Below are 125,632 nucleotides of genomic sequence, written 5' to 3' on the forward strand. Positions count from 1 at the left end.
AAGATATTGAACAAGTCAATAAAGATGCTATGATTGGTAAGAAAAACCATCAAATATGCTGTCTTAAAATTAGAAGAATTTGGTTAGTTTTGTCTTGAAATTAACTTAGAAATCAATTAAAGCATTGGATTATAAAATTAATATTTTAACTGTTATTGGGTATTTAACAATTTAATCCAAGCTGAATCCAAATGCGCCTCTGTGTAAAAAGTTCAAAAAAATATAAGAAAGACTGGATTGACAATGCTATTGCAGTATAATAATGTTAAACTGTATTGATTTGGCTTCTAGACATTGTTGGTGTGGTAAAGAGTGCAGCAGATGTTTCACAGATCACTACCAAATCTACAAACAGACAGGTATTCTGAAATACATTTAAATATATCAATAAGCTTCTTCTGAATTCCCTACATTCATTACATGTACTAAAGGTATTTTCATTGTTATTCATAATGCCTTATTATTATAACACCTATCAACCCGAGCTTTGAGGGGACTGGTAATAAATTTACAAGGAAAATATTTTCTCAGTGTTTCTCAAGTCCACCTTAAGAACAAGCCAAGCAAACTCCTACATTTCATCAAAAGCTGACCGCAATACTACGAGTTGATGGGTGTGATAAAGTCTAATTTGTTGTGAACCCCTATGATTTGAAGCAGTTTGCTGTAAGATTGACGCTGAATCAATTTTCAAATTTCAAACATAATATATACCATACTATGATATTAAAATATAAAAAATTTCAGGTTTCAAAACGAGATATTACAATTGTCGATCAAACAGCTTCTATCAGTGCAACATTATGGGGAAAAGATGTAAGTAGCATTCTACCTTCATGGGAATATTATGGTACCAACTTAATTCACAACTGAAACCCCCAACTTTAATGATCCTGGGTCAGTATTATTGATATGAAAAGCTTGTCTATTTTATTTGTCTGTGTGGGAATCAGGATTTTCAGGTTATACATGCTTTTGATGAAGAAATGTTTGGATACTTTTGGAACTTAGCAATTTTACCAAACCATTTCTGAATTTTGAGGACATGACTGGAAAATTAACATCTTTTCTGGTAGTAATTCTGAAGTCATTGTACTGACAACTTATTTTATTTATCTATTTTCAATTCATAATTTAATGGTGGCATTATATTTGACCTAAAATATTCTTTCTTCTAAGGCCGAAACATACGAAGAATATGTCAATGCGAATCCAGTTATAGCTATCAAAGGAGCTAAAGTATCAGATTTTGGTGGAAGATCTTTATCAATTTTGGGGAGTAGTGTCTTCAATTTAAATCCTGATCTACCAGAAGCTCACGAACTGAGAGGATGGTAAGAATTTGATTACACAGATATGGATGATTAAATGACCCATAGGAAATCCAAAATTTTTGACTCTAGCAGATAAAATTTTTTTTTGTATAAATTTGGGGCATCCCAGTATATGGCTAATGAATCAAGCAATCAAACTTTTTACGCTTTAGGTACGCAAAATTAAAGAACCGCCTAATTATACAAACTCTGCCATCAGTCAAATAAATACCTGCAAAAAATCTGACCACCAAATTAAGTACACGTCAAAATTGATCCACTTATTTGTGTAAATTTCAGGACATCTCATCATACGGTTTATGAATAAAACTTTTAAATTTTACCTTCCGCTTTAGGTACGACAATGGTGGAAACAATGAAGACATTGCTTCCCTTTCCGGCCAAAGGAATCAAATGTCTGGGGGAAGTTTCAAAATCATCAGTCAGATCAAAGACGAAAACCTTGGAATGGGCGAAAAGGTAATATAACATTTTTTTAAATTCGATGAGCTTAATTACAACTCCAGTCAATTATTTTACTACTTTGGAATTAACTGCAAATATAATATGATTTTCGATTTTGATGTTTATGATGTTCTTATGTTTTTATACTTAGGAGAATAAAAATAAGCTCAGCATTGTTATGAACTGAGGCTCGGACTATTCCTAATTTCCTGCAAAATGTGAGCCCCTTTTTCTGATAAATTTGTCCCTACAAAAGAATTCATAAAGTTCCTTTTGTATTTCAGGCTGATTATTTCAATGTCCGAGCACATTGTGTATTTATGAGGAAAGAAAATTGCATGTATAAGGTATTTGATTTTTACTTTCATTCAGCTTTTAGTATCTAGTCTACAAGATTTTTGGACCTACCCCGGTGGGGTAGAGGTCCTATAAATTAACCGATGTCCGTCCGTCCGTCCGTCCGTTCGTTCGTTCGTTCGTTCGTTCGTTCGTTCGTTCGTCCGTTCGTCCGTTCGTTCGGCGTCCGTCTGTTACCAGTTTTCTCAGGATTGGCTCATTATGTTTTGGGCACATGATGCAAAAGGTAATGCCCAATGTGACGGAGCCCGATTTTCGAAAAAATCATTTCCGGCCGAAAATGCCGAAAATAGGAAAAAAAACGTTTTTTTTTTTCCCATTTTTGAGATTTTCATCATTAGTTTTTTCAGATTTTTGGCTCAAAAGCGTATTAAAGGCTAAAACATGGCAGAGTCCGATTTTTGAGAAAAATTCTTTTCGGCCGAAAATGCCGGAAATATGCCGGAAATCGCCGTTTTTTTTGCAGATTTTCGGACTTTTTCCTTATATGTCGTTTTGTTTTTTTTTTCACACAAAACATTATTAATAGCAATGACCCACGATCAAGCATGGTTCTTGTCGATAAAACTGATGTTTGAAGCCGAACTTCTAAATCGCCAGAAACAAGCGATTTTTCTCCGGAAAAACGGTATTTCTTGAATTCTCGAGCTGTACTTATATTTTTATGAAATTTGCACACTAATGTAAAGACAATACCTAAAAGGGACGGAAGCCCGATTTTGAAAACAGTTTTTTCCGCCGAAATGCCGGAAATATCCGAAAAACTGTTTTTGGATTTTCCTCGAGTTTTATCATAGTTTTTTCTATTTTTTGCTCTAAGATGCGTTTAATATTGCCCAAACAGGCTGAGTTCGATTTTTGAGAAATTTTTTTTTCCGGTTGAAAATGCCGGAAATCGCGTTTTTTCAGATTTTCTTAGATTTTTTCCTTGTATTTCTATGTTTTTGACACAAAAACATTATTGATAACAATGCTCACCATCAAGCATGATTCAATTGTCAATAAAACTGATTTTTGCGACCAGAACTTTCTATTAATTTTTTCCCTACAACCCTTCCCTCTCCCCTTATCAACAATCAATGATGAATTTATTGCGTTATGCATTTTCGCTAAACGCTATGTTTTCTGACTGATTTTTTTTCATTTTTCTCCTTGCATTGCTATCTAACTTTCATCATCAGGTAGGTCCATTCAGCATCTAGCTTGTTTCGATTTAATTTTTTTGTAGTTTTGACACTTCAATATTTTCTTTACCAAAGGCATGCCCAAGCGCTGAATGTAACAAAAAGGTTATTGAAGAAGAAGACGGAACTTCATATCGCTGTGAAAAGTGCGATAAAAATACACCAGACTTCAAATACAGACTCATTTTATCGGTATGGTATTTTATTATTTACGTCTGTGTTTTGCATTGATTAAAACAAATATTTTCAGTATAAACCCTTTTGTTGGTATAGTACCCAGTACGGGAAACTCAATCCTTAATCTGAAGACATATGCACAAAATCTGCCTTTGCATGGTAAATCAATCAAATAAGTTTGAAAAATCCTCCATTTTCTTTTCTTTAGTCCAACATTGCTGACTTCTCAGGCAATCAATGGATCACATCTTTCCAAGAGAGTGCAGAAGCAATATTAGCAACAACAGCTGAACAACTCGGAAAATGTCAACAGGATGTAAGCTCAAGCTCAACTGACTTTCTACCTTTTCTTTCCTCGTCTTTGACGAAAATCGGCAGAAAGTCGACTGTCTAAAGGCCGGTCTCCACTTGCGCGCGCTATGAAATTTGGCTCATCATTTTGCTTGGAAAATTACGTCGAAAACGGCGCGCGCTTGGAAAAAAGTTGTGTATTTCAACTTTTTTTTCAAGCGCGCGATCGTTACGTCATACGCACCAATGGAGTTGCTTCATTTTTCTTTTGACCAATAGCGTGGAAGCTTTGCTCGAAGAAGAGCGATCGCAGCGCGCGCAAGTAGAGACCGGCCTTAAAGTCAATGCAATACCTTCTTGTAACGTCAATGCAATGACTTTTTTCAATCCTTTCAAGCAAGATTTTAAATGCCAACTTTCTGTCGACCCTCTCCCAACTCTAACATTAGAAGTTAAGGACTAAAGTTAAGACTTTTAGAAGAATACTTTTCGGGGGCTCGTAAAGAGAAGAATAAGAATTGCTCGTAATTGTGTTGTGTAGAAATTTTTCATCAGTGTGTTCACTTATCAGATACCAGATAAATCTTCTGCTGAGATGATTTGCATGCACATGTTATGTAGACATATTTCTGGTATATCGTTGTATTGCTGTAATTTTAAATCTTTTTTTCCCAGGACGAGGTTGAATTCAACAGAATCTTTGATGATGCCTCTTTCAAAATATACAACTTTAAAATCCGTGCGAAAATGGAAACCTACCAGGTAAGATAATGAAAAGAGTAGGCTTTGTATGGTAGGAAAAAAGCTTGCAATTATAATAATCTTCTCAGGAAACTTCTTCTCATTAGAAGTGATCATCAAAGCTTTTAATTGATGTTTTTATTTCTAAAGTGTGCTCTTACTTTTAAAAGTTAAATACTTTTTTACCCTTTCAACTTGATTCTATTTTAAAGTAGCTTTTGAGATGCTTTTTTTTAAACATGGGCAGTCTAAGCCACTGAGCAAGTCTGAGTGTATTCGACAAAACTCCTTCAACTTATTCCTAAGCAAGGTTTGTAGAAGTCACTAACAGTGTCATTTTAGAATGGCCTTGGGAATGGGGCTTACTAAGAGTGATTCTCTGCTTGACTTTAATTGTGCATTAATTCATTGTTTCACCAATTTTTTGTTTCTTCAAAGGATGAGAAAAGATTGAAATGTTCTGCTGTGAGTGCTCAGCCAATCAATTTCCGACAAGAATCCAAGAGGTTATTAGATTCTATCAAGCAAATGGAGGGCATGTAAATTAATACGTCTATAAATCAGTATCTGGACAGCTGATGAGCTGTAATTTACTGGTTGGATTGAAAGATTTTTGAATCAGCTCCTGAAAATGAGCAAAGGTTCATCTGCTAGTGACTTATTGAAAGAATAAGACAAAGCAGACGAATTCGTTTGTTTAATTCTGAGCACTTCGGCTCAGTGGCAGAATAACGAGTTTTCAAGTTCAAAATTGCCATAGTCAAGAAATTGGCATGTTGTGCACAGAGCGGATACAGGAAACGTAATCTTTGATTAAATTTGATGTGTAATATATAATGGTCATCATTTTCATTAATTGTTGGAGATGATGAATGAAAGAACTTTTTATTAAACTACAAAAGAAGTAGAAAAAACATAAATTTTTCATTTTTAACAACAAATAGATACAAGTTTTGTATAAAAATTCTGTTTGGTTTTGTTTTTTTGTTCTTGATTCTTATATCTTTTTCTTTTTTCTATAAATGAAACGAAATATATTTAAGTTATTTACCTGTCTTCACCCATAGTAACACACTGAAATTCAAACGCCAAGGTTTGGTTATTAAAATACTTTACCCGACATTACTTAAACAGGTTTCCTTAAAATAGTATCTGTTCAATACGGTATTAGCCCTCGTGCTAATATGTTTTTGCTCGTCAAACTATATCTTCATCATAGTAGAATTAATAGTATGTCCCACTTCCAAAATTCACTAATATTAAATATTTGTTTCTTTTAGTAAAAAAGAAAAACAAACAAAAAACACAATATCAAGATGACAGAATGCTTGGACGAGTTTGATGCCCCATCGCCTATGCCAACAAAATTCTGTTCAAGAATCAGTCTTGCTGAATACGAAGAAAATGCCAGTCGAAACACAGAAACTGGCTTAAAAGACCTGTTAGAATATTTGCAATATAATCCAACCGTGTATTATGAGATCATGGCCAAACGCAAACGAGAAGAACTGGACAACGCTGGGTTTTTATCGTATTTGAGATCCAGGCTAACTGAATGGTACACAGGCTCGTCAACCGAAACGGTTGATCCGGAGCAAGCTAAGAAACAACTGAATGATTTGAAAGATAGTATCGTGAAATCCTTCAATTATTGTCAAGGTAACCATCTCAAATCTTATTTCCTGGCAGATTTCCGAAGTTCTTCCGACTAAGCGAAGTTTAAAAAGAGGTTTTTCATCTACTGCTACTATAATGTATTATTAATCGTCTATCCTTAATTTGCTCTTTGGTTTGGTCCAAATTTCAGCCACTTGTTTTTATAAAAGGGGAAAGGAGACTGAATACTCAGTCTCAGTTGATTATTGAGATATTCTCTTTTTTGTTTGTTTAGAAGCGAAAGGTTCAACTCGTCGTTTTTCTGCACGAATCGCCGAAAAAAGGTGGCGAAAAGTCAACCACGGCAAGAAAGAAACAAAACATATCTCTCCAATCAATAGTAAACTTGACTTTGAAAGTGTCGCGAGTGAGAATTCGAATACATATTCTTCGATGGTTAAGAAAAGCAAAGAACAACCCAATGTCGACAACTGTGTTACTTCAAGATTTCCACTACCTCATACTCACACCAACGGAGATGCTCAAACAAGAGGTCCTATTCCATCTTCTCAGCAAAGTATTTTAACTGTACCGAGGGGCGTTCCACCACCTCCTCCACCACCACCACCACCACCGCCTCAGGCTCACTCATTACCATCAGCAAGGATTTCGAAAACATTGTCAAAACCAACAGACAAAAAGGTTGAACAATTGTTGAACAATTCAGCGTCGGTGGATCATAGAGAATCGACGCTCTCAGATAGTAAGGTATGTTAATAGCGATTTCTTGCTATTGATACAGCTTATAGAAGCTCTGGTGCTGATCATCGAGCACTCTTTGATGGAATCATCTAACACTTATTGATATTTATACAGCTTGAATTTAAACACGGAAAAATTGGATTCAAATTCGAATCAAAGTGCTTTAGGGTGTATTTGACCTCATAGCAATGTATTGAAAGGATCTACGTAATCCTGTGGAATCGGAATCTCAATGTCCTATTCGGGGAACACAAATTTGTTCGAGTTAAGGAAGTTTCGAGTTGTGGGGTGAAGTTGATATGGGGCATTATAAAATGAAGGGACGAGAAAAGTTGTTCGATTTAAGGAGACATTTGAGTTTTAGAGGTTCAAGTTAAAGAGACTTCACTGTATACCCTTTCTCTCTTAGATTCTTTCACAAAAGCGTAAACTAAAGAGTGTTTCGCGGACTACCAACCACCAAACATCTGCGTCATCGAGCAACGATAATGGAGAAGGAGGCTACACCAGAATCATGGATGCTATCAAAAATCCTGACAGTCGTGCTGCACTCAAGCAAATCTCTGGGAATAAGTAAGCGAAGCTATTTCAATTTTCATTCATTGTTTTAAGGTTGGAAAGTTCACACGGAGACGATTTTCATCAAATTTCATTGGAATAAGTAAAATAAAACCTTTAGATTTCTTGAAGTCTTCAGAGTATCTTTTTTGAGATTTTTGAAACTTTTTTCATTTCTAAATTACAGTTTTTCTCTAACCCTGAAATCTCATAATATTTTGCTTTATTGTACCCATAGGCCTGGTAGCTGGGTCACACCTCCACGAAAAAAGCATACTTCAGATAGCAGTAATATGTTCAACTTAGAACTATTGAGGAAATTTCAAAATGCAAAATCACCGGTCGGTACTGACTCTCCTGGTTTCGATGTCACCTTTACACCGTGATGATGCTGGTGGCGAAGCAAGTCATATTCAATGTTTAGGTGAAATTGGCTCCTTTTTCAGCAGAAGGAGGGTTGATAGTTCGAGTATGAGGTGTATTGTGTAATTATACACTCACTTCAAATGGTATCCTTCTTTTTGTATCAAATGCTGTTGATAACCTTTGAATCTATTGTGGTATGCAATTGTAATGCGAATACGTTTGTGTTGTTTTTATCAAACAAACAAATAGATGAGGAACCCATCCCTCAAAACTCATTAGGCTTTTCCAGAAAAAAACCGTATACTGGAAAAGCCCATTTAAAGACAAGTAATAAAGTCTGCTGACATCCAAAAAAATATAGACCCTATTTTATTGATAGTTAGGATGACGTTGCATTGGGAATGAGGACGATGGATTCCAAACTTGGAAATTTAAACGAGGGAACAAATTCTAGATTCCTAGACTCCTGGCTCTTAGGAGAGACTATCGAGTGCTCTATACCCTTCCAACGCATACGATGATCTATCATTTTAAATTATGATATGAATTATTATTTTTCGTTTCCCTATTTTATCAACTTTTTATTTTAACCTTTTACTCCCTTTTATTAAATGATTGTACAGAATGAATTTTATATTTTTATTGATATGGAGAAAAATTAGAATCTAAGAAAATATCTGATGAAATTATGTGTTCTTGTCTATTACATCGGTTGGGAATGGGCTCTTCCAGAAAATGTCCGTCCATGGAAGGTTGAGGTGTCCGGGGGGAGAAGGATAGTGAAAAATCTTCAAAATTTGCCTTGTCCGGGGGTAATGTTTTAGGTTAATTTTGAATGTCCAACCGATGCCTGTCCGGGGGGTCAAAAGTTACAATGTCCTAGGGTGAATTTCCAAAAAATGTTTTATCCTCCACCCCCCCCCTATGTTCAATTTTTTTTCTTGAAGAGCTCAATATTGTTTTGTTAATTGTTTTTAGTTAATTCACTACTGTGTGATCAAATATGTTTATTCAATGCCAAGGATGCTCTTGATTGTCTTTAAGTATAAACATATTGTTATTTAGAATCGTTCAAAAAATGAAGAAAAATAAAAACAAAATACACAACTACTATTATATGGCCAAGGGACCAACAAACTCAAACACATGATACGACCAACATGGCTACAAGAAGACTGGAATGTTGTCATGGAGAAGAAAAAACAAACCAGAAGAACTCGAGAAGGCTTGGTAACTTTTATTCACACTTGACCTTGCTAGCTAAACGGTTTTTCACGAGCTCTACTAGGATATCTTTTCTCGGAGTGTGACTTTCAAAAGAGAGAAGAGAGAAGTGAAATCATCTAGAATTGGCCCTATCCTTGAATAGATACCTACCCTAGGATAGGGAAATTACCACGCTTACCAGACACTGCTAACCCTGCACTCGCGACACGACAGAGTTATTGGTGTATAGACGATGGTACTCGAACTACACGGGAGGCAGTTTTGAACCTTTGAGTATCATCACCACACCACATGCAATGCCTAGCATACTCCCCATACTCTTTTATCAGAGTGACGGTACCCAGTTTCCCTCGCAAAGCATGGGGTCGACCCGGGCGAAGGTACATTCACTGAGTGACATTCAAAAGATTGTACTGATTTGTAGATTTCGGGTCCGAAATTCCAATGGACTCAAACATTGATGAACAAACCTGGATGACACATATGCAAATATTGATGGACAAACCTGGGTGGATTGAGAAATTTGTCTTAAAGCTTAATCAGGTAACTTAAATCACTAAGTATACTGTTTTGTTTTTTCACTGTGTAGAAATCAATAGGGTCTCTATTCGGAAAATAAAATCCTCAAATATCAAACGCTTTTCCTTACTGGTTATTATGTCTATTTTTGGATGTCTTGTAATTACATCAAAGCATGAGAGACAGAAAGATTTTTTTCGACGTACTGTCAAAGTTTTTCCTCCCCATACACGCTGTTATAAATTATAATACATCTCAGTTGTTCATGATATTGCGTCATAAATTCATATGACAAATACGTTTATATCATTATTGAATCCGCCATACTTAATTTGTCCCTCTGTGAACAGTAAATTATTTTGTATCTGTTTTGTCTTGTTTTGATTTCACTCTGTATTCGATCAATAAAACTTTTTACTGGGTCTTCCGGTTAAACCAAGGTCAGAAGGATTAGTGGGTTATGGTTGTGAATGACTTGAAATTGAAGCAGAATTGAAGCTTAGTCTTAAGGCTTAGGTTATACGACTATGTTAAAGATTTTTAATCAACCTTGAGTTACAGTCAAGAATTTTTCTTCCAAAATTTTCAACTGTTTAGAGATATTTTTATAGATATTTTTATAGATCAACTTATCAATTGACTGCCAACTGGGATTAAAAGCTGTTGGTTTTTCTTATGCATTCAGAAAATTGATACATTTCGAAATACTAGACTGTCGTCTTGACAGACGTTTTAATTATTAGTGTAAAATATGATCATTAATAAGAGAAAATGTGGAAGGTCTCTGCTTAGCGTATACTTTGTATCGCGTTTTAAGGTTTTGACTTTTTGTTGCGGATATGAAAAGCTTATCCATGCTTGATTTTCTTAAGGAAATTCTACTTTGAAAAGTCCTTGAAAAGTGGAGTGGGCTTACAAAAGGAAACAAAAACTTTACTTTAAATGCGTTACTGGCTATTTGGACTAAATTAAACTTGTAGAAAAAAAGGTTCTAAAAATCTAAATCTCATGTTTGTATCAGTTCTATTTCCTCTTTAGAGTTTTAAAATCATATGTTGTTATGTTGTGTTTCTTGGTGGCTTTGTGTTCTTATACGCAATTTGATAACGATGTCGAGGTATTAAGTAATGCATCTTTTGTTGTGTAGGATAATAATCCCTAAACAAGTTAATGAATAAACAACCTACTCTCATTAACTCCTTTCCATTGTACAATATGACTCAAATTATAATCTCCATCCATTTTAATTCAATTAATAACTTTTAATACCTTTTTTCCCAGTTTATAAGAACTAATAAAGATCAATATTAGAGTCTAGGCTATACTGGAGATTGACTTTTGTTTTTTTAGGATTTTTCAAGCTCTTGCAAGCCATTACTTTTGAGTCTTTCCATGGAATGTCAGCCCAATATATATCAGACAGACATTTTCGATGAAAATTGCATTATAATTACAAATATTGCCTTGTGGTGAATTCGTGTTCAATTTTTAAATTGAGGTATTTAACTTTCAACCATAATTTCTTATAAACAACTATTTGATAGCTTTTAATCGCGTTTAATGAAATCCATGTGATTTTTATACCATTTATTCCACTCTAAAGCAAAGAGGCAGACAAAATGTTGAGTGTTTACGAGGGCCGTGTTTACGAGGATTTCTTGATTTATGGCGATATGACAGACAATTCTATTTGCTTGGTTTGCAGCTTTTACCAGGAGTTATGAATCAGAAATTTCGTTAAAGGATTTTCCTGAAATTGTAATCTTTAACTTTAAATATTTAATAATTGATTTGTTGTATTAACTCATACCTCCAAATATTTTTTTGATGCTTATTTTTTTTGCAAAATATTCACCTTGAACCAGGGGGGGTCAAGCAGTTGATCCAAAACACTATGCCTGTTTTGACCGTGGTGGTCCATTTTCAAATTTCTATAAATACAGTTAATCCAAGAGTGGATTAACTGCCAAAGGGGTGGTCTCTGAAAGAATTCAGGGAAAAAATTGGACTTTAACTGCTTTATATGTCATTCTGTAAAATTCATTTATTATGATTCGTGCTAGTTTTGCCTCTTCTTCTGTCTTTAAAACGTCAAACTGCATCAAAGTCTTGCTTCTACATCGTTGGGGACACTTAAAGGCTGGGTAGGACTGGGCCTGAACCACAAGATCTAACTGACTTTGAATGGTTATAGAGCTAAATTGCGCTACATGATAGTACAGAACTAGTTTGAAACTGTATGGTATTGACACCTGCTGGCATGAATCCCATCTATAACCTCTATCAATACCTAGACCTCTATTTGATTCTAAAAAAGAGATATTTGAATCTTTTCTGAGGCATACAATAACGTTTGTTATAATTTTGTTTCTTACTGCCTTTTATCATTTTGATTAATATTCTTACCTGTTCATACTAGATTTATTTTCATAGTTATTCATATATACTGATTCATAGAAATATTACTTTCTTGATTATTTCAAAAAGAAATCCATTGAAAATTACTTAGAAAGTCGACCAACATCAATTAAAATAACTTAATGAATGTCAAAATACCCCAGTAGACTGTTTTAGGGGGTGGTATACAAAGATTGTGATTGAAAAACAGTTCATCCATGGGTGGATTAAGAATCAGGATGGGTGGGTGGTCCTAAAAATCAGTTACTACGGATGATGTTTTGGATCAACTGCTTGACCCCCCCCCCCCTGCTTGAACTCAGAATACACGTTTTTTTTTATTAGAACCTAGTTTATAAGAACATATAGGCTGAAATTCGTCGAAAAATTAAGAACATCTTAAGAACATGCCCAGCCTCAGTTTGGAAAAATGACAAGAAACTACAATTTTTTCCTCTTTTTAAGCAGTTTTAACCGAATTTAGGGGTGGATCTTCAAAATTCGAGAGTCAAATATTGTCCAAATTTTGCCAAATTTAAGTGCTCTTTATTTTGTATCATATTGTCGATTTAGAGTAGTCTGAAAAATTAAGAACGCATTTAAGAACATTTTAGGCTGAAAATTGCTAAAAAAAATAAGCACATCCAGGCTCAGCCAAATTTTAGGTGTTCTAATGAAAAAAACGTGTAATCTCAATGCTGGAAAATCTTGACGCAGCTTAATTTGATATAAATGATATGGTAAATTTCAAAATTTCAAATTCTCATATTCATGCTTAAAAATCCAATTTTGTTAAACAGAATTGTCGTAACAGAAATCCTAACTATTCTGAAGTTTGAAAAGTTTTTAAGTTTTTAGTAAGTCTTTTTAGTGTGCTTCAAGATCATATTTCTGACCTTTTAATCTGCCTCTCATTTCAGACCCACCTATTAGTGGTTTTAAACTGAAGTGTTTTTATCAGGAATATATGTCAAAACAATTTCTTACAATATTTGATCAAGCTTTAAGATAAGGATTATATTTTATGTCAATAAAGTACTCTGTTATATGGGTTCTCTGTTACTCTGTTACACTTGATGATTCAATGAAATGAAATAAGTTTTTGTTCTGTTTTTTTCTGTTGGTTCAAATGGCTGATTTCCTCTGAGAGTATTTTAGGTCATCGTTTTTGGTTTAATTTCAAGATGTTTTTTTGAAGTTTAGAATAAAACATTTCCTTCTGTTTCCTTGATAATTTTTTGTTTTGGAATTATCTTTGAGTTTTGTGATAATTACTGGCTGGACAAAATGTTCATCATTTCAAAAGTTTGGATCAAAATGATCGCTATTTTGTCAATGTTTGAGCGAATAAAAAAACTCACAAGAACCATTTGGCCCATTGACCTTTCTTTTGAACATCAAAAAAATCCTTTATTGATAAATTATTACCTGTCTATGATCAGCTAAGCTGGCAACCCGGATATCGGTTCGCTGCTATGGAAACTGAATAACATTAAGTTTCCAACTGTCTCCAATCATTATCTCTTAGTGCAGTTTATCCTGGAGTCCAATAGTCGTCCTCTATGGCCCCTTCCTCGACTTTAAGTCAATTCAGAGTTAAGAATGTGGATATCAAATCCATAATTCAGTTTTTCCATACAGTCACATCTTTATTTTGGACGGAAATTTAGAATGAGATGTCTTTTTTGCTTGTATACATAAAGTGTCAAGGGTCATATGTTTTCAAAACATAATTTATCTGTTACGAGAATTGGTGGAAATCGTTGGCATGTTGGATTCTCATTTTTTATGGCAGATTCTTGTTTTGTATATGGAATCTAGGAACCTAAAAATGTATTTTGAATGTAAAATGACAGCAAGATTGACATAAATTTTCAAGTGAGAGAATTTAATGTAACAAAGTACCTTGCATTTTTTGACTCAGTGTTTGAATTGCAAGAATTTTAGCTGGATAAATCTTACAAAAATGGTATTCTCAAATTAAGAAGCTAGGGTTTGATCCCTGTGTAAGTTAGGTAACCTAAGTTCGTATGCTACTACTTAGATAATATCCGATGTGCTATATCTGGAAAGATATCAGCAAATTTGGGTCCGTAGTTTTTAAGTTCTAGATTATGTAATGTTTATTTGTGACGTCATCAAAAAGTCGGGGGAGGATTAAAAAAGTGATTATTTAGACAACAGAGATTGAGATGGAAAAATCTCTAGACTCTGTGTTGTTTTGAACCTAAACAGTCGTCTTTATGTCATCTACCTAAGATAGTGTTTCGTGTTTGACGTAGTACAGTTGTTTTTCAAAACGTTTGTACGGCGGTGGGTGTTTGACAGAAGATCTCAGTATAGAAACATCATGATTAAAACTTTTAAATGTTTAGAAACATGGGCTTTGGTACATTAAGAGATTTCGTTCAAGTTAGTTTTCCAAATGATTTACGGATTTTGTTTTCTAAAAACGACCTTAATTGTTCTGGAGTTTTTCTGATTGGTGTAGTTCTACCCGGGGGAGGTACGGGATGTGCCGATGGTCAGAGTACCTTTTTGGACCTACCTCCGGGTACCCCGATGAAGGTCCTTTAAATTAACCAATCGTTCGTTCGTTCGTTCGTCTGTTACCAGCTTTTCTCGGGATTGGCTCATTACTTTTTTTCTGTTTTTTGGCACAATGATGCAAAAACTGTTTTTTTTTTTGCATTTTCTCGAGTTTTTATCATTAATTTTTTGCTCAAAGATGCGTATTAACAATGCCCAAAACATGGCGATTTTTGAGTCCGATCTTTGAGAAAAATTTTTTCCGGCCGAAAATGCCGGAGATATGCCGGAGATATGCCGGAAATCGCTGTTTTTCTGGATTTTCATTGGAATTTTTCCTTATAATTGGTTGTTTTTTCATTCAAAAACATTATTAATAGCAATGCCCACCATCAAGCATGTTTCCATTTTCAATAAAATTGATTTTTGAAGCCGGAACTATTTAAAAATCGCCGGAAAAACCTATTTTCGCCAGAAAGACAGTATTTCTTGAATTTCTCGAGCTATAATTTTTAATGAAATTTTGCACACTGATGCAAAATGACAATAGCGAAATTATGTACTTGCACTTTTGAGGACGGTAGAGTGACTGAAGCAATTTCGAATAACCCGCAGTTCTGACCCGAAAAATTGAGGACGGTAAAAGTGCTGATTTACCGTAGTCCTCAGTCAGTCATGATCTAGTCAAATTAGAACCTTACCGTCTCCGTCGCAGAAAAACACATATACATAAACTCGGTAATACCTAAAATGTGACGGAGCCCGATTTTCAAAAAAAAATTTGATTGAAAAATGATTTTTTGCAGAAAGCGCGTATTCACAATGCTCAAAACATGACTGAGTTTGATTTTTGAGAAAAATTTTTTTCCGGTTGAAAATGCCGGAAGTCGCCGTTTTTGCAGATTTTCATTGGATTTTTTCCTTATATTTCTATGTAGCAAAGTGTACTAAAGATACACTTTAGTAACTGTGTAAAAATGTAGGTAGGTTTCAAACTAACCCTTCTATTATTTTCTTTATTGCCAAATTTACTTTTATGGCCTCCGTCAAAGGAGGGGGGGGGAGCAATCCTCACTTTTTTGCAGACTAAATTTGTTTGAAAGTAAAAATCCTGTTTTAATCCAATTAAATAACGTTTTATTGTGCTTTGAAGGTGCAAAAAGTGAAAAATTCGAAAATTTATCCCCCCCCCATCACTTCAAACGTCACGCCGGATTTTACAAAATTTTCAATCAAGACGGTCGTCGGATTGATAGCATAGACTTCTACGCAGTTGTTTACCGTAAGATTCGAGAAGGTTTTGATCATATTTTAGAGTACATGAACTAATTCATTATTCCTGCTTGTCTGTGTTTGCTTTCGTTAACAATCTATGTTCATAGATTAATTGTAGAGTTCAGTTGTTTCTAGGCGTTCCTAGTTGGAGAAATTCCACACTATAGGGCTCTCAAAAGCACTTGGATGAATGAGTGCTTTGGTCCTAGTCAAAAGCTTCTCATATCATATGCTTTCCAGGTGGATTTGAAACTAGTTTTTGATCCATAATTCAGAAGCATTCTGAAGTTGTTATTATGCCGTATGTTGTTATGAGGAAGAAAACGTTGTACGTTGTTGGGATTAAGTATACTGTAGACCCTTCGACTACTTTAATCGTAGAAATTTTAGCGAGAGTAATTTTAGCGTATATTAGCGAGTCAGGAAAATCTTGATTTTTTTTGGATCTATTTTAGCGAATCACGATTTCAAAAAGTTTCGCGTGGATAAATTTTAGCGAATACTTGTCTGAGAAAATTTCGCGTGGATTAATTTTAGCGAATCGCCATTTCCAAATAACTTTTTGAGATGTATTTTGGTGAAAGTTCCAGATATAACGGAGGTTCGAGATAAGCGTGTGTTTTTAAGCCTACATTTTCTTACAGAACTCTAGGGACCGACAAAAATAAATATCTTTATTAGTTTTCGCAAAAATCGTAAAAGAAAAAGAAGAAAAAAACTGGATTTATTTTAGCGAATTGCGTTTTTGAAAAATTTAGCGCGGATAAATTTTAGCGATCTGTCGATTCGGCGTGTTTTAGCGAGATTAATTTTAGCGAAAATAGGGAAAACTCGCTAAAACGCTAAAATTAGTCTCGCTAAAATTTCTACGATTAAAGTAGTGTAAACATTTTGGTGTATTTTCTCTCAACAATAATGACTCAATGACATGCTGACGTCGTCATTATTTTTCTTTCCATAAGAAGTTTGAGATTTAGAGTGAGTTTTCTGAAAGAAAATATGAATGGCTTTAGTATAGTGGATCTAATTTAGTATGGTAACCCTTCGGTAATCGGGGATCTGAGCGCCAATGTTTTGTACAAGATTGTTGTACAATACCGTGCAATTTTATAAGGCATCCCCCTTCCCCCTTACTACAATCCCAGCCGAAAAATTGTAGCGGCTGACCGATCCATCAGCATTGTAGTAAGGGCGAAGGGGGAAATTGTTTTTCAGTAGCAATGATTCCAAAATTATCAATATATTATGCACGGTATTATAGATGCTATCCTTTAAAATTTATTCTTCAGACTAACTTATTCTTTACATTTTATCCTCTTCGTTCTTTACAGGTAAAATAGAAATGCATTGATCAGTGACTCCTCAATTTATCAAAAATGAATCCCTTCATTACACTGTGCTGTAGTTTGGTTCTTGTTTTGTACATCCCAATCGTTATTGACGCACAAGAAGGTAGTTTATCACTTTCTGCATACCTGTTTTTTGACTTCATCCTAGAAATGGGCTTTAGTTTGAAATTAATATATGGGGCATCTCTGAGCTTTGAAAGTAAACGAATTCAAATGGGACTGTTTTATAGTATGAAATAAACGAATAGGACATAATATTCTCTTTAAGCAACTCCAATTTTCGGGTCAGACATGGGGTTTCTTAGCATTCTAGCTCATTTTCTGGGATAATTTGCTTTGATCATCCCTGATATCACACCATATTTTTTGCTTGGGATCAAGGGCGTTTGCCATGGTTAGATTGTCTAAAATGCTGTTTCTTCAGAAGATGAAAGTAAAAAGAAAATCGGATAATTTAAGGGCTTGAGTCTCCTTAGCAACTCGGTTGTCTGTAAGAAAAAAAATGTGTACAAAAATGTAGTCTTGTACGTTTTATGAAATATTCTAGAGATCACATCTGGCTAATCATCCCTTATACACCATTCAACCCTAAATATCACAAAGAGATTCGTCAACCCTAACCTGATAAACTCTAGTCCAGTGTCCTAAAGCTTCAAAGAATTGATTATGTGTTTAAATCGTAATTCAATTTCTAGACTTCAATATCTTGAACCCTCCAACGTGCGAACATCTCGGAGACTTCTGTGAAGGTCGGGGAAAGCTGACACCTTTTGTAATTGATGTTGAAGCAAAGACAGGGACAGTTGTTGGAACAGTGCAAGCTTCATTGAATAATCAAAATGCTCAATATTCCATCATTGATGTAAGATTGTTGGATGAGAAAGATACATACAGTAAACGTGAGTAAAGTTTCTCCGACTTTGATTTACAATCCTACAATGATATGTAAATCAAAATTGGAGATTAATGAGAGTTTTTCGATTTTTTAAACTTTGTTTTGAAGGTTCGAATATAACAAGTTATAAGACCCTTCTTTGTTCCTTTTAAAAACTATTTGAGCAAAAATATTTATTACCTTTCTTATTGTTTTCTATTTAAAGTGATAGTAGAACTTTTGCTACCTCTCTCTGTTCTAGCCTATTAATCAATTTTCACTTTAACCCTTTAACTGCCGTGCGTATTTTTTAAGGTTCGACCTATTTGCCACGGAAAAAAAAAGAAGGTTCGATCTATTTGCCGATGCCGACATGGGAAAAAAGTAGCGATTTTGACTTCATTTTCTGAATAACATATGAAGTATCAGCCAAGGACTATAATTTTGAGTTGAACATTGTAGAATAGTTATTTTCCAACATAAAAAAGTTTGTAACTATTCATTTTTTTCATTTCAAACCACCTAATACAAAAATCTTGTAAAAAATGATAAATTTTTGGCAAATAGGTCGAAACTTCGCATGTCGGCAAATCCCGACAATGACAAGGAAATCGAAAATGCTCATTTCGGCATATGCCGACATCGGCACGGAAAGGGTTAAATCATTTTCAAGTTTAAAGCAAGTTCAGCTCTCTATTCTAACCTACGAATCGATCTTCTTTCTTTCATTTTATAGCTAGGTGGTACAACACAGCTATCCACGTCAGTCGGGACGACTGCAGCGAAAATACGCTGGAAAGCTACACAAGTTACCGAAAGATGTTTTGCATCGATCACATTCGTGGTACCATCTTTACAACAAAATATTTCAATCTACCAAACAAACAGAAATTGAATTTTTATATGCATTTCCGGGCGCAGCAGATTTTGAAGACAGAATATCCGGAAGTCGCCCCTATCCCGATCAAAGTGACGTCAGTTTGTGATTTAATGTATTCCCTCCGTTCAGAATTACAAAAGTGCAACAATGATACCGTGATGATAACGAACGATAAAGACGCGAATAACCCGAAAGATTCGTTAGTTTATCGATTCGAGACTTTCAAAACCGATCACTATTTAACACAACTTAATATTGATTTTAACCAGTTACCGAGAAAGTCACCGCCTGAAATCGAAGATGGCCACCCTTTGAAGTTATGGGTTAAAATTAATGGCCAGGAACCAGAAGAAATAGATATGTTGTACCGAGAGAAAAAAACAGAAGCTGCTTATTTGAGCTATCCTGTGAAAGTTGATAGTCAAACGACGATTGAAGTCAAACTACATACAGTTTACATCGAAAGTGGGGATTTTAAAAGCTCGCGTTCACTTCGAGAGAAAGTGGTCACACTTGTATTATTGGAAAGTCGCGATTATTGCACCGGTAATACATATTGTGTCCTTCTGGCGCAAAAGTATATGAATGACGCTAGACAACTTCAAGCGAGATGTGTCAATATTGATGAATTGAGTTTTGGACCAAAATATGGATTTTGTCCAGGTAAGACTAATAACTATAGTATTTTGAGTAATATAGAAGAACCAGACATACATTGTTCAAGAACTACTAATTCTTACACTTCTCTAACTTATATACACATATATTACTTTCTTATCGTATACTGTACGAGGCTACTTGTAATGACTCAATGACAAGTTAGCCTAGTTAACTAAGCCCGTATTCACAAGGCTAGGACACACGGCAAATGGCAATATAGCGTTTTCGGCGCTTTAAAGATTTTAAGTTTGCCTTGGAATACTGTTATTCAGTCACAACTTATCATCAGATCTATCCTAGTGACTGAATCAATCTAGCTTAGATTTCTAGGCTAATTACAAGTAGCCTAGTAGTAACTATTTGGCATCCAAAGACCTATCAATGACATTCAGCGATAGAGCATAAAAATACAACTATACTTACAGTTACCCATATACACTCACAATTAGAGAAACACCAGTATACCCCTCGTACCACTTTAATATAACTGATACAAGTTTAAAACTAACCAGCTAATAATGAAGCAGCTAATAGAAGTCGTATAATAAAATACTTCGAGGGGTATGCAAACATTGTTTAGCAACTACTAATGCTTACACAATCGTATTACTACATATACATCAATACACTAATACAAACGAACTAACACCAGGCATCAGTTGATCGTCGGTGGAAAGTTTTCTATTGATTTTCCAATTAATACCACCTTGTGCATGAATATATCCCAACGATGAAACAAACGTCTAACTAACTACAACAACTCTACACAAACACTAACACACAAACATTATACACACTAATACAAAAACTTTTAAATACGACCAAAGGAACTTTCTTATATATTTTACAGGTAATTCAACAGTACCCAAAAAACAAAAATTTGTTTTTCAATACGATTCAGTCAAAGATTCAAGAACTCCGACACTCGTTGCTACAGACTACCTTCCTTTCCATAATGGTGGCAATGATTACGTCATCAAAATAAAAGATATAGTCAGTAATATGCATTATAACAAATACAAAGTTCTGACGTCTACGGGGCATGAAGATTGCACTGAACACTACTCAACTGGATATTTGCCTCGATTATTTTTTTGTATAAATGAGTCAAATGGTAAAATCTACAACACAAAACTGATCGATCGCATCAGCCCGGATGAGCGGTTCGAAATCACACTGAATATTACACGAAAGAAAGAAGCATTCCCGCATTTCCAGTTCACAACTTTGATGAAATTAAGTCTCCGGATTTCATCACTTTGTACTCGGCCTTATTCTCTTTATCGGACACTTTCAATGCAGTGTCAGGTACCATGTGCATATATCGCTCATTTGGTGCCGACACAAAAAGATCACAGTTTGATGCACAGTTATAACGTAACCGTACAAATCTCGAGAGCGACCTATCCGTCCAATTTAAACTGTCCGCGTAATGGGATATCCGGTCAGAAATATTTTATTTCACATTTAATTCGAACATCAAAGGCCCCTACACCGAACCCAAGCGAACTGGGCGACTTCGTCCGATTCTGGTTGAAAACGGACTACCAAAAAACACAAGCATCATATTTTCTCCGGTTGGAACAAGCCGGTTTCACAAACCGTATCATATACACTGAAGGAATGCATTTCGTTTTCTCAGCCACACGTTATTATCATAAAACACAAAAAGAAGTGGAGTATAATTTTGATTGGGCGAAATGGGGCGTTTTTCTGATCCCTTTTAAAGATTATTGCCTAACGGGTGAACCGAAATGCAAGAACGCTTTTAAAGAGTACGATTTATACACACAAACTTTATCGTACTCTAAATCACCAGAAACTAATTTTAAAGTCATGTGTGGAGACCCTGATATGCATGGTTTAAGAACATTATATGGAAATTGTGGTAGTGAGTATGATTTTGAAGATGCTTTTTAACGCAATAAAATTTTACTTTTGGAATTATCAAAGTCGATCTCCAGGCTTGCAGAGAGAGATCTCCTGGCTGTCAGGGTCAAAATTGCTGTACTCGGTAGCTTAATTCGGAAATCTTATTAAGTCATTCATTTACCAAATAGTAAACGGTCTAAAGGTTGATTTTAAGAAAAAAGAATTTTCCGATATGATCCATTCAACTCAACTTTTTTTCTAAGAGTTTTTTTGGCCAATTCTTAACGATGTTTCTTTCTTTTCAGGTTACCCAAGACCTTCTATATTGAAAACGGAATACCTTCTTGAGAGATCTGGTGGAGCTTATAGTCAAGTGGAAGTTATTCCTGGCCAGGCTGCAATGTATGCAACCCTCTCCTACCCGATGAAGTATGAGCTACTGAGCGTTACAGCTGCTAATAACAAGACTTTTGATACAGTAGATGGACGGGACATTAAATCACCCGAAGGCTGCACCCAAAGTAGTCTCCCCAAAACTGCCCCGCTAAGTTTCTTTTGTATCAATGAAAATACTGGAAGAATATACACTACAAGTGCCATAGCTGATCAGCTGAATTCCGATGTCGAATTCCGATTTGAAGTTCGGATTTCAAACACAACCATTTATCCGATTCGGGATCAGACGGTGGATCTGGTTTTGACGTCGATTGACCCGTGTAAAACAACAAGACCCGATTACGAAGAACTTAACAAATGTGTGAACTATTCTTCAAAGCCACTCACAAATTCTACAGGAAATTCTTATCATTTTGAAATGCCTACCAACTACCAACGTATTGTTGCTTTAAAAGTGCCACTTTCAAATTTACGTATGCAGTCTAACGTTGCCAATAAATTGAATGTTAGTACGTTCATTCAAGGATACAACAGTGACGGTAACGTCACATTTAAGTATAATTCACCGTATCAGATTTACTACACAGAGGATGTTTCGTTAGTCATAAACGCCCCTGTATCATTTGTGGGCGGAGAAGTGAAATCATTGAAGATCACCCTGATCGAGGGTGGAAGTGAAACTGAAATTGAAAATATCAAGCCAACAAACTCAGACGATGTTTCTCTTTTGTATATCAACAATTTTGCATGTACTGCTGATTGTAAAGCACGTTTTGAGAGCTGGAAGAGCAAGGTTGCAGAGCTACCAGCCAACTGTCAATTTGATCGGATGTTTTACAACCGAAATTTTGACGTTTGCACAGGTATTATATTTTTCCGTTTTTCTTAGTTTGGTTTTTGTGAAAACCCACGATATTTAGCTTGTCCAGATCCTCAAAAGCGATCAATTGTCTCGATTACTCTTACCTTTGATTTTCCTTGATTATCACTTTTGTATATCACTCACGCATCAACATCGCTGCCTAAAATATTCTAGGATGCCATGCTCGCGAGGTAAGGTTGGGACTGTGAAATCGAGGTTTTGTTCATGTATCATTTTATATCTCTTTTAAGCTGAGCGGCCAACCTTCCCAGACGAGTTACATTTCAACACAGATGAACTCATCGTAGACGCACAAGTTCTCATCAAGAATTGCTCCTACATCTCACCCTACACATACTCGACTAGCTTCTGGATCAAGGATAACAAAAAGATTGATACTACGATTGTAATGAGTCGCAAAAGACGTTCTATGGACCCTGACGCGTTGCCTAACTTACCAAGATATAACGTAGACGATTTAGTGATTCGAAAACTTAGTTTAGCTGACCAGGGAACATATAAATGTGGAGTACGCGATGGTGACGAGAAGCAAAGGGAATATCTTTCCAATAGTATTTTCCTCGGACTGAAAGGTAAACGAATTTTGATCATTTGATCATTTAACTTCCGAAAATATTCCGAAAACATTCCGAAACACTACTAAAATTAGCCTGTACCATCCCATAGCGTTTTTTATATTGTTCTGTTTAGCTAAAACGAATTTGTATACAGGCTAGTATTGAACATCTGTGTAAAGTCAAAACAACTCGTATGAAAATGCAATAGAATGTCCAGACATTTACATTACACTCCCTTCTCACAGACCCGCTAGGATTTCTTCAGCAAGTTGGGTTAAAAATAACGGACTGAAACCCGTGGGGATTGATGTTCCCATGTTTTTTCATGGCTCGGGGAATCGTATTCCATTGTTTTCAAATCAAAAACTTCAGTGAGGTTGAAAAATAGCACAATTGTTTGCAATGTAGATTTGTTTATTTGAATATTTTCAGCGGGGACAAAATTGGTGGAGTATAATTTTCCATTGAGGACGACTTTTTGGCCAATTTTTCCAGTCGGAATATGTTCCAGGTCTGTGAGAAGGGGGTGCCGCATTGCACGGACGTTCAAAAATTGATAAAAAATGCATTTTACTTAATTTTCTAGATATTGCGAAAACTGACGTCAAAATTACTTTGGTCGACACCGAAAACCAAGTTCAACCAAATACACTGGCTGATAAGGTGAATCATTTTTCTTTAAATTTTGATACATCATTTGTCCCTGTTTGTCCACTGGAATAAAAAAAAAGATATTGAAAATTACAGCGAGAGACTAAAATTTGGATTAGTTCGAATAATTCAAGTTCGTATTAAAGAGAGTTGATTGTAAGTTCATTTTGATGTCTTTTTCAAATCTTTGATCATCTTTCATATACCTGGGAAGCAGTTTTTAGTTCCTACTGTAATTGTACTGTGACTCTAGCATAACGGTTCAGAAACAAAAATAACCTTAAGTAGATTAATTTTCGCGTAGACTTTTCGCGAATTGGTCTTTTTTTCACCAAATTTCTTTCATTTTCCTAGGTGTTTTGGCCGAAATTCGGATTTTAAATTTTTCGCTCGATCACTAAAAATCACGAAAATTTGTCCACGCGAAATTTAATCCACTTAAAGTAGACAACAAACTGTTTTCCTTGATTTGAAATTCTATTTATTCACATACAGTTGAAAGACATTATCAATGGTGACCGAGAATCGCCGAATCTGAACTTACAAGTCGAATTTCGTGACGTGACCAGGTAAGAATTGATCATTTATTACTGGAAACAACTTTTACCAGATAATTATGTCTTCTAGTCACGTTCAACATCATTTCTACACATGGAACACCCATTCTTTTCCTAGCCCCTGTCCCCCGATTTCAGTTGTCTTGAAGCAATTTATTAGGCATCTTAGACGAGAAAGTTAATAAATTTTTTATATTTCTAGTTAATATTGTACACCGTCAAAGTTTAACTGAGAGCTTGAATTCATTCACATAAACTTAAAATTTAAAACACTCGCGTTTCATTTTTCAGAGGTGGTTTCGCAACTTTTGAGTTCCGTATCATTTACGCCGGTACTCGGGCAGTCCGGGAACGTTTTTGTACGGAAATCAACTCATCCAATCTACGAAACGGACTTTCGACAGAATATAACGTTTTATCGTTTGATATCACACATCAAAGTAAGTATACACCGATTCCTTGTGACGTCATTTTCACCCACGATCAGTCCTTTTTGTAAGAAATGGTAGAAAAATATGTACAGGATGATTTAGTAACACCTTGCTTAGTGTCAAGGCTTTTAAAGTATTCCCGTTTCGACCTGTGCATAAGTTTTGTGTTTGTTTTCATTTCGTGGGTGAAAATTATGTCAGTTAGGAACAGACAGATTTTGTTCCTAACTGGATTTTGTCGAATCGGTCTATTCAAATTAGTTCTTGCATCATCACCGCTTTTTCCGCTAAATTTTGGCGAAAAGTAATAATAGTAATAATAAAGTAAGAACATGAATGGTAAAAACCAGCATTTTTCAGAGTAATTTTTAATCTGATTTCTCAATTCAACTACAAAACCTAGCATTTATTTTCGTTTTCAGGCTGCTGCATCGCAGTGACGGAAGGTGACGTCAATTTCCGTGGTGTATATTCATTCCCGTTTACGTTAACGGGTCATTCCGTATCGTTTAAATGTCAATACGGACGTATGGATGGTACGGAAGAGTTAGTTTATCGGGCATGTCGCTCGAACACTGTTGGTACCTCAGCTTGGGAGAAATTTGACATTTCCGCTTGTAGACCGAAAACAGTGACTTCAGAGAAACTGATTGAACTTCAGGTTAGTTTTTCACTTGAATTACCTTTTCTGAAGGTCAAGTGAAATTTATACTGGAAGACTCAAAATAAACTGAAGAAAGATTTAGATGCAATGTTTGGGGGGGGGAGGGGTGTCAAGTTATAAGTAGGTTTTTACGTTATAAGGAAGTAGGTTTAAGGAATGGCTGTTTTGTAATTGTGGGGGGGGGTGGGTGTCAAGTTATAAGTAGGTTTTTTACGTTATAAGAAGTAGGTTTAAGGAATGGCTGTTTGTAATTTGTGGGGGGGGAGGGGTGTCAAGTTATAAGTAGGTTTTTACGTTATAAGAAGTAGGTTTAAGGAATGGCTGTTTGTAATTTGTGGGGGGGGGAGGGGTGTCAAGTTATAAGTAGGTTTTTACGTTATAAGAAGTAGGTTTAAGGAATGGCTGTTTGTAATTTGTGGGGAGTGCCAAGCAGTGCCAAGTTATAAGTAGGTTTTTACGTTCACACTGATAAAAAGATAAAAAAGAAAAGAGAGATGAGAAAAGTTAGCAAATAAATTTCTCATCTCGTAATCTGAATCGCAGACCTCTATAGTGAAGAACTGGATAAAAATTCTCAATTTGAATATACCTCAGTGGGCCTCCTTTGATAAGGATCAGTGCGACAAGAGCTCTACTAATGCCTTTCTTGAAACCAAATTTCTTGATATCATAAAGGCGATAAAAAAGCTCATAGAAAAAAGTAGACTATGCTATAGTCTAAGTCGAATCACTATCTAAGAAAAAAGCTCAAAGCCGAAGAAAATTCGCAAACGGGTTTTTTTTTACCGAAAAGGGTTTACAGTCGGTAGAGTTGCCAATCTCTCTTCAAAACTCTCCTGTCGATTTTTTCCGTATACCGCCATAACGCCATACCGCCATATTTCCCCGCCTTCACTAACACTATATCGGACGATAACATCGTCTAAGAAAAAAGCAGAGGGGTGCATCGTTTTTTTACATTCACATAATTGAGATAAAAAGAAAATCATGCGCACTGTGGTTATCGGAATTCTTATCGCAAATTTTCAACCGGGCTTTCGAGAATTTCCCTATTAGTAGATTAAGAAAACCACAAGTAGTTTAGTAGCTGTCTTTCATAAGATGGTTCTCAAACTCTTAGTAGGGTTGAGTAAATGATAATGTCGTCTATGAATACGAAGACGCAATTTTTGTACGGGCTTTTACTAGTCCAGAAGATAAAATTTAGAAAATTGATATGGATAAGTGTATTAAATTTGTTTAATCCTGAATTTAGGGAATCGCCGGAAAACATTAAGACATAAAATCGCACATTTTGACTAGGACCTTATCGGCCCTTTTTACGCCGGCTCTTATTCCGCCACAGCCTTATTTTAGGTATACGCTAATTAGGGCCGTAAATAACGCCAAAACTTGTAAAAATCGCTATTTAGGCTTCAAAACAGTAATTATCAACTAAAATTTACATTAAAATGTCATCTTTAATATTTAACTGTTGAAAATTCCACTGAAAATCATTGAGTAAAAAAATGCATCGTTTTCATTTTCGTACTGTCTCAATGTTCAGTAAAACCTTATTTTAGACAATTCTTTAATTTTTAACAGTATTGAGGCGTTCAAGTTCTACATAAATACTTTTTAGAACTACTACTAATCGTTCATCAATACTCCAAACCCGGATGATACGGTTCTGTGGGTCAATGTTTAGTAAAACTAACGTTGGCTAAGACGTCTTGCAAGTTGACTAAGTTATGTACGTAACTTCCGCCGTGGAAGCAAACGTTCCATTTGCGTATGGGGTCGCTTCCATAATGGTGGATTTTCCTTAAAGTTACGTAACTTTTTAACAACCTTTAGAATATTTATTTATTTTTAGACGGTAGAGAATACAGAAGACGCGTTGATAGTGTCAAGAAATCTCAGCGCTATCGTCAACGAAGGAAATCTGACAAGTCGGTTTGACGTGGAAATTGTGACGGATATTTTGAAAGTTGTCGTCGCTCAAAATGCTTCAAGTACAGAGGTGAGCTGATGATTTTTTTAGGAAGTTGTTATTCAACATTGAAGTTTACGAACCAGTTTCAACCATTATTTACCCTATTTAGCGTTTTAAAAAGTAGACTACTTTCCTGCCTTGCTCAATTAACCTGAGAGTTGTGGAGTTTTCTTAACGCGACACGCTGAAGCTCTAAATATCGCTAAAACTAACATCTGAGGAAAATGGCCGATTTGTTGGGCCAGAAAATACATAATCTGTTATCAGGTTATGCTCAATGAGCTAGAGATAAATTTTAACTTTTCTGCTCATTTAAGCATTAAAGGGAATTTCCCTTAGCGGTGAACTGAGAAAACCACAAGTAGTTGAATAGCTTTCTCTCGTAAGAAGATAAAAAAGGTAGAAAGATTTGAATTTTTGATGACGATTTCGTCGATAAAGAATTTTTGTACTGACTTCTATTAGCCCAGTAAAAAATAAAAATGAAGTTTTAAAAAAAAAACTGAATAGTTTTTGTTTAAAAAAACTGAATAGTTTTTGTTTAAAAAAACTGAATAGGAACAAAATACAAAGGCCTTATCTGTAAAACTCGACATCGATTTTCTGGATATGATCAGAGATCTTGGATAATCTTTATTGCTTAATTACGTGTTCTGTTGATTTGCAGTATGTAATGAGATCAGGCTCATGATAAGGGTCTTTCTTTTAAATCGGTACTAGAAAAGTTAAAAGGTTTGTTTTTAAATAAGAGTGATGTCATTTGCTTGACCATTAACAAGCTTTTTTGTATTGGATTGACACATATGTGGTGCAAGATTGACCAGAAAGTGGAAAAGAAAAAACATTTTTTTGCTTATATCAGCACAATATAACAATAGGCAGACACTGTCCTGATATGAAATATGTGTGATATGAAACGGGAAATGTAAAAATAAAACCTTTAATCGTTGCTTCACATTTCATTTACTTTTCAAGGAAATTTTTTTCTCATTTCATCTGCAGGTTGCGGAGAACGTCATTGCGACAGTAGACGGTGTGTTGGACACAGAGGAAGAGATTCTTATCGAATCCAACGAACAAATGAGCACCTCGTCTAACATTCTTTCACAGCTCGACACTCTTGCTTTAAATCAGCCGGCAACCGAAAATGCCACAGTTATCCAACGTCGGAATATTGGGTTCGGTATCTTGAGACCAGATTCAACAACCCCGATTTTGATTAAATCGCTCACCGATTCAAATTCAAATTCAACTCAATTCTCGATTACCCAAACTAATGAAACACCAGATGAAACAGTAGATGCCTCGATTATCCTGCCAGCTGAAGTGGTTGGCAAGGCAACAAACAGACCAATATATTCTTACCTTTTCAAGAAACCGTCTTTCTTTTTATCCAAAAATGGTAACCTCTCCATTCAGAGTATGGTTTTATCAGCTTCCGTTGATGACGTCACAATTCGCAACTTAACAGATCCAGTGAAACTAGGTTTTCAAACCAAGAAACCAAACGTGACGGGATTGGTCAATACGTGTAAATTCTATGACATGGAAAAACAAGGTATGGAATTATGAAATCATTCCAGGCCTCGTTTTCAGAGTTTTGTTGCCAAGGTGCTTAAACATCATCATATTTTACGGTAGAGCTGGAAGTGAATTCCTGTCTACTGACTGGACAGAGACATTGAATTGTAATGTTTGATGTATCTGGTTCGAAATTTTCAAGTCTCAACAAAGCAATACAGATTTTCTCAAAATTTTCAGATTGGTCGACTGAGGGTTGCCGGACCATCCGTAAGTTCGGTTCAGATGAAGTGAAATGTGAATGTGATCATTTAACAAACTTTGCAATCTTATTGGACGTTTCACAAACTGGAGCAAACCCATTGGCTCTTCAAATAATCACGTGGATTGGTTGTGGAATCTCATTGGCTGGCTTGTTCTTGACCATTGTCACATACATGGCTTTCGCGTAAGAGTTTGTTTTAGTCACTCTTCATTTTTTCGGTCGTTTATTGCCAAGAAATGTTAAAACTTTTTTACAACTTTTCTGTCTGTAAAATACGCTTTGAAATAGAAATTTCGTAAATCTAAATTCTACTCTTTACACTTCTTCAGAGTACTCCAAAGCCGGTTTCAATTTGGAAATTTTCCTGATAATATTTATGGTCTGAAATCCGCTCCCTTAAATTGACGACAACATGTCTTATTTATATTTCTAATAATTATTACAGAGTTTTTTACAGTTAGGCACACACTAGGTCTCTAACCTGCTCTTCTTACAAATAAGTTGTTTCCGTAATGGTGCTAAATTTCTTCAGATAGAGTTTTGTCCTAGTACTACCTCTTACTTTCCACCTAAGATACCCTTTCATCTTTTTTTATATTCTATTCACAGTAAATTACGACGTAAACTTCCACCAAAGATTTTGATCAACTTATCAGTTTCACTCAGTGCGGTCCTCATCATCTTTTTGGTGGGCGCCGAAAAAACTGAACCCAGAATTGGATGTCAGGTCAGTACAATGTTGTTATTAAAAGATATCCGGGAAAATGTGCTTAGCTACATTTTCTATTTTCAGCAGAAAATCGTTTTTCTAAATTTCCCAGCGAAGTTTTTTCAGTGTTTAGTCCATGTGAGTTTACTGTTCTCCTGCTGTGCCTCCCTATATTATTCTTACTTTGGGATGGGACTAAATTAATTGGCTTGAAATAAGCACCTGTCATCTAAGCTGAAGGTGGGATTCTTCTTATCTTTTTCAGGTTTTTGCAAAATTTGTTTCTTCAAAAGCGTGCATCTTTTAAGTTTGAGTGTTGAAAGATCTATGCGTTGAAATCATAATGCAAAGTATAGAATTCCTTAAACTATGCTAAACCCTAAGAATAAAACTTCAAGGGGTAGCTGCTGCATAACTCATCGATCCCACCGCAATTTATCACGTTTTTCTTATAAGAACGCTCAAAGTTTTTGAATCCTTCTGTTGTTCTTAACTTTTTAAGTTTTAAGCCAGAAGAAGTTCTTAACATGTTCTTATTTTAACCATTTTGTGAGTATTTTTATCCAGTTTTCTAAGAAGTTGGGTGTTTTATGATTTGCAAATGTTCTTATAAAGTTTTTTCTTATAAAAGACATGTATCAACTTTGACTAGCAAGCGTCTGTCTTTCCTTGGACATAGCAACGTGGGAATAGTGCTTATAAAGAGTTCTTATAAATAATAGAAATTGCCGTGGGAGAGTGGTTTCGAAAGACAACTTGTTGTATACAGTGAACATACCGCCATATTTTCCCGCCTTCACTATCACTGTAACGGACGATAACATTGTCTAATATCACGTATCTTCTTCTGTTTGCTTTCAGGTGGTGGCTGGTTTGTTGCATTACTTCATATTGACGACCTTCTGTTGGATGGCTATTGAAGCGTTGAATTTATATCGTAATTTCGTAAAAGTGTTCAGCGGTGGAGCCAGTAACTTCAGATTCATGGTCAAATGTTCAATATTCTCATGGGGTACGTATGAGACTGGAGTCACTCAGTTACACGTTTTCTTATAAGGACATCCAAGATTCTTGAAGCCTTTGGATAATCTTAATTATTTGACTTTATGTTCTTATTTTCCCCATTTTGTGAGTTTTTTGTCCATTTCATTTAAAAGAGAATAGATAATCCTTCAATTATTTCACAGCAATTTTTCGAGCTTTTACACACATAGTTTCAATGAATTTCAAAAACTTTTCATTTCTTTTTCAACAAGGTCTTCCAGCAGTAGTTGTCATCATCACTGCAGTTTCTAAACCTGATCACCTTGGACCTGCTGATGAAACGCATGCACAGTTGTAAGTACTCTTTACTCTCTACAAAGTAATAAAAACGGACACCCCTGTCTCACTCATTTGGCGAGAATAATTAGCCAGTTGTAACTATTGGAAAGGGATTTCACCTAATTCTTTACAGTTCAAAAAATCAAGTGGTTTATTGTTAGTTTCATTATTTGAGAATTGAGTGTTGCATAGTTTCCGATGTGGATGAAATTTAAAGGGCGGACGATTTCGAGAAAATTAATTTGATACTGTGCTACCGAATTAGTTCTGTCTAATTATATCTAAGAATATCCGTATCCGTAATCGTAAACAAACTCCTATATAGTGGGTATTATGTCAATATGCCCAGTTTTTAGCCCTTCAGAATTTTACTTGATATTACTTCTTACAGCGGAAATGTTTAACTAATTCAAAATTCTCTCTTTTTAGTTGTGTTGTGCGTGGGATACCATTTTTCGCAGCTGTCCTGTTGCCTGTTGTCTTGGTATTGCTAGGCAACATGATCGTCCTCGTGCTTGTGTTACGTGCAATCAAAGATGGCTCCCAACTCGTCAAAGACTCCAAAGCAGCTAAGAACAAGAAAATGACTCAAGCTCGAATCGCCTTCGCTTGTTCTGTCTTACTCGGGTTAACATGGGTTTTTGCTATCTTGGCGATCGGCGAGTTACGGGATTTCTTCCAATGGTTGTTTTGTATTTTCAACTCGCTTCAAGGTTTCTTCATCTTCATCTTTTACACGTTGAGAAGCACTGAAGTGCGCCGTGAATGGAAACGATTTTTCGGGTTCGGATCGATGGAACGTACTTCGACTGGCAGCTCCAGTAAATACAACTCTAAATATATTTCAAGTAAGTTGCAATTGATCGGACGACGAAAATCATCGGAATATCGGATTAATAATAATCGGGTTACTGGGAAACAAGAAAAAGAGAAAGAGTTTTTAGTTCGTTTTCATTTTAATTGAACTAGGATTTTATCTATTGACATTTGGTTACTGTAATAAAGCGAAACCGTCGACGGCGAAACATAGTTATACTGATGGCCAACACACCATCCCAATTTATTCAGTGGATAAATCCACTAGCTAAACAAACTCACTAGCTATTACTTAATTCGTTCATCTTAATAAAAAAATTACAGCCTACCCAAAATAATTTCTCATAATCATAAGCTGTACTATGAAACATTCTTCATATAATGCCATAACCAGCTTAGTTAACCCTCTATCTCCAATTCGAATCTCAACAGTTCGAATGCTCTCTATGATTCGAATTTTCTCTAAAGTTCGAAGAAAAGTGTTGTAGTCTCTTAAATATCGAATTAGAGAGAAGCAACTCAAACCTTTCAATATACGGATAATTTTCGGAGAATTCTCCAATAACACCTTTGTCATTATTATTTTACTAACATCAGCATCAATAATAACACCTTTATCATTACCCTACTAACACCGTACTAACCGACTAACTTCTCATTTGGTTTTCAGTTTACCGGCTAACGCATGTGTCATCTTTGGTGTCACGCAAGAAATCACAATCTTCAAGCATCAACAACAATGATGATGACAAGCAATCCATCAAGAACAAAAACGCAAAATAATTTAATTTTTCTCACCCATCCACACTCTCTCTTCTTTCCCACAGTGGGAACGACAATTTCTATCGAAAACCCAATGCAGATAAGAAATCCAGTAGGGATCCAGTAGGGTTTTTCCAAATAATTCACTTTCTTCTCACCCACATACTCACAAATCCGGTGAGACTTCTTCCCGCGTAGGCAGGGCTGAAAAAAATTCAATCAAAATCTCAATGGGGATGGAAATTCCGTTCTTCTCAGGTCAAAAAGTCCAGTAGGGATGGTTCTTCCATTGAATTTTACATTGGGATGAAAACAAGCTCAATTTTCCAAGGTGCTAAAATTGTATGGTATTTTTGCCATCGGGGACGGAATTTGACCGAATCTTCCAGCGGAGTGGGGGCCTGTGACACAAGGGTGCACTATAACATATCGCATTATTCGGGCTAGGCCGTAACATTCACATTTTAACCTGGGTCAGTATAGGGATATAGTTCCATTTAACCGCATAGTGTTCGAAATAACGTGGTCTGTTTTTATAGGCTATAGAGTTAACATGGCCGGTATCCTTTAGAGCATTATATAGTCTGAAATCACAAAATTATACATAACTTATATTTAGGGGGAAAAAAGGACCGAAAATCTAGTTTAGGGGATTAAATTTAGCTCCTTAAGATTTGACAAGAAATATTTTCATGACACGAGCAAAATTTGCTTTACTTTAATTTCATTAGCTGATGGAAAAATTTGAAAAATATTGTATTATAGTAGTGAATGCACAGTTGTATATATTTCGAAGTTTTTATGGTAAAGTTTTTCTACTGTATTCTGTAAGATATCAATTTTTCGATATGTTTTGATAAGTATATTTTTTTGCATTTCCTGTAAGGGGTGAAAAATTTCCAAAAATATAAAAAATATAGATTAAAACGAACGTAACGTGAAGAGTTCAATTCCAATTTATGTTATAAAAACTCCAGCTCCAAATTTTGAGACAATTATGATTAATGGTATTTATAATGGTCAAACTTACATGAACAACACCCAAATTTTACCCAGACTACTCACAAATTTTAAAAAATTACAAATTTGAGCAATCGATTTTGTTCATATATCTTAGAACCCTTCGAATAAGAGAACTGCTATATGCTATTTTTCCTTCAAAAATATTGTTTCCTATTCTTTTTGTTCTGTTTATACGAAACAAGAAAAACAAAACTTTCAAAACTCCATTTGCGTGCATGGCCGTGCATACATCATTCACAAAATGAGCTAATTGCAATTTTGAAAGTAAAACTTTGTAATTTTATCATTGATAATTAATATTGTGGCTAATTAATTGGATACTTTTTATAATTATTTGATATTTTAATTGGATAATATTTCATCCAAAAGAGATCTTTTTATATGGTTTTCCATTTTTTTAGCAAATTTATAGTCAAAATTTCTCATCCACATGGTTCTGTATGACTGTATTGGTTTGACTCTGTGTTTGTAAATTCTTTAAAATTGTCGTAATTTAAACCTTCTTTTTTCAGTGTAATAAAAATGTAGATCCTCTTAACTTAGAAAGACCATGATTTGGCCAAATAACCTTTGCTGTTGAATCTCTAAATAAACATTCAGGTGGGTCATTTATCAAACTGTAAATGATCATGTACACCCCTTTCTCATAGACCCACTGGAAAAATCGGCCAAAATATCATCCATTAATGCTTTTTTTTAAATGGCTCGAACATGTCCCGCGCAGGTCCTTCCAATTTTGGGTCATGATTTTGTTTTGTGATGCCTTCTCTTCTTTTCTCTTTTTTATAAATTATTTAAAATTGTCGTCATTTAAATTTTCTTTTCAGTATGATAAAAATATACGCCAGCTTTCTTTAGAACTGCAAAATACAGTGAGAGGTAATGGCTGGCGAGAGAAGCAAAGAACGAATTTTCGCTTTAACGTCACACGGACCAATATCAATTAGCCCACCTCCCTCCGACAGTAGCAATCTCATGAATGGGAATCAATGTACGCCCCAAGGTGGAATAGACCGTGAAGGGCGTAAAGGCGACACTTCCCTTGAACCTTACCACTGGTCAGACGAAGACCTCCCTTTGGGGGATGTGAACAAAACAAAAGACTCTTCGATTAATGACTTTTTATACGGTGGCCGAAATGTAACAGATGGTGGCTCAAGGACATCCAATGACGTTCCGGATATTACAAACAATACACGAGACGAAGCAGAAATAAGTGACTTTTTACAGGAAAACAAAATGGTAGCCTCACAAGGCGAAGATGGTGGGATTTCTGTGGATGAGGAAGGCAAAACGAAAGAGACAATAGAGAGCGTTGATAAAAAAGAACGGACTTTTTCGGATGGTTATTTCGATCAAAGCATAGAGAAAATTTATGATAGATATAATAAAAGAAAGCTGGACCCAAGTGAAGATACAGAAGGAGCCTCGTTTCCAGACTCCAGCACTTCGAGTGATGAACAACCAACTGGATGTTTCGATCGCACGAAAGAAGATGAAATTGAAAAACCATTCTTTCAAAGGTTAGATTCTCTCTTTTAGTTGGTTCATGGAAAGGTTTGATGAAGGGGTGTCTGTGAAGGATAGGATTTAGTGTCATTATTTTCGTCATACAGTATACACGTTTTTTTATAAGAATATCAAAAACTTTTTAGGCCTTCGAATTTTCTTAACTTTTCCAGTTTTAAACCTAAAAATGTTCTTGATTTTATCATTTTGTTAGTTTTTTTGGAGTCCGCGAAGCATTAGAATGTTCTTAACTTGTACTTGATATTTTGGCATAGACGGTTTTAGACCCTGTGTCGAACTTATCAGGGGAAGAGATTTTTAATTGTAAATTCATCGTCTCTTAACGAGCGTTGCACTCCTTCGCATGTTTCCGACGTACTTGCTCTATTGTCTTAAATCCGCTAGTGTTTGGCCATCTTATATAGTTTGTTCTTTCTTTTACTTTACAGGATCAGGTCCGGTTATCGTGGTCGCTGGTTGGATTCTTTAACAGTGAACAGAACTGTTAAAGAATCCGCCCCCAGCGTATTTTACTGACCAAAAACTGTTTAAGAATCCGCCCCCCCCCCTTCAGTTAAAGAATCTACCCCTCTTCAGTTTAAAAATCCACCCCTACTGTTTAAGAATCCGCCCCTTTTCAGTTTAAGAATCCGCCCCCCTTAAGTTTAACAATCCGCCCCTTTTCAGTTTAAGAATCCACCCCTCTTCAGTTTAACAATCCACCCCTTTTCAGTTCAACAATCCGCCCTTCTTCATTTTAAGAATCTGCCCCTCTTCAGTTTAACAATCTGCCCCTCTTCAGTTAAAACCGAGTTTATGTATCGGAGGATATCGACGGCGACGGCAAGTGAAATCGATACAAAACAAAGTCGACAGTTGATGTACAGCTCTATATCGCCTTTGCTCACCTAAACAGACGACGGTATCTTGGTGTTTTTACCGTCGTCGAGCAAAAAGTGGACGGTGATTTCGGCCTCATGTCAGCTTTGCTTTATACCGTCCTGCTCGATTTATCTCGAATACATAAACTCGCTAAAGAATCCACCCCTACTGTTTAACAATCCGCCCCTCTTCAGTTTAACAATCCGTCTCTACTGTTTAAGAATCCGCCCTTCTTCAGTTAAAGAATCCGCTCCTTTTCAGTTTAACAATTCACCCCTTCACCCCTGTTTAAGAGCCTACCCCCCCCCCCACCCACCATCCACGCTTTTCTCTCAAAATTGTATTATCAAAAATGACTGACTTTTTTTGAACACAAACGTTTTCGTAACCAATAACCCGGGTAATAGATGATACTTTGAACAAAGCCATCTAAGTTGCTACTAGAAGACACATAGGGGAAACTTAAGTTTACAAGATCAGATACCAGTTTCCTTTTCTTAACCCTTTCCGGACGCACGGGCCATTGGGGGCCAATTTTGGAACTAAATTTCAAATTGCCATACCTCGCAAAAACTAAGGACTTGGTTCAGCTAAATTTTAAACAAAATAAGATGGCTTTTGGAGCAGTTCCCACAAAAACGATTTATTTTCTAAAGTTTTGTATTTGAGTAGGCCAGCATCATATGTAAAAGATGGCTAAAGTAGATTTTATTATTTTATTTTGAAAAAATTTCAAGGCTTAGAACTGGAACTTTTGTCCATAAGAATCACTATTTATGAGCATAAACTAACGTTCTAAACTAAATCAAATCATTTACTGTTTTGATTGGACAAATGGTTTTTGGTCATGAAACTGAATTTCAAGAAAGTCTCTGAGTTTCGGCTTGGATCATTATGTCACTTGCAGTGTTTTCATAAGAAAGTAACCCTAATTTGATCTTTTTCATAAGCAAATTAGTAAAAAAAAACAGTTTTTCGATTCAGATTAGTTTGATATGCTTGACATTTTACTTATGTGGAATTGTGAAATATTTGATAATGACTAAACCCAATTTTTGAACTATAATTTATAAGAAACACTATTCATAAGCATATATCAATGTTCTTAACCCGTTGATTGCCAGAGCCCTTTTTTGGTTGTTTTTTTGGTAGCTCAAACTTTAAACGACTATCTCCTGAACAAGAAGAGGTTGATTTATAGCTCGTTAGATAGCTGAGAGTCTTTTTATTCTTTTAAGGCGCATTCGGTGCCGCCTATTTTAGGCAGGGCGGGGTGGGCGGCGTTTATTCATTCTAAAAAAGTCAGGGCTGCTGCGTGACCCTGACTTACCTGACGGTAAATTTCTTGGTGGTGCGGCTTCAGATCACTCCTGTTTCAATTCTATTCGCTAGAGGACAGAATCTAGAATATCTGAGGCAAATTCTTTGGAGTTTCGTTCACTCGTCGTCCAAATATGGCCAAAAAATGGTCAAATTCTCAAAAAAGTGAGTTTTTGGGAAATTTTGGCATTTTTTTACTTCAAAGGCCAAAATCTCCCCAAAAAGAACAAATTTGCATTTTTTTCGTGTTGATCCTGAAAGTGCATTTCATTTCTATCAACTAAAAATGATGATTTCAAGTCGAAAATGGGACTGGCATACCCCATGTTGGCTATAGCCGACATTGGAGCCGACATTGGTGCTCAGAGGTTTAACTCGATCGCTCATTATTACTATGACAATGAACAATTTTGACCATAACATTGAGTCACAGTGAAAGGGTTAAGTGTGTTTCTTATGTAAGGCAGTAAATTTGAAATAAGGTTGCTTTAAGATCCAAAAATACCGATGATAGTCAGAAAATACCGAAATACAGGTGTCAATTATCGATACCGAGCGGTGGTTTGAATACCGAGTACCGATCGACTTTTTCCTTTAATCCCGAAATACCGATCAATAAATGCCTCATACCGATGTACCGATCAACAAGTACCCCCCCCCTCCACTATTGTAATGAAGACTAGAGTCATCAACTCTTAAATTGTCGCACTTTAAACACTGATATCCCCTAAACTAGAAATTAATAAGAGGTTGGTTAATAGACGCTTTTTTTTATAAGAATGGTGTTTTTTTCATTCCATCATGGATATTTTTTTGGCGAAAATCATCCAAAAATAATCATGCGGTATTCTTAGGTTAAGATCGAAATTGGCAATCTACAGGTTAAAATGCATTAAAAATGCCATTCTTAGGTTCAGTTGCTAAATTCCACGATGGTGATATTCTTACCATATTCTTACTTTTTTGGCCATTTTCATCATGGACATTCTTATAAAGTGTATTCTTATAAAAAAAAGCGTGTAGCTCGTTGCTAATAACTTTTTCTGTTAGGCCTTCGAAGGCAGTTTGTTTTAGGCAGAGCGGGATAAGCGGTAGATGTTAGCTTTAAAAAAGTCAGACCCAAATTCAAATCCAAATCTCAGGCTGGATATGCTTACCTCAATGAAATAAATCAATGCGAGAATACATCGATGTGAAATAACTCAATGCGGAAGTAATGGGCACAAATTCGCATTATTAAATTCCGCAAAACTGAAAACTTTTTGTGACCTTTCGCATTTTCTTTTCAAACTTTGGTGATTTTCCAAAACGAAGACTAAGAAATTTTCTTTTGCCAACATAAAGGCCCGTATTTGGCTATATTTACCTTCAAATTACTGGGATTGGATTTTTAAGGTTTTGTTCATTCTCATTAATTAATTCCGTGATAACCTAATATCATAACAGATCATGAAAATTCTGCGCACACCACGCTCTGCCCTAAAAGGATGTGGCAATTGATATCTAAATCGAGGGATCTTTTTATCAGATCTCTCCGTAATTTGGAGGATTGCGTGAATGATACGGATACGTTATACGTTGTGTGGATACATTTTTATGTTTACATACAATTTTGAATTTATCTTTCCACGTGGTGCATTGGAGGACTTTCGTTCGATAAATATCGTGAATTGAAGAATTTTTCCCGATTTCCCCGATTTAGCGTGAAAGTTTTAAAAAATCCGTCCGTAAATTGTTGAAAAGATTACATGAATGCCTGCTGCACAAACCATTAAAACTTTTCAGCTTCTGAAGTAAGCCTTCCAAAGAACGGATTAGATCCTATCTCGGAATAGTGGGCTACTTTTCAACCCTTTCGGAATGGGAGCTTTGAGGTCTGCGTAAATGGCCTTTTTTGCTGTCGTGAATGCGTTAAATGGATTTTTTTTGTGCGTCAATTGAATTGAACGTGTGCGTGAATGTGAAACAAAGTGTTTGTGTGACCATAAAAGCAGACATTTTAGCGCGTGAATTTATGAATTTAAACCTTACACGTTACAGACTCATTTTCACTGAAATAAAATTTGCCGATAAAGCGACCTATGAATAGGTTTAAAAAAAAAAGAAACATCGAATGATTTCGAATAATTTCGCCAAAACTTCAACGCTTAAAGAGACAACACTTTGGTCTATTTTTAAAACGACGAGACCCTTAGAGAAATTTGTTTGTCTTTGTCGGTCTTTGTGACCTTATAAAGAGGCTTTGGTTAGGTTGAAACGCCGACCATTATCCAACAATAATTTTTGTTAAATTACCCGCAAAACTCTAGCCAAATGTGACATGCTCACGAATTTAATGTGGTGACAGGGCAAGAAAGAGTAATTCATACATTTCATTGCCATCAACTTAGGCAAAAAACAAAGATTTCAAGTAGAAAAATAATTGTCAGGATGGTTTTATCCTCATCTCCAAAAGCCGTGTAGGATATATCCGACATTGGCACTTCTTGGGTTAACAGACGGGCGACTGCTTTAAAGTAAGCAAAATAATCTGATTGAAGGAAAGTCTTTGTCCTGTCATGTAGCTACTAGACTATCCGCACGGTAAAATTTTTTGATGAATCAAATGAGCTGCTATCAGATTAATAAGGGGGGGAGATTGTTAAACTAAAGAGGAACGGATTGTTAAACTGAAAAGGGGTGGATTGTTAAACTGAAAAGGGGTGGATTGTTAAACTGAAAAGGGGTGGATTGTTAAACTGAAGAGGGGTGGATTCTTAAACAGTAGGGGTGGATTCTTTAACTGAAGGGGGGCGGATTCTTAAACAGTTTTTGGTCAGTAAAATACGCTAGGGGCGGATTCTTTAACAGTTCTGTTCACTGTTAAAGAATCCAACCAGCGACCACGATAACCGGACCTGATCCACTTTACAGATGTATCCAAAAGAAATACATTGTACTTGCGACAACAGCATTGAGTATGCTTCTAGCTCTAACAACCGCTATTATTCTCACCATCAACGTTTTTCACGTGACCGATTCACAACACAATCATGCTCGACATTTCCATGGTGACCAAAGGAAAACTGCTGACTCAGCAGAAATGTATCAGAAAGCCTCCATTGCGTCAGATTCGGGAAACTGTTCAAGGATCGGTAAATCTTTAATAAAAATTGATTTTACATCGAGTCTAAGAAAGTGCTTGTTTTAGAGCCCTCGAAGCCTTTAAACGTCCTTTACTTGTTCTTAGTCTTTATGTGTTCTTACATAGTTTGTTCTTATAAAAAACGCGTACTGATACACCATCGACAGTTTTTAACGACAACTTGTAGATGTCCCACAGTTTCAACTCGCAAAGTCGAGAACACGAAAAAGGACCTACGTTCTCAGTCAGTCAGGATTTAATTAATAGAACATCATCTAAGCCGTCGTAAATGTTTTTAAGCTACTATTACTATCACGATAATTCGCTTTCCAAAGAAAAACACCTATGATTATGATCATCTTTGATCTGATCTCAATTCAGAATTGTTATCATCTTTTCAGGTTCGGATATTTTGAAACAAAACGGCTCAGCAGTGGATGCAGCTATTACCGTATGCTTTTGTATCGGAGTGGCAAACCGCTATTCGTCCGGTATTGGGGGAGGTAAAAATAATATCTTAATATATTTCTTATGTCTGGAGAAAAAGAGATCCAATTAATTTTTTTTATATATAAAATACTTTTATGAATACTTCGTTCCAAAGTTGACATCCCTGTTTAGTCTTAGCCAATCCATTCCCAAACCTTTAGAGAAAGAGCTTTCTATTGGTTTTACTGACAGGATGATAAACTCATAATCGTAAAACCCAAAAAAAAGGTTTCGTTAAGAGTTTGAAATGCTTCGTTCGTTCGTTCGTTCGTTCGTTCGTTCGTTCGTTCGTTCGTTCGTTCGTTCGTTCGTTCGTTCGTTCGTTCGTTCGTTCGTTCGTTCGTTCGTTCGTTCGTTCGTTCGTTCGTTCGTTCGTTCGTTCGACCATTTATTGTTATTTTATTTGTAGGTGGTTATATGTTGATTTACAACCGAGAAAACAAAACATTCGAAGCGTTGGATTTTCGTGAAGCAGCACCTGGGAGAATTAAAAGCAATTTTTATGATAAAGATTATAATGCTTCAAGATATGGTGAGTTGATTTTACTACAGTGATGAAGTTTGTTGTTAATATTTACAATCTCTTGATTCATGACTCCCTCCACTTTTCTGACGCCATGCGTATGTACATTAGAACAATATTAAAGTCTTTGAACAAGCCAAATTAATAAAATCTAATAAAATCATAAATCTACCCAATTAAATAACGTTTTAGGGTGTTTTGAGGGTTTAAAAAGTGGACAATTTTAGCGACATCTTTTTTTTTTTAATTATTGAAACTCCAAATGGCTCGCCGGGCCCCATGCGGTTTTACTGATGGACTGCAATTACCATTTTCACAGGAGTAATTCTCTGGTCTTATACAACACCAACAATGTGAAAAAAGAGGCTTCAACCAATGAATAAAGTTACATTTTGTTTTTACAATTCGCTTTCAGGTGGTATGTCAATAGGAGTGCCAGGAGAAGTCAAAGGGCTTTACACAGCCTGGAAGAAATACGGAAAACTACCATGGAAAGATCTTGTGCAGCCTTCGGTAGATCTTGCTGCCAATGGTATACCGGCTAGTCAAGCATTGATAGATATCATAGAATTGATGGACAAACATATTCAAGTCGACCCTGGACTTAGGTGAAAAAACTTTTCCTTTCGCAGTTAAACTCACAGTTACACTCATTATTAAATAAAGAAAAAACTTCATCTTGATTTTTCGAGTGAAAGGCTGCAGGTTTATAGCAAGAATTCACTCATAATGTTTCTATTTTGTTGTTTATGAAAGATATTCTTAGTTCTTAAATATATTGTTTTCCAATTTCGAATGATAGCAACTTGTACCTCGACAAATTAGGAGACCGCATCAAGCTCGGAACAAACGTCATTGACAAGGAACTTGCTAACACCCTCGCCATCATTAGGGATGACCCTATGGACTTCTATTCCGGTGATTTAGCTGCCCGGGTTGTTCACGATGTCCGGGAAGCGGGTGGTGTCATCTCTTTCGACGACTTAGAAAGATTTGAGGTCCGTCAAACGGATGTGATTCAAAGCACGATTGATAATCTGAATATTCACTCTCTTGGTGCGCCAAGCGGTGGTCCGGTTGTTATGGCAATTATAAACATTCTAAAAGGGTATAATTTTAAACGTGATGATATGGAGAATCCACACAAACAGCCGTTGACGTACCATCGAATAATTGAAGCAATGAAATTTGCGTTCGGAGAGAAAGCCAGAGAAGGTGATCCCAAGTTCAATCCAGGCTATGAAAAAGCGGTAAGTTAAAAAACAAATAACTTTTGTCATGAAATCTGTACTTCACTTCTGTCTCAGTAATCTAGTAGAGTTATCCCTCTCTCAGTTATCTAGTGGAGTTTCAAATCTCACCGATAACGACTTAAATGGAGGAATAGGATGTTTTTTGCCCCCACTAAAACTTTTCCACCGCAAGCATTTTTCATAAAGTTTTCAACCGACTTTCTTTGGAAAATAAAATCTGTTGTTTTTCACTTTTCCACTGGTTTTCATTTTCTTTCAACAGTTAATGACTAACATGACGAGCGAGGAACTCGGCTCCAAATTTCGACGCTTAATCAACGATACGTCGACACTGGACCTTGACAATTATTACGGTGATGAATACTTCATGCTTCCAAATGAGAGTGGCACAACACATGTCAGCGTGATTGCGGAAAACGGTGACGCAGTGGCTGTCTCAACCACAATCAATGAGTGGTGAGTGTTCCTTGCCCTTGTGCTATTTCACTCTATAGATTTTCCATTATATTACCATAATATTCGCAAACTTTAAATGGAAAAAAAAGACAACGTTAAGAAATTTGAATCAATTGTTTATCATTATCAAGACGATGTTAAAATACTAAGACCCTGGTTTCTGTTGATATGAAGGAACATTTCTCACATCGCAGTAGCTACTCAAACAAGTTTCCATCAGTAGCTAAAATGAAAATCTTTGCTTGAAAAAAGGTTATTAAAAAAGTTGTTAATGGACGTGGACGTGCCGCTTCAGTTTGAAAAGTGGACCCTGTCAGAACGAAGAATTGAAAATTTTCTTATTTTCACTCTGAAAAGTGACCAAAATAACCAAAAGTCGACCCTGTCAGATACACATCTTGAAAAGTAGTACATTTGGGACCCTGTCAGATATCTTTAAAGTCTAAAAAAGTGACCCTGACCAGCGGAACGTCCCGTATCAAATTTTGGCTAGGTGCCCCTCCCCCCTCGGGGTGTTATCATAATTCTTATTAACATTTGGTAGGTTTGGAAGCACCAACCGATCAAGTATCACCGGGATAATTTACAACAACGAAATGAACGACTTCACCATCCCTCAAGAAAATCAAACAATGCCCGCCGCCCCTTGGAATGGCGTCAGAAGTGGGAAACGCCCAGCTTCATCAATGTCTCCTTTGATTTTGACGGATAATTCGGGCAATGTGAAAATGGTGGTGGGCGGTGTTGGCGGAAAGAGAATTATTCCTGCAGTTGCACAGGTAAGAAGGAGATCTATATGAGGTTTATAAATCTATATACATTCTGAAATAGCAAAAATTATGGGGCTTTATGTGCAATCAGGCTGTTGGATAATAACATTCTAACATTATTTACATCGTGGCTTTTTTCTTGCCATGGGTGGTTTAAGATAATAAATGGAATCAAACTTGATCCCAGTCCCAAAGTTCAGTTTTTTCAAATTCTGACAGCGCTTACGATTGTATCACGTCCATCAGGTCATCAGTGGAAGCTCTTAGTACGAGATCGACAAGAGGTTTTTTTATATAGAAATCAAATCTTTAAACTTTCATCTAACTAACTCATTTCACAGGTCATTATGAACAAGGTGTGGTTCGAAGACGATCTGGGGCGAGCTATCACACGACCACGGGTTTACAATTTCTTACAACCACCACTGACTTACGTCGAAGGAAAGAGCCTGGAAACGAATCTCAAATCATTCTTACAAAAATGTAACCAATCATACGAGGTCGTTGACCCTTATAATTATGCTGCTGTGCAAGCTGTGTATGTGGAAAAGCAAGAAGGCGGCATTTATGCGAAATCTGATTGGCGCAAAATTTCAGGACATTCAGCAGGCTATTAAATTACTATGTAGGTTATTTTTATCTTCATTTTTAAGTCTGTAAATCAAAAGCCACTACGCTCAGGCGGTAAATTGCTCAGACTCGACTAATGCTAATATTCTTAAAATAAGTTTCTTTACTTGAATTGAAACGGCATAAGACCATTATCTTTATACAGCGGAGTCTTTATAACTCGAAAAAGCACGGGGAACATAAATTTCATCGAGCTAAGGAAATTTCGAGTTATGGAATATGATTTATAAGGAATTCTTAACTGAAGAAACCATAAAATTTATTCGAGTTAAGGAGACATTCGAGTTATAGAAGCTTCACTGTGATAACTTCTTTGATTTAATACTAGGAGAATTTCCCAAAAGTGATTTTAAATATTATTAAATATCTTCAAAAATACAAAATATCCTTGCACCTTTAAATTCATGATAAAATTAAAATTAATTAATTGTACATAGCTTATAAAATTTATCGAATTAGAATTAAATAATGAAATTTTAGAATAAATGCTATTTTATCTTAGATTTTTGAGAATCCTTCACTTTGGATCCCAGTTTATGGCCTACAACTTCAGGCTTTTATCTCTTTGTTCTATTGTTATTTTACCTATTGTTCATATTAGTCATTCATTAGTTCATTAGTTCGAGATCGATGGAGTACACCATCTTGCTTATCTCAGTGAACGAGTATTAAAATTCATTCACTCAAGTGTGCACTCAACTCGAAAAAGTTTTCTCGTATCTACCTCCATAAATCAAAAAGAAAATTGACTTTCGTCATATAATTATCTCCTGGACGTTGCCATTCTCATCGCTTTTGTTTGGTTTGGTTTTCTTTCTCTCTAGCGAGCACATGAAATTATAAAGAACAGCAAAGAGGATTGTGGCTAACAGCACACATACACTGATGTAGTAATGATTGAAGCCTGCAGTGAAAAGGCCTTTCCAATCGTGAATCATGAGAACAGTCTTCTGTAAAGTTCTTTTATAATTCCCTTTGACGCTTAATTTGTATATGTATTCATAAGCGTGTTCTTTGCATTTGGCTCGCATGACGTCATTATGGTGGTTGCTACCATTTACAGCCGGATGGTGCTTGTTCAAAGTTTCCTCTTTTTCCATCAGGAAAGCAGTAACGGTTGTAGGGTACGTTGCTACGATACGAAGTCCTAATTTGTGAAGCTCTTTTTGTCTCCAAGCAGCCATTTCAGATAGAATGAGACCTGCAAAAATATTTTGATCACTTTTAACGGCGTATAAAATCTCCCCGTATGTCCCGTAAGGGATGTTGTTCGTATCAAAGGTTTTCTCTCCGAACCAAGCTTCGTAAGAATTTCCAAGAACAGCAATATTCTTGTTCGAGATGTCGAACAAAAAATCATCGAAAACGAAAGTAGATACCAGTCCTGTTATGGTAGCGTAAACAATCAGAGCGTAATACATCCAACCTGTAGCAAATAACCGTCCAAGCTTTGTTTGTGGTGTGACGTCACCATAACCTACGGTTGTCATGGTTATGAATGCCCACCAAATGCTCAAAGCTATACCTTCAAAGAACCCAATCTGTGGTTGCCAGGATGTGTCAATAAGCCAAAATACGAGGCCAGCTAAAACACACGTGAGAAGAAACAATAGATACATGAATCTCATCTCATAGAGCGACCTTCCTATTTTAGTCAACAGCAAAAGCTCATGCTCTCGAACCACAACCGCTACACCATCAGTATTCAACAACATTTGTGGAACAATTTCGTTCTCCGCTAAGAAAGACACGACACGATCGTCCGCCATCTTGCGTGTCAACACGGGACCCCAAATGGTATCCTCGAACGACTCATTCTTTCCACGATTCATCATTATGTTAAAAAGTGTTTCCTCGGACGAGACCTTGATATAGGTCACAAGCCGGACATGATCATACGCCGAAGACAAAATACAACGTCCTTCAATTTCCTCCATAATGTCCGGGATGATTCCGTGAATGTTATCCGGATCACTCGCATTTCCGCCGTGAATCAAGGGTGGTGCATCCCAATAATACATGGTCATTAGATGCGTAATGACTTTTTTATGATGTCCATTATCTTTCGATTCCCCTTGTGAGTGATTATTTCCTCCAGCTTTGATTTCGTGCATCTGTAACACGGTGATGACAAGTATGACGGTGCCGAAGAACAATGACGTCATCTTGTCCAATTCTTTTATTATATTGTCTTTATTTGAATGTACTGAAAAAAAAGAGGAACAAAAAGTTAACTTTCGATAGAGTTTAATGTACTGGGAAAAGTTAGCGGGAATTTCACAAATCACGAAAGTGAAAATTTGGGCTGGTGCCTTGAAAGTATCAGAAAATTCAAATATCCATTTTTCTTTTCCATTTATTGGTTTCAGATATTGCTTTGAATATAATTATACTCTACAAAGTTATAAGTATGACAAAAAAATGAATTTACCCGCATAAAACAAAACGTACTTAACCAACAAAATCTCACTCGAAAAAGCCAATTGCTAGTTTGAAATCGGAGTTAGTAGACTTGCTTATTTGGAAATGAAATTAAAGGGCTCTGGCCATGATTAGAACATTTTTAAGTGATTTTTATTTTGGGTTCCTTGACACTTCTAACAAAAGGCTGCCTTTTCCAAGTTGTTTGGTAATTTATTCTGTCAAGAGTAATTATCGCTCAAATTTCTTCGCTGAAAATTGAAGTACTCCTCTTCGCAAAAGTCTTCATTTTCTTATTCATTAAATTATATGCAAAGAAAGTTCTGCAGTAAATTCCATGAATTAATTTTTATCTAATTTCCAATTTCTTTCCAACACTTCTTTCAGAGGGATCGGTTTGTTGTTATTGATCGAATTCTTCACGTTCATTTTCACATTTTTGATATGTAGAGAAGCACATAAGAGAAAACAAACCAAAATCGCAATGAAAAGGTACAAATAAACTCGATCAAAGTTCGAGAAATCGATTGAATCGATACGGACTTGTAGTGGTTGTTGAACCGATGGAATGTGGAAAATTAAATTTTCGTTCTCTTTCACAAGACATTTGTACAATTTGTCCATACTCTCCGTTTTGTTACGTAAATCCGTTGCTACAAATACGGGCTGGTCAACCTCAAATTCTTGAACGACGTGTAATTTAACGTCATGTTTGTCGTGGCTACGGAATTCACGTTGATACGCAACGTAAACGTCACTACTGACAAGAGCTGCGTCAGCAATTCCTTCTTGAACTTTCGAATACAAATCACGGTAAGTTGGACCAGGTACAATAACACCGTTTAAGTTTGACTTTGCAAACTTTTCCACCGCCGTGTTAGGGATAACAGCGATTCGTTTCCCGTATATCTCCGGCGCATTACCAAGGGTATCAAAAACAGTCCCGCACATTACAGCAATCATAACAAGACCCACAGTGACCCAAATTATCATCGAAACACGCCCAATGATGGTACAAGGATAGATGTCACCATAGCCAACTGTTGTCATGGAAACAAAACTGCACCACATTGAGTCGGGAGCACCTTTGAAGAAATCTCGGTCAATATCTTCGTTATAACGATGTTCGCAAAACCATAAAAAAATTCCGAAGATGAGAGAGAATATAATGGAGAGGAGTAAAGGTTCCGTACAACTTTTGATTCCTTTCAACACTTTGTATGTGATGTCGATCTTGTCTCTTGGCATGATAACGGCCACTTTCTTCGACACCATAAGTTGATACATAGTTAGATCTTTCAGATGGTTACTAAACCATTCTTTTGACTTGTCCGTATATATGGTAGCCCACATTTGCAGTACGGGTTTCGAGCATTCCGGATGATATTTAGGTCGTTGATAATGTAACAGGTTGGTGCGATTGGAATCGAAAAGAATTGCATGAAAAGGCTGATGTCCGATTGCTGTCTTCTGGTACCGGACGAAGTGGCGCTTAGGAGTCGACCCCGTCATAGAATGAGGGTCGCAATTTAGGTCCAATTCGAATCCTGTGATGGCTTTATTACAATAGATGGCAGCTTTCTTGAAGCTTTCATGTAAGATTCCGTGAGTTTTGCTGAAGTTTCGCGTGACATGAAAGAAAGGGTCTACGTTCCAGTAAAAGAATTCGACCAAGGGAGCTGCTTGAGGCTTTGTGGTGTTCCAATGGGTGTTTTCACCGACACTGTTAGTGATGTTTACGTACATGAACAACAATATGGCCGAAAACAAGACTTTCTTCTGATTTGCGCTCATCCTCGGCGATTTCGTTTAAAATCGTCAATGCTAAATAAGTGATATCCACGCGATATTACACTGAAAGAGAAGAAATTAAGATAAAACGAAATTAAAATTAAGAAGAAAAAACTGCAGAAACGATCAACTTTTCTTTGGTTTTCCATCAAACTTCCAAATAATAGTGACTTGAAAATTAATATCAGGGAAGTTGGTTTACTTGAATGACCTGCTGAGTGTTTTTTAAATGACATAACAATATTGCCATTGAAAAGGGGCACCATATTTGTGTAAATTATTCATATATTTGGTAAAATAGTTTAGAATAGTATATTAATCTTACAGCGTTGCTTGACAACTTTATATCTATTTTATTTTAAACAGTAGTTTAATGTAAAGAAAATTCCTAATAATGTCGACATAATATTTCGTAATATTTCCGTCTCTTCGTTACTTTGCAATGCTCTTACCCTCCCTAATTTAAACCTTATACACTACATGGTGTCCCAAAAAAACATTCGTGTGTCAGAACACGATTACAAGTAGAAAATTTCCTGTGTGTGTATGTTTAAAGTGTATCCAGATATAAAGTCTATTTCAAAGTAGCTGGCATTGTTTTTTCAAACCTAAATAACTTTTGATAGAATTTGAATTAAGTAGCAATTTTGTGCTCGTTGAAAAGACAAAATGGAGTGGGATCAAATCTCAAAAAATCAACTTCTAAAAAAGATCAGAAAGTTTAATTTGATTTAAAAATGAAAGTCAAATTAAAAGCATTTTTAAAACAAGCAGTCCTAAGTCTAATTTTGAAATGATATTTTTGAATCTTTTTCAATTGCCTTAATTGGAAACCAATGCAAATGTCTGTAACTTCTGATAGTCAAATACAATTATGGAAATGTTTTTCTTGTTTAAGAGAACCAAAAGCGTCATATTTGAACGAATTTTTGGTTGAAACATTCGCTATTTTTAGCGGTTAAATTTGCGATTAAAAAAATTGAGCTTTTTTCTACTAATGCTATCTACAACGTTCATTTTTCCACCAGTGGTAGTTCAACCTTAGGTAAAGAAGGCTGTCAAGTTTCAAGGCAAACAAAAAGGCCTTCAGAAGATATGGGACCCGAAATACCCCTTGGTAGCACTTTTCTACAGCAAACAGCAAATCCCCAAATTTTTAAAAACCCCTTGAGCTTAAAGGTGTAATCATAAGTCCAGAACCCACAAAAAGGTGATAAGACCAAATGACTGTCCATACTAGCTTTTGTCAACTCAGACACAAACTACCATTGGTAGTTTGGGTAGCAAGGGTTCTGTTTATTAGGTCTGAGCATTAACTGATCAAGAAAGAAGTTAAATTCTTTACAAGAAGACAGATATTCTGAGTGCATTATGAACGATACAATTATGCAGAACTCTGATTGAAAATCTCAAAAAGGGGTGTGGTCACCTGCTGAAAAATGAAATCTTTTTGACGTCTATTTATTCCAGTGTCGGTTTGACGTTACAATGTCTTCATTTCAGTTATTCGAGGGGAGAAAATAATTCTGAGCGTAATTTGATCAATCTGCACTGGAAGTCGGGTTTTCGAGTCATGATTCTTTTTTGTTTGAGTTTTTGGATTTTGGATCACATAATTGTGGATGTAACCATAGCTGATGAGAAACCACTTGAAAGGAAGAACTCAGAAAAAGAAAAGGAAAAAGAAGACGAAGGTTTCAAAGAAGTAGAATTTTAACAATCTAAAGGTAAGATTTGTGATGGGTTGAAATCATGTATTTTGATAAATTCTATCACCACTGAAGGGGGGTTAGCACTTAAGGGGGGGGGGTCCTCTTACCTAAGGAGGGGGTCTTGACCCCTCTAGAAACGTTATTGCAGTAATCCAACTTTTTACTGACCGAGCTAATTGAACTCCCTTTGCTTCAAAAACTGTGAATAAATCTAAATGAAAACGTTTAAGCCGTTCGAGGTCACCGGCTAGGGATGGATATGAGGAAATTCTAAATCAACGAAGAAAAAGGTAATATTTCAGGAATATAGATAAAGAGACTCTCTCTATCATTAGCCCCTCTAGTGCGAATTGGACTACCGTTTTAAGATTTAAATTTTATTCAATTCCAGGACCTTCTAAATCAACCAAGGAGACATGTCCAATTCAAGTATTTTGTTGGTCCAACTTTCATTCGTGCTCCTGTTGATGAACAAATCAAAATCACAATGCCCTGTCGTTTGTTATGGTTGTTTTGGTAAAATGGCGTTATGCGATATTCGGCGGATCGAATTCATCCCTAAAGACTTCAATGAAAATATTACACAATTGAATCTGGCTGGCAATATCATTCGAACAATAACAAAAGACGATTTACCTGATTTACCGAACCTTGAGATTTTAGATCTTAGCAGCAACTGGATAAACTACATTGAAGATGGCGCTTTTTCGAAATACCCAAAACTCAATGATTTGAATTTAGGCACAAATCAACTTAGACGTATAACTAACAAGACATTCGCTGGTTTACCGATGTTGGATAAACTGAACCTAGGCGACCAGTTTCTTCAAAACGGTGCAAGTTTGTGTATAGATGACAACGCCTTTGCAAACATAACATATTTTGAATATCTATTTATAAGAGGTAACAACTTGAAACAAATCACTAAATATACACTGGCTGGTGTTAGCATTAGATACCTTAATCTCGAGGATCAGGATATTATGAAGTTTCTACCAGGAGCTTTTGACAGTTTGACATCAGACAGTACCGTCTATTTCAACCGGATTACCGACAGACTATGCTGTTGTGAATCTCAAAGAGCAATCAATAACACATTAGTTACTTTCGATTGTGTTAAAAATGGAATTATTCACAAGATTGGGAATGTCACGTGTGTCAACAACTCTTACTGCCAAGAAAGTGAGAATCCAACCACTTGCACCTTGAACACTATGAATATCAATCCATCTCCAGCAATGGATTCGTCTGTGATTCTAAACCAACCAAGCATCATAGTAGGTGAAAGTGGTAGAAAAGCGGAAACGGCAGAGAGCGAATGCAAAAATAATGTATATACTATAGTTTTTGGTAGCCTTGGTATGATATGGGCGATTACAATCTTCGTGGTTGGCTACCTGGTGTATAGACAGAGGTATATTCAACATAGAGAAAGGATAGCATCGGAGACAAGTGTTGATATTAGCGATTGGCGGTGACCACAGAGTGAATACATGTATCAAGCCTCGACAGAGTTTACCAGGAAGAATTTGTCGCTTAATCTAACGCCCCGAATAAACGTCCGCCCCCGCTCATTAATTTTCGCAAGATTTCAGAGCTCCCCCCCCTCGCTCTTATTAGAACGCGACCCGTATATTTATTTTTGAAAATGTTTTCAGCCATCACAAATTGAACGGCTCTAAATAGCCTTAGCCTTATTATGGGGTTTTAAAAAGTACAATTTCGGAAACGCCCCCCCCTTTTTTTTAGATTTTGAAAAAATTTCGGCCTCCTCCTTTTCTTCGGACCCTCCCTTTTATTAGGGACTTCGAGTAAAGTTGTTTGGATTGATGTTCTCATAGATACATAATGTTTATGTCTTTCCTCCCTGGTAAGCTCTAACCCAGTCTTTTCACGCTTAGGGTGTTGACAGGGGTGTATGGCAACAAACTTACAAAACACAAAACTGTTGTAAACTGAAATCTGCCAGGTTCTGGTGGAGATGTCATCTATACCCCACCAGTCGCTGGCTCTGGTGTTTGTAATTTTTAAAAGTATGTTACAAAATACATCTCACATTTGAAAAAATGGAGTTCTGTCTAGCATCTATTATCATGTAGTAATTTATTTAAGTAACCCAAACTGGTTTCAATCACATTTTATGTACTGGGAAAGAAAAGCTCAAAAATTTTGAAAACCTTTTCTATCAAGTGGCACCCACTTCTTAGAAATGGGTTCAGAGGGCCAAACAGGCTCACATAGAACTATTTCAAAGTTTCATTACCTAAAGTTATCTCTAGTACCTTAGACAAAAAATCAAACTAAATGTAATATTCATCAAGCCTTTAGCTAATGTAATCCCATTGTCTAGACATTTTCATTATCAGGTAAAAATACTCTCCAATCCTCCAAAGAATTCTAATTAAATTACTGGTTTTATAAGATTTTGAAGATAAAACCACAGATGTTATCTCCAATAGTGCAGATGACATTGAAAGAATTTACAATTTTAACCGATAAAATCAGGGAAACCTGGCGATGAATCAAATCTTTATTATTTTGATGATGGCAATGGTTGCCAGGGGAGACCTGGCGCTCCTGACACCTTCTTTCATTTAAACGTTGAAAGAGTTAAGTAAGAAAACATATCATTAAACCGGTCTCCACTTGCGCACGCTGCGATCGCACTTTTTGTTTTCAATCCTTTTTGCTTGGAAAAAAGATTACGTCATAAAAATGTAGCACGCGCTCGAAAAAAAAGCTGAACACATTTCAACTTTTTTCAACCGTTACGTTAGATCGCGCCAATGGATTTGCTTCATTTTTCTTTTGATCAATAGCGTGGAAGCTCTTTCCTCGAAAAAGTGCGATCTAGCGCGCGCAAGTGGATACCGGCCTTTATAGAACTAAAAAATATCCAATTCTTGAAGTACCTGAAAAAAAAAAAAAGGAATTTCTTACAGACTTTATCAAAAAGTTTTATTGATTACATTTTCCGATGGAACAACAATAAAACACACCAAGTAATTTTTGCTGTTTTTTAGGTCTTTTTCCTTTTCCGCGACATGAAAACTTTTCTGAACCAGTTTAAAAAATTTCAACTTTTTATTCAATTGTTGTAATTTTCAAAATTTACAATAGTTTTTCGGAAGTTTCGTATTAAAATTAGAAGTTATTTGTGGAGTAGAAATTTTTCTTATCCTCAATTTTCCTAGATTCATTTTTCAAAAATTTTGAAACCATTTTTAGAAAAACGTTTTTTACTAAAGATTGCCGACCTAGACGGCCAGAGACGGCTTGAAAAACTGTCAGTATGAAAAATTAACGTTTCGTATTTTTTCTGAAGATCCAAATTATTACATTTGATTATTTTTTTTTTCCTTCAAGAGCAATGTATCAAAATGGCACGGACTTAAGTTGTCCAGAAAACTAAATAAAGAAGAATTACCTATCTTTTTAATATTCTGCAACGCAGACTTCATTGATTTCTACAGTAGAATCTCGCTAATAAATCAAACTTTTATTATTCGAATCTTTCCATAATTTGAACTAATTCTCATTTTCCTGCGGGGGGGAATCTTCGTAAATAACTACCCTGTGATTCAAATCTCTCTGTAATTTGAACAAATCAGACTTTTCGAGTTCACACAAGCGAGGGAATCCTCTCAAATAATTTCCCTGTGATTCGAATCTCTCTGCAATTGACAGACTTTATGTTAGAGTTCAAATTAGCGAGGGTTGACTGAATATTGTCACGAAAAACACAAAGGACAAAAGAATTCCAAATAAGATTTTGATTTGTATAGTCAAAATTTATTCCGTTATCCAATGGGCTTTTCCAGAAAGAAATTTTACCCCCACTGTTGAGGATATTGATTTTTCGAAGTATCGACCCCCTGGATATCCTCTCTTATAAAGATGCTTACCCCTTGACATCGTATTTTTTACTTGAAAAGACGCTTTACCCCCTGGATATCCACTCCCTTGTATATATTCAACCCCCCTGGATATCCGATATCCTCAAAAGGGGGGCACGGACTATTTCTAGAAAAGCCCAATATCATCAATCAACATTTCCAAAATTATAGAAGTTAATACCCCCCTCTAGCGAGGAAGGAGCGACCAGCTTGAACAACAAAAATCAAATAAATTTTTCTCCAGCTTAGCTTTATCTTTTATCTATTCTAAGACAGCTTTAATAAAGTCTCAAACAAAAATCAGAAAATTGGTTTTCCAGACTCTATCATAACTTTTGTTTCCAGATTTTATCTATTTTTAATATTTTTCATTATATATAATTTTCAACAATAAGACTGCGGAGATTGGAGGTTCAGAAAAATACAGTTAAAAATAGAGTCTAGAAGTTTCTTGACTAAAAAACAACATCAATAAGGTCAAATACCTTTTCATGAAATTCATCGCAAAATTTTTATCATAGTACAGCAATACATATCTAGCAGAGCCATCACAATCTGAGGTCTCGTTACTCAGAAGGAAACCAACTATTAGGCGACCAAATAACCAAATCAAATCTTGTAAATTTTCGAATACGGATTTGAAAAATAACTTAGATTAATGTTGCACACTTGTTGCGTGGATTTGTATCAAAACAAGTTTTTACTCCTCCCCCATTGGAATTTTCACTTTTTTCTCTTCAGGTTGAAATTTCTCCCTTAAAAAAGTACAGTATACGAGGAGACTAGCTGAAGCTGATGAAACTTTTTGCACAAATTTACATAATATTAATTAGTACTACCGAGTGACCCAGAAAAAGTATATAGGTTAACTGTGTCCAAAATACAATACTATATTATTTTTTAAACTTTCAAGAGGAAAGGCAAACTTAAAATTTGGCATATAGCTTTTTAAAATTGGTACAGTGGTTTCAAGTTATAAGCTTTTCAAGTCTAAATTCACTTTTGAAAAAGTCCAAAAACACGTTAAAAAAGGGATATCCTCTTATAGGATGTGTTTATACAAAGTGATTAAAGGATGTATATAGGTCTGCAAATCAGACAAAGAAAGCAAAAATAAGCATAATATCAATTCTTCTAACCAATCCAAACAAAGTCAAATCCAAAACTGTATGAAATTCATTCAAAAATCCTACTGTATAAACCTTTTCACAAACTGGAGAAACAAGAGAAAGAAAACTAGAAAACTGGTACTTAATCCTTCTATCTTGTCGATATAATCCTCATAGTAAACTCCCTCCGCAAGATAGCGATTTGTTGTCAAATTTCTTTGCACTACTGTGAATATGCTAGGTTTGCTTGGAGAGCTTATCGCAGTGAGGTTTTCGTACAAATGTATATTAAAATCATTCGCTGTTTTTTTAAGTGCGAGTTCTCTTAAGGACACTGTCATTTAAATGGTACAAATCATGCACCATGCCAAAAATGGCTTAAAATAAGGTTTTTGTAATAACTTGCCCAAATTACATCAAAAATTAGGGAAAATCTCAGAAAACCTCTATATTAACATTAGAAAGGGTAAAAGATGGTTAAAATCCCTCCAGGGGGTTAAATGGCCCAAATATGGCTAATTTGTTGTCCAGACAAAAAGATTGTCCTAAAAAGGGCCATTTAAGCTTAGTCTATACCAAACCTAGTTTAAACTAAAGCTGAATGGTTGTTTTAACTCCTAATAGTAAAAAGGCCCACTTTTTACGTTCTTGGGTCCCAAAATAGGACAATAAAGTTGTCCTTAATTTTACATTAGTTTTAGTATCTAAATTATGAAAGTGGTCAAAACTGAAAATATCAAGTGATCTTTAACACAAAAACACTATGGTTAAACATAAAACCTGTAATGTGAAAAGTAAAATGGGCAGATAAAAGGTCCATTTTTGGACAAATTGTTGTCTTTTAGCTCTTAAAAAGAGGAGTTTTTTCTTTTATCTTTAGAAAAAGGTAGAGTTATAATAAAAAAGAGTGGAACAACTCTCCTAATTTATACTGTAAGAATATAAACTAAGAAATACTAAATTAGTTTGAATGTAAAAGGGTCCAAAGTTAGACAAAAAATTGTCCTGCAAATGATATCTAAAAGCTCCATAGTCTATCTATTTTTACCGCATCTACAAGACAACATTTTGTCCATTTAATGGTCCGTTTTGACTTATCCCTCATGTTTTTATCATGATTTGGGGTATAATAGTACCAGCTGTAGCTGTTTTAGAGTCAGATATAGGTTAAATGGTCCATATTTAGGACAATTTATTGTCCATACTTAAACTGTTATATTTTACAAAAAGGACAATTTATTGTCCGAATAACCAAAATTTATTATCTGGACACTATGTAAACCATTCATACAGTTTTGTGCAAAATTTTAGCTTATATAAGCTAATAGTTTTGGCACTATTTTGGAAAAGATAAAAATGGTTGAATCCCTAGCGTTAGAGCACAAAAAGTGGTTAATTTAAATACATTTGCCTTTAGGACAACAGATTGTCCATCAGAGGGGCCGTTCAACGATTTTCCTTTTAATCATCTTATGTTTGATATATTTAGAGCCTGATCTGTAAGGATCTTGAATGAATATTTGTTTCAAAGTTGATTTTGATGACAATTAATTGCCCATACTTTACAACATCTAGGACAATTTATTGTCCATTTTTGGACCTTTTTACAAGATATTATAATTGGAATCTTGTTGTAGGATAAGGTTCTTCATGTGTACCAAATTTCGACTTGATCGGAGCACCCTATCAAGACTTATTGATCTTGGATAACTCATTATCCTTTCAGTTAGGACAATTCATTGTCCTTTTTAGGACCGCAGTTCAAAAGCTTATATCTCTTTAAGTACACCTTTTACAGTTACGGGACCAGCATGGGTCCGAAAACGGACCTTTTAACTTAACCACAGGTATCAGTGTAGGGCCTGGTAGACATTTACGAGTCTTTAATTTTCAAAACTAGTCAGGGGTGTAAAGATGGTGCAAAAACAGCTATTTTTTGTACCATTTAAATGACAGTGTCCTTAAATGTTGACTTTCGTCATTAAAAATATGCTAAAAAGTTCCTTGCATAATGTCCCAATTATGAATTAGTGTGATCTCCATTTTATTCTTATTTTCTAAGAGCTTTGACCAGATTGAGAAAATTGTTTTTGGAATTTTAAGGCGAGAGACTTCAAAAGAGGCACCTTGTACTACATTAAAAAAAAAGATGTCTCTAAAAAATTTAATGAGACTTTTGCTGAAAAGAATAACCATCAAGCTTCTAGTTTTTCTTTTCATCGTTCAATTATTGGTCCAAGAAAATATCCTTAAAGTCAGACTTTTGATTTGTTCCTCCATGATGAATAAAAGAATTTCCGAAAGTGGTTACGAACTTCGATAAAATATCTAAAGTTACGAGATGTTTTTATGTGCAAACCATCGCTGAAACACTTTTCATGAAAACAAACCATCTGGGTTAAACTTTTTTAGACGTACTGTTTGTTGAGGTAGTGAGTGGTCTTAATTCTAATCATTCGATCCTTCACGACTCAAGGGAAAGAAAACTAGGAGAATTGACCCAAGCATTAAATTTCTGAATACATTTTGAAATCTCTAAACAACAGTAAAATGATTAAATGAATTCCAGAACCTAGCAAATGTTTGGTGGCATTCTAATCTCGGATGATTTGAAGTAAACTTACACCGACCAAAGAGCATCATTTCGAGTTTATGGAGAAGAGTTGAATTATGTCAAAGTAATCACATTGGCGTGCTCAAAGAGAAAGAAATTGGACGCTACTCGATCCTTATAAACTCGATATGCTTTGCCCAACTATAACATGATCACGTGATCAAAATCCGTGTCAGAGAATGGTCAATAAATTACATAGTGTCCTCCCCCCCTGGATTCAGGGGGGGATGGGTTTTGAGGTCAAAAGGACGTATAGGGGGGAAAGAATTTTTTTTGAAGCCAGGGGGGGAAAATGAGGGGGGGATGGAAAATTTTCATTCTAAGCATGGGGGGGAAGAGACCCTGAAGGACACTATGAAATTTAGAGAAGTTTTGCAGTCGAATGGAAATGCGATGTGACCCACCTAAGCGCCGTCATCCAGCTAAGACCATTATCTACCTATTTTGACATTTCTCGAATCTATTCGCTTTATGTAGGATAGGCAGCTAAGCTAGTTTGATTCAGTCATTAGGATAAACTTGATGGTTAGTTGTGACTGAATAATTGAAATACAAGGCAAACTTCAAAATCGGTAAAGATAAAAATATCTTTAAAGAAATGCTTTATTGCCGTAATCTGTGTGTCGTAGCCTTGGAAATACGGCCTTGGAAATATTACCATCAGTTCCAGGAACACAGTGAAATAACATCACCCCTCCATAACAAATCAAACCATATATTTAAATGAAGAAAAATATGAAAAAACAAACTATAGTCAAAATAAAAGGAGATTAAAAGTACTTACTTGATATCAATGAAAGTAGTTCCTCTTTTGGGGTCCATTTTAAACCATCACGTTATTAATCCATCAAAGAAATCATCACTGTCAAAACTCAGTTGATCCCATTATGAAGTCTCCCCAGGTCTTTACTTTTCTTTTTCTTCTTCTTCCTTTATTCATTTTCTTTTTGAGCATTTTTCATTAAAACTGTTCATTACTTTGTTATTGAGAAATTATTTCTAAATTCTAAAAAAAGAGAGTAATCAAATGTAAATTAACGAAGCATGAAAATTGTGGTCTTAAAAATCTTAAAAACGAATGAGGGAAAGGAAACCTTTTACTTGCATCCCAAAGGATCCTAGTAAAAGAAGTCATGGACAAAACAAACCTTTTTTTTCTGATAAATTTTCAACTTGGTATCATTACAAATAAGGGTCTCCCATTCTCATTTTTTCAAGGTTTTATTGATTTAAAGAGATGGTTGCAACTACTGCCAAATTTAAAAAAGGCAGGTTTTTTACCCTGGTGGAATACTGGATAATGACCCATCTTCCCTGACAGAGAAAATAGATCTAGTGACACTGAGACTAAATTTAAATGAACAAATTATCATTTCGTATATAATTAAACTTTAAAAAACTAAACATCCAGCAGGCTTAACAATGGGGGAAATAATCTCAAATCACAATTGAGCCTGAAGGGAATTACTCTACATGATCATCAATCAACAAATTAAAATCTATTCCCAACAACCTAGGAAATGATTTTGTAACATATCCACCACTTCACTATCATTAGTGATAAACATCAATTTTGATTAGCTTGGATATTGTCACTACAAAGTAGGGGCACATCTCAATTAGAGTTCAACTCTGTTTTTCATAGCATCCTCTTTTAACTTTCGTTTGCGTTCAGTCTCAATTTTCCGTTTTTTCTGTTTCTCCTTCTTTTTGTTGGCATCACTCAATATAGGTGCAAACATTTGTTTTAATTTCTCCAACATTCGTGATCGAGCAATTTTTCGATTTTGATCCTGTGATCTGCTTTCTTGACACTGAGAAAATAAATAAGAAAATCATTAGCAAAAGCACTATATACTAATGGCATATTTTCCACCCTTTCAATTTTTATTTTGCACATGCAATCATTAGCCAGTGCATCCAACTAATGGTATGTTTTAAAAGATGTTGTCTTAAGCTAGATAGCAAACAAAGGCGATAAAAGTATCATCAACATTGTCATCACCTTTGCTAAAGAATAGTCCTTTTGATAATCATGATATCATTTGATTCCATAAAAAATTAGCGGTGAAAACATAACGTATATATTGACTTCAAAAAAATAGAGGCATGATAACCTGATAGAAGATCAATTTCTACCCTTTAAATTTTTATCTTACAGTGTTTCTTAAAAACTGTGTCCACGCAGCGTGCCTTTCGTTAGATCCAAGTCCCAAGTTAGAGCAGTTGACGGTAAGGCTTTATTGTCAAAAATTTAAATGCATTCAAAGAACATTTTAAGGTTTTGCCAGTTCTAGACCATACCAATTTCTAAGAAAATTAGACTGATACAGTCACAAAAAGCTCAAATTTAAGAACATTTTACAAATATCCAAACTTAAGACCCGAATAGCATGGGTCTTGGGACTCTTTCAGTACAAGCAGTAGAAAAGCAATTTTTGAAGGCAGAGATTCAAGCATTTAACAGCACTAATGAGGTTTTATTGCTGCAAATGTTTCTCTAACAAACTTGTAATTTGTACAAAATGCAAGGACAACACCCTACAGCCAAAGGTGTTAGGACTGACTGCCTTACAAATGGTTAATTTTTTACCTACCCGACAGAACTTTAAAGTTTAGCCCTCCTACAAGGTAATTATTTAACATGCTATTGTCTTTAAACCAAAGAACAATGATAATTTTGAAGCATCAAATTCAAAAAGTTTTTTTTCAGAAGTGAACCCTCATTCTTACTGTGAGATTAGAAATTGCATCAGTGGAGGCTAAAATGCATAGTCCTCAAATGAAAGACCTGGCTGGTCATTAAAATACAACTACGCAGCTCCGCTAGCAGCTCTACTCTACCATTTTTGTTTTGATTTAATTTTTTATTTTGATGACCAGCCAGGGTTTGTTTCTAAAGGTACGGAAAATCTTGTGTTTAGTCACGAAACTGCCTAACTGTACTTTTCCGCTAGAAAATGGCTGGGGTAAAGGAATCTTTGAGGAAAGAGGAAAAAGTGAGGAAATGGGAAACTTATACAAAACGGTTTTTCAATAGACCATCACCATACCGCAATTGCTGTTACAACTCTATAGACCTGGGATGTTTATACAGAGTCAAAATTGCATCACAAGTGTTCACAAGTAAGTAATATAAATCAAAATTATAATTATTTTTTAACAACTTCAGCAATACCTTGACAATAATTCCTGTTTTGATGTGCTTCAGTTCAACACAACTGCTTGTCTTATTAATCTTCTGACCACCAGGGCCAGAACCACGGATAAATTTCTCTTCAATTTCATCTTCATTTAATGTGAGAAATTCTTCTTCTTCTGTTGATTGTTGTTTTTGTAACAATCTTTCAGGTTTTTCTTCAAGTTCTTTAGAAACACATTTCTCTTCTACAAGGTCAATAACGTTTGAAAGAGATGATTCCTTTCCATTTGTTGTTTTGGGCGAAAAGCTTGATGTATGAAGAGAAAATTGGTGTAAATATTGTTTTGTTGGTGTCATCGGTGCAGTGAGTGTAAGTTGTGGTGAACCAATGTTCCTTTCTCCAGCACTGTGGTAAGAGATAATTCCCCTTGCAACAGCCATTGTACTTCTTCTTAACATTTATAAATCGTCAATAAACTTAATATTTTGGTATATTTTCAACTCATTTTTAAAGTGAGTTTCAAGGACTGTCAGCTAACTCCGGCGGCCATTTTTGTTGTTCTCGCACTGAAAATCTTTCTTTTTCGTGAATTTTTAGTACCAAAATCCATGGTCAGACATGCTGACATCCTTTAAAATCAAAAAGTCCGATTTTCAAAGTGACCAGGGATACTTTTTCCGGACGTGAAAGAAACAACTTTAGTAGTCTCTGCGGGAAAAATCAAAACAAAAACATAGAAATTGAAAGTGAAAGCATTTTGGTCACTTTTCAGTATACGTTTTGCGGTCGGTTGCTTGGTTGATCTCTTTTTAGTTCCATTTAAAATTTTATCACCTTGCCATCACCTAATTTGCATATAAGTCTCCTTTCTTGAATTAGCAATTGTTTTTGGATTATAAAATGTATGGACTTGGTAAAGGTAAGGCATACTTTCATCCTACCGTTTTATTATTTTATTACCGTTTTTTATTTACCTACCTTCACTTCACCCCTTACCTTCCTTCTAAAAAGTTATAAAAAGGACGATTTGATTTTTAGAGCAGAGTTTCTCTTCTCGTTTATTTTTCATTTCACAAGTCTCGTCATATTTGCGGAACGACCGTTTTGAGGGCGCGAAGCGCCCGAATAGGGAGTGTAGCATCCTTTCTCTAGATCTGGGCGTGTGGCGTAAAAAATTTGTATATGTTATATGTACGAAAATTTCAAAAAAAATCGTAGGGTGACATATCGACTTTGCTTCGTGTTGGATGGGATCAATTTTCTGTAGCACTATTAAAAGTATCTGTTTTGTAAAAATATTTATTGCAATAGAATATGATTGATATCAAAAGTATTATAAAGTAAGACTTTTGATTAAAATTGCAACTTTTGTACAATTAACAGTAAGAGTGTCAAAGCTTTATCTTCTTTGCTTTTTTCCCGCTTCTTCCACAGTCGAGTACTATTGCAAATTAGGAGAAATGCGGGTATTTCGCTTAAATAGGATGAATTATCCTAAATAAGATAAAATCGATAGCTTAGTTAGGAGAAATGGAAGAAAAAGTTGATTTTCTGAACAAATTCAGAGATCCGCGTCTTTATTACTCTCTAAATCAATTGTGCTCATACAGAAGATCATTTTAAACCAAAAGTTAGCTTCTTATCAGCGCGGAGTGAAAAAATATAAGCATTTATCCTATTTTGGATAAAATGTACTAAATAAGAGAAACAGTATTTTTGTTTACTCTCTTTCCCGTAATAAAAAAGATGAAAAATTAAAAAGGTTTGAGTGGACGAAAAGTGTCGACAGCGTTCAATCGTGTCTGTTACAATTACTGTTTAATACATCTTAATTTCTATATCTTCAAAACACGAGTCAAGTTTTTACTAAAAGAATTAGATGTTTAACATCTGAAGTTGTTTCAAGAAGCCGATTTGGAAGATATTGTTCAGCACAACCGATTCAGGTTCGACAATAATCTCCGTAAAAAGCCCTTCTTAGGGTTTTATTCTACAGTCAATGGGTATCATCACTTTCACGTGAGACCCTACTCATGCAGGATGACTTGTATGAGAGAACCAGAAAACAATTATGACCCAAAGGTGATCAAAATCCTGAAAGAAGATGGTACATGTGTTGGAAGGATGCCAGTTTATGCCGAGTCAGCAGAATTTCGGAATCAATTTCGCTTAGCTCAGCGGAATTCCAAGTATTTTTCTGAACTACGCATGCGTACTACTTAAAAGTTGAATAACTTCTGAACGCACGCTGACTGGTGGATCAGACTTCACAAGCATACTATGCTGGCTCCAAATTTCTTAAATTTATGCAAAACTTGACGCGGATCTCTGAATTTGTTCAGAAAATCAACTTTTTCTTCTATTTCTCCTAACTAAGCTATCGATTTTATCTTATTTAGGATAATTCATCCTATTTAAGCGAAATAACCACATTTCTCCTAATTTGCAATAGTACTCGACTGTTCCAGACTGTTCCAGATGTCTGGGCCCAGTCTTTTTTTCTGCGTTTCATTTTCAAAACAACAAAGATGGCCCTGAAAACCAACGAATTTTTTCGGTTTTTGAGGTGCATGCATTAACTTTTGGACTGATTATGGCCCATTGAAAGGTAAATCTTCATTCTTTTTCACCTTTATAGTTTCAACTACCTTTGGAATGTTACATTAGTACTTTTTCTTTGTGTTGACTTTTTTGTTTATAAATTGGATTTCATCTCACAAAACAAAATGTATTTTTCTCGGCCATGTGTTTCATGGATATCACATGGCCATGTTTTCTTTCCACAGGCTTATTTTTATTCATATGGGGCGTGTGGCTATTTCATTTTACTCTAACTATAATTATTTTCATCTCTTCTGTCTTCAGGGTTCAGGTGAAGGGGAGCTTGCCTTGATTGATGTGATGGGTGACTTTTACCGATCGGCCGACTGGCTGAATCAGCAGTGTTTCAGAGTTTTGGTGGGTGAACGTACACAACAAAGAAGCAGCATAAAACCAAAATATACATAGCATTATGACTGTATGAACAGATTGTGATTGATGGAGAATAATAAAATGGTCCTGCTGAATATAAATTGTGCCAGTTCCATGTTATTCCGTGCAATGTTTACGAGACAAAAGAGAAGACTGTACTGGAAAACAGAATCAAAATGATAATTACTAGTTGCTATTTTCGTCATTGAAGATTTCTTCAATATTTATTCGATAATAATGGAATCATTTTGATTTGGCTTGATTGATTGTTGATTCCAATCGCTTTCTTGCTGACTCTCGAGAGATTTTTGTTTAACATTGGAGCTTGATCATCATCAATTAGAATAATGCCGATTTATATTTGTACGATAAAGTGATAACAAAAGCATGATTGATGACTTTAGCCCGAAAGACAACTTAAATGATAAAAGTACCTATGGTATATGTTACTTTTGATGCTAGCTCGAATATATTTTCAAACAAGATATCTTTCACAAAAAAGTGTTTTTTACTGGCAAATCAACTTAAATATTTTCATAAACTCTTTGACGTGAGATTGTAGATAACGCTTGTTATTATATTACCGCCTCCTAATAAATAGTAATGGCATTACTTTATGTACTTATATGAATTATAGAAGTTTTTGAATTTATTCTGCAAGGCAAGGTTCTAGAAAAAAAATTAGTTTGGACTGGTTTGGATTGATTTTATAAATGAAACATTGGGAAACATCTTTTTGCCGAACACACAATATCGCAAAAATAGACTCACAAAAAGACCAAATTTCATCACGCAAAAAATCTCACTATTCTTGATAAGTTACTGGAAATTATTGCTAGGATGCTGGTTCCTTTTCGGAAAATTGATACTACATTTGAAGTGAATGATATCATAAAGAGGTAGCACATTTAGAGAGATTGTATACTAGGTTCTAATGGCTGAAAAGCTCAAGATCATCTTTCAAACTACGCACTATTCTCTTTTAAATTTTGAAGGGAAATGTATAATATAATTTTTGAATTGTTGATAAATTTGTCTTTGTAAAAGTTTTATAGAGAGCTAAGTAATTGTTTCAAAAACTCACTAAAAGATGGGATAAAAGTCTTTCAATTTATTCTGATAAACTACCAGCCTAAAGCCTAATGTAATATCTTTGTTGTTGGTCATTCAGCCATTGCACAAGAAACATGTGTGTTCTTTTTTGTCACTTGCACTATTTTTTATAAGAACCAGTAAATTTTTTTAAAGGTTTGGCTGTCCTTTTTTGCACTTTGAGCCTGAAATTGTTTTTGAATTGCTCAAAACCCGGCGTATTTAATTTTTGAGCCTCGTATTGTTCTTATAAAATTCTTATAAAAAAAAAAGAGTTGAGTGGGAAAACATTATCAATAAAAGTTTGACTTATAAAAATAATTTGTTAGTGTCGAAATTTCTTCGCTTTGCGAAAACGGAAGGTCGTTCCGCAACCCCTTTTATGTTGATTCTATTCGCTCCTAAAAATTGCTAAGACTTAAGTCACTCCATGCATCAGCATCAGCATAAAACAAAAGTTCCATAAAAAAGGAAAAAAGGCATAACACACGTTTTTTTATAAGAACATTCAAAATTTTTAATGCCTTCGAATGTTCTTAACTTTTTGAGTTTTAAACCTAATAATATTAACATGTTTTATTTTGACCATTTTGTGAGTACTTTTGACCATTTTTCCTAAGAAATAGGGTGTTTTTTTTGATTGGGGAGCCCACAAATCTTAAAATGTTCTTGACTTGTTCTTAACATCATAGCCATCGAAGCCCTATTTTCTTATATAGTTTGTTCTTATAAAAAACGTGTACAGTAGGGTTTGAAATCAATAACGGTCGTCTAGCGGACCTAAATTAATGCTTATTGCCTGTTGTCCCAAAAATTAAAAATCAGTATCCAATCAATCAAAATTAACCCTGATCGGACACAATTTGTCCGACCAACCCGATGTCCTCGATTGAAATCGTAATTAAAGCCATTTTTCGTTCGAATTTCTTTCCATAGAAAAGCCGTTCGTACCGATATTTGGTTGTCGTAAAAGACAGCAGCGCCACGCAGCCTACGCGAATCCAGATGAACTGTCTACTCTTCCATCTTCAAATTCAAACATATCAAGCAATCATAACGTCTCTCAAATATCAATTGCCTCTGACTTTGATTGTTTTGATGTCCCGATGATGGCTGATGAGAAGCCACCAGTCACAAAGAAGAAAATCATGCTTGAGCAAAAACCACCACAATATCGACAAAATCAAGAACAACAAAGAAACACTTTCCAACAACAGAAAAAACCAAAACTTATGAAATCATTTTCCGAAAAACATGCGTCGTCTAATAACAGCAAAACAATGGAGAAAACTGATTACACTCCGTCCTTTCAGAAACAACAACCTAGCTATCAAAACCATTCTACCAGGAAATTTTCCGATCATGGCGAACGAAAACATTATTTTTCTCGACAACAACAAGGAAAGAGTCTTTTAACAACGATGCAAGACCAAGGACCTTCTAGGAAGCCTTTCGATGATAAAACTTTTTCATACCAATCGGGAAACACGCAAAGGTGATTCTTCCACTGATTCTTCATTTAAACAAGGAAAAATCAATCAAAGTCATATTAAGAAGGGTGAAATATTTTTGAATGGTTCGAATTGAAAAGTCAAATAAAATAAAACTTGACCGAATTTTCAGTCGGACTGGTCACACCTTTTCGAACAATCAATTTATCTAAAACTTTGCTGCATTATTTCAACTTTTTTTCATAGATCCGGAGATTTCGGGAATAATGAATTATATCAAGGCTCAAAACCCTCGTCTTCGAAATATGTTGAAACGAAAAAGGTAAAAAAAAATCGAAACTGACGATACTTAGTACTTCAATCGGAGTTTAATTTTCGCAATATATTTAATTTCGTGAACGAGCTGAAATCATCAAAAATATTTTCCTATTTTAAGCAGGACGACTCGATGATGGATATTTCAACAATAAACCGATCTATCATGGTAAAGAATAAGACACAACCGCTGGCACCACGTTTTATAAGCTCTCGTGTTGGTGATATAAAAAAATGGTTAGATTTGCCAATCAATGAAGAAACGTCACAAATTGTCTTCGAGCTCGTTGGTAAGGTTAATGATAATTTTAACTTTTATTCGCTTACAATTTTGTTCATCAGTTTGATTGATCTCTTTTTGTATTTCTAGTTGTGCATGTCACTTAGGGGATATTTTGACTAAAATTTTCGTGACTGGACCCTTCTTTATTACCTTAGGAATCCTAGATTCAACCATTTCGTATCATCTACCTGGAGTTGAAAAGAAATTCACATTAAAAGATTCCTCAGGAACCATTAGGTAGGTAAGGTTTTTTATCCAAAACTTGCTTGATTACACCCGTGTCTCAGTGAGTGATTGTTATTCAGACAGGTAAAATTCAGTAGAATAGCCATTTTTTTAACCAATCTTAATATTACTCTTGGGTATACTTATTTTTCTAAACAATTTCATTGCCCCCGCAAGGAGCGCAGCGACTGAGGAGGCATTCATAGCTTCACGCAATATATTGGACTGGAATCTCGATTTTTTGTTTTGTTTCTTGTCTTTCAAACTGAATACTAAATACTGTAATTTAGTCAGAAATTCATTTCAGCAATGATTTCAATTCTTTTTCTGGAATCTTTAAAAAAGTTTGCTCAAGTTTTCAAATGTACATTTGATATTTTTGTTCAAACTGTAATTTATATCTTTGTCTGTTATTATATTAATAACTAGCTTTATTGCTTATAGAGCTTCTTGAGCTTTAAAGACCATCATATGGTCGTAACTCGAGAAAGTCCTTCTTAACTTGGTAAAACAAGATACCGGCAAAGTACAAAAAAGTTGAATGTACACATAAGTAAAGTTGAATCCAAAAGTGGTTGAATGTGTTGAATGTAAACAAACTTTTTTCAGGTTTTTAAAATAGATTTACCTCACTTAGAGTGTTTTCACTGTTTGTTCAGTGTGGTATTAAATCTATTTTAAAAACCTGAAAAAAGTTTGTTTACATTCGTTTAACTTTGCATGCGCGCGTTCTACTTTTTCATGCAGTTGTGATAGGGGCCGTCCATATAGTACGTACGCAGAGATTTTCCAAAAATTTGATACCCCCTCCCCCCTTGTACACAGAGAACAATAGAAATGATGTCATTTATACAATAGATGTACGCTTTTGCTAAACCCCCCTCTCCCCCTTCACTGCGTACGTACCATATGGATGGCCCCATAGCCTAAATAACTTACGCTTTAAGGGTTTGGTGAAATAGCTCCAATTCTAGCTTTCCAAGTTAAGGCATTTAACGGTGGTTAGCATATAGCTAAAAACTCAAAAATTCTAGTTTCCTGAAGGCCCGTCTCTTCACTGCTCTTCATTGTCTGCGCTGCAATCATATCTTAATGGCTTCAATCCTTTCAGCTTGGAGAAAAGATTGCATCATGAAAAAAGTCTATGCACTTGAAAAAAATTAGGCACATTTCAACTTTTCGACTGTACCTCTGAATGGACCACATAGTAGGGGGAATTTTGTTCGATTTTTTGGAATCGCTTGACTGTTTTGTTAGAAGCACTTGTTATACATTTTTGGAAAGCTAAGGGGTAGGGGAATCGAAATTACTATGTTTCCAATTTTTTTCGGACACTTTGGTGTGATTTTCGGACAAATATGACGGTCTCAGGCAAAAATCATAGGGTTAAAAATTAATGAAAATTTTAGCTCGAGAAAACGGAGACCTGTTGTATATATTTGGAAAGCTCTCAAAAAATTAAGATTAGAGATATATTGCAAGTATAGGTGATTTCTGTACCTAACGCGAGATATTAACCCTTGAAAACCGTGTTTTTCAGCCAGAAACAGCTATTTTGTCCAGTTTTTGCGCTTTCGGAAGCTCAATATCTCGAGTTAGGTACTGAAATCACCTATACTTGCAATATATCTCTAATCTTAATTTTTTGAGAGCTTTCCAAAAATATACAACAGGTCTCCGTTTTCTCGAGCTAAAATTTTCATTAATTTTTAACCCTATGATTTTTGCCTGAGACCGTCATATTTGTCCGAAAATCACACCAAAGTGTCCGAAAAAAAATTGGAAACATAGTAATTTCGATTCCCCTACCCGTTAGCTTTCCAAAAATGTATAACAAGTGCTTCTAACAAAACAGTCGAGCGATTTTACAAAATGCCCTCTACTAACAATGACATTCCTTTATTTTTCTTTTGACTGCAATCACAGCGTACGCAAGTGGAGCCCGGGCCTTAACTAGGATTGGTCTATTTCAGATGGCGCAGAACTTTTTGATAAATTTTATACGCAGTATCATTTTATCATCTTACTATTGTTTATTAGACAAAGTAGCAATAGAGAATTGTTGAAATATATAGCAGCCAATGAAAAATAAACAAGCTATTTCTGATTACTTTGTTGATTTATTCACCGCTATATATTTTGCCTACAATCTAAGATGTCTGCAGCATTATCGGAAAAAGGTCTATTTAGTGAATGATCGTGACATATATTGTTGTAAGAAAAAACAAACAAACAAGGAGATGTGAAAGTCAGTAAGATAATGATACCATGATTTTCGAAATATGTTTTTGAGAAGCTTTTCCAGATTTATAAATTGTCAAGCTGCATGAATTCTTCAAGTATTTTGTTAATGGAATATGATTTTTTTTTCCCTTGAATTTTATTAAATTGTCAAGCTGTATGAATTCTTCAAGTATTTTGTTAATGGAATATGATTTTTTTTCAATCAATCAATAAATAATTAAATCAATCAATTATTCCTGATTATTTTTTATGATTTAATTTTTAAAGCATTAAAAGCTTTATAAGTGCATGAGATGACCTTTCTGTGGGGGCATTTAGTAAAAGCTATGACTAGTTATTATTCAGAGCAACGAACGGAAGACGAAAAATGATTTTAACATAACTGAGTGTAAATTTTCACCTTATTATATTTTCAGGTGCGTGTTTTGGGAGATGGTAAGCATTTACATTCATTCACCATCGTTATGTCATCATAAGAAATCTTCAAGAGCAACATGAACTCCATAAAAAGCTTTTTAGCTTCAAATCAGGAGTAATAAGATATTATTTTCTCATATAGGACCGTAAAATTCCACAACTTCGACGTGGTAGTTTGATTCGGTAAGTTTGGCAATATATATATCATATTTTCAGTCGAAAACGAACTGCTACATCCCTGTCTCAGTGACTTGGAGATCAGTGAGATAAAACGAACTCTAATAGTGGAAGTAAGCTAAGGATTAGTACAGTAAACATTTGTTAAAGAAGAGGTTTACTTAAGAAATCAAATGTTCTTCTATTCTAGATGTGTTGGCAGAATGAGAGATAGCTCCATCTTTCACTGCGTCTCTGTTAGATCGATCGCACCAAGTGAGCAATCAATACTTCAAAAGTTTCAACAGAATTGTCAACAGTACCTTCAACATAAAATGACTACGTTTAATGAAGTCTGACTACTACAACCGTTTTGTTTCTTTTATGCTCGGATGAACTATATTAGAGCTGTTGAATTAGGTTGAATCGAACGCACTTAATAATAGCCTTTTTTAGCAGGCGTTAGAAAGGAAAAGTGTCGGTTTATTTTCCACAAATATGCACGATCGATTTAATTATTTTAGGTTTTCCAAAAGGAAATGTTGCGTTTTAAGTTTTTAGCTTTGTAATTATATATTTTGTACCTTGAAATCAGAATTTATTTATTTTAAAAATTTGCATTTTTAAACAATTTTATGTGACTATGTTTTGTGTTTATCTTGAATTGGAAGAAAATCAAAAAATCTTTTGATAGTGATTGCATTTCTCAACAATTTGATGTTTTTTTGCGTAAAATTACCCCAAAATCTTTCAAGTATGAACACTCTCATCACAGCAAATATTTCATGTTGAATTTCTAACGTATTATGTTAGTTTGGTAGAATAAGCTCAAAAAGGCCGAACTTTATAGAAGATAAAAAGTGGAACAAATTTGGTACCTAGTGTTTCTTATAAGTCCTAAAACCACCAAAAAACCTCAGACAGTTTGAAAGGTTTTGGACCCTTTCTGGCGTATTTTATAATGGCATCAATTTGCAGTACGAGCAAACAAGATTTTGAAAAGTTTTCAAAAATGAATTCGTCTGTTTTATTAGAGCGTCGTCCTACCCAGTAAGATTTGAATTTTGAAACCCTTATTATAGGGTTTCAATGGCTAGATCACGTGGTTTGTTTTGGTGAAGCAATTCTCAGTACGACCCACTGTAAAAAGTTTTCGAAAATTAAAATCGTGAAAATTAGATACCATAAACCTAACGGGGTCGATTTTTCTCAAGGTAGAAACTTAATTCTTCTGGACTACATTGTGCACCTCTAAAAGTGGAAGAAAAGAAGAAGTGAATTTTCATTTATTTCGATCTTTATTTTCAAATACTTTAAATTTTATTATTTTTAAAAGTTTGAGCAAAAAGATATTAGAGGAGTAGAGCAAAAATTACTGAAATATATATGTACATTCTATTGGAAAGAAAATCGAGATAAAACATTCATCCTAAATCTGAGAGGAAACTATTTCAGTTACGCTAACCTATCCGAATTTTCAAATTCAAGAAATGCTTTCATATAGGAACAACTGTTTGAGGCCATGGCTTGTACCAACGTCAAGTCTAAACTGGTAGGAATGTTAAATGAGGTAAACTAAACAAATGAGATTTGGATGAACGAGTGATAAACTTCTTATACTTTAATCGTAGAAATTTTAGCGAGACTAATTTTTAGCGTATATTAGCGAGTCAGGAAAATCTTGATTTTTTTTGGATTTGTTTTAGCGAATCACGATTTCAAAAGATTTCGCGTGGAACAAATTTTAGCGAATACTTGTATTACATTATTGACTACATTCGTTTTCTAGTATTTCTTTGCACTGAAACCCTTCCTATTGATAAAATTGTATCAAGGCAATATTTCCAGAAATTTCGCACGGATAAATTTTAGCGATCTGTCGATTCGACGTGTTTTAGCGAGATTTATTTTAGCGAAAATAGGGAAAACTCGCTAAAACGCTACAATTAGTCTCGCTAAAATTTCTACGATTAAAGTAGTTCTTGCATTTTAGGAAAACAACATAATTAATGCAAGACTGTAATAATTTATGCAAATGGACATACAAGATGGGTCAAAGTTAGAGTCCATGACATCAATATAACACAAAGAACTTGCAATCCGTCTGGAAAGCCTTCAAAAGAAGTTTGGACCACAGAGGTATCAATTCTTAGAAAATGAAATGCATTTTCAGTGAAAGTTGACTAGAGATATTTGACCAAAATGCAGAATCTGTAAATTCAATTATTGGAAAAATAAAAGTTTTTTATGACCCTATCTCTGGCTTTAGACTGACCTTATTGTGAAGATAAGTTTTATTACAATCATTAAGAAATAACCGTTGAGAAAATTTTCCGCATGACTTGTTGGTAGAAAAAATTTAAGAAAAAAAATTAAACAAAAAAACAAGAGAGGAAATAGTTTCGCTAAAAAATAAGCGTGATATAAAAAACAGATCATAAAAACTAACGAAACAATTCAAATGCTAAGAATTCTACCTCTGAGATAATGCACGCACGCACGAGTCTTGGAATGGTGGAAAAACCGAAAATAAACAATCCAAGGCTAGCTACTTATTACAATGTTGAAAATTCCAATTCAAAAAAATTTTATTTTTATAAAGATGAGTTTTATCCTCTTATCAACTTTCCGATACGATTTTTCTTTTTGTCTACAAAATTATTTTACGAATGACTCATGGCGCAAAATTACCCGTTTAATATTCGTAGATGGGAATTATTCGTTTCCCAAAATTTTTGAAAATTTAAATTATACATCATATATTTAATGGAGCACCATTTTTAAGTTTTCATATAATATTTTTAAATGTGATGAAAGAAATTTTATTGTTTTTTGTCTACCTGTTGATAACTATATAGAAATTATGAAAACTTTAGTAATTGTTCATTCTATAAGTTAAAAAAGCTCCAGTTTAGTAAAAAACACTTTTCTTGCCATCTCATATGCTTTCCAACTATCCAGGATCGATTCTTTATCATTCAAGGTGATCCGGAACCCGCAACACTCGGTCTTCAATACGGATACACACCTTCCCGTAAGAACTATAAAATCAAATTTCACTTCATCTGCGAGACCCCGACGAAGGGCCGTGATAAGAGCGCCGGTCCCCTGCAACACCATTCCGACTGTCCATTGAAGATTGTCTACTACGGCTACTAACGCCCGCCATGTTATTCTGCATTCCGTATCCGGGCGGTTCTCCGTATTGCGAGCTCGATAAACTAACGGTGCTAGCCGAGCTTTCCCTACTCGGTTGTGACTGCACTGGATGTCGACTTGACGGTGTACCAAGTGACCTGTTACTATGACGCGGGCTACCTTGATTAAAGCGACCGCGCTCGGACTCTGAAAAACCACTTGTATAACTGTGTCGAGATGAGTTTCGAGGGCTTCCCTCGATATGTCTTCGTGAGACAGTTTCAAAGTCTTTAAGTTCTTTAGAATGTCGTGTTTGTAAATCTTGTAATCGTTCCAATCGAATGTCTTGCAAGCGCGTACTCTCCTCGACCATCTAAAATGCACAAAATGATTTTTATGGAGTTTTTTTATATGAAGAATGTGTGCTAGCCGACCTCGAATCTCTCTTTCTTTTTGTAGGAGGAGCTATAATTGACCAAATTGAAAATTGACACAATGAAAACAACAGAATCTTTGTTCAAATAATTTTTAGTGAGTATTGCGACAAAAAGGAGATTTTTAAAGTTCAAGTTTACAGTCTAGTTATAGAAAATTTTTGGATCAAAATTCACGCGGGTTTATCTGAGAGAGAAACAGAAACAAACCCTTTGTTCGAGTAGTTCTCTACGCAGTGTAACACGGCCTTTCAGTTCGTCCATTTCACGTTCGATATGATTTTTGAGATGTTTGGATTGGCGTGCTTGGTAGGTGTTCAAGACTTCTTCTTCTTGTTTGAGTTGTGCTCTCAATGCTTCCAACTCTGTCAGTTGAATCTCGTCTAATCGAACCTGAACAAAGAGAATTTAAAGAATGGATAAAAACTGTACGAGGACAGAGCAGATAGGATAATTTAGAAATTGGAGGATCGAACTTGAACAGTTAGAGAAAGGTATTTGGATGGTTAGTACACATAACAAACTCGGTTCTAATGAATATTCAAAGTTGATAAACTTCAAACAAAGAATATTTTTCTTTTTGCTGTTATACTTCTTTGTTTTATTTTGTATCTTCTTTGATGACGAGCCTACTCAAGATTTGGCGTAGAACGGGCAGATTAATTTGAATCCAATCCAGGTTCTACTGTTTATAAACCGAACAAAAGATACTTGTATCCAAGCTTGAATTGAATGAATTTACTCGCTGTTTTCATGACTTTCAAAAGATAGTAGGCTCTATTATAAACAACAAGATACGAAAGCTAAATTGTATTTTATAGTAGTGGTGTGTAGATGTATATAGCAAAACTGAAATAAATCTCAGTTTCCCGTGAATTAAAGCAAAAAAAGGAAAGTGAAAAGATCCGAACCTTTTGTTTTTGCAGAAGATCGCTGATACTCTGTTCGTACTGTGTTCCGAGGTCAGCGAACTTCCGAACTCGATCCTCTTTACATTTCTGTATAATTTCTGCGTGTTTTTCTCGTGGTTCCCTGGCCAACATTTCTTTTTTGAGCACTTTGTATTGCCGTTCTTGTGTTTTGCACGCCTCGTGAAATTGCTTCTTCACCTTTAGCTCTTGAGCCTATAAAAATGTTCAAAATCAAACTTATTGTAATACCCTGTCATAAAAAATATAATAGTGATACGCTTCTTCACATTACAAAACTTGTTTTTTAGACAATGACATGTATAAATCTACACGAAATCAGTCCATATTCTTCGAATCTAGCCAAGTGTCACTTCACAAGTTATCTGAGACTTTCTAAGCCTTTTCCACAATGTGAGATAAGAAATACAAATTATTCAAACCTTTAGCGTTTTTGGTCGTTGTCTCAATTCTAGGAGATGCTTCTTTTGCAAATCCATTTCCGCTTTTTTATTATATTCCGTTTGATTGTCTCTTTCGGTCTCGTGTAAATGAGACTGTTGATCTTCACGGAGCTGGTGCATGCCTTTCAGCTGTTTGTATTCCAACTTTTGCGTGCATTCGTGATGGCGTAATAGCATACGATGTGCTTGATCTTTCTGTGATTGTAGCGTGTTCATTTCCTGGGGTAACAAATTAAAAGTATTCTCAGATGTGCAGACAAATCAAATCTTACAAGTTTGCATCTCCAAAGTTGTCGTTCAAAAGAACACTCGTTACGGCTCTAGGGCTCAAAATATAGCCTTGAAGTTCATAAACCCCTCCCAAATTGAAATATTTAACAAATATCCCAAGAGCGACATTCTCGCCCGAACTTCAAATTTCTAAAAACGAGGAAATAACCAAAATTCTCAATATATTTTGATGCATCTCGAAAGTTGTTACAATATACTTTATATCAAAAGAAGCGCGATGATATCCACCGAAAAGCTTTACATGGTTTGTTACTTGAATTTTTAGATTACATTTTGTATTATAGTATTGTATTGTTACAATGAAAATGACGGTACGGCACAAAAAGGAAACCCCTTTACGAAACATAGTTTTAACCAAATTGAACCTAACACCTTTATAAAAGTCAACAGAGCTAAAGAACAAGATCAGCACCAAAAAAGGTCACCTCTATAAGAAGGCTTCTTTCTGTATGTTGGCGTCCAATGAGTTGGTCCCTTCGGAAATTCCGAAGTTCTTCTTCTCTCATATGAACATGTTCTGACGCCTTCAACATTTCTTGTTGCTTCGTATGTTGGTTGTATTGCTCCTTCAGTTGTGATGAGGTGACGGATGCTCGCCTCAATTGCTCGTCCTATATAGCGTCATTTTTTAATTATTATACATATCAAACATCAAAGTCAAGCAAAGACGAGCGCTCTTTACAAGTTGTATCAGAAACTAACCAGATTCTTTTCTCTGTAGTTGATAGAAGCTATCTGTTTAGCTTACGAGCAAGAGCGCTCAAATAAACTCATCACATGCATAAATACACGGAATAAATAGCAGCGGATGCCCCCTTCATTTCAAAATTATCCCGCTTTCTAAATTATACCGTAACTTTGTGTAATGCCTCCATACCTTGTCTAAGTTCGCCATTGCGACTATCTGGTCTACAAAGTAGTTAGAGTGATTTTTTAAACATCTTACTCAGAAGGTTTTATTTACAAATATTTAGAAGACCAGATAGTTGCTATGACGGAATTAGACAAGGTATGTCGGCATTACATGATGAAGTTACCCCTTTTAGTGAGGCTGTGTAGCAAAAACAAGAGTACCTGTTTCAACTGTTGTTTGGCTTTCTTGTAATCATTTTTGAGTTGTATTGAGACCTCTTTCAGTTCTCCGTCCTGTTGATCTTTAATAAGCCGGAGTAATTTCTTCTCGTCGTCCATACCTGTCTTCGTCTGAAAAAGAATTTGTTGAAATTATAAGGAATTTAGCCCACTGAAATCCTACACAATTTGAGATAAGAATATAAAAATAGCATTAAACGATTCTTTTATGCCTTTTTGAGGGTTTCGATTTTTATTAGAATGAAGTTCCACCATAGGGGGAGGCATTTTGGTACTACCTGAAATTTTAACCCAAGCTTTTTGAAGGAATATTTCATGTGTATCTTGGTAGGCCTAACTAAGCTCAAGACACAAATATCACTGAAACCCATATCACTATTAAGATTCGTTTCAAATATACATAAAAAACCTGAAGAGACAAAAACTCAAAGAGACGCTTATATCCTGAAAGAATGAAAGACTCACTTTGGATTCTAGTTCTTGACGATGCTTGATTTTAAGCGATTCCATTTGTTTGTCGAAATTATGCATTTGATTTTCGAATTCCCTTTCGAGGTTTTTCCGATGGCCGTACATGTCACCTTGCTGTCGTTGTTCTAATTGCACGATCAATTTCTGGTGTTGCTGCCTCAACCTGACAAAAAATATGTGAACTTCGATTAAATTCGATCAAACAACAAATCCTTTTATTCAGTTTTTTTCTGTCCTCTACGATGGAGATTCCCACAGTCCGGACCGAACGTAATCTGGGGAGAAGCTATCCTCACCTACGGATAGGCCCCGTTACAGATGAGTGTGTTGTTTCCCCCTAATGACCGCTTTAGTCCCTGTGATCTATACCGGTCACTCCACTTGTACATATTTGAAAAACGAAAACTTAGATATAATAGGCCTAGTATGTAAATACTACTTAGAGACTATTTTATGATTATATACTTTTATGATTATATACCATAATGTTTGGTGATAAAAGAGACGAGAAAAAAAAATCTTGAACAAAATTATATGTAGACTCGCAGTTAGTCGAAGCTCCAAGGGTTTACTTCGAATAACTGAAAAATTCCTTTTCCCGCCAGATTTGCAACTTAACCTTAATGGGATGGACTTGTCTGAAGTAATTGTGAGATTGTGGCTCAGTAATAAACACAAAGAATTTTTACTTTCTGACGAAAAAAATAAATTTGAAAACAAATTGTAGAAAATAAATACAATGTTCTCACTCGACGATCTCCTGATAAGAAAATTTTTAATAACAGAGGGGGGGGGAATAATTGAAAGTTTGAATAACTGAAGTTCGAATAACCAAGAGTATTTTTGAGGGAACATCATCTCACTTCGAGTAACCGCATTATTCGAATAAGTGCAAGTTCGAATAACCGGGATCAATAGTGTTAGTCAAAATATTAGGTCACTTTTGTGGGTCATTTGTCAAAAAATTCATTGATATCGTGGGGGTCACATTGTTTGAAAAAGCTAAACATCAAAGAATAACATCACGCAAGCAAACTAAAATGGGTCATAACCACTGCGCTTTTTATAGGGTGATCATAAAACAAAGGTAGACAACTTACCTCTTATAAACTTGGAGTTGTTCCCTGTAAGCATCAGACTTGTGTTCTTGCATTTGTCGGCGAACAAATTGCGCTGGACGTAACGTCGCAAAACGATCCTCTACCTCCTCTGTAGTAGGCTAAAAGTCGAAATATATCAGATTGATTTCATTCTATGACGATGAGACATTGCAATACACCCTATCAACGTCATGTTATTAATTCTTCGAGGAGGATATAGACATTTGAAGCCAATCTTTCTGGTAAACTATAACCCCGTCTCCTTCTCACGCTTTAAAAGGGTGGATATATGTATAATGTAATGAGTTAATTGTCTTTCAGGTAGTAAGGTAGTTTAATCTTAACACAATAATGATGGGGTATACCATAAAATTATGTGAATACTTTTGATGCATTATTGGCTGTGCTGAATTATTTTAAATAAAATGTTGACTTTTTAGCCTTAGGCAATGTGTAAAATTTTGTCGATTCAAAAACTTAATTACCTAATAACAACAGTAAAAAGAACATTCTCTATGTCCTACTTACTTGCGTCAGTATGAAAGGTCCATCGTTGACCCTTTCTTGGACAATGATCTGACCTGTTTCGCCATTCGAATCTTCACTGATACTACTCGATCGACTGTTCAAGCTCAATGATTCTATTCGGTCCTCCACATTTTCCACCATGGCGGCACCATTCCTACTTTGTGGCGTTGATTGTTGTGACGAGGGCGGGGTACTCTCCGCCCCGTCAACTTCTTCGTTCATGATAATTCTAGTGATACGGTTGTAATTATCCGTGTCTAACTCCCTGACTTGATTTTTCGTCCTGTCTATTAGATCAAGGATGGTGTTTGGTGGACGACGTCTCGTTATGAACGGTTCCTGAGAAAAAAATGCATGAAAATAATTTGAGCTATCAAGATACTAAAAGTTTAATTGGATTTTTATATTTATTCAAACACTGAAACAGAACAAGCTTAAAAATCTTTTAAGCTAATTTTTAGTGGAATCATCTGTTACTTTACTTGAAAACAATGTGTTTGGGTTAAGAATAGGAATAAAACCATCGATAGTGTTCGAAGTACCAATATAATTAAATGTAGATGGTCCTAACTTCGACTTCTGCAAAGTGCAAAATCTTACTTTCAGTAGTTCGTCAGCGCATGGTCGGCCTCCAGGTTGTTTGGAAAGACATTTAGCAATGAATACACTAAACTCCGTTGACCTGCGAAAAACAACAACATTTCATTTAATTTCTTATAAATTTTTCAAACTTTTAAGCAGCACAAAATATAAAAATTAAATCAAAAATCTTTTTTTCTTGACATTTATTTTTTTAATTCAAATAAGATTTAAATCAATATAAGGACAAGTACAAGGGTTAAAGGCTCATTTCTTTTTAGCGTGGTTAGAGTAAGCAGTAAGTAAGTGTCATACAATTACGAGAGGTAATTAGCAGAGGCCTACCAGTTTGCGTTATCCATATTGAGCTGTGGAGGGTCATTTTGAGCAATGTGGTAGAGTGCACTCATTGCATTCATGTTGAACAGTGGTGGTTTTCGTTCAGCTGTACGTGAAAGAAAATTAATGTTCTCTGTTCAGGAGTTTCTTAAATCAAGTCAAAACCTGGTCAGTTTTCAAGTCGAGACCAGAGAAATAAAATACCCAAACCCACTTTTTTGGCATCTTCGGCAAACAGACAATAAAAACTTTGATAAGAAAAAAAAAATACGAGAAAAATGAGTAGCTCACCTAGTTCAATACAAGTAATTCCAAGAGACCAGATATCAACTTTGCCATCATACTGTCCTTCATCCATGGCTAAGATTACCTCAGGTGACATCCTAAAAAAAATAAATCAATAATTTGAGTTGCCAGGATACAAAGGTTTAACTGGGTTTTTATATTAGTTTCAGCACTAAAACAGAACAAGCAAGGCAAGGCAATTTTTCTTCAATCAGTTATATGGCTGCTGTAACAGACATCCTTATTCATTGACATAAGAAAGAAATTTAGGGGTTTGATAAACTGTTCTGTAGTATTATTGGCTTTGGAACTTAAGATTTAAAAAAATTACCAATAAGGTGTCCCAACAAAAGAATTTGCTGGTGATTTCATCGATGCAGATCCAAAATCAGCTAAAAAATGAAGTAAGAATACTTTAGTATTTAACAGTAATTGAAGGCTTTTCAGAAAACTGTAAAATCCAAGGTTTTTTAATTATAATGTACAGTATAAAAGTTATTTCTACCAAGAGTATTACCGTAAACCAATGTCACAAAAACACAACCAAAAAAAACTTACCAAGCTTCACAATGCCTTTTTCTGATAACAAAATGTTGCCAGCTGAAACGTAATGTATAATTATTTTTTATATTCTTCATATAGGAATAGAAGTTCTGGGTAAAACTATAATTTATAAACCCAAATAGCACAAAGATATTATGAAACTGCACACTTTACTTATTCCAAGTTAAATTTATGCTGGCAGCTACAAATTAAGATTTAGCATCTTCAAATGTCTGGGATTTTTTGTGACAAACAAATTTGTGATAAACAAATTTGTGATAAACTTATTTTTCCAAGTAGACTTCCAGCTAAAGAGAATTAATTTTAGCCTATACTAATTTTTATATAAAATTGTTAACACAATTTATTAAAACCTTTAGTCTAACCTTGACACCTGAAAGGAAAGAGGAAAAAAATTCACCTTTGATATCTCTGTGTATCCTATTATTTTGATGTAGGAATGCTAGCCCACTTAAAGCACCGTGAGAAATTGCCGCACACTCATTTTCTTGCAATGGCTTCTTGTGTACTAAAAAAAGATAAATTTTGTTTTGAAAAGTTTTGAGGCCTTTTTCATTTATATCTTACAGAAAAATGTAAAACAAAATTAATCCAAAAAGTTGGTCAAGAAAAAGAAGTGAAAGACTTATCATAACAGATACATAACCAATCTGTTGTTTACCTTCAAGAATATCAGAGGCTGAACCAACACAATATTCCATCACAAGCTGAAAACAAATGAGCGGATTTAATTGATTTTATGCTTGAAATGAAAACAGGAGTCTTATTTTGGCCCGACAAACTCTGAAGTAATAAATTTTTGATTCACCAATCTAAGTATTTCACTAATCAATCTAATTCACCTTAAAATCCAGCTAAGTTGATTTGTCATTTGCTAGCCTAACAAATTCGAACATGAAATAAATGCATATCTCAGTCAACGGACCATTATAAATGATGGGTAGATTTTGTAACAAAAAAATAAAATTCATTTAAAAATCAATCTGGAAAACAAAAACTTACCCATGCTGTGTGGTCTTTCAAATAGCAACCATGATATTTCACACAGTGTTCATGGTCAAGTCCAATAAAGAACTCAACCTCTTTCACAATATCACCCCACTTTTCATTTGTATTTTTTCCCGAGTAGGACATCTTCTTAATGGCGACTGCCTCTTTGGACTGCACATGCCGTGCGTAGAATACAGCACCAAAACTGCCATGACCAATCTCACGTAAATCGTAAAAAACCTTTTCTGGATCTACATCACTAAAATACTTAAGACCGGGGTTTTTATTACCCTTGTTAGGGTGATGGGGCATAATTTTTTTCTAACATACAGTGTTTGACTTTGGACCAATGTGAAGCCACATTTAGCTCGAGCTTTTTGGTGTTTTTGTTTATTTTACCTAAAATACAGATATAAGGACAGTAAATAACAGATAAGGACTGGACAGAAAAAATTGAATGTGACACTGAGCACATCAGAAAACTTGTTCATTCCAAAATTCTTTCATCGAAATAGATGTAACAGTCCTGGCAATTGGCCGCGGCACGAGGCAAATGCCGCGGTAAAAGCTGCCGTAAATTTGATTATTCCTTGTTTGCTGCGGCAAAATTTTGCCGCGGTAAATTTTCTGTCAAATGTTAATAAAATCAAAGAAACTTCAAAAGTGCCAAATCGTTTAAGTTCTTTGTTTTCTGATCGTATAGGAGACGTCTAGTACTTTGGATGACATAGGCTGTATAGGAGTTTCTCAAGTCAAAATTCAATAAACAAAAAAATGCCGGGGCAAAATGCTGTTTCGCCTCGGCAAATTTGATAAAGAGCATTTTGCCGCGGCAAAAAAATGCCGAGGCAAAAAAAGCTGAATTGCCAGGGCTGTGTAAGTGCATTTGCACAAAAAAGGTGGCCATGGACGAAGCCATACGATGATCGGTATTTTTTTTGAATTCTATGTTTAGATTTTTCTACCCAGCCTTGTTGCTATGTACACGCTTCCTGTTGCTAAGACCTTTGGTTTTAAAATGGAAAGTGAAACCAAACCATGTTCGTTTGCATAGGGTAAAATTGCAAAATGTGAAATCGATTTAGGCAAAATCTTTTTGAAAAATGACCCTACAAGACTTTAGGATCAGAAACAGTCAAAAACCAGCTTTTTCCAATTTTCATTGCGTTATTTTTGTTTTGATCTGAAATTTTCTGAAAGAGGTGGCCAACATGGTTCACTTGCTATGTCGAGGCGGTGTGGGACGAGGGTAACAGAATTAAAGTTTCTAAGTAAAATCTTAATTATCACCCAAAAAGTACCTTTTTTGCCCATATCTTTTAAGTAAATTATAAATAGTCCAAGCCTTGTGCCACCTTCAGTTAAGCTCTTGTCCTTCAGAAAAACTATAAATATTGGCCTTTGGTGGTTGGGGCCAGGGTCAAATCTGCAGTTTTGAAAAAATTTCTAATTTGAGATGCATTCTGAGCTTTTAGCTACATCTTTACTTTCACTATCGATCGCAGATTGTTTGCAAGAATTCAACTTCAAAATATTTATAACGTACATAGATAATCTCCAAGCCTTTCCTGTAGGTTTGTGGGAATGTGTTTTTATATTCCTTAAAGACTGCATTGATGGTCTTTTTACTATGAAAAAAATATACATGTCAGAAACAATTGGCTGTTTATTGTTCTAAGAATTCTGGATGTCTGTTCTTGAGTTGATGACTTAATTGAGAAATATCAAGAGTAACATTTTGCCACAGGTTGAACATCAAGAAGAAAAACCTCTACCGACTAAGCGTCAATTTGGCGTTGTTGAAATTGATCTGTAATTGCATCATTAACAGGCTACATCATTTGAGGCGTGCAATAACATGCGCACACCTTACCACACACATCTAAAATGTCTTTAGGAGTACTATCAATTGCACGCCAGAAAGTTAGCTTAACAGAAAGTTGAGCATAGCACTCTTTTTCACACACCTAAATTACCAAAATTAAGGTTTTAGGGTTGTGATTGACCACACACCTGGAATTTTTTGAATGATTTTGAAGTCTTAAACTCATTGTAAAATCATCTACCTAAGATTTTCTTTTCAACGAGGTATTCCAAGTAACTTGTGTAACTTGACCAGCACCTAAATAAAGGTATATGAAATCATTACATCAAAGAATATGAATATGAATTGTTTATCTGGATGGGTTTCAACAGCTGCCAATTTTTTTTAGTTCAGTTGTTAATCAATGGCCTCAATGAAGCACTTGAAACTGTGTATATATATGCCTTTGTTACCGTCAAAACATGTATTAACTACAGCCCTGTGAATCCAGGTCGGCATTCGGCAATGCCGACTTGAAAGCCGAAGTAACTTGAGCTGAAGTCGGCTTTTATTTGCCGCCGCAATTTACACTCGAGGTCGGCATGCCGACAAAAGAAATGTTCTGGGTCGGCAAAGCCGACCTAAAGAGGAAAAATATTATTTGTTAGGTTAATCTAATTGTGTTATCATTTGATAACACATGATAATCGAGCCTCATTCCATTCTCTTTATAAAACATAAAACTTAATAACACAATTATAGAGCAGCTGAATTTGTTAGTTCGTTAATTTTCTTCCTATTTTGTCTTTGCCGACCTAAACAAGCTACTTAGGACGGTTTTGCCGACCTAAAATGACCTCTAGGTCGGCAAAATTTTGCCGGAATACGGCCCGTTGGGGTCGGCACTTAAGTGCCGATATGATTTTGTTTGAATTCACAGGGATGTAACTAGAAGGGGTTATATGGGTAAAGGCCACATTTTTGGTACACCTGTCCCTTCCGTTACGCTAAAAAAATTTCATCCTCAAAATTGCTTAAGACCTATTTATTTGGATGTGTATATACCCCTATGATAATAATCAAGTATGTGCTCCTCTATATTACCTTTTTGCAGAACTGTAGGACCCTAGAAGTTGTTGTGGTTGATTTTTTTCTCATTTTCAACCAATAACTAAAAACTTGTTATTTCTACAAAAAAGAGACACTTGTAAGACTAAACTTACTCTTAAAATGTTTCTACAAAGTGTTTTAACCAATTCCTAATCGTTTTTCATGAATTTACATTTTCGGGTTGGAGGGGTAGCCTAATTTGCGTCACGGAAGGGACAACTTTCAAATTTTTAATTAACATCTTTACTAGGAAAAAACTTGTTTCAAAAGATAGTTTGAATTTTAATAGTCAAATATGATCTTTTAACCTAAAATGATAGAACTAACCAGAACTAACTATATAAAATTACAAATACTCCTAAAAATTGTAAGTATTAGGTATAGAATAAGCGTAACGGAAGGGACAAATTTTCTGAAATGAAAATAGCTCTGTTTTGGGCCATCCAAGCCTCATCCCAAGTTTTAGATGATCCCTAAAATTTAGGTGACCCACTGTAGGTGACCCCTGAAACCGAAAATGTGACTTGCATTTCAGTTTTTCTTTAAAATTTTATATTGAGCATTCAAAAAAGAAGATGCGAAAACACGTCCTATGGAGTCTAAGGGTTAATGAGACCCCTGGTAAAATTTGTTATGGTCAAAACAACTTCGAATAACTCCTAATTGTTATTTTCAAGCATTTTGAGCAGTTTGGAGTCTTCAAAAAAAATCAAAAATTTTTGGTTAACCCTTTGAGTGCACAGTAGTTTTGAAAATGTTGAAAAATTTCAATAATTTTTTTTTGAAATTTGAAACTTTAAAATGGCGTAAAAGCTTGTAGCTTTTGATTCAGACACTCGTTTTGGTACCAACCATTGGAAAGATAATTCTATACTCTTTCAAAAAGCATTGGGTTTATTCCCCTTTAAATCAAGTCCAAGGGAGCTGAGACCCAAGCTTTGGGACTTGGTATTTTGGCTGTTTCAGGACGCGAAAACACGTCCTATGGAGCCTAAGGGTTAATGAGACCCTTGGTAAAGATTTTTTATGGTCAAAACAACTTCGAATAACTCCTAATTGTCATTTTCAGGTATTTTGAGCAGTTTGGAGTCTTCAAAAAAAATTGAGCGCGCAGTAGTTTTTAAAATGTTGAAAAATTTCAATGATTTTTTTTTGAAATTTGAAACTTCAAAATGGCGTAAAAGCTTGTAGATTTTGATTCAGACACTCGTTTTGGTACCAACCATTGGAAAGGTAATTCTATACTCTTTCAAAAAGCATTGGGTTTAATCCCCTTTAAATCAAGTCCTAGGGAGCTGAGACCCAAGCTTTGGGACTTGGTATTTTGGCTGTTTCAGGACGCGAAAACGCGTCCTATGGAGCCTAAGGGTTAAGAGATAAAAAGAAGTCATTGTAGTGTAGCAAATGTGAGAACAGTCTACAATAGGTCTTTCAACAATGCAATAACTTCAGATATCTTGGCTTTGAAGAAAGAAACACTATAATGAACATCCAAGTCCCTGTAACACTCCCTTTTAAAAAAGGCGTAACGGAAGGGACATCCATAACGGAAGGAACATCAAATTTTCCAAGGCGATAACTCCAACCACATTGTTAATATAAAGTTTAAATGTACCTGCAAGTAATAAAGTCTAATGAGGGTAGTAGTCAACCAAAAGGAAAAGTTTTTAAGTCTAAGACTTGAGATGCTGTTCAATTTAATGTTTGCGTAACGGAAGGGACAAAACCAAGGCACATTTCCAATGAGAAGGACTGTCAATGAAAAAACATGTCAAAAATAGAGGATAATGGTTTGCAAATTGAATTTGGAGTAATCCCAATGGTAACTTGTGAGAATTTAACATAAACTATAGCTATTTGACAAAGATTTTCTTGAAAATGAATTTGCGTAACGGAAGGGACAAGATCAGAGTCGCAAAACATGCTTTTTAGAAAAATGCAAAACCTGAGCAACAGTGAAAAAAGTATTTACTCAAAATATTGTGAAAACTCGCTCCTATCAATATTAGGTGGACTGAAAAAAAATTGAAAGTGAATATTTTATCCCAGTTGAAGAAAAAACAATTTTGAATCTTAATTTTTTTGCATTTTTCGTAGAAAAATGTGAAATTTAGACTTCTGCAGGGTCTGTAAGAGGAAAGACTGTCCTATTGCTGGCCAAACTCTGATTGTAAGGGCACTTTCTACCCCAGATAAATATTCAATTGGAAGTTTTGCAAGTTTAATGCTAGTTTTCAAGATATGAGCATTAAAAGTCAAAAGCGTAATGGAAGGGACAGGTGTACCAAAAATGTGGCCTTTACCCATATACCCCCTTTCTTCTATGTTTAGTTGGTTCTACCTTGGATTATAACTAAAAATATCTTCAAATAATTTTTGTCCGCCAGCAGCCCGCACAGTAATCTTTGCCCTCTTCAATTCTTTGATAATGAATAAGAGAAAAGGATGTTGAAAAATCATTAAATCTGTCAATATCAATTCAATGCCCGTTAAAGAAAATAATTTGTAAATGTTTCTTTTTATTGTGAAATTTATAAATGCAAACAAAAGAGAGTCAAATTTAATATTTGTTTCCTATCTAGATTATATTAGCGTTAGAATACAGTAAAATTTCAAGAAAAATATTTTGCAATGGCGGTATGCCCAGGTATGCCCAATCACGCCCACAGGAAAATTCCAATTTTTAATTACTGGAAAATCGAGGAAACCGGTTCACCATGTGGATAAAAAATGTATGGAATGAAACCTGACTGAACGTTTTCAGCTAGATTTATTCAGATAAAGCTATAAGAGGTTCATTACTTGTGGATTTTAAAACCTACATAAAGCAAAAGCGAAAGTTGTTGGGAAAGACAGAAGGATTAGTTGTGTTGATCAGGTACCTTAAGGGAATTAATTTTCATGGCAACTAATTTTCGCGAAACAGCTTCCCTCACAAATAATTTAATTTTTGCAGAACTTATTTTTGCGACTAACTTTGACTGTAAATTTTCGTGAGGATTTAATTTCGCGAATTGGCCAATTTGTTCAGATTTTCACATTTTTTGTTAGTTTGATTGTAAGATTTTGTCCATAACATAATGCGAACAGCTACGAGGAATGAAAATTTATTCGAATTATAGAGACATTCGAGTAATGGAGACTCGTTTAAGAGAGTTTCTTAGCTGAAAGAATTTTAGCATAAAAACTTAATTTCCGCAACTTTAGTGAGAGATTATGAGGGTTTGAAAATTTTCACGAGGGATTATATTTCACGAAAAAGATGAAATTCACAAACATTCGCGAAATATAATCCCCAAGAAAATATAATCTCTATGAAAATATTCCCTTAAGGTATGTTTTTATTCTATCCGAACTAATGTTAAAAAAGACCAAGGAAGCCCTGAAAGATAAAGGGCCTCCACACTAGGGTGGACAGGCCAAAATCTTCCCCTCAATTTTTAGAAACCAAACTAATTTTATTTGAACGTCCTTACTGTACCTTTGTGAGAAAAATGAGGGGTCATTTTTTAGAATTGGTTAAGTATTCCCAAAGTTATTCCATTTTCAACACACAAAAAAATTACCTTTTCAAAGAATCGCCTCCTTACACCACGCCAGCAAGAAATAATTTTCGGAAGCACCAAAATCGCGGGGTGTGGGGAGTTTTACCGATGCGGTCTGAAATTCGGCCCGATGACTGTTAAACTTTAGCTTATCGCTAATGAGCTGGAAATGATAGCTAAAAACAAATTTCACCACTAGAAAGCTGAAATCCTCAGCTTTCAGATGGTGTATGGTGCTTAAATGAAAAAATCTGCAATCTTGTTGAAAAATCGCAATTTCTTCTATTTTTCGAAATTCCAGACAGCCTGTTGATTTTTAAATAAAGCGCAATGTGATAGATTGTAGCCTAATCTTACCCTGCGTTTATAAAAAAAAACGCGATTGAAAAGATGTTTGTTTATCTTTGTCGACCAGCACTATATGTAGTCGTTATAAGCCTTTGTAGGCTAAGTACGAAGAAAACTACCGCAATTGCAGTATACCCACAAGTGTTTCAACCGGTATTCCAACGAAGCCATATTTTGGTTTGTACAGAAATTTCGCCCGCTCAAATCTAAACAACAAAATGGTCAATCTCACTAAAGCAAAACATTGCGGCCACGGCATTTCCCTGGATAAAAATTCTGGTCACGTGACCATCCGTGATTTTAGACCAATGAAAACGCTTCATTTCCCCGGATTAAAGTTGTGTCTACACTAACGCGCGGGAATTTGTTAGAAAAAGAAAAACCGGGGGTCAAATTAAATGTTTCTCCCTTCTTGCGGCAAACATAAAAGACTTTAAGAGGCCATTTATTTAAGAAAGGGGTGTTATATCATATATAAATCATGTAAGTAAGTGATATTTTAAGTAAGAAGTTCATTAACAATTTTATTTTGAAGTTTGTTTTTAAAAACAAAACCCCCGTGCTCTATGATAATCTCATTTTCTTAACTTATGGACCCACTTGGAAGTCTTTGTAATCAGTGGCGTTGTGGCAGGGGGGGCCGGGGGGGGCCATGGCCCCCCCAGCGGAGCTTTTCTGAGGGGGCGCCGAAGAGCAAGGGGCGCCAAAAGATTTTTTTAAACGCCCCAATCTTAAAAATCATACTTTATACTCCTGAAATTGCGCCCAGGACCAATTTTACTGAAATTTTAAATTACTTGCAATTTTTTTTCTCGCTCGCTTCGCTCGCAATAAAGTTAATTGGTAACTTCTTTGTAATATAGCTAATTTACAAGTTTTTTTGTGTACAATATAGCATTATTGAATAAAAATCTAACTGCGCCCCAATATCATCAATTTGCTGACAACAATATTGAAATCATGAAACATCAATTTTTTCGCTCGCTTCGTTGTTTCTTTAAGTTTCTTTTCACTCTAGCCAGTATGAAATTTGTCTATTTTTATTTAGTGATTCAGGGTATCTTGACAGTCGATTTTCAAAAATTTTCTAGTCGGCCCCAACCATGGTGGGGCCTGATTTTTCCCCTTTCCATTCATCAAAGATATATCTACTTTTATCCATTAAATATTTCTTTCCTCATTATGCCTTGGCAAACGAATTAGTAAATAGTAAGAGTTCAGCAACTGATGGGTGGGGGCGCCACTTTGGAAAATTGGGGGCGCCATTTTTTAAAAATTGACTTTGGCCCCTCCAGAAAAATTTTCCCACAACGCCACTGTTTGTAATACAGATCATCTGGCAGTGTAGTTGCAGCCTATACAAGAATTGGAATCTAAAGTCTGAAGTCGTAACTCCTTGCCAGTGAACCCGCAGAGACAAATTTAGTTGGCAGACACTGACTTTAGGTTGGTTTGAAAATCGTTTTATTTTGAAATGTAATCTTCACTTTAGATGAATACCTTTATTTATTTGGATTCATGAAAGGTTCAAGGTTTGTTTACTTTTTATTTCAAATTATTTCATTGATTTATTGAGCTGCAATAGCTGATTGAAAAACGAAGATTTTTGATAGTTATCAGCGTGGGCTTGGCCGCCATTTTGAATTTCGATTTTTTTTCTCCTGTACTCGGCAATTTAGAGGTTGTTCGTAATACGGGATTTGGCTTACGCGTAACACTTGTGTACCGCAATTGAGGGATTTCCCTGACTGGTCATAATTAGGGTGGACAGGCCAAAATTTTCCCCTCAATTTTAAGAAACCAAACTAATTTTATTTGAAAGTCCTTACCTTTGTGAGAAAAATGAGGGGTCATTTATTAGAATTGGTTAAGTATTCCCAAAGTTATTCCATTTTCAAAACACAAAAAAATCACCTTTTCAAAGAATCGCCTCCTTTCACCACGCCAGCAAGAAATAATTTTCGGAAGCACCAAAATCGCGCCAAAAATGGCGGATGAAATCTAGTCTTCCGTGTGGCGGGGTGTGGGGAGTTTTGCCGGTGCGGTCTGAAAATCGGCCTGATGACTGTTAAACTTTAGCTTATCGCTAATGAGCTGGAAATGATAGCTAAAAACAAATTTCACCACTAGAAAGCTGAAATCCTCAGCTTTCAGATGGTGTATGGTGCTTAAATGAAAAAATTCGTAATCTTGTTAAAAAATCGCAATTTCTTCTTATTTTCGAAATTCCAGACGGCCTGTAGATTTTCAAATAAAGCACTTTGTGATAGATTGTAGCCTAATCTTACCCTGGGTTTACTAAAAAAACCGCGATTGAAAAGATGAACCAGCTCAATAGCGACAGCCATTTGTTTCAATGTGGGTCGAGAATTTTCCGGTGCCGTGGTCAGCGCTAAATCGCGTTTTCACCTTGACGTCGAAAAACATGAATATCTTTGGAAAGAAAATAGATACCTGGATGCAGTTTTTTTTACTTGTTTCCCTGATAATTCTTGATTGATTTAAAAAAAAGAATGAACAGATTTGGATGATTGAAAGGTAAGTACTAATACATTGAAGCTCATTTTTGTAAATTCCTACTCGTTCCGCGCAAAAAATCCCGACGAGTGCGCACCCTATCATAATAAACACCTTGTGGGCTCGTGTATGATAGAGAACTTGGTCCCAAACACAATACCTGGGTACTTAAAGGATCTCGCTCACAAAATAATGTGGCAGAAAGAAATTCAAAACTGAGCTGGACAAATATCTCATATCTGTTTAGCTTAGGATTCCTCCGCCAGACGAGCCACTCATGGCTGGGTACACCATAATGAGAAGAGCAGACTCAAACAGTATCATCACCATGAAACAATACATTGATCCCTGACATGATGGATAGATAGTAGATATCATGTCATACAGAAGCTCAGTCTCAAAAAACAAAGCGTCGCGTAGAAATCAACACCTATATACATTAATTTCAAGGGACTGTAGGCATTGGTTAGGCATTTTTCATTACACACATTATACTGAAATAAATTAAATTTAACCTCTAAATTATTTTTCATTAATTATATAACATTAACACCAGATACAAGTAAAAATGATACAAACTTTTAAATTTTGCTTGCAACAAATGGCAGACATTTTTGATTCTAGACCGACCAAAATAAACATTTGCGCATGCGCACAATGCTACGCCTCGGTAACACAAAAATCGGGTCATAGAATTTTCAAAATCGGGTAACAATTACGTCATCGTTGACAATTTATTGAGGAGTTGTAGATCAATATTGAGTTGATGAAAATCTTTTAAAGATAAATTGATAAAAAAGTTTTAAAAAAGGATTGCCTTTAAATAGTCCAAATTGATGAGGGGAACAACAATTGCATACATGATTCCGAAAACCCAATAAAATCAACAAATTAACCCGAAATCCAGGGGGGGGGAAACCCCAGAAATCGATGACGGAAAACCTTTCCAGCAGGCGTTCTCTAGAAGAACGCGCGGGAAAATTTAACCGCCTACTTAAAAAACGAAAGTAGAACCTTCAAACCTTCAAACTGCAATGCAATCAATTCATTAATGGAGGTTCAGTGAAATGCCATGATTTGAAATAATGACTCAGACAATTATTTTCGGTTGAATTCCGGGGGGGGGGGTACTACCCTTGTCGACCGACGGGGGTGCTCCGCCGAGGTTCGAAAAATGGACCCTACGTGGGACTTGAAATTTGCGAAAAAAGTGACCCTGAATGGGACTGAAATTCCAAAATTTTCTCAAATTTCCTACTTTTTCCCCGAATTTTCCAAAAATAGGCACCCTACGAGGGACTAATTTTTCTATTTTGGTGTTTTTGCGACCCTACCTGGGACTCGTGGAGGTTAAAAAAGGTACCCTGACCAGCGGAGCATCCCCGTAACCCATTTTGCCCTAGTACCCCCCCCCCTCAACAAAAAATCTTATTATGTAATGTGACATTGATGGGTTTTAAATAAACAAAAACAAAGACAACGAGGAAGGCTTCAAGACAAAATATGTCAAGAATTCGTGTTGTGTGCATCTCTTAAATCTCAAAATATTTGTCATCTCATAACGTTATCATTAGTGACTACCACTGACTTTTATATATCCCTGGACCAAGCTATATCCGCCATCTTTGATTGGAGGTTTTTTTGAATTGGTACCATTGAGTTTCAAGCCGAAGGCTAGAGGTCAATCTCCTTGGTAGGATTTGAAGCCAACAAATCCTACCAAAGTTGCGCGGCCTTGAGCGACCCGCCTGGTTTTTACACAAATGACAGATTGAAACTAAAATTTACCGCTTCATTTTGAAAAATATATCACTCGAAAACAAAGGAATTGCTAGATTCAATCCGTCATCAAAAATACGGCGCATATTTTAAGGCTTCAATTTTTCTTGCCTGAGAAAGGTTAGAGATTGACCTCTAGCCTTCGGCTTGAAACTCAATGATTGGTACCCATAAAGAAGACATTGTAGTGTTAGAAACTTTGCCTACTGACAAGCGACGCTACATCACTAGTGTACAAGCGAATAAATAAGATCTAGCGCTCGCTCTCCGCAGGTACCAATTTTAAAACAACTCTGATCATAATATTTTGCTTGGCCGGCATTGAGTAACTTGGTGCAGGGATATATAAAGGTCGGTGGTGACTACCTTTCTTAATTTCTCTTAGGCATTCTTTTAAATTGTGGGCTACTCTTCAAAAAGTTTATCATTGTATTTGTGGGATCAAGAATTAGGACAAAAGGCGTTGGCTTAAAGCCATAAAGGTGTCAGTTTTTTTTGTTATTCTCTCCACTGTTCAATTCAATTCAATTCAATTCAATTCAATTCAATTTTATAAATAGTTAGAAAAAAACACAAAACTTAAAAATATATAATTTACATGAAAAAAATGTAAAATTATTTGAAAATTATTTCATATTTGCGAAGATTGACGTCGGACGGAATAATGGCGGTCTTTTACGCCTCTTCCAAAGATACTCAACAAGTCTCTTCAAGAAAGCAAAGCTATGTTAGAGAGATTCTTTTATTTCTACGTATTTACAATGTCCAATTATGACTTTTGTTCTTGGACAGTATACAAGCGTTCTATGCAGTAATAGACCACTACTTGGTTTCCACTAGTGGAACATTGACTTGGTTAAATCTTGATCCAATGCATGAATAAACAGTCTATTATATTTGTAATCATCAATTTTTAACTTACAATGAGTTCCTTATATTGACGATAATCACAGCTGAGTCAATGCGTGAAAAATATGATTCGTGTGCGATATTATTGTTTCTTTTCAGAAGGAAATTTTGGTAGAAATGACTGTCGTTTCTCCTTCTTATACACTTCTTACTTTGCACACTCGTCGTCGATAACGGAGATGTTTTGGTGCAACGTATCTCTACTTACTTCCCACACTCGTCGTCGATAACGGAGATGTTTTGGTGCATAACGTATCTTTACTTACTTCGCAGACTGATCGTCGATAACGGAGATGTTTTGGCATAACGTATCTCTACTTACTTCGCAGACTGATCGTCGATAACGGAGATGTTTTGGTGCAACGTATCTCTACTTACTTCGCAGACTGATCGTCGATAACGGAGATGTTTTGGTGCAACGTATCTTTACTTACTTCGCAGACTGATCGATACCGGAGGTGCTTTAGTGCAACGTATGTATCTCTACTTATGTAAAGTGGTGTTCAAAAGGTTACTAGGTACCAGGTTTAAAAGCATCATTTACATATTACTTGCGATGGATGGTCCTTTTTATTTCGGACAGGGAGTTCCACTTGGCAACCTCCTCTTCCTTCGTTTTGATCTCGGTTCCAAACACAAATCTCAGCCTCGTTTTCAAGATAATTCGAACCCAGCTCCCGCTTTGATAGCGTAACGTAATTTCTCTTTCAGTATACTTTTCTTTTTATACGAAGGTAGCTTGAGAAGATTAAAACACGTGGAAGCGGTTGGAAGGCGGGCGGGTGAATTACTCGCCCCTCGTTTTCGGACGCCAAAGAGACCGCGGACAACGCTGCCAACTGTATCACCAGTGTCCTGAAAAAAAGAGAGAAATTTAGATGAAAAGATGTTTTCGTCAAAGTTAAGGGACGAACTATTTTCAGACAATTTAGCCGAAAGATGTGTTTCTACTCCGGATAATCGACAATTACAATTACAGTTGATTCTCGCTAATTCGAACTCGAGCGGGGAATGTTATTTGCTCTAATTACAGAGAGATTCGAATTATAGAAAGTATTTTTCGAGGGTTTCTCTTTGACGGGGACTAAGAATAAGTCCAAATTATAGAATAATTCGAATAAGTGAGAGTCTAATGTACATCATGATAAAAAATGTTCAAACCTCGTCTTCAGTGGAGTCAACAAATCGAACGCTGAACGCAGGTTCCAAATGCCGGAAGCCGAGAAGCGGTGGATTCGAACAACTTGTTACAAACTGCAATGAAAGAAAGAATAGTAAAGAAATTAGCAGCAATGAAAAGATCTCTATGAAAACATTCTCTTTTGGACAAAAAATATTGATTACATTTTCTGAAATGTTAGTTTAAAAATAAATTGAACCGTGTAATTCGAGCTCCTTTAAATCAAATTATTGTCAGCGTCAGACTTAAACGCTCATATTTTGAAAATAACGATAACCCTCGGAATTTGAATAATATAAGTAGATTTTTAAAGACTAAATGAAAATGATCACCACTTTGAGTCTATTTGAGTAGCTTAGATCAGTTAGGTCTAGTATATGAAGCGTATAAAAAGAGCTGAAAATGAATGCCTTTGAGGTTGATACAAGGAGAAAGACCTTCCATAACTCACCTTTAGAAATTGTTTCTTTTCAGCCGTATTGAAATCATTGATAACGATATCCCATAACCAAACGACCGTTGGGTGTCCTGCATGGTAACCACCATAGTAACGGGTGTTGCTCCTAACAACAAAAGTATTAATATTTAAATAGTATCTTAATCCGTTTTCGGAAAAACCACTAGCGAGTTTATGTATCGGAGGATAGGGAGGTCGACGGTAAGTGAAATCGATGCAAAACAAATTGATAGTTGATTTACGGCTCTATATCGCCTTTGCTCGACAGTATTTTGGTGTTTTTACCGTCGTCGAGTAAAGTGGACGGCGAATTTGGAGTTTGAATTTGTCAACTTTGCCTTATACCGTTTCTTTCGACGTATCTCGAATACGTCGAATACGTAATAAATTTAAACTAGCTATTGAAAACGTACTTATAGAAAGTTTCAGTTCAAATTTTGGAAAAATGGTAATAAGTCGAAAAAGAATACAAATTAATGGGTCATTCCATTTTATAGCAGATGATCATGTATCGACTGATGCCCTAGGTGTGGCCTCATTGAATGATATTTTCATGAGTGACATGACTAGTGAGTATCAGTTATCGCAAAAATGGTGATTGGTCAAAAGGAGTATAGAAATCCTCTAAAGAACTTAACAGCCCTTACTTCAAATCTTGAAGATCGATACTTCCAGTACTCCCAGATATCAAACGTTGTAATTCTGGTCCGGAAAATATACACAGCCAGTTGGGAGAAATGACAGATAGGAAACCACGTATGAATGCGTCAGTCTGTTGCTCAATGTTGGTAGTCAACCGATACTGTGCCATTAAGTGCACGTATGCTAGTCTGTTGATAGAAAAAAAATTAAGATATTCTTTTTATGATATAGAAAGAAAGCGCATACAGATCTCTATGCTAGCAAGGCAAACTAAACAAAGGTTAAACAGAATTTTTTTTAATTTACGCCAAAAGGAACGGAAAGTTGTTACTTCTTTTGTTTAGAAATGCTCAGCAAGCAAATGGTAATGTATTAAATGAAGTTCTTTATGGAGACTGTTTTCACTAAAGACCTCTTCGAAAAATAACCCAACCGAATTGCCACAAAAAGTCAGTTTGGAATAGATGACGTGTGATTTCAAAAGATGATGACGAAAGGTGCGATTGCACCACGTCCATCAATGAAATCAAAAAGTGGTGTGAGTGGCTCTGGGTACAAGATTGAAGTAAATTCAATGAGGGCAACTACTAACAATCTGAACCTATCAGGAAAGAGGTTGGTTTGGGAATCTTACTTGTTGGCATTGGTCACTGATATTGCTCTACCACCAGGCTTCAAATCATGTGTTACCACCTGAAAATGAAAGAGAGAAATTCTCTGCATGCCGTTCTTCAACCTGTGCTTTCCTATAGATAGCGAGTTTATGTATTTGTGTTTTCCTGTGACGGACGCGGTTAACTTTTGATTTGTCTATAGATCCTGATCAACTGAGTGCGACGGTAAACAAGCACTTTTACGGTCCTCGTCTTTACGGGTCAAAACTGCGGGTTATTCCAGATCATTTCAATCACACAACCGTCCTCAAAAGTGCAAATACATTAACTCGCTGATGACACTTTCTTTGATGTGGGCAAAATTGACTCTGAAGACTGCAAATTTTCAGCCAACGCTGGTTAATGGCAGGTTAGAAAATAGTAGTAATGGTTTAAATAAATAGAAAAACTGGTCAAAAAAATCCCGCAAGTCAGTGATAAATTTAGTTAAAGGAGAAAAGATAGATGATTGCCACTACAACTCTTAGACAAGTTAGGACTTGAAACGAACCCAGTCAGAAATGCGTTATCGCCGAAGTTGACCATTCAGAGCAATAAGAAACCTTTACACGTGGTCTAAATACCATGCCTCAAAGACGCACATGATAAAAATGAAGTGGATATCAAACAAACCTGTCCGAGGACGTCTTCATCGTACGCGAAAACCAATTCCAAGTCCGCTACATCGCCATCGTAATTCTAAACGTGAAGAAGAAAGTAAGCTAGTAAACCTCACCGTTGCATTTCGCCGAAGCTCTCTACGTCCATTTTCAAAACCTATCTTCTACGGCAATTTACCTTTTTTATAAGAACCATCTTTAGTCAGCACTTTCGCGTGTTTTGAGGAATAAAACGTATACTAGTTATCTTTTTGTACATATGAGCAGATCAATAGAAACCAACTATTCAAAAGTTTTTTAAATGCAAAAAAAGGATGATTTTTTTTCTTTCAGTGTAAACTCATGGTTGCTTGAAATTCCATTGACGTTCCCCTTGATCAAATTTTAAAATTATTGAAATCATTCCCAAATTTCCCTCAAACTCAGCGGAAAACTTTTGATTTCTGAATAATAGCAATAAATTCAAAAACATGAGCTGCAACTAACCTTGACGAAATTGAGATTTTTGTACATCTCCGGGTCTAATGATGGTAACTCATCTATTGAACTGTAAAGAGCTGATTTTCGCTGAGCAAGCATTTTGTTCAAGAAAAATGAAGCGAATGGGACGTCAACCAAGATTCCCTGTTAAAGAAAAGAAATAACACTAGGACTTGATTTCTGAACTAGGCCACACCATATTGTGTGCAGGTGTGTCAGGGGCTCTACATATTTCAAGGTTTGAGGAGTTGAAATCAACGGGTTCTGAAATAGTCACATTCTTGGCTTTTTCGAAAAATGACAGCCTTAACATTACAAACCTCGTATAAAGATTTCCCCAACATTTTCCCAATGAAGTTGAACAGATTAAGATGATTTTCATGAATGAAGGACGTTGGCGAAGGGTATAAGCGTTCTTCGTCTCCACCGGTTGTCAACTGGAAGCAGATTAGAATGAATAACTTATTAGTACTTAGTATTTCAAAGTATTCGAGTATTTCGAGCTTTCAAAGCATCCAGGCATAGCATATGCTTATTATATGCATATGAATTGTTATGCTTTAATTCAACCAACCCAATAGACCTTATCGGAGTTTTTGATTTTTCTAAAAAAGCGATGCATTGTGGGATTATTTCGAGTGCATTACAATAGAATTCCCTCGAGGAATTCCTAAGAGATTTCTATTGTAATACACTCGAAACAATCCCACAATGCATCGCTTTTTTAGAAAAATCAAAAACTCCGATAAGGTCTATTCTTTATGAAGTCTCAGAAATTTTATTAACATCCCATTCAAAAAGCGTTTAGATTTTTGGAGCAGTGGAATAGGGCTAGTCGATGAATGTCTTTGAATGTCTTTTTACTTCACCACTTCCAAACCATTTTGAACAGAAATAATTGACGACTTGAAAAATATTTCAGGCTAAGGCTTCACGAAAACATCCAAACTACTCATTTTAACTGCATTAAAGAATAATTGTCTAAAACATGCAAAAAGCCTTTGTGGAAGAAAATTAGGATTCACAGCTTTCATTTTTCTGTACTTGATATTTACAAATTTAACTGGGGAATAGGTATTTTAAATTGGCGAAAGATAACCTTTTCGAATATCATTGATAGTTGTCATAGTTACACGTTTTTTTGACCAGGCTTTAACTTGTTCTTGAAAACTAATAGTTTGGTATTGTCAATAAAGGCTATTGCAGTGATTTATTTGACGTTAAGGCGAAGCCAATTTAATTTGTTGTTTTACGGGCCAAGCTACCCAAAAAAAGAGGGTCGGTCGATCGGCAAAAAATAGAAATAAAATAAGAATTTTACCTATAAAATCTCCTAAAAAGGCAGCAAAAACAAAAAAATGCGAAATAGAAAATAAAAAGACACAAAAAGCTCGAACTCATGGATAATATGAAAAACTACCAACATTTTGAAAATTTGGCAGTCTGTAAAACAATGAAAATAAAAATGTGCTACCAAAATCAATTTTACTTTTATTTCGATTTTTGAATTTCAGGGTCGCCTAAAAACAAAACGACATCTGAAACTTACAGTTGGAATAGGATAGATACCTTAAACAAATTAAGTTGTGGGTTGAAAGCTTCGGTGATAACATCTTCAAGAAATTCTTTAAACACTCCATCTTGGTCGATACCAGCTTCATCGAGTCCCTGCAAATGAAAGATTGTTCGCTAATAAATTGATCATGGTCCCTAGTCAGTTATGGAGATCTTTACTACAGCAGTTGTACGTTTCGTATCAGTTTGAACTATACCATTTTTATATACATTACACATACATTAAATATATAAAACTTTCTTGTAAGAAGAAGCAATATATTTTTGTTTGGAGATCAAGAAAATCGTGATAAAAAAATGTCGCTGTAAGTACCAGGACTGAAAATCTCGAGAAAGCTAACGTCAAAGTTACGTATTGACGTCGTTCCCAGTCGATTTACTCGAGTTACGTTGGGAAATCGACTATGTTCAAGTTCTTAATATCATTTTTATAGGGCTTTCGATCGGTATAATTGGTTTCGGGTTTTATTGACTTTGAAATTTCGTCAATTTTTTGGCGTCAAAGGATTTTGCCCGTGACGTTAACTTTGAGTCCTAAAAAATATTCCTAACCCTTATAGAAACCCTCGCGTAAAACTCTTTAAATACTTCATTCTGGACCAGGTTTGGTTGCATCGCATAAGATATGCCACGGGTCCAAAGGGTTTGCCCCTACTATAATTGACGTGATTTACTAAAATAAAATATAGACTAGGAATACCAAACCTGTTCATTGATGAATTTGATTCGAATTATTCCCTTCAATGTAGATCCAGTGAAACGATTCAATTGCTCATATCCATCCTGTGAAAGAATACAATAAACATTAATTCTTCTGTTGCAAGGTTCTCTAAAAACAAATTCACCAGTATAGCAAAGATTTGACTTGCTTAAAGGTTTTATTTTTACATAGGTATTCTCGTTTCATATCAGACACATATTTCATATCAGGACAACGTCTGCCTACTGTTATATTGTGCTGAAATAAGCAAAATCTTTTCCTCTTTCTGAACAATCTTGCTCCACATCCGTGTCAATTCCATGTGAAGAAACTTGTAAATGAGTAAGCAAACGATGTCACTCTTATTCAAAAACAAAACCTTTAATTCTTCTGTTGCAGAGAACAATTTCACCAGTATGGCTTCATCTTTGAGTTTGACTTGCTTAAAAAGAATAGATTTATCCTTGTGATAGAGTTCAATTTAAGTATTAATCAAAGGGGGCGACAGAAAACGTTAGATACTAACCTCTAGGATCCTTGATCTTCTGATACTAACGAGCGCAGTCGGTCTGGACGATTCCTTATCGATATCCAAAGATTGTTTATCGCCTTCAACCCATTTGTGAAAGATCTTCACTCGCTATAAAGGTGCGGAATAAAAAACTTTATAAAACAGAAAACAACCAAAATTATTCACCTTTATAAGAGACTTTTAATGAGCTTACGGAAGTGCCATTGGCGGTTAAGCAGATTGGTTATTCGTTAAAACTGGAAGAGCATTCCCCAAAATGTTTAAGTCTATTTTCACTTAAGAAAATCTGGAATTTGAAAATTGACGTGTTATCATACAAACCTCCATATGAGGGATAACATGTGACATGTTCTGCAAAATACTCGTTGACCGTTCCGTTTTTTCTTTCAATTCGTTGTTGAAAGCACTCATCTTTATCTCTCTAAAATAAAAACGTAAGAATAAAAAGTAAGAAAGTGGTTGCAACCTTTAATCACAACATTTTTTTATTCACACTTGATGAGATTTCCCGGACGTACGCTCTATCCCAGTTACCTAGACCACACGAGGCCATTCATTTCTTAATTACTGTCTACATTACAACGACTACAATCTACGATACTTGGAAATAGTAGAAATTACAAGCCCTTGATATCAAGAGAAAAGTATTACTTGATGAGCCATGATGAAGGTTCCATGAAGGCTCTCCTACAATCTCGATCATACAGCAAGTGAAGTAAGTGTAATGCCAACCATTTGACCGAGTCATCCACTAGACTGGCATTTTTCTTTTTTACTTCTCCTTTACTCGCAGATGACTGTGGTGAGGTCGGACAGACACCTAGAAAAGAAAATCAAGGAGTAATGTTTAATTTGAGATTGAAATCATTATCGAGTTTAACTGTGATGCCTTTCAAATGCCAAATAGAAAGAATTTTCTCCCGTTTTGGAAGTGCGTGTGCGTAAATTTCGAGAAATTCGATTGTGTTTTCTGTTTTGCCAGCATAGAGGCGCGCCTCCTTTTAAAATCCTACAAAAGAATATCTTTGAAGCTTTAAAAGACTTTCAATATTAGATTTCATCTAACTATTATTCAGACAACACCTGGGGCTGCCTGGGGACTTTTTCAAAAAAATGCGAATTCATGTATGGGCATACCGACATTGTTCCATATTAACTTGAACACGAGTAGATTTAAGAAAGATGACAATTTGATGAGATCAGTACAACTGAACGGCTTCTGTTTCTCGTACAGTTCTTCGTCATCTAAAATACTGCAATGAAATAAAAAGTAAACAATCTTTCTCCATCTACTTCCGACCTATGATAATGATAATGATAATGATACAGACATGTTAATAGTGAAAACTCCAAGAACTTTTAATGAACGTCAGCGTAATGTACTGAGAATCAGTTTAGCATGCTAAAAGATTGTCATACCAAAAAATAATGGAAGGAACAAATTGGAGAGGGAACGCCGAAAATGCTAACGGGTGAAAATCTGGTTCTAACTGCAGTGTATTGACCACATCATAAACGAAAGGCTTGTTCCCATAATATCTTTAAGCCTAGAATCATTGAATCTCAAGTAAATTAATTGGTAAAGTATAGGAAAATCAAAGTCTAGAATAACTCAATTTCGCCCTTTATAAACAACCATGGTAAGAAAAATTTGAGACTACGCGTAGTGGTTACTAGAGCAATAAATTCACAATCCACACATACGGTATAAGTTGGCATGTACATTCGCAAAACAATTTGAGCAGGGATGCCAGTGGTGTCGGTAATTCCAGAGTGTTTCCATTGATATAGTTGAGAATACTCTTCATACCAGCACCAGGACCAAGAGAGTAAATAAACCTCCATAACCTGACCAAAACTTCCTCTTGTAAACTCAACCCTTAAAAAGAAAAAAAACTAAATCAACATATAATGCAGAGGGGTCCAGCATCCACCGTTTTTCAGGAGGGCTAAGGAAAATAGCCCCCGCTGAATAAAAACTTAGCCCCCACCCTAGTCCTATAACTCAACTCTCAGGGGACCCCTTGCAAGCTAGGCCCCAGTACTGTTTTAAAAATTCAGCCCCCAATCAAGCAAAAATGGTTTATCCCTCCTAAGCTCAGGGGGGGGGGTGCATTCCATGATTAATGTCCATCTATTTCTGAATTTCAAAATAAAACTCCCTTATAATTTAGAAGGCTATAATGGGAACAAAAACACAAAATATATCCAAGAATTCATCAATATTTCACTAAAAACAGATATTCGTTCAAAACAACTTGACATTCACCAAATTTGTAGCCCACACTTTTGGCCATAACTGACTTTGACTTTGACTTGAGTTGGGTTGAAGTCTGTCTAATGTCTGTCTAATGGTTACTAAAACCATCGTCTAACTCTCAACCTACAAGTTTTTATGCCATTTTGAGATTCAGAAAATTTAATTTGGAGACGTGTTTTTCTGGAAAGGCCCAACAGATGACAAGTCATTGATCCAAACATTTTAGAGTTCCTGTCCAAGTTAGTAGAAGGGTCAAGACGCTGTATAACAGCCAAGAAGTTTGTAGTAGTCTTAAGTGGTTTGTGGTTTTTCCAAATTATGAAAATCTTTGAAGGAGAAACTCTCTGGGGAGACACACCGAAACATTTTACGCAAATTCGCCTAGCGAGAGATGGTGTGAGAAACACATGGTACAATATTCGTGGGAAGATGGGTTATGAGGTTCACCGCAAAACAAAACCAAGCGGTCAGTAACAAGAACATTTAAGTTCACTTTCTCTCTCTCTTTATTATGAGTAAATTGAAGAAGTTCGGGAAAGTACAATCAGAGAAGTACCTCTGTATGCTATGCAACAACGAAAGTCATTTAGATGAATGATTCCATTGAAATTTGTTCGTTTCGCTTTCCCTTCCTTCCTCAGAAAAACACAAATTCTCATATAGTCAACCATAGAAACAGTGATCGATACCGTCGAGTATAAAGAATTGATAAAAATTCCGTATGACTTTTGTAAGAGCACCCTCCCCCAGCGGACCTTCACGAAATCACGCAACTTTTTTTCGAAATTCACGCATTCTCTTAATGGTAACCAATCGAGTGGAGATTGATCCCAAACCAATAGTAATATTTTTTACGTTTGAAATTCTACAATATGGATGTTCATACAATTAGTGATTGTAACAACTACCAACCTACGGAACAGGAAGGATGGCCCTCCTTCTAAACCGACCGTCCAAAAATTATCAACTCCAATCACCTTAAAGTTTGAATTCAAAATCGGGAATTTTCAAAGAACAACTATTCATGCTAGTAAACCACTGATGAAGCAACTTTACAGTTCGGGCCCCTCTTTAAATCGAAAACATTCTTCCAAGACACAACATTGAGTGAAAACTTTACATTAACTAATTTCCATGAAAGAAAATCAAAGCCCTGAATCAATTAAAGCACTATAGAAATTGGACCTGGTACTCAAACGGTTAGGAACTAAAATGAAATTACAATGAAGAGGCAGAGAAAGCAATATAAAAAAACCGCCTTAACTAATTGCTCTTAAATTGAGTGACATTTTTTCGAGAAAGAAAAATCCATTCTTTAATATCGTGACATGCTTATTATATGTCAATAATGAGAATTTAAGTAAGCATCTTGCTGTACTAAACCTACAGTTGACGCTCTCTAATTCGATATTCAAGGGGAATTGGATTTTCATCGAATAAGGGAGCGTCATTTATGAGGGTTTCTTGTTGACGCTGGTTGATGGGGACTTTAAATTTCATGGAATAAGGGAGCCTTTCGAATAATAGAACGTTGAATTAGAGTGTCAACTGTATATAAAAAGTCTGTTTCAAAAAAAATGCCAGTCCCGTACACATAAAGCTGTTGATGGAAAAAGATATCATTAAAAGTAATATGTCGCCGGAAAGATAATTTTATGAAAAATGAAAAAGGAAAAATAACGCTGATTTCATATTTCAATTCTGATTTTTCCTATTTTCTTGGATAAGAAAAATCTAATTTTAGCGAGTAGTATGTAATGCAGTGGAGTCTCCGTAACTCGAACACGGAAGGAAAACGCAAATTTGTTCGAGTTAAAGAAATTTCGAGATATGGTGTAAGGTTTATTATGCATTGTTAACAGAAGGGACGAGAAAACTTGTTCGAGTCAAGCAGACATTCGAGTTAAAGAGACTCTATTTTAGTTTGGATGATATACTTTGCAGACTATCCGGAAAAGTACGGACGTACGAATATCCAGACGAAGTCGTAAAAGAAGGTATCAAAACAATGGGATCACTTCTTAATAACGAAAAACATTCATCTCTAATGATAGGTATAAAGGGGTCAATAAGAGGTTTTATTGATCTCCCACTGGTCTCTGTAAGTAAGCTTAAGTGATGAATTAGATCGATTCTTTGCATGCGCACGAAACAAGGTTTTCTTATAAGAACAAGAAGTGAAATAAATGATCTGAAGTGAAAGGAATTTCCAAGCGAAAAGGCTTATAATTTGCTCAAAGAACAAGATACGTGTTCAACAACATCCCAAATTAAGTAACAAGTAAAGTACTGGATGAGCATTCTCTGCTTCTCTCCAAATTATAAAACTATCGTATCAGCTCTTACTCCGTAGCTTTCAATGATCGCCCCGTCAGCACATTTTCTCTCACATGGAATGAGCTGACCCGGGCGAAGGTTTATTCACTTACCAAGTGAACCGCGAGTGGGAATAGAACCTTAACCGCCTGTGTAGCAACCAGGGCTTATATAGCAACGATGGCACAGCGTCCCATATAAGCAAAATGTATGAAATAGTTCTTGTAATTAAACATATAGAGGTATGGAACTTCATAAAGAGGGCTAATTATGATACTTATCGTGTCATTATCATTGATCATTAAATCATTTATGAACAACTATCTTGCTAATGACCCATCTATGTGATATCTTGATATCAAGTCTTGTTGGTTGGTACAAGAAAAGTTTCGTTGGTACTACTTCTTATTGTTTTGTTATCATTTATTGGTCAATATATGGGAAGAATTTTTATGAATTTTAAAATCTTCAACTTTTTGAATGTGGTGTGAATTTTGAAATAAATTTAAAACTCTGTGTGTTTCTTGTATTGAGCTTGTTTATTTCTAATTCTTAGTTTAGCCCTACAAAATACTTTTGATTTTCTTTTTCTTTGATGTTCATTGTTCTTAACCTATTCTTACTTTTAGTCCAATATAGAGTTATTTTAGGCTTATTACCAGATTTCTGCCAATTAAAAATTTTCAGGGCTCAGCTAAAAGTTCTTATTTTTCGGCATTTTCGATCCTCTTTGTTCTTATAGAAATGTTCTTCTAAAAAAGTGTGTAGTTACAATCATGGTCGAAATATATTGAGATTTTAGTGTATTTTTTAACGTTTTTCAGAATTTAAAGTTCGGGCGAGAATTGCTATTTTAGCACTTCCATTTCTTTCATTGAATATTTCGATTTTAGAGGGGTTCGGTGGCTTCTAGGCTATATTCCAAGCCTTAGTCGAGCAAATTTGAGCTTCTAAAACCTGAGATCCTAAGGTCTTAAGTCTCATGTTAAAACTCAGAGTTAAAACTCTACTTGCCAACTGTAGTTCAAAGGCGCTTAAAAATCATTTGTGGTGTTTAGAATTTCGTCGGGAAATCCCCTTTGTCTCAAATATTTTGTCCATGATTGTAGGACCAAGCTGATGAGTGAAGATAAATCGAAAAACAGTAGTCAACGAAATAACTTTTTCATTCATACATATATGTTTCTGTTATTTAAGCTAATAATTACAAAGACCGTTTTATGTTTCCCGAGTTTCATCCGGAAAATTATTTTTTTACAAGCACTTTATTTAAAAGTTGAGTTTGACGGTGAAAAGAAAAGGTTAGTACTGAAAAATCGTTAATAATTATCCAAATCAAACTGGACGGACTATATACCTAGACAAATTTCGCCCAATTCCAGGAAACTGGAAGCCTAAATTGTCCAGTTGACCTCAAAATTTGTTTATTTTATAAATTCTTTTTCCGTGTTTATAAGTGTTATAACACAGCTACAAAACATCTCGACAAAGAAGTAATGTTTGGCCTTATTATTTAAAACAATTTCCTCCCTCCAAGCGAAATTCCTCCCCCACATTCCTCTTTTTCTTGGATAAATCCCCTAATTACAAAAAAGTCCCTTTTCTAATGTAACAGGTATTATAACATGTAGGAGGTTTTTGTAGATTAAAAATGTTTCAAAAATGAAGGAGAAAAGTTTGCTATGAAATTATTTGCTGAAGATTTATTTTTCACTTGTAAGTGACGAGACTTAGAATGAATTCCAATGGAAAAGTCGAACGTAAATTATTAAGAAAAACTACAGTTCAGAGATTAGAAATTTGAAGAGTCGAGTAAAATCAAATGTTAAACATAGACTTACTAATTTAAAAGAGGAAAAGAAAATAAAAGTTTAGAGATAAGGTAATACTGTAAGACCGTTCATTGAAAATCAAAATCGGGCGAGATTGAGAAAGTTATCTTGAAGAAATTAGAAAAAGTACATCAAGTTACAACCTTTACAAGTTGCAGGGATTTTTATATGTTTTTCTTCATATAAGAGGTTTGAAAAACACCTTATTGAAAAAAGTAGTGTTTAACACTAATACCACGCACGCGTCTAATGTTTAGTCGCACGCATCTAATGTTGCGTCTAATGTTAGTCGCAGGTGTTTAATATTAGACGCGCATATAAAAGAATTTTGATATATGCGACTAAGGTTCAAAGACACCACATTGGTAGACAAGATTTTTTTTCACTAAGTACGTGCGTTTAATATTGAACACCTGCATCTAATATTGAACGCGTGCGACTAAGGTGTGCACCGACTATAGTTTGTGTGGCTTTTTGTTGCTTTGTGGTTTTAGTTTTTAGTTTTAAAGCGTGTGCGACTAGTGTGAGACGCCACTTCTGTCATTAAGTGAGTACCAAGCTTTACTGATATCCAAAAGTTCGCTCAACGATTAAATGGAAACATTTCCGCTGAATATGAAAATGTCCGCATAATTTGAAAGACTAGCCAATGATTAGAATTATGTGTACCAGTTTGGATTTGTCTTTTCAAAATGGTTGCGCACCACAGCACTATCCGAGACTTTGCAATTTTGGCGCGTTTGATTAATGAGCTGACTTTTGAATTGTTAGCAGTGAGTACGGTATGTGGGGAAAAGGTTGTTGCAAGGGCTGTAGTAATAAACGGTGAGAAAATAGGACAAAAATAAATCTTAACAATATATCTTTTTTGAGGTAGATATAAATCACACATGGAGAAAATAACGACTCAAATTGGTTTTTCCTCCATGACATAAATCAAATGTATCCATAACCTAAACGGGATTGCCAGTCCTTTAACAGAAGCTTAAACTATAATTCATCTTTAACATTTGAACTCTCCTTAATTTAAACGATTACAGTACCTGTTGCTCCTTCTTCGACGCTCTAGTTATTGAAACTTTACTGTACAAACTAACTTTGTCAAACTCAAAGTACATATCCAAAAGGCTTACTCTAATTTCATTTTTGTCTTTCGTAGAAAGTTACAAAACATAGCAAATAATGAAAACACCTACGACCTGTGGCAACAGACAAAATTGACTCCAATAAAGAGATGAAAAAACATGTAAGAGGATTGGGTACGACACCACGTGACACTGAGAAGAAAACAACGCACCCATATTGATGAAAGCAGTGACCAAGATTCGTTCGCAAAGCGAACATACAACCCCATCACAAAAAACTCAAGATAAAGATGAACTGGAGAGACTTTTCCGTCAATTATTCACAGAGAAACACTGGCAGAACGCCATTTTGTATACCGTTGTTAAGACAAGCCTCACAAATCCGCAACTGAAAGTGAAAATTAAAATGGAAGCCGATAAAAATTACCAAGGAGGAAGACTACATCGTCGATTAAGCAGCGGTATATCCAATTTCTATCAACTCCTTGAAGTACATAGAGCAGAGTCACGGAAAGGCGAACACCCTGATTTAATGTCTTTGTCACACGTTTTGACTTATATTTTGAATAATAAAATCATCGTGAAACAGTTGGAGCCCAGTCCACCATCAAGGATTGGTGTTGGAGGGCATAGGAGAGGCCGAAGAAACGCAATATGTGAAAGTTCGACGGTCGATCGAGAGTTAGTAGTAATGATTGTTAAGAAATATCTGTTGGAAAGGACGTTAGCACAATACGCGCTGGATTGATTGGCTTCAGCTGGGTACGACGTTGGTTTACCATTCATCTTACGTTTAGCACGTTCATAAAATGTAAGATGGACGTTGAAATAAGGTCGGCAAGAAATGTTTATTGGAAGTTCTGTTTTAAGGTTGAAGGGCCAAAAATTAAGAATTCTTGTTATCAGAAATTAATATTTTTTCTCCAAATATGAATTTCAAATATGAATGAATTCAAATTGATTCAATTAAAGATTTTGTCATGTCCTCATATAAACCACTAGACCTACAAATACGTTGAATACGTTAGTCACTTTTGAAAAAATTATTATTATCTACTCAGATGTAAAATTTATTCCATTAAGCAAAAACTCATTTCTTTTCGTTTTGTAAATAGATAAAAACAGTAGATTTGTTTAAAGTTAAAGAGAATTTATAAGGAGTAGAGTTTACTCGAAATCAAAACGAATGGTGTCGTGTTTTGACAGGTTATGACGTAAGCCATATTCTTTGTCCCAGGGCATGACGTCAGAAATGGCCGAAAACAGAATCTATGGTCTCACTCTCTAAAGATTTATCGTAGATGTTCAAATGGTTTTGCGGGTTGAAGGATTATAAACACGCGCTTCTTTTTTGGCCGAAAGTCTTAAAGTTTATCAGAAAAAAAAACTGTTGGCATGGTCACTAAATATATGTTAAAAAACAAAAAAATACCAATCACTCCTGATTTTGAGTATAAGGTGGTCTTGTATGCCCCTGCGGGCACGGTCACCATTGTTCTTTAGATACAAAAAAACTGAACAAACAACTATCAAAAACAAAGAAAAGTGTGATGTGATGAATTATTGTCTCTGGGTGAGGAATTGACCAAACACATCCTTATATACCCTGGTCGAACATTCTAATCGATGCAAAACACCTATAAATAGAAACTTGGAACCATCAACGTACGTACAGGACGAGAAGACCAAAAGCTTGAACGAATTATTCGCGAAATCGATAAAGCAGATATCTGTGCCCTATCTGTGCCCTACAGGAAGTTAGACGTTTATCAGCTTCTATCCCTATCAAAACAAACGACTTTATAAATAAATATGAAGTATACTGGAGTGGATACACTCAAAAACGAATCCATGTGTTGGAATAGTCGTGAAAGTCAACCCAAAAATTGAAGTAAGCGATATTATTTATGTTAACTCAAGGATTATTGTTGCAGAAATCACCCTCTACGGATGTCATTTGAAAATTATTTGTTGTTACGCTCAAACAGAGGAAGACCCGAAATCCTCAAAAGATAAATTATACAGCAAAATAAGAACTCTGGTCACTAATACCGAAACTAATCGTGAAGTTATATGTCTCAGGGACTTTAATGCAACAACATCGGTCAGTTGGTCAAACACACCACTACGTGAAAACTCAATAGTAGAAAACCTTGAATTCAATGACAATGGGGAGCGCTTCTATAACTTCTTCGACAATTGTCGTCTATCCGTCCTAAACACATGGTTCACTCACCAAAAGTGCCGCAGAGTTAACTGGTATTCCCCCGATGGGAAAACACAAAAAGGATATGACTTTATTCTCACTTGCAGCTGGATTCGACAGTACGTTAGTAACTGCAGAGTGCACCGAAGCTATGATTTCGACAGTGATCACCGTTTAGTTATCGCGACCTTGAATACGCCATGCACCAAAGCTGCACGTTACAGAAAAAGGAGCAAAAAGAGAAAAAACGAAAACCTCGATTTGAAAATGTTATTTTGTCTTTTTGTAGAAAAGGCTGCTAGCTTCGTTGCCGCCTCGTTAAAAGCATAAAATGAAACAATAGATTTTGATGATATACCACTTGGCCCACTTGGGAATACCTTGCTAAAAACGTCAAAACTTCGACAAAAGTCTCTGTTGTTCTACTCTTCTCAAGTCGTTTATCTGTATCATAACAAAGATAACAGAGGCAAAATCATCGTCAGCTTGTCAAAACTCCGACTAATATTTCTAAATTTTGACTTAAAAGTGTCTAATAATTTTAGAGAGTGTCACATTCTAATTTCGATTTTCTTATGAAACAGGCTCTCAACTTTGGCAAGCTATTTTGTTCAAGCTCGATCAATCCTTTTACCTAAATAATTCAAAGAAATAAAATTATGACGGAATATTGTCGGATTTGTTATACCAATTTTGAAATACAGGCGGCAACGAAGCTCGCTTCAAAGAGACAATAAAAGATAGAAGTCCAGTCGTTTATATGTTCATGGTTTATACAAACTGCAATCGACAACATTAACACTAGAAATCTTGAGTATGAAAATAATGACACTATAAATCGACATTTTATCCACTCCATAAATTCTGCTGCTGAAACAAATATTCCGAAACTGACCAAAAACCGTATAATTCACCCATGGCACAACGATGAAAAAATTAGATAATCTATACCATCAAAAAGACAAATTGATGGCAAAAAACATTGATTCCGCAGATATTCAAAAACTTCGTAAAAAGATCAGATTACGAGCACGTTTTCTTAAGAGTATCTGAAAACAGAATCTGAAAAATTGAACCAGCTAGCAATTAATCGTAACCCACAAAAACTTTTCAAACGGGCAAAAGAGCAAAGTAGCACTCTTTCAAATATTCAAGCTTCTTGTCCAACCCAAAGTCTTTTCAATCACTTCAAATCTCATTTCAACCCTACCAAACGGCAAAACAGGCCAACCGAACTATCGAATGATGATCTTCCCCACTATGTTACACAACTTCGACAAATTTCAGCCACAACAAACATCAAAAGTGAACCCCCTGATACTGACGAGATAAGTCAACAAATTACGAAACTAAAAGTCAATAGAGCTTTCAACGATATTGACCTTATTCTAATCAAACGGCTCGATCGTCCAGTTATGCTTCAAGTGATACACAGAATGTCTTCCAATCTCTGGGAAAATCTTGACGTCCCGACTGCATGGGGGAATTCCCGTCTGCAAGCCATATGGAAAAAGAAAGGATCCAAAAAAGACCCCAAAAAGTATCGTGGGATAAGTATTGGCTCAACCGTTTGTAAACTCTTGATCAATTTAATTCTCGATCGACTTTGTCCTTGGTACGAGCTATAACTAAGCGACGAACAGAATGGTTTTCGGAAATATAGGGAAACAACTGAAGGAATATACACAATTAAACGGATCCAACAGATTACTGATCGAAAAAGACAGCACAGCCCCTCTTTCTCCTTTTCGTCGACCTGATAGCAGCATTCGACCACATCCCTCGAGACTGGCTTTTCGAATCGATTCGTTTGCGATTCGATAACCGTCAATCACCCCACTGTTCGACATTCTTGATAAACTTTATCAAAATACAAGTCTAACTTACGAAGATGCAAATAAAACGTTTCAAACCTCATCTGGTGTCCGACAAGGAGGACCAGAAAGTCCCTTCTTGTTCAATCTCTATATTGACTTTGTCATGAGACTCTTCAAAGAAAAATCAAATGATATCAACTTTTTCAAGCACAAATATCGCATCAACTTGAAAAGTCTCACCCGAACACAGCGGTACCAAATACGAAATAAAAACATCCAAACGTTTGGACAAGCGGAACTCCCATGGATTGGGTATGCGGATGATTTAGTACTTTTCTTTACTGACAAAGAAAGTCTTTTATCTGGTTCTGAACTTCTATAAACCAAGTTTTCGAAAGTTTTGGGCTTTTAGTTAACAAACTCAAAACCAGAAACTATGGTTCTGAATCACAAAATTCTTGAACAACACTATTAGGGAGGGGACTTAGAAAAAAACAATTGGTGGCATATGTACAAAAGCTGCCAAATTATATAAAAAGAAGAAAAAAATCAAAAATTTTGACCGGGGACCCTTTTCAGGGTCCCCCCGGGCCCCATTTCTGCGGGGTACCCAGCGCAACCCCGGACCAATAGTAGCCTAACACCAGCTTTCTCAAAACATAGTCATGTGGCATATCAAATTATCAGAAATTTTATGCTGATTCCAAAAAACATTAGTAGTAAGGGTCAGAAATAAAGCTAAAAAAAGTTATGACCATATCTTGGACCAGATTTTGAGTAAATTGCATAATTTGCAAGAAATTTGAATAGAATCTTGATTATGACTAACTATCATGTAGTTAGTAGTTAAACTTTGGCATAATTCTGGATAATTGAATGTAACTGTTTTCATGATATGAAGACATTTTCAGGTTTATTTAATTTTTTTTTGGAGAGAAGGATTATGAATGTAGACAAGGATGGTGAAGCTGAGGTACTTCGAACAAGAGCAAAAGATATTTTATCAAGCCAGAAATTGCCAAGTAAAAAATCAAAACAAACACAGAGAAATAAAAAGTTTTCAATTGCAAAGAGCATCACAAACTGCCACATGAGTGGACAGATAAATGTAAAGATTGTAATACCTGTGTTAATTTTGAGATGTTGGAAAGATAACCTTTGGATGTTCTATCAAATGCCAAGAAAGCGTTGGAATATCTATTCGCCACTAAGATGGTCAATACAGGAAAGAATAAGAATTTTGAAAAAACTGTTGCAAGAAGGGTGTTGTATTGAAATGGATTTATTGCAGTGTTTATCCAAAGAACTATTGAACAGTGGAGCACGATATCAAAAGATTATTATTACAATTTTATAAATAATTAAAATAATATATAAATAGTTATGAATCATTGAAAAAAAGAAGCACTTCGAAGAAACCAGATGATTACTGGCCTAAGTTTGAGAAATACAGCTTAAAGAATTGTTTGACATTATTGGTAAGATTTCTTTTTGATTATTGAATAGTCAATTGCTAGGGCAAATTCTCTCCGAACTGACAGTGATATCCAATTCAATTTTTTGTAATTTTTGTTTAGGTATACAAGTTGAGTTTAATCCATAGACCATGATTTATGGCACCTTTAAAATTTACATTTGCAGGATGCAGAATGAGGAGGCAGAATGGCAAGAGGTTGAGTTCAAGGGGGGGTTCAAAATGGGTTAAAAATATATTTTGAAGGCACCAGATCAGCTACCAGTATCTCAGTGGCAAGTCTTAAGAGCATCCTCAGGGAATTGGAAAGTTAAAAAAAGAGAGAGTCTATCAGTGAAACTGGTACGAAACCCTTCTACTGGCATTTGTTTTTGGTTATTGTAAAATGTCCGGTCATTTTGCCACATTTTTACACCCAGGTTGTTTCTTGTAGCCTTACCCTTTCTTTTGAACTTTTAAATTAAATTTAGTACCAATCAATGACTGTACCCTACAATGCCTTTTCAAATGAAATTTAAACTTTAAAGGTGCCATCATGGTCTATGGATTGAACTCAACTTGTATACCTAAACGAAAATTGCAAAGAATTGAATTGGATATCACTGTCAGTCCTAGGAGAGAATTTGCCCTAGCAATGGACTATTCAATAATCAAAGAGAAATCTTTCCAATAATGTCAAACAATTCTTTAACCTATTTGCTTAAAATCATCTGTTTTTTTGAAGTGCTTCTTTTTTTCAATAATTCATAATTATTTAATAATGTTTTAATATCGTGCTCCGATGTTCGATAGTTCTTTGGATAAACATTGTAAAAAATCCATTGCAATACAACACCCTTTTCAACAGCTTTTTCAAAATTCTCATTCTTTCCTGTATTGACCATCTTAGTGGTGAGAATAGATATTTCAACGCTTTCTTGGCATTTGGTAAAGAACATCCAAAGGTTATCTTTACAATCATTCTGTCCACTCATGTGGCAGTTTGTGATGCTCTTTACAATTGAAAAACTTTTTATTCCTTGATTTTTTACTTTGCAATTTCTGGCTTGATAAAATATATGTATCATCACAAGCGATTTGAAGTACAAATAAAACGGAGCGTTCTTGAGACGTTCCTGAACGTTCACGAACGTTCCATAGCGTTCCAGAACGTCCTCGATCGTTCTAAAACGTTCAGGGACGTTTCTGAACGTTCCAGAACGTTCAACAACGTTCCAGAACGCTCGAGAACGTCCCGGAACGCTCGCGAACCATCTTTTGAGTCTAAAGGTTAATATTGACTCAATAAGAACGTTATTGAACGTTTGAGAACGTTCGAGAACGTTATGGAACGTTCAGGAACGCTTCCGAACGTTTTTTGACATCCTTAAACTTGTAAATAAAAGGGAATGACCAGGAATGTTTAAGAACGTTCTCTAGCGTTCTTAGAAAGTTCCTAAAAGTTCAAGAGCGTTCCATATCGTTCGTCTTGCTGGAACGTTCCATTTCATTCGTATTTAAAGTTGCTTGTGATGACACATATTTTGCTCTTGTTCAATACAAAGTATCTCAGCTTCACATTCATAATCCTTCTCTCTAAAGAAAACTTAAATAAACCTGAAAATGTCTTCATATCATGAAAACAGTTACATTCAATAAACCAGAATTTTGTCAAAGTTTAACTACTAACTACATGAAATGTTAGTCATAATCAAGATTCTATTCGAATTTCTTGCGAATTATGCAATTTACTCAAAATCTGGTCCAAGATGTGGTCATAACTTTTTTTAGCTTTATTTCTGACCCCTACTACTAATGTTTTTTGGAATCAGCATAGAATTTCTGATAATTTGATATGCCACATGACTATGTTTTAAGAAAGTTGGTGTTAGGCTATTTTTGGTCCGGGGTCGCGCTGAGTACCCCGCAGAAATGGGGCCCGGGGGGACCCTGAAAAGGGTCCCCGGTCAAAATTTTTGATTTTTTTCTTCTTTTTATATAATTTGGCAGCTTTTGTACATATGCCACTAAATTCTTTCTAATTTTCTTTTTTTAAGTCCCCTCCCTAACACTATCACAACACAATCATCTCACTCGACGAGACACCAATCAAAAACGTCACCAACTTCACATACCTTGGATCGATAATTAGTCATGACGAGCCTAATACCGGAAATGCAGAAGTCAATAATCGCATTCAAATAGCATCTGCTAAATTCAACGAAATGTCTAACCTCCTTCAAAATCAACGAATGAACCTTTGCACCCGAATGAACTTCCTCAATAGTTTTGTGAGAAGTCGGCTTACGTACGCGTGTCAAAACTGGAACCTAACGAAAAATGAATTTGAAAGATTGAATGTTAGTTATCGTTCTTTTCTTCGGCGAATGATACGTAATGGTCGAAAGTTTGTAAATCCGACTGAAAATGATTATCGTTTGATTATATCTAATCAACGTCTAAACGAAATTTGTCAGACACGTGAGTTAGAATTCTTCATAAGAGATCAACAAAAGAACTATATGTCACATGTTATTCGAATGAACGTGGAACGTTCAATCAAACAGCTGGCTTTTAATGATGATAAATATACGAAACGAGGAAGGCTTGTGAGAACTCTACTCGACCAGGTCTTAGATAACTTAGATATTTCTATTGATGAATTTTGCACTCTTGCCCTTAAGGGCAAGAATTAAAATTTGATGGAGAGATGTGTGACTGAGAACACAGGGACTTATCCCAGGTTTCCTCTCCTTGCACATCTCTCCATCTCTGTTTAACCTAGGAATAGGGATACAGTAAATTTTATATAACGACTCAACGGAACCAACGGAAAAACAGAGGAAAGACAGCGGTAGGCCGAGTATTAATGAAGATACAGGATCCTATTTTATTGGCTGTTAAACAATTGTTGAAATTATTGTTTTGATTGGAAGTGCGCAAATCTGATTGGCTAACCTTATCAACGGCTTTTTTGGCACGAAATTCAAACCAAATATAAACAAATTCACACTGGGTCATCAAAAATACCATACTCTCACTGAGTAGCTTCTAATGGTTTTTTTTATTATGCGGTGTAAGTTTTGGTTAGAGAGTATGGATCTCCAGACTATTACAATGGTATAGGCCAAGGGAATCTTAAAATATCGCCTAACTCTTTTCTGGGGGAGTCTGTGAGAGCCTGTATGGTTTTACTCACGCTGAAAAAAGGCGTACCTGCAACAATTTCAAGCCTAAGTTGAGTGAAGGTGGTTGTTAACGTTTGATATAAATCACAAGTCATGCATATATCAATAACTACAGGCTCATTCAGGTCCACCAGGCTACCACTGTTCCTCTTGAACGTTTTCATCAATGCACGACGAAGGATTCCACCTGGAAGTAAAATGTTGAGAATCAGTGGGTTAGATATTTAGGGTAAGTAAACGATTACTATTGAAGAAGTAGTTCTGGATAAAAAATTAGATTAAGTGCACCTTTCAATCTAAGCTTTCTGGTACAAAGAAGGAAATCAGAATTTTCGTGTCATGTGTGGACAAGCCCTTGCTTTAAAAAGGAGATATTCCTTCTTGGACTAAAGTTTGAAGAAATAGAGTTCCAACTAAAACTGGTATTTTCCAAGCATCTTCAGAAATAAAAAGTTGTCAAAATTCAGATATCACAAAAAATACCTTTTGAATCTGATCCATCCCCACCAGAAGTGATGACCGCTTCTGATTCACTCAATGTTGGTAAACTCTCAAAGAAATATCCAACCAAGGGCTGTTTCCATAGCAACTGTAATTGACTCAGAATATGGTAACTTGAATCTTGAATAGACCTTAAAAAAGACGAAATAATCATCCCTTTTAAAACTAAATTGGCATATGTTTGCTTTTGTGTTACTATTGAAGATTTAATAAGTAAGTTCTTGCTAAACATGAAGCTTACAAAAAAATTCTTCAGATTCATGATACGATCTTTAAAATGAAATCACATAAAATGCACAAAAAAACTTATCCAGGTCTCTCTGCAAAATGACAAAGTTAGATCCTTCATTTCCCAGCAGAGTCGTGAAAAGAAAAATAAGAACCTATGAAAGAGAAAAGATGTGACTAAATAAAAATCCTTCACATACCGCTGCCAACAGTGAAACATTTGTTAAGACTTTAATTTAAAGATTTACTTTCCGAGATACAAACAAATGAACAAGCAAGAGAAATTCAGGATACAAACCTTGTTTTATGAGCTGAAGAGCACCAACCAAATATGGAGTTCCATTGTGTGTTACCATGGTGACGTCCAACGAATGTTTTGCAATGTTTCACCAGACTAATCAGTACAATCTACATGAAAATACAAATACTACTTTGCTAAGGAAAGATTCTGACAATCAAGAAAAGTATTTTTCCTTGAAAAGTACGATGTTTCAATGAAACTGAAAACACAGTAAAACAAAGGGTAAACTTAATATTGATTGGTATAGGGATCAGTCTGGATTATTGCAATTTCACACTTTTCAAAAAAACCCCTTGGAATGGGAAATAACCCTTCTTCCCGATAATAAAGGTATATTGTTTTTTTGCTGAAAAATATTCTTATTCTAAGTGGCTTATTTCTGAATATGATTTTCGTTGCATCTTTTGAATTACCTTAGCTCTAGTTTAGACGGCCGACTTTCTGCCCTGCCTATTCTAATTGTTAGAGTAGGCAGAAAGAGGGCACAAAGTTGGTTGTTAAAATCTTTGCTTGGAAAGGTTTGAAAGAAGACATTGCATTGACGTCAAAAGAGGGCTATGCATCGACTTTAGACAGCCCGCTTTATGCCCTCTTTAATTTGCAATTAGAATAGACAGGGCTAAAAGTGGGCCGACTAAACCAGACCTTAGTACTTTATAAAGTTACTCTATCAAACATTTTCATCAAGCCCAAGATAAATGTTTCTATTGTAAAAAGGACTATTTAGAAAATCATGAAAAATCTTTCATTTCAGAGTGGTTGAGAATATAGACAAATCAGTTTGATACCTTCACTTTATCTTTCAACTGCGAAAATTTCTAAAATGAGACAAAAGAAATCAGGTCAGCAATCTTGATGTTGTTTTGATGTCATTTGTAATTTATAATCAATATCTTTAGCTAAAAACAGGACTTACTGTATCACATATCGAACAAAGAGATGCAAGATTGCCTAAAACATAAAAGAACGGATTGAGAGCATATCTTTGTCACTTCAAAAGAACTTTCCCACATGTATAAAAAGTCAATCTGTTAAGAAATATATTTCCACTGGTATATGATATGCCGCTATTTGAGAAAATCTCTCTTAAGACATTTTTTTAGTGGGTCAAAAAAGCCCTTTCCCTGTTTTTGGCCCTTAAAAACCTTTGCCAGACCTAATTCGCTCTCAGAAAAGTTGTAAAAACTACTTTCGAACTAACGACATGCGGTTGGAGTCCCATGAAAGATGTCATGGATCCTAAGGGATGGCCCCCTACTGTAAGGGGAAAAAAATTTCATGGAGCCAGGAATATTCAATGAAACTTACCAATAATACAGAGAGTTTCATTGATTCCAGCCGACTCATGTATAGAAGCCATAGCTTGATAGTCATGTAAGACATTGAATGACTTCCCAAAAACGTCATATGACAACAAAAGATCTAAAGCCTAAAATTTTGAAAGAAAATACTTTAATCAAAATGATTTTCGAATGTTTGCCTTTTTTTCACGAATACTGCACAGAATTGCTGACTTGCACAATCAAATCCAATCAAATTTCTTTAAATAGTATTTTTGGTGCAAAAAACATTTTCCACTTTTTTGGAAACATTTATATTTTGGCACAATTTCCAGCTAATCCAGGCTACAAAAAAATTTGGGGACAATAAAATTATCAAAACTGAAAGCTTGAAATTCAAGCTTGAGAAAATCAACCCGTTTTACTTTAACAATTTTAGACCAGGCCAGGCGAATTAGAAATTATTTCACTGATGTATCATTGAAATAAAAAAAAGACGACTAGTTTTATAGTACGAAATCTAAGTAAAAAAATTGAAATAAATATTTTGAGGTTTTTCAGGACCATTGAAGAGGAAAATTAAAACTATTTTCCTTTAAATTCAACATACTAATTATAAACAAACCTCTGTAGATAATCGTTGAGCATGGTAGATGTAAGCTGGTAAGGTTAAAAATGATTTGACAAAAATCAAATGAGTTGCAATGTTTTGTGCCATTGATTGGAAGCATCTGAAAGAAACAATTATTACCTGAAGGGAACAAACTTGCGACGAGATTAATTTCTGTGGAATCTAAGATAAAAAAGTTTTTCACCTGGAATTCTAAGTTACTTAATCTGAGTTTGAGTTTGAGTTTTCAATTACATTATAATGAAAGAAATGAAGGAATAAAAATTGACCTCAAAATCAGCTTTGTGACAGCAGTGATTGATAATTTGTTTAAACTGATCTCAATACGATTCAAACCTTGATGCAAATATTCCTTTAAAGTAAAGAATAAAATTGTTCAAGCTTTTTACATGACATGCTAACAATTTGCGAGCAAATTTCGACAAAACAGATTATAAATAAATCTACCACCAATAATTTGATGGAGTAATCATAGAACAGGAAAGATTTTTAATAATTGTGTTGTGCATGTGGTGTAATTATTTGGTTTGGTTCATAGTGATGTTTCTTAAGAAAAACTCAAATAATACTTGTGGGAGTTTTTAAAGCTATTTTTTTAATAATTTTGATCCAACTGATTTTTTTTGGTGATAACTGTAGTGCAACTAACACACAACGTTGTTTCAACGTTCATCTAACATTATATGGACATTGTGAACGTTCGATAATCGTTGAAACAACGTTGTATGTCAGTGTATGGGAGTGCTTAAAACAAATACTAAAATTAATTATGATAATGTGTCAAGTTCTCGACTTCATTCGCTTTAATTGCGCCAATTCTTGTCTTACCTTCTATTTTTTGAAATTGTTTTTCACAAAAATAATAGGGCTCTATGATCTTTTTAAAGTTATATAATATGTTATTATTGAGAAATTGGTTGAAAAATAGCAAGTAAAACAAAAGTTATTGCACAATTAAAGTGAATGGACTTAAGGTTTTTTATCCGAAGACAATTAAATTTTGTTTACCTTAAGTGAAATCAGTAAGCCTTTGCTGGTTAACTCTGTTACAACCGAATTACATAATTGTTGCATGATTGGCTTAATGTTTTCACCTGCAAGTTAAGTAAAAGGTAAATAATTTAGAATAGAATTTGAACATACACGGTAGAATAGTTTATATATATGATTTGTAAGACACAATGAAAACTTATAAGGTGAAAACGAAAAATGAAAAATTCTTCCTGTTGGTTGAGCTTTAAATGAAATGAAAATCTGTCAGAGATGAGATTGGGAAACTAAAATAAGTGACACTTTTCTGATTATCAATAGTAAGGTCGTTAGCTTGTTATTATAAAACAATATATTCCAAACCTCCTTTCATTAATAATATTTTCCAATTTGAACAGTCAGTAAATATCACAAGCTATAAATAGAAAATAAATTTTCAAAGAAATAATGCAGAATTCACTCAGAGTATTGATGTATTGATGTATATATGTGTGAGTCGAATACTTGTTAAACTCTTGATGGTGTTATTTTGTTTGACATAGAATTACTGTAAAACCTCTGTTGCATTTGTGAATATTATTAAACATTTTGAAGAAAACAAAACTAATTGTGGACAAAGCAAGAGAATTGATAACAAAAATAATTTTTCTCACCATACTCAAGTAAATTGATGCTTCTTTACTTCCAGAGCTTATTGAATATGCCTGTGAATAAAAGTAAATAAAATTGAGATTAGTGTAATAAGTGACAATATTTTCAAAGAATTAAAATGACAAAACAAGTTGCAATAGCCAAGCTGAAAAATTGAGCAAAGACTAGATTTTCTGATGTATATATTCAGAGGTCAAAGCAAGGTTTTTCGTCTGAGATGGAAAATGGATTTTACACAGCAAATTAGCACAAATTTTGGTGAATTTCGAGACATAAAAGCCTCTTTATATACTTCACTGAGACACTGTATATTGATGAATACCTTGAGACTTTGCAGCTTTAAGGAACATTTTAAAAGGAGCTCTTTCAAATGTTTGATCCAAACTGCAGTACAATCTTTCATCAACAATAATGACATGTACCAATACTGGAATGCAATAGATAAGTGATGTATTTAGAAAGTTTACATTTACACTTGCCCAATTGATCAGAGTAAATCCTGTACATTACTGTACATATCAAATTACAAGGTTTTTTAGCAAATTTGCTTTGTAGTACTCTTGTAGTTCCATGTTGTTACAATCATCCTGTATAAGACTTAAAGTTAACAAATTTCACCTTTTTTAAAAAATATTTAAAAAAGTCAAAGATAATTGACCTGGGTATATCAATGTTGTAAAAATGTATTTAAATAATACAAAAAATGGTGCATCATGTTCCTTCAATTGGTAAAACACCTTTGAAGCAACACTTAAATTAATGATAAATAAAATCGAAATGGGAAGAGATATCTTACTTACCTTAGGTTCTTTACCAGCCTCAAGATTGACAACAATCGATCTGCAAAGTGTCAATAATCTCTATAAACCAAACAAAAGCAACATAAACAAAGTGATATTACAGCTTGACAGCCTTTCGAATGTATGCATGTTTTTTGAATGAGTATCTTTGAATATTAGAATAAATTCATATGTCGAATTAAAGGTTTGAAAACTTGAAAATTTTCAGATTTTGGCATTTTGGTATTTACCAACCACTAACACTCAACTTAAACATCCCCAATACATATACAAAAGTGTATTAAAAATTCAAATTTCATTTGTCCAAATTTTCAGCCTATTCCCAACTAAGGTTATTTATTAAATAATAAAAAAAGACTAGCCTTTTTATATTTTTCTATCTTGTTAATTGATTATCATAAAGCTATTTCCGCATCTATGCTGAAATACTTAAAGCAGGCTTCTTCTGATGTATATAGTACGAAATGTTTGAAAAATGCTAATCAGTTTAATTTACTTGTTCATCTTTTGGAGATTTGTAAATCAACAGAAGCCTTCTGCCTTGCTTGAAGAGCTGTAATGCTGGAAAAAGATAAACATTAATTTTAACTATAAAAAGGGCTGTACGACAATCCAGTCTGACAATTTTGATTAGGGTTACCAAAATAAAAAGGTTGATTTGGCTTTTTCCCATTTTAAAACTTACATTTCATAATACTTGTACAGAAATTATAAAAAATGACACTTGAAAGCTTACAAACTTTATTCTAATGACAATCCTTAAGAAAACTGCTGATAGCATTCAAAGCAAATAGCGTACCTGTTATCAATTGATTGGATGTATCATTTATGCAAGAATCGAAATCTGATCTAAAAAAAGAAAGTTAGTCAATTTCTTTTTTGAAATGAATACAAAACAAGACAGTGTCAGTAAAAATCTTTTACTTCAGCATAATCAAAATTGGCATACAAAGAATGTTTTCTTTATTTTCTCTTTTTTATGCAAATTGATTATATACCTAATGTTTCTGCAAAATCTTCTTTGTTCCAAGAACATTCTCACAAGAGCCTATAAAAAACAATAACAAAAACTTTATAAAGAAAATCATAACATTTTGTTGCAAGATACAATCATCCGCTAAATATTTGAGACAAAGGGGAGTTCCCCGTGTAATTTTGAACACCACAATTGATTTTTAAGTGCCTTAAACTACAGTTGGAAAGTAGAGTTTTAACTCTAAGTATTAACATGAGACTTAAGACTTAGGACCTTAGGATCTCAGGATTTGAAAGCTCAAATTTGCTCGAATGAGGCTTGGAATATAGCCTAGAAGCCACCAAACCCCTCTAAAATCAAAATATTCAATGGAAGAAAGTGGAAGTGCTAAAATAGCAATTCTCGCCTGAACTTTAAATTCTGAAAAACGTTAAAATACACTAAAATCTCAATAAATTTCGAGGGTGATTGTAGCTTCTTCTCCCATCAAAACGTTTTAAGTAAAAATACATGGCAAAGTGATGTAAAATTAGGAGTCATTGTCCAAAATGTTGTGTTCTCTTCTTGGTATTTCATCAAAAAATATATTTTGGGTGAGGGCAATGTCTGTCAGCATTTCTACTCTATTTCATTTGATATTTTTAAAAATTACTGGGTTATCTGGGTTCTTGCTTTTTTCACTAAAATGAAATAACTATAAAATGAAAGTGATAATATTTGACAACAATTCTCTGCAATATTTTACAAACCAAAAATAATTTTTAAGTGCTCAAATTCACTCACTTCTGAAAAGAAAGGTTCTAGACCTTTTAGATTCAAAAGCTCAAAAATGTTCCATAAGGCTGGGAATATAGCACGGAGGTCACTAAACCCCTCCCAAATCAAAAAATTCTGAAAGTACTGAAATTGAAATTCTTGCTCAAACTTTAAATTAGTAAAAAGACATTAAAAGCTACTAAAATTTTGACGTTGATTGTATGGTAAAAATCGAAATCAGTTGTTCAGTGTTTCCACTTTAGATAACAATGTGAAAAATGTCAAAGAAAGTTAGTCTCCAGTACAGTCCAGTACCCAAATTTTTTGAAAAGGAACAATGTCAGTTGAAAGCGTTACCTGTATTTTCACAATGGCAACTTCTTTCTTCTTAGAATCCTGTCGTTGCTGTCTTTCGATTTTTGCACTCTTCAAGAAGTCAGATTTGGTGTCTTTCTTACCTCCAAACATTTTCTTATATTGAATACTGCAACGTATACTAATTTAATTATCAGATTTACTACCGGGCGTCCCAGAAAAAAGTCCTTCTCTTTGAAGTGAGTTTTCTTGAGTTCTATGAACAGTTAAAGAATCAATCTTTTTGCATTGAATTGAACTTCAAGTTTATCCTTCCTTCCTTTCCAATCTGTTCCAATACAAATGATTGATTCTTTAAAAGAATGGGTACACCTTTTGCTAGTATAGATGTCATGTTGAATAATTAAATGCATATATAATTATCTTAAGTGTGCATTAATTTTTCTTATCATTGTTTTGATGCTGGAGTTTAAAATACATCTTTCCTGAAACAAATGAACGTGCATTATTTAGTCTCTGGAGGTAAACAAAGATATTCTGCCTTAGTTTCCTTTGGGAAATTTGGGTTTTTTTAAACCTTTTCTTAAGTTCTGTCAATCAAAATCCTCTCAAATTTTAGTTTGTTTTTTCTATCCATGATGTAACACCCTGCTGAAAACTGTTTGCCAAAAATGATTGCTATCAAAAGTTAGAAGCTAAAGACCCACTTTTCCTAACCCCTTGCAGGCAAAAACGCCTTAGTTTACCTCCCAAACTATTTTGTACACAATGGTGGAGCACAAATCCAGGCCATTTCTCAGAAATTTGAATTATGGCCTTTATGGGAAGGTTGTATATCGCAACAAGACATTCTAACTAGCAAAATGTGGCTTTTAAATCTCTAATTTTTAGCAAAATAACTGTCCAGCATCAGTCAGTCACACTAGGAAATCAAAAACAAAAACTGTATAACATAACATAAAGCCAGGAAGTTAGTGGAAGTACCTAGATTTTAAGCATGTTTAAACAGTTAGTCACACTAGGAAACTATTGTTTATACGCTAAAGTAAAAATAATTCTGCATATGTAAATGGGTCAGTGTTTGAGGTCCGGCAAACTTTCCGGGGAAAAAGCCTATCCGGCGGTGCGCGGATCTAGGTGGGTTCCATCTCCCCCGTAGATCTTTTTCTTGGGAAATTGATCTTCAGATTAGTTTTTAAGGTTAGCTTGGCTCAAATTCTTTCATCTATAGCTCAAATTTTAGGCAATTTCTCATAGTTTTCTAAAATATTAATTTCATTAAAAGCGCT

The 125,632-nt window shown here is 35.2% G+C and overlaps 11 protein-coding genes across 13 annotated transcripts; 6 read left to right on the forward strand and 5 right to left on the reverse strand.

Moving 5' to 3' along the window:
• Positions 1 to 17: 17 nt before the first annotated feature.
• Positions 18 to 5,463, forward strand: LOC136814905 (replication protein A 70 kDa DNA-binding subunit-like; the record flags this gene model as incomplete). The annotated part of the gene is given in 10 exon segments (XM_067071328.1): positions 18 to 36; positions 292 to 359; positions 748 to 816; positions 1,180 to 1,334; positions 1,670 to 1,793; positions 2,063 to 2,125; positions 3,395 to 3,511; positions 3,705 to 3,812; positions 4,463 to 4,549; positions 4,967 to 5,463. Coding segments are annotated over 10 exon segments (915 nt in total), but the record flags the coding sequence as incomplete, so codon positions are not given.
• A 330-nt stretch (positions 5,464 to 5,793) lies between these two features.
• LOC136814906 (arp2/3 complex-activating protein rickA-like) lies at positions 5,794 to 8,497 on the forward strand. Its single transcript, XM_067071329.1, has 4 exons — positions 5,794 to 6,187; positions 6,420 to 6,892; positions 7,296 to 7,459; positions 7,683 to 8,497. The coding sequence occupies exons 1-4, from the start codon at positions 5,845 to 5,847 to the stop codon at positions 7,828 to 7,830; spliced, it is 1,128 nt and encodes a 375-aa protein (XP_066927430.1). The 5' UTR covers positions 5,794 to 5,844; the 3' UTR covers positions 7,831 to 8,497.
• Positions 8,498 to 9,516: 1,019 nt separating this feature from the next.
• LOC136814915 (uncharacterized) lies at positions 9,517 to 33,765 on the forward strand. Its single transcript, XM_067071339.1, has 19 exons — positions 9,517 to 9,580; positions 17,089 to 17,209; positions 17,802 to 18,005; positions 18,717 to 19,523; positions 20,371 to 21,411; positions 21,698 to 22,651; positions 22,902 to 23,243; positions 23,815 to 23,933; positions 24,375 to 24,448; positions 24,728 to 24,876; positions 25,290 to 25,528; positions 27,387 to 27,533; positions 28,509 to 29,064; positions 29,268 to 29,475; positions 29,902 to 30,019; positions 30,863 to 31,013; positions 31,258 to 31,339; positions 31,754 to 32,172; positions 32,811 to 33,765. The coding sequence occupies exons 2-19, from the start codon at positions 17,134 to 17,136 to the stop codon at positions 32,921 to 32,923; spliced, it is 5,799 nt and encodes a 1,932-aa protein (XP_066927440.1). The 5' UTR covers positions 9,517 to 9,580; positions 17,089 to 17,133; the 3' UTR covers positions 32,924 to 33,765.
• A 985-nt stretch (positions 33,766 to 34,750) lies between these two features.
• On the forward strand, positions 34,751 to 45,391 carry LOC136814907 (glutathione hydrolase 1 proenzyme-like). The gene is made up of 9 exons (XM_067071330.1): positions 34,751 to 35,448; positions 40,550 to 40,770; positions 41,162 to 41,263; positions 41,659 to 41,781; positions 42,188 to 42,380; positions 42,575 to 43,022; positions 43,288 to 43,481; positions 44,026 to 44,260; positions 44,593 to 45,391. The coding sequence occupies exons 1-9, from the start codon at positions 34,808 to 34,810 to the stop codon at positions 44,866 to 44,868; spliced, it is 2,433 nt and encodes an 810-aa protein (XP_066927431.1). The 5' UTR covers positions 34,751 to 34,807; the 3' UTR covers positions 44,869 to 45,391.
• A 169-nt stretch (positions 45,392 to 45,560) lies between these two features.
• On the reverse strand, positions 45,561 to 47,087 carry LOC136814909 (uncharacterized). The gene has a single exon (XM_067071332.1). The coding sequence runs from the start codon at positions 47,044 to 47,046 to the stop codon at positions 45,637 to 45,639; it is 1,410 nt and encodes a 469-aa protein (XP_066927433.1). The 5' UTR covers positions 47,047 to 47,087; the 3' UTR covers positions 45,561 to 45,636.
• A 132-nt stretch (positions 47,088 to 47,219) lies between these two features.
• On the reverse strand, positions 47,220 to 59,432 carry LOC136814908 (uncharacterized). The gene is made up of 2 exons (XM_067071331.1): positions 59,209 to 59,432; positions 47,220 to 49,156 (listed from the first exon to the last, which is right to left on the reverse strand). Exon 2 carries the CDS (start codon positions 49,094 to 49,096, stop codon positions 47,645 to 47,647), a length of 1,452 nt encoding a protein of 483 aa, XP_066927432.1. The 5' UTR covers positions 49,097 to 49,156; positions 59,209 to 59,432; the 3' UTR covers positions 47,220 to 47,644.
• On the forward strand, positions 51,222 to 52,283 carry LOC136814903 (leucine-rich repeat-containing protein 70-like). Its single transcript, XM_067071323.1, has one exon. The coding sequence runs from the start codon at positions 51,222 to 51,224 to the stop codon at positions 52,281 to 52,283; it is 1,062 nt and encodes a 353-aa protein (XP_066927424.1).
• A 472-nt stretch (positions 59,433 to 59,904) lies between the features above and the next one.
• On the reverse strand, positions 59,905 to 62,135 carry LOC136814910 (mitochondrial translation release factor in rescue-like). The gene is made up of 2 exons (XM_067071333.1): positions 61,603 to 62,135; positions 59,905 to 60,238 (listed from the first exon to the last, which is right to left on the reverse strand). The coding sequence occupies exons 1-2, from the start codon at positions 62,023 to 62,025 to the stop codon at positions 60,044 to 60,046; spliced, it is 618 nt and encodes a 205-aa protein (XP_066927434.1). The 5' UTR covers positions 62,026 to 62,135; the 3' UTR covers positions 59,905 to 60,043.
• Positions 62,136 to 62,356: 221 nt separating this feature from the next.
• On the forward strand, positions 62,357 to 71,179 carry LOC136814904 (spermatogenesis-associated protein 22-like). 3 transcript variants are annotated; one of them, XM_067071324.1, is made up of 8 exons: positions 62,357 to 62,486; positions 66,569 to 67,127; positions 67,330 to 67,405; positions 67,520 to 67,688; positions 67,837 to 67,918; positions 70,567 to 70,585; positions 70,710 to 70,750; positions 70,935 to 71,179. In XM_067071324.1, exons 1-8 carry the CDS (start codon positions 62,468 to 62,470, stop codon positions 71,080 to 71,082), a joined length of 1,113 nt encoding a protein of 370 aa, XP_066927425.1. In that variant the 5' UTR covers positions 62,357 to 62,467; the 3' UTR covers positions 71,083 to 71,179. The 3 variants fall into 3 exon arrangements, with proteins under 3 accessions (XP_066927425.1, XP_066927426.1, XP_066927427.1); XM_067071325.1 differs by having other exon boundaries at positions 67,523 to 67,688; XM_067071326.1 differs by lacking the exon at positions 70,710 to 70,750 and having other exon boundaries at positions 70,935 to 71,050.
• A 2,192-nt stretch (positions 71,180 to 73,371) lies between these two features.
• On the reverse strand, positions 73,372 to 82,305 carry LOC136814911 (serine/threonine-protein kinase TAO3-like). Its single transcript, XM_067071334.1, has 17 exons — positions 81,919 to 82,305; positions 81,578 to 81,623; positions 81,317 to 81,424; positions 80,911 to 80,952; positions 80,684 to 80,744; positions 80,359 to 80,450; positions 80,074 to 80,173; positions 79,750 to 79,831; positions 79,150 to 79,488; positions 78,622 to 78,740; positions 77,516 to 77,684; positions 77,033 to 77,161; positions 76,384 to 76,569; positions 75,647 to 75,886; positions 75,207 to 75,419; positions 74,506 to 74,688; positions 73,372 to 74,234 (listed from the first exon to the last, which is right to left on the reverse strand). The coding sequence occupies exons 1-17, from the start codon at positions 82,216 to 82,218 to the stop codon at positions 73,785 to 73,787; spliced, it is 2,859 nt and encodes a 952-aa protein (XP_066927435.1). The 5' UTR covers positions 82,219 to 82,305; the 3' UTR covers positions 73,372 to 73,784.
• Positions 82,306 to 93,486: 11,181 nt separating this feature from the next.
• Positions 93,487 to 124,582, reverse strand: LOC136814912 (ubiquitin-protein ligase E3B-like). The gene is made up of 32 exons (XM_067071335.1): positions 124,386 to 124,582; positions 123,295 to 123,344; positions 123,096 to 123,145; positions 122,793 to 122,857; positions 122,297 to 122,356; positions 121,819 to 121,923; positions 121,499 to 121,549; positions 121,209 to 121,260; positions 120,864 to 120,949; positions 120,125 to 120,207; positions 119,850 to 119,955; positions 119,253 to 119,373; positions 118,861 to 118,895; positions 118,733 to 118,762; positions 117,942 to 118,051; positions 117,398 to 117,546; positions 116,943 to 117,101; positions 102,462 to 102,636; positions 101,895 to 102,010; positions 101,409 to 101,577; positions 101,079 to 101,178; positions 100,752 to 100,865; positions 100,231 to 100,308; positions 99,520 to 99,618; positions 98,271 to 98,387; positions 97,957 to 98,094; positions 97,484 to 97,549; positions 96,832 to 96,890; positions 96,203 to 96,385; positions 95,550 to 95,661; positions 95,080 to 95,172; positions 93,487 to 94,773 (listed from the first exon to the last, which is right to left on the reverse strand). The coding sequence occupies exons 1-32, from the start codon at positions 124,494 to 124,496 to the stop codon at positions 94,573 to 94,575; spliced, it is 3,243 nt and encodes a 1,080-aa protein (XP_066927436.1). The 5' UTR covers positions 124,497 to 124,582; the 3' UTR covers positions 93,487 to 94,572.
• Positions 124,583 to 125,632: the final 1,050 nt, after the last annotated feature.

This window comes from Clytia hemisphaerica, unplaced genomic scaffold (assembly GCF_902728285.1).
Source record: "Clytia hemisphaerica strain Z4C2 unplaced genomic scaffold, Clytia hemisphaerica genome assembly, whole genome shotgun sequence".
Taxonomy (NCBI): Eukaryota; Metazoa; Cnidaria; class Hydrozoa; order Leptothecata; family Clytiidae; genus Clytia; species Clytia hemisphaerica.

Coding starts and splice junctions, on each gene's coding strand:
- LOC136814910 (XM_067071333.1), bottom strand. CDS start 62,025: ATGTTAAGAAGAAGTACAATGGCTGTTGCAAGGGGAATTATCTCTTAC. Junction 60,239..61,602: donor AAACAGGAATTATTGTCAAG/GTATTGCTGAAG, acceptor TTATTTTCTCAG/TGTCAAGAAAGCAGATCACA.
- LOC136814908 (XM_067071331.1), bottom strand. CDS start 49,096: ATGAGCGCAAATCAGAAGAAAGTCTTGTTTTCGGCCATATTGTTGTTC.
- LOC136814904 (XM_067071324.1), top strand. Junction 67,128..67,329: donor CAATCGGGAAACACGCAAAG/GTGATTCTTCCA, acceptor TTTTTTTCATAG/ATCCGGAGATTTCGGGAATA. Junction 70,751..70,934: donor CGACGTGGTAGTTTGATTCG/GTAAGTTTGGCA, acceptor CTTCTATTCTAG/ATGTGTTGGCAGAATGAGAG.
- LOC136814906 (XM_067071329.1), top strand. CDS start 5,845: ATGACAGAATGCTTGGACGAGTTTGATGCCCCATCGCCTATGCCAACA. Junction 6,188..6,419: donor ATCCTTCAATTATTGTCAAG/GTAACCATCTCA, acceptor TTGTTTGTTTAG/AAGCGAAAGGTTCAACTCGT. Junction 7,460..7,682: donor AAGCAAATCTCTGGGAATAA/GTAAGCGAAGCT, acceptor TTGTACCCATAG/GCCTGGTAGCTGGGTCACAC.
- LOC136814907 (XM_067071330.1), top strand. CDS start 34,808: ATGGCTGGCGAGAGAAGCAAAGAACGAATTTTCGCTTTAACGTCACAC. Junction 35,449..40,549: donor GAAAAACCATTCTTTCAAAG/GTTAGATTCTCT, acceptor TCCACTTTACAG/ATGTATCCAAAAGAAATACA. Junction 41,264..41,658: donor TTCGTCCGGTATTGGGGGAG/GTAAAAATAATA, acceptor TTTTATTTGTAG/GTGGTTATATGTTGATTTAC.
- LOC136814909 (XM_067071332.1), bottom strand. CDS start 47,046: ATGACGTCATTGTTCTTCGGCACCGTCATACTTGTCATCACCGTGTTA.
- LOC136814903 (XM_067071323.1), top strand. CDS start 51,222: ATGTCCAATTCAAGTATTTTGTTGGTCCAACTTTCATTCGTGCTCCTG.
- LOC136814915 (XM_067071339.1), top strand. CDS start 17,134: ATGAATCCCTTCATTACACTGTGCTGTAGTTTGGTTCTTGTTTTGTAC. Junction 17,210..17,801: donor CGTTATTGACGCACAAGAAG/GTAGTTTATCAC, acceptor TTCAATTTCTAG/ACTTCAATATCTTGAACCCT. Junction 24,877..25,289: donor GTTTGATATCACACATCAAA/GTAAGTATACAC, acceptor TTTCGTTTTCAG/GCTGCTGCATCGCAGTGACG.
- LOC136814911 (XM_067071334.1), bottom strand. CDS start 82,218: ATGCCCCATCACCCTAACAAGGGTAATAAAAACCCCGGTCTTAAGTAT. Junction 80,451..80,683: donor TTTGTTGGGACACCTTATTG/GTAATTTTTTTA, acceptor TATTTTTTTTAG/GATGTCACCTGAGGTAATCT. Junction 80,174..80,358: donor AATTACTTGTATTGAACTAG/GTGAGCTACTCA, acceptor TTTCACGTACAG/CTGAACGAAAACCACCACTG.
- LOC136814912 (XM_067071335.1), bottom strand. CDS start 124,496: ATGTTTGGAGGTAAGAAAGACACCAAATCTGACTTCTTGAAGAGTGCA. Junction 117,547..117,941: donor TCTTCAGCTCATAAAACAAG/GTTTGTATCCTG, acceptor GTCTTTTTTAAG/GTCTATTCAAGATTCAAGTT. Junction 96,891..97,483: donor ATGAAGACGTCCTCGGACAG/GTTTGTTTGATA, acceptor TTTCATTTTCAG/GTGGTAACACATGATTTGAA.